The sequence below is a fragment of the Emys orbicularis genome, chromosome 24, assembly GCF_028017835.1.
Source record: "Emys orbicularis isolate rEmyOrb1 chromosome 24, rEmyOrb1.hap1, whole genome shotgun sequence".
Classification (NCBI taxonomy): domain Eukaryota; kingdom Metazoa; phylum Chordata; order Testudines; family Emydidae; genus Emys; species Emys orbicularis.
This window is the reverse complement of record NC_088706.1, coordinates 14,193,320-14,314,477: the sequence shown is the minus strand read 5'-3', so window position 1 is coordinate 14,314,477 and position 121,158 is coordinate 14,193,320. Positions and strand designations below refer to the sequence as shown.

General features: G+C 48.5%; 4 protein-coding genes across 5 annotated transcripts; 1 reads left to right on the top strand and 3 right to left on the bottom strand.

Moving 5' to 3' along the window:
• Nucleotides 1-8,040: 8,040 nt before the first annotated feature.
• Nucleotides 8,041-20,539, bottom strand: HAPLN4 (hyaluronan and proteoglycan link protein 4). Its single transcript, XM_065422358.1, has 5 exons — nt 20,444-20,539; nt 19,436-19,541; nt 16,017-16,379; nt 13,950-14,252; nt 8,041-8,435 (listed from the first exon to the last, which is right to left on the bottom strand). The coding sequence occupies exons 1-5, from the start codon at nt 20,537-20,539 to the stop codon at nt 8,041-8,043; spliced, it is 1,263 nt and encodes a 420-aa protein (XP_065278430.1).
• Nucleotides 20,540-26,875: 6,336 nt separating this feature from the next.
• Nucleotides 26,876-39,024, bottom strand: TM6SF2 (transmembrane 6 superfamily member 2). The gene is made up of 10 exons (XM_065421989.1): nt 38,933-39,024; nt 35,148-35,251; nt 34,362-34,459; nt 33,854-33,957; nt 32,988-33,070; nt 32,489-32,613; nt 30,989-31,090; nt 30,541-30,633; nt 29,973-30,092; nt 26,876-28,022 (listed from the first exon to the last, which is right to left on the bottom strand). Exons 1-10 carry the CDS (start codon nt 39,022-39,024, stop codon nt 27,816-27,818), a joined length of 1,128 nt encoding a protein of 375 aa, XP_065278061.1. The 3' UTR covers nt 26,876-27,815.
• Nucleotides 39,025-44,442: 5,418 nt separating this feature from the next.
• SUGP1 (SURP and G-patch domain containing 1) lies at nt 44,443-68,564 on the bottom strand. Of its 2 annotated transcripts, none has more exons than XM_065421956.1 (14): nt 68,509-68,564; nt 67,244-67,415; nt 66,328-66,431; nt 65,631-65,858; nt 63,098-63,221; nt 61,928-62,031; nt 59,934-60,057; nt 57,190-57,494; nt 50,932-51,038; nt 50,035-50,212; nt 49,591-49,697; nt 48,404-48,549; nt 46,734-46,863; nt 44,443-45,596 (listed from the first exon to the last, which is right to left on the bottom strand). In XM_065421956.1, exons 1-14 carry the CDS (start codon nt 68,531-68,533, stop codon nt 45,570-45,572), a joined length of 1,881 nt encoding a protein of 626 aa, XP_065278028.1. In that variant the 5' UTR covers nt 68,534-68,564; the 3' UTR covers nt 44,443-45,569. The 2 variants fall into 2 exon arrangements, with proteins under 2 accessions (XP_065278028.1, XP_065278029.1); XM_065421957.1 differs by having other exon boundaries at nt 65,631-65,855.
• Nucleotides 68,565-69,086: 522 nt separating this feature from the next.
• On the top strand, nt 69,087-91,211 carry MAU2 (MAU2 sister chromatid cohesion factor). The gene is made up of 19 exons (XM_065422005.1): nt 69,087-69,476; nt 69,919-69,936; nt 70,200-70,265; nt 70,983-71,078; nt 72,940-73,034; nt 74,352-74,379; nt 74,954-75,109; nt 75,340-75,486; nt 76,648-76,738; nt 77,431-77,534; nt 78,842-78,919; nt 79,570-79,635; nt 80,360-80,443; nt 81,563-81,612; nt 81,880-81,957; nt 82,453-82,564; nt 83,773-83,863; nt 89,009-89,136; nt 90,731-91,211. The coding sequence occupies exons 1-19, from the start codon at nt 69,087-69,089 to the stop codon at nt 90,803-90,805; spliced, it is 1,953 nt and encodes a 650-aa protein (XP_065278077.1). The 3' UTR covers nt 90,806-91,211.
• Nucleotides 91,212-121,158: the final 29,947 nt, after the last annotated feature.

Below are 121,158 nucleotides of genomic sequence, written 5' to 3'. Positions count from 1 at the left end.
GAGACACCAGCACAAAGCTCTCATTTGCCTAGACTCAGAGGCGGATGAGGAGTTTGTGGGGCCCTGGGCCAGAGCAAGTGGGGGCCCCTCCTCACCCCTTCCACCTGCAGTCTCCCCCCCCCCCCAGCACTCCTGCCAGGGAATGAGGAGCAGGTCGGGGCGCAGGGGCACCCCAATTGGCCAGGGCCCCTGGGCACAGGCCCTGTTGGCCCAATGGCTAATCTGCCACTGCCTAGACACTGCGGCGATGGTCGTTGTAGAAAAGCTCCAGGCAGACTCACCGACAAGTTCGCTCCTACAGCCCCATCTCCTGCGAGCGCAGGTCACAGACCCCATGGAGCGGACCCCAGCATGTTCACCTTGGGAAACATTTCTCCCAAAGGTCCTTCCACAGCTCGGTCCCTGGCCCTGCTCCGGTCCAGCACCTGAGCGCGGTTACTGTCTGACGGCTGCGACTGGCCCCGTGTTGGCAGGCTCAGCAGAGAGGCCAAGGGATGGATGGGCCCGGGGAACTGAGCACCCGTCTCAGCCTTGCACGGGCCCCGTAGCAGGCCTGGGGATGGTGGGGGAGCTCATCCTGCCTCCATTCTGAGCAATAAAAGCCTTTCATCTCCAGGGCTGTCAATCCGGCTCCTTTCACCGGCACTAAATTAATTTTAAGCAAACATAATACTTCTCGGAGGGCTCATTTCCCAGCCCGCCGCCTGCTCCTGTCTCATTGTAAAGCGAGCGCTAATGAATCACCCCAGCGTCTCGGCTGCGGCTGGGACGGCTTGCTGAGGTTTATGCAGACAGCTATCTAACAAACCCATGAATAATACAGCAGCGCCGGCCTTTCATACGCAACGGGCAACTTTATTTTGCCACTTCGGAGAAGACAAAGAGGCATTAATGAATTTGTCAGGGAGTCGTCTGCATAAAACATGAATCTCGGGTTCCTGCCTCACCTGAGCACGATGCCATCCGTCAGCTCAGCTTCATTCGTGGGCCAGTGGGAATCTGCTGCCCTCCTCCAGGCAGGGAGCCCAGCAGGCTTGACTGACAGCCCCCTGCACAGGACGCTCTGCCTACAACTGCTGCCACTCGGGCAGAGCCCTGGAGTGACGTGGCCCAGATCACACAGAGCCAGGAAAAAACCAGGAGTCCAGATGCCCTGCCCTATCTCTAACCACTAGACACCGCTCTCCTCCCACAGCTGGGAAAGGGAACCCAGGAGTCTGGACCTGCCCATTGCCTCATCTAACCAGCCGCCCCTAATTTTGTCCTACAGGCAGGAATAGAACCCAGGAGCCCAGACACCACCCCACACTCTGCTCTAACCACTAGGCCACACAACCTGCCTTGCTAGAGCATGTTCATTCCACCGAGCCTCCCTGGCGAGCGACAGGTCCTGCTTCCCAAAGCCAGAGGGACCCCGGCTTTGCTGCCTCAATGGCAGTGGATGGGACCTGGGGGGGCAGAGGAGGTTGGGGGGGCAGGTGGCACAGTGTACAAAGGAGGCAGCTTGGCTCCACTGAATCCATGCACACTTGTGAGATCTGCCTCTGGGATGGGCAGAGAGAAGGGGCTTCACATCTGCTTGGGGATGTAGAAGGGGGGAACCCAGGTGCACCCATCCCCACCACCCCTTGCCGGGCCAGGAGATGGGCCCCGTAGGCTCTGCCAGCTGGATCTGCATGCACAAGGCCAAGGCAAATGACCCATAAACCCCCTCTGCAAAGCCGCCATCCTCTGGCCTGGGACGGAACAGAAGTACTAGTCTGGCCTGGGGGAAACAGGGCCCAGTGCAATGCCGTTGGTGCGCCTGCCTCCGTGCAAACCCCTAGTGGCGACATGCTGCTGCATTCGTGCAAAGCAGAGTCTGTACCTGGCACCTCGCGGGCTCAGTCACGCTAGTGAGGCCCCCTCGTCCCATGATGCACGGGGCCGCTCCATCCATGCAACAAGCCCCGGCACAAACCCCCAGCATGGAGGCCCAACGTTGCTGAGCTGGGTTTTCCCCAGCGCCCGTCTCTGCTGACCTCCCCAGCGGAATAGCCCTCGCTCTGGCTCTTCCTGGCTCTGCTCCCTTCTCCGGCACCATCGCGGCCAGCGCCGGTCACCCAGGTCCTTTTCCCAACAGCTGTGATTACTAGCTAGATCTAACCGCACCGAGCAGCGCGGATCCGGGAGAGTGCCTGGCATGAGGCTGGGAGACTGGCCCGTGCTACCTCTCAAAACCACCCCCCTTCCTGGAGAGATGTTGCCTGTTCCTCCCCTCCACCCCCTGGACACTGCTCCAGAGGGGAGGGAGCTATGGGGGAGCAAGGGAGAGGGAGCCTCTCTCTTCCCTTTGCAAAATGAGTCTCCTTGTTTTAGCCCCCGCCGTGTCACAGGGCCCTGTCCGGGCCGTCGCCGTCCCCTCGCTCTCTTCGGTTCACATCCCTTTTCGAGCAGCGAAATCCAGCCCCAGCACAGCTGAGCTCCGCTCCCCCCGCCCCCTTCACCATGGCGAAGCTGCTGTGAGCGGGGCCAGGGCCAGCTTGACGGTGTTTCGAATTCCGGCAGCTATTTATTTTCATCAGCGTTTCGAGTCAATAAACATGATGAATGAAACGTGCTCGAGTCCCCCTGGCAGGAGATAAAACACCACCAGAATCCAGGCCTGCCTGCTTAGCCAGCCCCAACCAGAGCCGCCGGGCGCCACCCACTGCTGGCTCCGCATTCAGCACCTCTCCTGCACACAGCGGCAGAGAGCTGACGGGAAGATGAAAGGAAGAGCAGGGGGCACCTCGCTCCCAAACTCCAGAGAATTAGGGCCAGTGATTGAGCAACGTCACTAGGTGGAAAACAAGAGCTTTGGCCGGTCTCCATCCGAGTTAGCTCTCTGCAAAAGTGCCGCTCCGATTCCACCCGGAGGCTGGTTTCACCCCAAAAGACGTCGTCCCTGGTGGAGCGAGGGCTGGCTGGCCGGGATTTTGTGTTAGGGGGGCAGTGGTTAGGCCACTGGGCTGGGCCTCAGGAGAGCTGGACTCCCACTCTGTGTCTGTACAACGGGGCCCTGAATGCAGTTCAAGCGTCTCGGGGCAACTGCAATAACAGGGCAGAGGTGAAATCACGACGCAGGACCTGACCCAGAGATGGCGGAAAGGGCTGCGGAGCCTTTCGCCTCTCAGTGACTGGTTCCAACCCAGCCCGGGATGGTGACCCGCCGCTGCAGCTGTCTGGTCCCTTTCCCCATGACCAGGTGCCCCCACACTGAGACCCAGCCTGTCTGCAACTCACTGCCCCCTGCTGGCAGTGTGGGTGGAGCTGACAGTGCTGGGATGGGGCATGGGGAGTGGTTGGAATCTGCACTCTGGCTATCCCCATCCTGTGGCATCAGCCATCGCGTATCTTCCATCATCTGCAAGTCATCCTGGCAGAGCAATTCCTGCTGCAGCTCTGGGGCTCGCCTGACAGCAACTTCCCTGACTCCCCCCCATCCTCCAGCTGCCTCTGGGAGTGGGATTCCAACCTGCAGCCAGCTTGGGAAAGAGACACATTCCAGAGTCTTCAACGGTCTGGAGTGCGTCCCCCACCTCCGGAGGGTCTCCTCAGCAGGTCACACGTGCACACGCTCACAGACACTCACAATGGGAGGGAGACGAACCCTTTGCGATGCTGCTCGACTCCCCTTCGCAGCCCTGGGTGCCCGGTTCCAGCTCCCTGGGGGGTTAGCTCCCGGGGACTGCGGCCAGGAGCAGCATGTGAATTCCCTGCCCGGCCGGATTCTGACCCTGCTACTGACGGGATGTACCATATCTGCTGAGCCGCACTGCCCTTTGGCAAACCCCTGGGAATGTCAGATGGGCCGGGCCGCCAATCACCGGGAGCCGCGCTCGGCAGAGTCTGCATTTTCCAGTGGCCTCCTCGCAGCTGCGAACAGGACCTCAGAGGCCCAAGCATTGCTCGACATGCACAGCGAGTTCTGCAGCTGCCTGTTGCAGAGGGAGTGGGGAGAATCACCCCTGAGCCAGCCCTGTGTCCTCCAAAGCCCACCAGGGCCAACGCCTGCCACTCGGGGCTGCTAAGGGCCTGTGGTACCTGCTTAGGATCTGGCGCACCAGGATCAGCCCAGCGGAGGGGAGCGAATCCTGCCACACTTGCTGACCGCTGGGATCTTCTCGCTGGGGGCCTGAACTTCCCTCCTGGACTAGGTTGGGTCCAGATCAGAACTTGGGGTCAGACCCATATCTCTATAATGCAGCAAACCGGAAGCCCAATTCCCCATCCTGATTGAGGGGTCATGATTCGGCCACCATGGCGGGGGAGGGGAGGGCGCCTGGAGAGCCAAGGGGCGGGGATGCACTCACCCCTTCTCACCCCCTTGCTCTGTCTCGGCTCAGACCCCCACCCCCCTTTGATGAGCAGTGTAACCAGATCAGGCCATGTGAATTCACATCCCCATCCCCGAGAGGCACCCCCCACGCAGCCCGGCCCAGGCCATCCCTGCCTGTCAGCAATGGCACAGCTATAAGGCGATGCCCTGGAGCGTAAGTGATGCAAAGAAGCCACCGTGGGGGCATCACGCTCCTAGGGAGACCCCAGAATGCTGCACCGGCTTGTGGACTTCCCTGACACACCCTCTGCAGCGGGAGAAAACTCGCCACGCAATTCCCCCACCAGGGCAATTATGCAAATTAGCTGCAATCGTGCAAATTAGCTCCCCGCCTGGCTTGCATTTGGTGCTGCAGAGAACTCAGCAGCCATGTTCTCCAGGCTGCGCTGATCACACGCGGGTTCTGCGACAGAGGGCCTTCCCGACGCTGGCGGAGCGACCCAGAGAAGCGAGAGCAGAGGCCGGGCCACGGCCATGGAGAGGCGCTGGTTTGGCTGCGGGTTCCCCCAGCAGGGCTGGCCCCAGGAAATCCCTGGTTGCCCGAAGTTTGAACAAAGCTAGTTGCTCACATAATGGGCTAATGGGAGCCCCTGGGCGATGCTGGCTCCCTGCACAAAAAGCCAAGTGGGACGGCCACTGGCTTTGCAAGGCCCATGACACCGCTGACTAACAATAAGATTCCCCTGCAAATCTGAGGCTGCCTGACAGGCCCCCAGGCTGCAAACTCCCCGTCCTGCACTGAGCAGGCCCAGCTGGGACACACGCCCATCCTGCAAGCAGCCACCTCCGGCTGGGGCCGCTCTCAGCCAGGCTGGGCTAGGCTGGGCTGGGCAGGAGAGCTCCAAGGTGAGTGACTGATCTGGGCTGAGCTTGCCCCCCCGGCAAGTGGGAGCTGAGCAACGGGCTCTGGGGGGCACGGCGCTGCTGGAGCAGCCCCTATACCTTGTGTTCCTGAGCGATCCCAAAGGAGCAGGAGCGCGGGTCCCGCCTCCCTCCCTCATTCCCCCTGCAGCTGGAACTGGCTCTCGACCCCTCCCCCCTTCCTGCACCATTGCTGGGTGCCATTAACCAATGTCTGCGCTTCACCCCAGAGCCGCTGCATGTTTGGTTCTCCTGCGCATCGTGCAGCACCTTGCACATCAATGGGCCTTGTTCCGATTAGCCAGGAAGTTCGACTGGAGACAGGCCCAGGAGCTGGAGAGCCAGGTACAGAGACGTCAGTCCACAGTTCATTCTCAATCAGCAGCCAAGCCTTTATTTCACGAGCTCAGCGACCACAACCGACCCCCCACTGGCCAGAAGGGAGGCCCCAGCGGATCTGGGGAGCCCATCTGTGACCTCTGGCTCTGAGAGTCTCTTGCAGGTCTGTCCTCAGTTGCAGTCTGGCCCTAAGTCGGGGGAACTGAGACCTTGGTCAGCTCTGCTGCTAAACTCAGAGCAGAGGGACCAGGGCCTCCGTCCCCTGTCACTGGCGGTGTCCCTTGCCCGGCCATGCATGCAGCTCATGCAGCTGAAAACGAAGTCACGCACGGCGTCTCTGAGCGATGCAGCGTTGTAGCGAGAGCGGGAGACGGCACATGGACTGCATGCCTCGGGGGAGGGGAGATGGCCCCAGCCACCGGGACAGGCTCTGCGCCTCGAGCAGGGAAACACACTACGAGCCGCCAGGGTGACTGAGTCCAACCCCTGGCACTTGCCCTGTCCTGGGAGGCAGCGCCCATCTGCAGGGCAGGGGGAAGCCAAATCCCTGCCCCCTTTCCCTGTCCCCGCCCCTTTCTCTGGCTCCGCCCCCTCACTAGATTTCTCTCCCATTTCTGAGTCCATCCTGCATGGTGTTGATTTCAGTGGCGGCTGAGGGGACTCAGCCCCTGGCAGGATGGGGCCCTATATCGCGATGCTGTGTTAATCCCCATCGGTCGCCCCGACTCCACAGAGTAGCCCCCACTTTCACAGGAGGCCCCTGGCTGGGGATCTCTTAGAACAGCACTGCGGGGACGAAAAATCCAGTCACTTTTTTCTTTGCGCGGGAGGGGGAAAAACCCCCACCTGTGCTTTGATTGTTTAAGGGACAGCAGCAAGCATCAGCCCTGGGCGACCCATAAACACTGCCCCTCCCGGCGAAGCGCCCACAGCCCAATTTCATACTGCAGTAGTCAGTGCCTGTTTGAGCTTAACCATGCCCGATTTGCCAGATTCCTGCTCTCCCATAGTGCCTAGCTTCATGTGCTCAGTGGCGGGGAGAGGCAAGGCGATTCACCCTAACTATCGCAATGAGCAGGCTGGTGTGGGTGTGGCACCACTGCCACCCACTGGATGGAATCTGAGCTGTGCCACTGAGTACCATATACCCTGTACTGTATTGAGCTAACGGGGAATCTCCTTCACCCCAAAGTGTTTTAGAAGTGGGAGGGTCAGAGTTCTGTCCCCGCTGTCACTGAAAAGTTGGATCAGTTGGAGGAGCATGGCATAGTTCCTACACGGCTATGGACTTGTTACAATATTAAACTAACCTCCGCAGATGGGATTATTCAGCCAGATGTTTTATAGGGACCTCAGAGGGTTTTTGCAATACAAAAGCTTAAGTTAGAGAGACCCGCTCTCGGTGTGCCTGCTTTCCTGGCCTCTTACAGAGGGTAGATTCAGGGAGCATAGGCCTATCCCTGCTTACTTCAAGGGCTTTGCCTTGAATGTGGTGCTGGGTATGTGGCGTCTGGTCCCTTAGGGAGCTTTGTCAGCATGACCAGTGCTGAGCTGTGCAGATCCCAGGCAGCAAGGGGAGCAGGACGCCAACGCCGCCGCTGGTCTCTTGCTTCTCTTCACAGCGCTGCGGGCAAGGGGAAGCTGTTGATTTTGCTCCGATGCCGTTAGCTGAAGCACTGACAGGAATGGGCCGTAAACTCCACCGGGCGGTGCCATCCCCAGCAGACACTTTGCACTCGTCCACCCGCTCCCCATCCAGGGCTCTCAGCTGGACCCAGGCATTAATCTTCTGAGCCTCCGCCCCCTCTGAGTTTCCATCCTCCACAGTCATCAGAGAAGCAGGGCGCAAGGCCTGTCCAGTTCAGCAGGACCCACCCTAGCGCTGCTGGTGTGTAGCACATCTGAACAGCCCCCTGCCCCAGACAGGAGCGTGGCATTGGCATGGGGGATCCTGGGCCCAGCCCTGCCCCCTCGGCAAGCAGAGAAAGGCCTAAACACTCGATTCCAAGCACTAGCCGCAGCAGCGTGAAGCCAAGAAGGAATCCGGAGGTTGGGTTAGCGAGGGGGGCAGCGGCTGCATCACAGCCTGGCAGGAGCGGCCCCTAGGAGTGCAGAGGCTGGATGTCCGTTTGCAGGAGAAAGCAAGTGAATTGAAGCTGGCATGGTCCCCCTCCAGCCCCCTTCCCCTCTCTACTACAGCCCTAGCCTGCCACGCCGTGGGACCGGCCCCACCTGCTATGGAAAGGGATAAGGGTGGGGGGTTCCCTTCTATTTCCTGTGATGCTGTTACCAAGAAATGCCAGATCCCTGGGGCTCAGCGGCCAGTACCACGGTCCTGGCTCACAGCTGGCTCCAGGTGAGAAGGGATGGCTGGGGGAGGGGGGGGTAGTTACTATGGTAGCAGCTCTCCAGCTGCGGCGTTTGTCTGATGGTTGCACGTCTGATGGTTCTGTCCCCAGCAGAGCAACCGCGGCTGCCTCTTACACCTGGAGAGGCCTCCCCTTGCCCGGCTCCTCCCTGCCCTTCTTGGGGGACCCCTCACTGCCCTTCTTGGGGGACCCCTCACTGCCCTTCTTGGGGGACCCCTCGCTGGCCTTCTTGTAACAGTAGACCCCGAAGAGCTTGTATTTCTTGTCTGGGAAGCCCAAGTTGCGGACGCCGGGCTCCTGGCCCCCGCAGCGTGCCCGGGGGTTGACGATGGGATAGCGAATGCTGCCATCCTCCACCCAGCCCGCCTCACATTTGTCCAGCAGCTGGATCTTCCAGGCAGCGTAGAGCTGGCCCACCTTGGCCACCTTGGCACCGTTCTTCTTGCAGGCCTGGAGGGCCTCGGGGTAGCTCAGCTTGCGGTAGGTCTTCAGGAAGTAGACTTTGCCTGGAGGGGGAAGAGAAGGAGCCGGGTTAAAGGGATGGAGCTTCCCCCACCCCCACCAAGAGGTGCAGGGCACCAGGCCCAAGACTGGCCATGCTGGGCCCGGGGCATCAGCCACGCACAGTGGGCAGGTCCTAAGCCCATAAGGCCTGGCACCCACAGCTCCCATTGGCTTCTGGGGGAACCACAGGTGCTCGGCACCTCCGTAGATCATGCCTGTAACTGGTGGGAGGGGTCCCCGCCATGGGACCCTGCCGTTGCCACCATGGCATGAACCGTGAGCGCAGCCAGGAGGGACTGGTTACACGTCCAGTTCCAGGATCGGCCTCTCCATGCTGGGGGGGGGGGGGGGGTCTCAGACCTAGCAGGGGGACACGGCCGCCCAAGGGGCCCAGTCTAGTATTTGTTGGAAGAAAGCAAGGGAAGGTGCCGTGCTGGGCCATGTCAAGGGAGTGACTAGCCCCCGTTAGCCATGGGTCTCAGGGAGGGAGCTGAATTTCTGGCTTGGTTGCCAACATCCCCCGTGCTGGGGGCTGCGGCAGCTGATGCCAGGACAGAGCTCCCCTGGGCCCATGAGCTGTAGACACTGGGCAGCACAAGGGAGCCGCTGAGTCCGAGAGGACCCCAGGGTGGATCTGTGTCCAGCAGCCTTGAGAAAGAATCCCCTTTGCAGCCATGACGCCCGAGCCTGGTCCCCTCTCTGCCCCACAGGACACTGGTGCAGCTTTGGGATCCAGCTGTGCCACGCTACCTCCTCCCAGCCCTCCGCCCAAGGGCAAACCGGCCCTCCCAGTCCCAGCCGGATGGGAGGGGCACATAGGCAGGGCTAGGCCTTCATCAGCCAGAGGTGGGGAGCGGGAGCAGTTGAGCCAGACTGGCTGCAGAGGAATAAAGGCAGCTCCTGGAAATTAATTCCTAGACACATGGAGATTGATGGGGGCTGCAGCGCTGCGGCCGGTGATGAGTCCCCGTAGCTATTACAGCCGCTATTTATCCCGCCTGCCATGATTAAATAAACATCTGCAGAGCCCCCTCTCCCGCACTCTACCTCCCTCTCCCCCCCCCCCAGCCCTGCCAGCCAAAGAGTGCTGTAATTTACACTCAGGGACAGCCCCTCTAGCTCAGATTTGTCTTGTGTAGCCCTGGCTTCATCCATCATCCGTGCCTCTCTCTGGTGCAATTACCTGCTTCTCCTTCCCCTGTTTCTGCCCCGGGGAGGCAGGAATTACGGCACAAAGGACCTTGTCCATCGGGGAAACCTCACCTGGTTGCACTAAAGCCAGTGCCGCTGACAGCGGGAGCTAGTGTAAACGCACCCACATTTGTACCACCCCCGTCGCCCCGAGCCGCTCTGAAGAGTCAGACGACGGTGGAAATGCTGGTGCTGGTTACACCCACGTTTCTCGCACCATTGCCCTGGGGGAGAGGTTCCCCCCCTCCCCGAGGCGTGGGGGGCTCTGTCTGCATTGAGTCCTGCTGGGATTTGTGAGGGCTGGGGGTGGCTTTGCAAAAGGAGGGGGAGGGACTGCACCTCTTGTCTCTCAGTGCCTTGGAGGGGCAGGAGTCGGGGGTTCAAAGCCTGACGAAGGGGGATGGATACAGGAAGGGAACAGCATGGGCTCCAGCAGGGAGGCCCCACCCCGAGACCACTGGCTGTAGTGCTGTGGACTCCCCTGCATGAGGACCTTGGCTGAGGCTCATCAAACTCACTGCACACAGGCCAGCGAAACAGCCCCCTGGTCCCCGGCTCCGGCCCGTCACAAAGCCCCCGATGGAGGCCGGGCTTTTCAGAGCCCGAGCGAGCGACGAAGGCTGCTGACATACAGCCCACAGCACACACTTCCACCCCACCAGCGCTTCGCCGGCGGCCCCTGCCATCGCGCCCGGCAGCCAATAAACCAGCGCTAATGGGGCAGATTTATGTAGCAGCCAATGTTACGACGACAGCACGTCAAGCTGTCCCGGCAATAAAAGCCATCGTTAAAAGACAGCAAGAGACGCCTCCCTCTGAGTGGCATCAGAGCCGGTCGAAGGTGCCCTGCATCTGCATCCGACCGCTTAGAAAACCCGGTTGCCTTTACCAGAGAGAGAAGGGGAATGAAGGAGGAGGCCGGGGCTGGGGACAGCAGGCGGAGAACCGCCCAGCCAAAGCCATGCTCCAGCTGCAGCCCAGGCTGGGAGCGTCGGTGAGATGAGTTGAGAGGGTCTCAGCCACGTCCCGCTGAGGCTCCCCGGCACTTGGGCCCCCTCATTGGCAAGCCGAGCGGAGAGGCCGAGGGCTGAGCAGGCCACCGGGACTGAACGCCCAAAGGCGAGATGGGGGCGTGGGGAGGGGAGAGGCTTTTACTGCCCACTCCTGAGAGTAGAGAGAGGATTTTGGGCTCGGAGCACCTCCCACCAACACCGTGTTCACATCCCCTGGTCCCACCAGAAACCCCTGGTCTCTTTCTGTCATTGCTACCGAGAGCGGGCTGGGGGGGAGGAAGGGTCTCTCCTTTCCAAAGCGCCCTGCCCAGAGGCTGAGCACTGCCTAGCTCGTGTCAGCAGGGACCCCTTTGCCGTTCCCTCCTCCCTTAGGTGGCGGGTGGGGGGGGGTGGATACGAAGAATCCCCTCAGCAATAATCGCTGGTGCTTCCCGGGGCTGGGGGGGCTGAGACTCAGGCTGAGGGGCAGGGGGAGCCATGGGGCTGCGCTGACAGCACCCCCTGCCCTGCCCCGCCCCAGGGAGAGCTGAGGGATCTCACTGACTTCCACAGGACGCAGCACCAGGGGCAGGCAGGGCAAGACCCCAGCAGCTGAGGGGCCCAGATCAATGACTGCGGAGGGGAGCCCCGGGAAGCCTTTGGGTGCTTAAAAGCCATCGTGTGACACTGATCCGCAGCAGAGGAACGGGGGGAGGGTGCCGAGGGCTGCACCATTCAGGTGATGAGCTGCCTCAGGTCTGAGCCTATCCCCACCCCACTGCCCAGGGAGGCAGCGTAGTCCAATGGGTAGGTTCAATTCTGCTGACCTCAATTCTGCAAGTAACCTCCCCCCGCTCTGTGCCTCAGTTTCCCCATCTATACCTTGGGACTAATGAGCCTCCCCTTTGGCAAGTGCTCTGGGGTGTCCAGAAGCAGAGCACTAAGTAAGGGCTGTGCATGGGGGCGCCTCACTAGGGTATCATCCTGCCCATGCAAGCCCAGTGACGCCTCCCTCCAACGACACGGCCTGGCAGGGAGCGTTACCCAACGGTGCGAGCACTAGGCTAGGAACCAGGGCCAGGGTCCCCGAGCTAGAATCCTGGCTCTGCTCAAAGGGGAGCGCTTAAGCCAAAAGTGGCCCCTGATTTCAGCTGCCCCCATCTTTGCGGGCACAGCTCGAGAGGTAAGACAGAGAAGGGGCTCGGGTGCCAGCTGGCACTCAGGTCCAAGTCCCAGCTCTGCCACAGACTCCCCGTGTGATCTTGGCAAGTCACGTTAGCCCAGGTCCTCCATGGCTCCTAACTCCCATCGGAACTAATGGGAGTAGGAGCCTAAACACCTTTGAGGATCTGGGCCTCTTTCCCCAGCTGTTAAATGGGGGGAACAGCATCTCCCTGCCTCGCCGGGCTGCTGCGATGCCCCAGCGGCAGGGGGTGCAGAGAGGGCGATTTTGCCAGATGGCCATAACTCCAGCTGCCGTGGCTGGGTGCAGGGGCACTCCGCCCCCCAGGCACCCCCGACTGGAGAGCACTTAGGAAAACATGGCGCTTCCCCTCCCCAGCCAGACCCTCCGTGGTATTCAGACACCGAACTAACTTGGAGGATCTAGGCCTTGATCCCACAGTCTGTGCACCGGGGCAGCGTGGGCTGGGCCACGCTTGGGGGTGCTGGCGTTCCTGGCTCCTGACCCTCCCACCCCTTCTTTTAATCTGCGCCTCCCCCCAGCAGCGACTGTGACTGTTAAATCATAAAAGGCCCCGGAGAGCTGCAACCACCCAGTGTGCTGCTCACGCAAGTGCTTTAGCGCCTAATTAACTCCCAATAATCCCAAGGCAATGAACCAGGCCCGTCCAGCAGCCAATCACCACGGGCTAATAGCGAGGGAGGGACTCCACCAGCCGCACCTGAGCACAGGGCGGGCAGCCAGGTACAGGGTGTTTAAATTCCCTGGGGCCTCGGCCCTCGACCTCTTCCCTGGCATTTCAGGCTGTTGGGGCCTTTGGGCGACGGACTGGGGCAGTGGCTTTCAGCCTGTGGATCCGGGGGGGGGCTGCAGACTGTCTGAGATTTCCAAAGGGGTCCGCCCCAGCATTTGAAATGTTTTAGGGGTCTGCAAGTGAAACAAGGTTGAAACCTGCTGGATTGGGGTATGGAGGAGGAGATGATGCCAAGGCTAGGCTAGGAATAAATACAATGAAAGGGCCAAAACCCAGTGAGGCCAGGGCTACTGGCCAGGCTCCGGGATGGGCCGTTCGCTTCCCCACTCAGCGTCCCCTGATGGGGGAACGCAGCCTGCTCCTTCAGCGCCTGGAGTGGGACAGAGAACAGCCGCTGCTCTGGGGGGCTGGGATTTGGGGGGGCTGGTAGGGAGAGACGCGGGCTCTCTCCAGAGCGGGATCCGCATGCCCGTGCTGAGGGCCGACAGCGGCATGAAGGCGGGTTGAAATGAGAAACGCTTCTGGAAATTCCAATGACCCTTTCCCCCATTGATGAGCCCTCGCTGCCGCTCAACCAGCCCTGTGCCCCCGGGGGACCTGCCGTGCCACGCACCAGCAGGGGAGGGGGATCAGCTTAGGGGACAGTAGCCCACACAGGAGTCCAGTTCAAGGGCTCAGGCCTTCTCTGCAAGGGAAGAAAAGAGCCTCAAGTTCCAGGATGGGGAGGGTGGTTGACAACTCCGGTCGTCAGGCCCTGTGGAACTCCCTGCCACAAGGGTAACGCTCGTCTGGGCAGGGGCCAGAACTTCCTCGGGGGCCAGTCCCAAGCTGCAGGATGAACTCCCTCAGGAAGGAGGGGCCATCCCAAACCAGCCCTGCGCCCACCACTCCAGGTGGTGCTCTGCCCTGCCTTCTCCAACACAAACACAGCAGTGTAGACATCGAGAGATCCCAAAGCCCTCCGCGGCGCAGGCACAATTCCCCCCTTGGGGAGGGGAGAGAGAACAAAGCCCGGGTGACAGGTGTGAGTCACACAGCTTAGTGTGGGGGCGGCGCTGAGACCCTAGTAGAATGGGGCACCGGAGTCGAAGCTGTGGGGTGGGTAAGAAAACACTGAGCATCAAGGCAGCCTGGCTCGTTAGGCAAAGCACAAGGCCGGGGAGTTGGCTCTCCCACAGCTGCCTGTGTGACCTTGTGCAGGCCACTCCCTGCCCCCACACACACTATGTGCCTCAGTTTCCCCCCTGTAAAGCAAGGCTAATGAACCTGACCCGCCCTGCTAAACCCAGCATGCGCTAAGTATTCTGTTCTTGCTGAGCGTTCAGCGTGCTCCATGCCCTGCGGATCTCAGCGCTGCCCCCCTGGGCCCTGCCCCCCAGAGGGGAGGGGCTGTTACCGTTCAGGTTGGACGTGAAGCAGAAGGCGTCGTAGCGCTCGTCGTCCTTGTGCCGGTACCCGTAGGTCCTGACCCCGACTGGGGTGTCTTTGCGGCCGCACTCGTCTCGGGGCCTGGAGATGGGGTACTGCACGGAGCCGTCCTCCAGCCAGCCGGCGTTGCACCAGTCCATGCCCTCCAGCCAGGCCGTGTGCAGCTGGTCGTAGGAGGCCAGGATGCCGTCCTGGGCCAGACACGCCTCCTGGGCCTCATGGAAGTTGAGGGTGTAGCGGCCGAGGCGCGGGTGGTACGGGAAGATCACTCCTACAGGGACACGCAAGCAGAGCAAGGCGCTGGCTCGGGGGCCTTACAGCAATTGCCGAATGGGGAGCTGCGCAGGGCGGGGGAAGGGCCGTTGGCTCTCAGGCTTCAGGGCCCTAGCTGGGCATTGAAGGGGTCAGGAAGGTGTTTCTCCCCCCCACCTCCTCAAGCACATTACTTTACAATTGCTCAAGTGTATTACGGGTTCCCCCCCTCCACCTTCCTCTGAAGCATCAGTTATTGGCCGCTGCTGGAGGAGGGATACCGGGCTAGAGGGACCAGTAGTCTGCTCCGGGGGCCACAGGGGAAGCCTGGCCTCCTGCCTCCTGGTTCTGTGAGCCGACCTCCGGCCCACACTTCCTTGCAGGATCAGGAAGAGAACTTAAGACTCCTAACTCTCGTCACCCCTCCCATCTCCTCTCACCACTAGCCCCCACTCCCCTCCCAGAGCTGGATCTAGGGCCCAGGAGGCCTGGCTCCCTGCCCTCTGCTCTAGTCACTTGACCACATTCTCCCCCCGGTGCCCAGCTGTCCCCCGACCCTGCTCTAACCCCCGGGGAGACCTGCCCCCCTGTGTAAAATAGGAACCACCTGAACTTTCATCCAAACCTTGAGCCTAATACCAGCCGACACTAGCCATGGGGCTGCTGTCCAGGTGGCAGGCACAGCGCAGGCGATGGGACTTATCTGCCCTGGCAGCTGCTGGGTTTTTCTCTGGCCTGGGCACGTAACGCTTGCTTTTGAAAAGAAAGTAGGACAAGGTGAGCTGCGCGGCACTCAGCCCGACTGCCTCCCGGCAGCTTCCCGGCACCACAGCTGGGAGTGACGGCTGCATCTCTCAGCCCTGCCACCCCAGGCACCAGCTCCTCCGTCACCTTGCCCGGAGCCGGTGTCTGGGTTCTGCCAGGCCGCAGAGCGAGGTGATAGAGAGGTATGCTCCAAGGGCACCTCTCCAGCAGTCGCGTGCTGTCCTATTCAGATCGCCCTCCCGCCGATCCAGGATTAGCCCGCCTGAAACTACATGGATGCACTCTGAGGAAAGCAAACCAAGCGTGAGGCAGTGATTACAGCAGGGCAGAAGGGAGTCTGGCCGCCTGGGGGCAGTGAAATCTAGCGGTTAGAGCAAAGGACGGGGAAGTCAGGAGTCCTGGATTCTATTCCCGGCTGTGTCATTCTCTCTGACCTTGGCCAAGTCATGTATCTCTCCGGCTGGCTGGCTGCAAAGAGAGGGTGACTCCTCCCTCCCCGGGCTAAAGGATTGTTTGCAAAAATGCTTTGAGAACCTCAGACAAAAGGTGTATGCTAACGACCTGGCCTCCACTCAGGGCTCTGATTGCATGGACAGGACACTGGGACCTTGTCTCTGCTACAGGTTACTTCAGTATAATTTACCTCAGTCAGGAGGGTAAATAATCCACACCCCTGAGCGACAAAAGTTACACCCACCCGAGCGCCAGTGCAGACAGCACAAAACCAGACTCTAAGGCCATGCCTACGCTAGCCAGCCCACAGCGGCACTGCTGCACCAATACATTCGTTTTGCTGACATGAGTGGTAGTGTAGACATGGCCTAAGTGGGCGTGCACCGTCGTTTTGTCTCCGTACAGTCGCCGGGCATGGCAGTCCAGAGCTTTTGTGAACAGGATTTATGAGCACACGTTGGGTAGTCAGGCCACGTGTGCGTGCAAAACTGTGACATAAAACTGGGTGTGCAAGGCAGCCTGGGGCTTGCAGGCTGCCTGCTAGTGTCTCCAGGATTCCCTTTACCTTCCAGATCCAGCTTCACCATGCCCGTGTCGTCCTCCAGCTCATCGGTCACCTCGCACTCATACCGCCCGTAATCCTGCAGGGTGACGTTGCGGATGATGAGGGAGGCGTCCCCTGCCCCGTCCTCCTGCAGCGCCGTGCGCCGCCGGTAACTCCCAAAGGCCCTGCGCTCCTTCCCCATGGCCACGAAGACGTCCACGAAAGACATCGGGTCCATCACTTTGGTCCACTTGAGGCGGATCTCGGCAGGGTCGTGGGCTGACACGTCGTAGTGGTACCGGCAGGGGAGGATGATGGTCCCGCCCCGGTGGGTGACCACCTTCCCTGGCGCCGTCTGGACCACCACGGCCCCGCTCTCATCCTCTACACATAGACACAAAGGCTAGCGGTGGCTTTAGGGGGGACACACCCCTCCTCCAGCCAGCACACCACCCCCTGCCCTGCCCCGCCGCACCAAACCGCAAACCAACCAGGGAAACAAAAATACAAAACTCTCCTGCTAACATTCAGGAGCTGGGAGAAGGGCTGGATGGTCCGACTGTTTTTTTCCATCTCAACCTCTCAGGTTGCTTGGAAATGAGAAAGCCGCCGCTTCTCCATGTCACGTGACGACACTAAAACGCGTGTTGTGAGCTGTCTGCCCTAGGCTGGGCAGTGGCGCGGGGGGAACGTTATTATGTGACATCTAAACGTTCACGGAGGGTGCCCATCTGTCACATGGCCAGTCCTTAGAGAGGTGGCCGGAGACAAACGGACCCAACCTTAGGAAAAGCTTGTGTCCATTGTCAGCCATTCAGCTCCTTGCTGGATGCTGGGGGTGGTGGCGTTTGGAAGCAGGAATCCACCCCTGCGAATGAGCCTCAAATCTCCAGAGAGAGGACATAAACCTTCCTTTTTATTGGGGAAGAAAACAAGGTGATTCATGCTCCCTCGACTGCTTGTCTGGGTCTCTCTGACTCCACTTCTCTCTGCATCACGCTCCCTCGCTCTCCGGCTGGCCTTGGCTATACTAGGAAATTGCACCCGTTTAACTAAATCGATATTAAATGTCACTGAATGGAGCTAAAGAGATATAAACCAGATTGAAACTGATTGGAATGCATCTGCATTAGGGGCTTGACGAAGGCGGCTGGGCTTGTGATGGAGGCAGCAGGCTGCGATTCCATAAATCTGGGTCCATTTCCCAGCTATGCCATGTCCGTGTGTGACCTTGGCCAAGGCCCTTAATGTCCTTGTGCCTCAGAACACACACCCTTTTTCTGTTTAGACTGTCAGCAATTTGGGGCAGGGCCTGTCTCTCACTGTGTCTGTACAGCACACAGCACCAGGGCTGCCCAGTCTTGGTTGAGGCCTCTTGAGCTCATCCATTGTAGTATAACAGCCTACTAGTAGTAGCTGTTGATGGAGTTACTCTTTTAGCTCAGGAGACAGAGGCATGTGCTGAAGGCCTGGGTTCAAACCTTGCTGATGTCCTATGGTGGGGACCGGGAGTTTATTAACCCTTCTGGACCTAGTATGATCCTGGCAGCACAAAGGAGAAGGCCCAAAGGAGAAATCAGGGTGAGGGGGAGCGAGAGGGAACCCGTCTGACAGGCTGAACAAAGGCACTGCTTGCCGGAGGCCTCAATCCTATTGACAAAGCAGCATCCCCATAATAACGTGGAGGAAGGTGCTCACTCCCAGCGGTGGAGCCTGTCACTCAGCAGAGCCAGGGTGGCCGGGCGTGTTAACGCCACTTCCCTCCCAGGAGTCATTCGTGCAGGCAGGTCATTCCCAAGCAGGGTCCCACGGGCTGTGGGTTCAGACAGTGGACTTGTACTGCAGAGTCAGTGCCCAGCTAATGCAGTCCAAAGCTGGGCCCCTGCACTGCCAACAGAATGGGAGTGGGGCAAAAACCTGCCCATTATTACCGGGGTCACACTGTATCGGAAGGTTCCATTTATAAATAGTTTATCAAGGGTTAATAACTGAGCAGTAGATGCTTTAATATATGGTTAAGTGATTGTTCTTAGAGTCCAACAGATCAATAAGTTACTTGGGACCATAGTTTATAACCATCTATAACACTACGAAGGATGTGCTCACAACCAGAGATGGCTGGACAACGGGTTTCCATCTCATGAAAAGTTTTGAGATAAAAAAATAAAAAATTCAGCTCAAATTGGGACCAAAAGCCAAAATTTTGAATTTTTGCATTAAATGAAATTTTAAAAAAATTCATTTTTGGTCAGTTGAAACATTTCATTTTGATTTTGACCTTTTTAAAATGATTACTTTTAATTTGTGCTTGTTGTTTAACTTACATTTTTTATTATTGTCATTTTATTGCTGGATGTAGAAAATAAAGTAAATTTCTGCACAAAAAGTCACTTTGAAACGGCAAATCAAAACTTCCCCTTTTGAAAATATCGATAGTTTGAAAGCAGGTTTTTCAAAGAAAACATTCAAAAGGAAATATAGTCAGAACGATACAATTTCATGGGAAAATCTGGTTTCATCAAAATGACATTTTCCAAAGGAAAACTGGTTTGACAAAAAAAAAATTGACCAGTTCTAAGAACCACCTGTACTAGCCTACCACTGTCACACAAAGTACTCGCTGGGTCGCTGATATTCTTATAACATCTCATGTTCATGTATGAACCCTTTATAAACACAACCTTCCTATAAAGTGAGACCAGTACCTATAGCCAAGCAGTCCCTAGAGACCTCAGCTGGCCTGTTGTGTAGGAGACAAAGGCTGCACAGACACACAGTGAGAGACACTCCCTGCCCCCAAACATGGTACAGACTAAATACATAAAGGGTGGGAGGGGAAACTGAGGCACCAAGCAGGGAAGTGACTTGCCAAGGTCTCGCAGTAGGTCAGGAATAGAACGTGGGTCTCCCGCATCCCAGCCCAAGAGGCACTAGACAATCGCCCTGTCTGTTTACCAGGAAAGAGGGTCTTATACACTTTTGCAGGTGGAAATCAAATCTACCTACGGGGTGCTGGGTGCAGAGTCCCCCACTCCCCTCCCCGGCCTCCTGTCTCATCCTGAGGGGGAAGAGTGAGCAATGCCCTTAGAGTTAAAGGTGCATTTGTGAGAGACGGGCTGGAGCAGGGGGGTAGTGCTGGGCGTTGGCACTCCAGGGTTGTATTCCCAGCTCGGCCGCTGACTGGCCATGTGACTCTGCTCAGTGCCTCAGTTTCCCCATTTGGTGCCTCGGGGAAAAGGTTTGGGTGATATTTCCATGACAACAGTTCCCCATGTCTCTGGGCTGGAACCATCCCTTTCCAGCCCTGCGTGGGTCGTTTTTTGTTCCCCTTCCCCGGAGGTGACCATTCTCTTGGGGTGGGCGCGCTTGAGACCTCCTTAGTGAGCAAAGGGCGGGGGGACCCATCTGGTGGGAGCTGGGCGAGCCAGCCCCTCACTCACCTGACACGTGGACGACCTTCTTGCGCCCCCTCTCGCTGAGCGCCGGCGGGGAGGAGAGGACGGCGATGAGAAGTAGCAGGGTGGTGGCACGGCACATGGGCTGCATCTAGCAGAGAGAAGAGAAGCACCCATTCACTCCTGACTGCCAGGGAGCTCTCCTGCCCCTAGAGAGACCAGCGCCCCCTACAGGCCTGCCCCAGAGCCCCCGGTGCCTACGCAGGGTTGAAGAGCAAAGGGAGCGTGGAAGTTCCATTGGCTGACCCTCGTGCAAAGGGATGTTGGACAGTGACATCAAACTCCCCAGCTGCCCGCGGGGACTCGTTCGAGGTTAGGGCAGAACCAGCCCCAGGCCAAAGCACCCAGGACAGTGACTTTCCTGGCATGGAGTGTGAGTGACCCGGTACGCAGCGGGGACGGGGGCAGATACTGGGGGTGAGTGCAAGAGAGCGAGGGAGGGTGGAGATTACGAGAGTACGAGAGACAGACAGCAGAGAGGTACAGATGCCAAGGGATTGACAGACGCAGAAACAGAAGGATAGATAGATAGATAGATAGATAGATAGATAGATAGATAGATAGATAGATAGATAGATAGATAGATAGATAGATAGATAGAGGGGGTGCACGGGGATAGATAGATAGATGATATGGCCATGGATGGATGGAGAGAGAGAGATGGATGTTTGTAAAGTGCCTTAAGACCATGCAGGTGGGCACGGCTCTCCCTCTGACTCAGTTTAAGTATCACTAGAGGACAGCACAGACAGAGCCCCGTGGCATCCATGTGAGCTGAGCATACACAGCTGCTCCCATCAGCAGGTGGGTACCGCTATGGGGCGGGCTCCACCCAGCTGGACACGTGGCTCCCAGCCCCACCTGCAGGGGGTCCCAGCGTCCCAAGTTACTGTTTCGATTTCGGCTGGGCTCGCAGCGTGCTGGGCTGTCCCCAAGCGCACGGTATCACAGCTAGCTCCCAGTCAGTGCCCTACAGTGACGACTGAATCCCACTGCCGCACAAGCCCGTGCCAGCCCGGCTTCGCCGGGGATGCCCACACCAGGGAAAGGAGGTGCTGTCTCCTCGTTGCCTCCAGCTCGGAGCGCCATACACCATTACACTGGCTGATTAAAGCAAATTGAATCAAGAGCAGGTGATGAAATTGGCTCTAATGTGCTTATTACCTGCCCTGCTGAGCAGGGGGGGCTCAGCTTTTGTTCGAAAATATTATTTCTGAAGCCGGTTAATTGCATTGTGTGAGGGAAATGTGCCCAATTGGCGCCTCCACCGAACTGGGCTGCCTGCTCCACCCCGGGGAGGCTGCGCCACGGGGCTCCCTGAGCCCCCAACCGCCCCCTTTGCTCTGAGCATCTACACAGGCTTCTCCTTAGAATGAGGATGTGGTTGGCGGGATGGAAGCTGGAGTCTGTGTATGAGACGCGGCCAATCAGCTGCTTCCAAGCTCAGAGGTTCATGTTCCACCTCCCATCCAGCATGGGCCATGACCACACCCTGGCTACACAGAGATTCATCGGTTCCTAGATCCCAGGGCCAGAAGGGACCATTGTGATCATCTCATCTGATCCCTGTATAACAGGGCCAGAGCCTACCCCGAAGTAATTCCTAGAGCGGATCTGTTAGAAAAACATCCAGTCTTGACGTCAGAATTGTCAGTGATGGAGAATCCCCCACAGCCCTCGGTAAACTGTCCCGATTCCCGTATTCCTGCGTCCCGGTCGGATGGGAAATGTTTAAGTGAAGGTGATGATTAACCACTGGCTCCACCATGGGGTCCATCCAGGCCAGTGTCCTGTCACCAGCAGCTTCAGTAAAAGCCCGGCAGTGACGGGACAACCGGCTCCCAGGGCAAGTCCTCTCCTGACCCCCATGCTAGAGGGCAGCGCATGTCCTGAAACAGGAGGGGTTAGAGCCAACCCCAAACTCTTGTTATTTTGTAATCCTTGCTATTATAACTCAGCTGATGCCTTTCAGTCCTCACCCCCAGCCCCCTGCTATCCTAGCCCTGGGCTCCCCTCTCCCTCCTTCCCCCCAGCTCTCACAGTGCCCCTCAATCCTGACCTGCAGCCCCCTGCTCTGGGCTCCCCCACACACCCCGCTTTGCTGGTACCCCTCAGTCCTAACCCACAGCCCCCTGCTTTTCCAGCCCTGGCCATCGGAGTGCTGAGCGTTTAGAGTCTGGGCTAGAACCCAGCTGTCCTCTGACCACTAGGCCCTGCTGGGTACAGAAAGCGGCTGGCTAGTTGGCCAGCAGTTTCTGGGACCAGGACTCCTTGGGAATTGCTCTCACGTCCCTCCTCCCGAGAGGCTGGGCTACAGTGTCTGCTCCCTGAATGCCCCCCTTCTCCCCTCCCCCCCCACAAAAAAACCCCCAGTACAGCTCGAGAACATTGTTGGCCATTCCCAATTCCTTCCTCTGGGCCCCTATAATGTTGGGAGGCTGCTGCTGCCACCTATAGGGGATAAGGAGTGGTGCACTCACTGTCTCCTTCCTCTTGGGGGGGTTCAAAGGGAGCGGGAGGGGGGCAGGTGCCCAGGTCCCAGCCTGCCCCGTGGCTGCCAAGGCAGAACCCTGCCTCCCAGCACTGGACCTCCTGGGCACATGAGACGGGACAAGCCTTGGGGTGGGAGAGGAGGCCATGGTCCATCCCTAGGATGGCCACTGCCCCCGGGGGGCAGCCCTGGGTCCCTCCACCGGTGTGGGAAGAGGCCATGCCAAGGGACAGCGATTCCCAGTCACTTGCACCTGTGCGACGGGCGTGCCACGTGGGTGTGGAACGCTGGTGAGTCCTGCCCGCTTGGCCCGGGGTCAATGCCAGCCCCCGGGCAGCGGAGCAGAGCACTGGCCTTGGGGGCAGAGTGGGGCAACTTTGCTGACACACAAACATCCCCTCCAGGCTGGGACCTGCGGCTCAGCTACGTCTCTCTCCTTGGCAACAAGAGCCAGGGCGTCTGCGTGCCCCTCATAAAGAAGGTCCCCCACCCGGGTCTACAAAGCCTTGGGGGCTGGGGGATCCGGGCACAGTGAGAGGGCTTCATACATTTTCTTCCTCCTCTTTTTCTCTTTCCTTTCTAGGGAAACAGCTCCGCACCCTACACCATCCCCTCCCCCGCCCCCCTGGGACCAGGGTGTGGGCCAGCCTCCCACCAGGAGCTGTAGGTGTTTAGTTTGAAGTGAGAGCTGGACAAATGGCAGCGTGGGGCGGTGTGGTGGGGTTGCCAGGGATGGTGGGGGCAGGGCTCAGCAGCGCTGGGGGGCCCTTCCAGTTTATGGCTTATGTTCCCAAAGCTTCAGGGTTTCCACCCACCACTGGCAGGGGTCAGGAAGGGTCGTCTTTCCCCCCCCCCCATGTGTTCTGGGAGCGGTTTTTTTAAATCTCCTTCCTCTGAAGCCTCAGGGATGGGCCTGGCTGGAGGTGGGACGCTGGGTGGGGAAGACAAGGTGGCACTGAGTATTCTCTCTCTCAGGCCCATGTTTGCCCACTTGCTGAGGCAGGGTCTAACCGGTCGCCAGGTGTGGGGTCAGGCAGGAATTTTCCCCAGGTCAGAGGGACCTTGGGGGGGGGGGGAATTCACCTTCCTCTGCAGCGTGGGGTGCAGGTCACTTGCCTGGATTATCTGGGTGTATCTCACTTAACCATTTCCCTGCCATTGTGGGGGTGGGGGGCCACTGGCGCACCTGGGTCCCTCCTGTTCTCTGCCCCACAAAGGCCGAGTCCCCTGGAGGTCTAAGTCCAGGGCGTTGGGGGCGGCCTGTGGGGTACTGGGATGGGGGATCATGCGGGACCCTTCTGGCCTGGCTCTGGGGTGCTCGCAATGGGAAGAGCTGGGGGTCACGCTGCAGACACAGGGGGCTGGGGCAGGCTGTAAGGCCGCTTTGCCTTCGTTCCTGGCACAAACCCAGCTCTGGCCCCTGGGGCAGATCTGGCGGCTGGCGGCTGCTTTCTGCGGAATGAGTTGGATGGGTCTCAGCCGCCAGGACAGTCTCGGCAGAGCGGGCTAGGATGGCATGATGCCCCCGGGCCCCAGCTCCCCCGGCCGGCTGGGCATGCAGCGTGTCAGTGGGGTGCAGGCGCCGCTAACCTACACACACACACAACCTCCGCAGCGGCTGGCAGGGAGGTCCCGGCAGCCGGCCCCGCTGGGGACAGCCCGGCCCAAGGCGCTGCACTGCAGCGGATGGCGGAGCTGGGAGCTGCGCGCCCCGGGGTACCCGGCAGGCCCCGATCCGGGCCGCGGCGTGGGGGCCGATCCCCCGGGGGCCGGTGCGCCAGTGCACGAGCAGCTGAATCCAGGGGCAGCAGCCGGGCAGAGCAGCCCCGGTTCCGCCGGGCTCAGGGCCCCGCAGTGGGATCGGCTCCACCGGCAGCCCCCGGAGCTCCGGGGGGGGGGGGAGATCCTCTCTGGCTGCTCGGCTGCCCGGCTGCAGATCGGCCGGGGGGGGTGGGGGCGTTAGTCCTGCTCTCTGTCCCCCCCCGGGCCCCTGAGCCGGCTCCGCGGACCGCCCCCAGCCCAAGGTGACCCCGCGGGACGCACTCACCATTTTCCCGGGGCAGGGCGCGGGGTCCGGCCCAGGGCAGCCCCCGGCTGGCGGAGGTGGGCTGGGTGCGTCCGAGGGGCCCGCGGGCTTGGCTCCTTCCCCCTGGCTGGGCCGCCCCCAGCCCGGTCTGCGAAGGGGGCTCCGGGTCCCTGCTCAGAGAGAAAGTTCCGCAGGGAGGCGAGGAGCGGGACGGGGGGGGGAGGGGGGGAGGCTGGAGCCGCTGCAGTTACTGGCTGCGGATGGGCTGGGGGGGGGGGGGGGACGACTTGGGCAGGAGAAAGGAGCCGGGCTCGGTCACTGCCGCGAGCTGTGCCGCAGACAGCTGGATGCCCTGCCCGTGGGGGGAGACATGGGGTGGGTCTGCTACAGTGAGCAGGGGAGCGCTAGAGACCCCCACCCACCTCACAGCCCCTCGTGCCAGGCGCCTGGAGACCCCCACCCACCTCAGAGCCCCTCGTGCCGGGCGCCTAGAGACCCCCACCCACCTCAGAGCCCCTCGTGCCTGGAGACCAGGGCCCTTAACCTCAAGCCCCCTGGGCTCCTTCATCTTCTTTCCCCAGGTCCCCCCTCCCAGACTCACCCTGGGCAAACCCTGGGCATCTCTCTGCGGCATGGGCCTCCCTGCCCAGACCAGCAGGCCCAGCTTCCCCAGCCCACCTGCCAGGGGCGTGTGGGCACAAAGCCCTCGCCCCCCTGCGCTATAGGCAGAGCAGGTGAGTGCTGTTCTGGGCTGTGGCCGCTAGGGGGCAGCAGGCAGGCTGATGGGATACCTATAACCTGCAAGGGGTCCAGAGCCCTGCCCCCTCCGCCTCATGCTGAGCTTACCCCCGCTGCCCGGCCGGTGGGGCAAGGGGAGCTGGCTGAGGACACGACCCCCTCACTGATCGCGGCATCTCAGGAGACCCCCCCCTTCTGCCAAGGCTGCGGCACTGGTGGGGCAGGGGAAGGGTAGGGTGACCAGACAACCATGGTGAAAAATCGGGACGGGGGTGGGGGGTAATAGGAGCCTATATAAGAAAAAGACCCAAAAATCAGGACTGTCCCTATAAAATCGGGACATCTGGTCACCCTAGGGAAGGGCCATGCGGCACGGCCATCATTGCAGGGGCTGGAGCAGGGGGCTGGGAGTCAGGCCGCCGGGGCTCAATCCTCATCTCACAGGGAGACGGGACAGCCAGTGGTACGAGCAGCAGGCCAAGGCTGCATTTCGCCTTGCGCGTGGGCTGGGCTGTGTCCCTGCTGCCTGGCTGCCGAGTCCCTTTGGCGTTGCTCACTCGATGCCCCACTTCTCAGCCACTGCACCAGGGCCTTTCTGAGGGCAGACACCTGCTCGGGGTCACCGCCCGCTGGCCATGGCTAGTGCCCTGCTCCCTGGGTGTCACTGACGCAGGCCCCATGGGTGGGGATGGCTCCCACTGCTGGGAGCAGGCCCCTGGGAGTCAGGGCTCACGCTGCACAGACACATGCGGTGGCATGAGAGCCTGGATGGGGGGAGCCTCTGTCTGTTTTTTGGGCACGTGCCAATTAGGGCCCTGGGGCCATAGGGCACTGAGGGGGGGAAGCACCAGGCTCAGCAGAGGAAGCAAGTCCCGTGGGTCGCTGGGCTCACCTAAAAGCTCCCGGGCTTTCAAACCAACCCACCAAAGCACCAAGCTTCAGAAAACTCACTTGCGTTCCGCAAAACCGCCCCCAACCCTTGGTCTAAACAAGTGAGTGACACACAGCTGTGCACACGCCCCCCTATGGGGCACACACACCATACAGGAGCACGTGTGGCTGTGCACACGCACGCGGAGCTATAGGCACCCACTCTCTCCCAAAGCCAGTTCTGGCTCCCAGGGCAGCCCTCAGAACTTACATTGGGTGCATGGGTCGTGGTCTCTGGCCCACACACCAGGCTCCTGTGTTAGCCGGCATGTGTACAGGGAATGCACATTAATGGGAGAGGCCACGACTTTGGCCACGGGGGGGGGGGGGTGCTGGAGCTGGTCCCTGTCAGCCGCTCGCCCTGCCCTGCATCATCCTGTGCTCTAAGCATGGTGGGTCCTGAGCCCTCGCTGGGCTGGGCAGCTCGCCGTGTCATGGATCCAAGCCCTCAGTACTGCAGCACAAAAGCAGACCTGCCAAACCCGGGGGGGGGGGGGGGAAATGCAGAAATTGGGCTTGTTTCTGGCTTAATTGGCTTGTGAGCTGCTTGTTGGCTAGTTTTTGGCTTGTAGCTCCTTTGGCTCGTAGCTTGTTGCTTGTTTTTTTTTGATCGGCTCCCAGCAAGCAGGGGCAAGGTGGGGAGAGAGTCAGGGGTGCAGCAGGCCCACCCCAGTCCCAGACTGCAGGCCGGGGGGATCTAGTCACATAGAGTGTTGGGGTTCTTAGGGACTGGCTTGTTCTGAAATGGGATTCGCTTGATTTTTGGCTTATTGTGAAAGTCGGGGGGCTTATTTACCAGGTGAAAGCTGCCCGCTGTGCACCAAAGCCTGGCCCCAGCTCGAGGGGCGTTTCGCTCCCTGCGGTCTCCCAGGGGGCTGGGCTGCTCATCCCCATTTTTCTGGGAGGGAAGGCCCTGGTGTAGACCTGGAAGGGGGAGCGTTCGAGTCGGGCCTGAGCAGAGCCTCAGGGGCAGCGCGGGAGAAGGGGGAGCGCAGGGCTCAGGGAGGGGAGCAGCAGGCACGTGGGACATCATCCCCGATTCTGCATCCTGGGCTGGAACCCTCAGGTTTGGGTCAAGAATCTCTTTCCCATCCTGGGGGGGGGGGGAATAAACAGACCCAGCCCTGCCGCCCCCCCCCCCCCGAGCCCTCTCCCGTACACTGAACACAGTTCAGGAAATCGATCCACCTCCCGCAGCAGGGACTGTGAGCGCCTGAAAAAATATCCAGCCACAGCAGGGTTAAAAAGTCACAGCAGAAAATGATTTTATTCTGTAAACCATCTGTTATGGAGGGTCTCTGGCACCCCCTCCTTTAAGCATTGCAGCATGGCTAGGGAACAAAGCCTCCCTCCCCCACCCCCAACATGTCTCTGCAGAACAACAGGACACGGTGAGCAGAAAATCCTGAGGGAGACGCAGCCTGCAGGGTGCCCCATGGCACCGAGAGGGGCAGGGCAGTGGGAACTGGCTTTGGGACGGGAGACAGGTGCCCCCCAAGCCAGGACACAGCCAGCCACTCCAGAGCCAACCCTCTAAACACCACCAGGGTCACAGCAGCCGGCACAGCCTCAAGGCACCTCTGCCTCCATCACCTTCCCCCTGGTGCCGCAGCAGCCCGGACCCCAAGGGACGTCCCTGCCGAAGGGCCCATGGGTGCCAACACCACTAAGGGCCCCAAGGCAAAGGCCAACAGGGAGGCGGGGGGAAGAGGGCTCAGAGCAACCACTCCGCACCCCTGGGCCTGGTGGCTGGTGCTGGGGAGGGGAGGGAGACTCACGCCCTCACTCCATAGCGCTCCCCTCTGGCGGGGTGAGAAGTGCCACTGAGAGGCTGACGGGCCAATCAGGCCTTGAGAAGAGCCTCAGAGCTCCATGAAGGATGGGGGGGGGAGCCCAGAGCCAAAGAGGAGGAACAAGACCCTGCCATGCACAAAATCCCCGAACGCCTGCTGTGAAACTCCCCCCACCCCCAAAGCAGGGATCCTCCTTCCCCTCAGCGGCTTGTCCCCTGGAGCCGCATGGCCTGCCTGCTAACCCAGCAGGGACGGAGATTTCGGCATCCCGCTGCCCCCAGCCAGGCTCAGCGTATTGGGGCCCGTGGTGTGTGTGTGGTGGTGGTGGCAGGTAGCAGCTCCTCCTTGCAATGTCCAGGCACTGGAGGCAGAAGCCAAGCTCTCTCCTCACTGATGCTTCTTGATCCCGTCCTGGCCGGTGGGAGCAGCTGGCTGGAAGAAGCCGGGGCTGCGGAGGCAGCGGTAGGCGAGGAGGTGCGGGCCCAGCGCGTAGAGGACGTTGGTGAGGAGGAAGACCCACCAGACCTCCTCCGGGGTGCGGTAGGGATAGGGGGTGCGGTGGTGCAGGGAGGAGCCCACGTGGGAGAACTGGGCCTGAAATGCACAAGAGGAGCAGGGTGACGGGAGACGCTGCCCACGGCACCTGCCCCGTGAGCCCCCCGCCAGCCCCTCCCTCTGCAGTGAGTGGGAAGCCCTGGCTGGTGGGGCCCCAGCCCCACAGAGGGGAAGTGACTTGGCTACAGAGCAGTCAGCGGGCACCAGCGGACAGTGCTGGCTCCCACCCATGTGCAGGCCCCAGGTTCGAGAGGAGAGCTGACGGGAAAGCACCTTCGATTCTATTGCACCATGGAGAAATCGCCAGCAGAACTCACGTCCGCAAGACTGCAAGGGCCAGACGCTCCCACCTCAGCCCCAGCAACCCACCCAAACAACGGGGGCGGCTTCTCACACGGCTCGCACCCGGCAGCTCCACCGCGAACAACGGGGGCAGGGGCAGATTCTCCACTTAGAGCAACAGGGGTTGTGAGGGCTGATCTCCTTTCAAGGCCTGGCCCCAGTTCCCCACCCCCGCAGCTCTGTGAGACCCTGTTATGCATAAATCCAGCAGGGCCAAGAGCTAGGGATTAAAGAGGGTAAGCGCCATCCTCATGCTCCAGGGCGTATAAGTGCATCAGCAGCTGAGGTCAGGAAGGAATTGCCTTGGGAAGATAATGGTACACAGCCAGGCACACGACGGGGTTTGTCCCCTGACGAATCCAGCACTGGTCACTGTTGGGCCAAGGGGTTGGGGCTAGCCGGCCCCGGGGCTACGCTGGGGCAGCCTTGCCCATGCTGATAGCAGGGCTGCGTGTTCTCCCGTACCCTATTGATAGCTACACGGGGCGCTGGCTCAAGTCTATTTCTGTGAAACTAATCCACGTCCGCCATTAACATCCGTTGAGAGAGTAATTATCAGGCTCTGCTCGTTGCCATAGAAACTGCTCCACATGCAAACCCAGGGACGGGGGAATCGTGAGAGGTCAGAACACGCTTGTCCAGGAGCCTCGTGCAGGGGCACTGGCCTAGTGACACGCCGGCCCTTTGATGCGCTAGCTCTGCGATGCAATGGCCCTGCCCTGCCCGTGGCTCCCGCCTACAGAGACAGCTCGGTGCATTGCTCTCGCTGAACCACGGAGCGTGGCTAGCTAGTAGGTAGGTGGCTCGGTGCAGTGGCAGGCGCTGCCTGCAGTTCAGAGCCCTGTGCTAGCCTGGGGGAGGTGTGTAAAGGCTGCTGGGACCGTGGCCCGAAACCTAGGCCTCCCCCAAGACACTGGCTCGAGGAAAGATCTGGGAAGCTGGCACTGAGAGCTGGGTCTGCGACTCCATCTCAGTGGCTTCTCGCCACATCTCCGAAGAGGGGCTGAGTGGAACACCACGGGGAGGGGGAATGGTAAGTTTTCACAGCAAACTCCCGCTGTGCTTTGAGCAGAGAGCGATTTCCAGGTGTAAACAGGGGCCGGCTGTGGTTCCAGATCATTGCGTCCCCAGGTCTGTCCCCTCCCACACCCACAGAGATCAGCGCAGAACCCCAGGCAGGAGTCAAACATCCCTGCAACTACGGACAAAATAAGAGGGCTAAGCCTCATTTTAATCTCCTCCCCCGACTCCAGAGCTGGAGCCCTCGTGTGGCTCAGCAGTGAGGAGAGGCTGGGTTACCAGCCTCTGTGGGACCCCCGTGGTCAGGGGCTGAGCCCTCCCCTTGCCCTTCCCCTCGCTTTACATCAGACTGAGTTAAAGAAAAAAAAACCCTCAGGACACCTGGGTTCTATTCCTAGCTCTGCCGCAGACTGGCTGGGTGGCCTTGGCCCAGTCACCCGCCACCCCCCTCCCATCTCTCCCTAAACTGTGAGCACCTGGGGGCAGGGACTGTCTCTCATTCTCTGTCCATGAAGCGCCAGCAGAACGGGGCCCTGTTCTCATCCGCAGTCTCTACTGCAATACACCTAACAACAGGCCCAGGGTCTGCTGTGCCCCAGGGAAATCCCAGCCCCGGCCCCTCGTTACCTGCGCTACGGCTCCAGCAAACACCAGGGCCCAGTCGGGCAGCCACGCGCAGCCAGGCCGCAGGAGCCCGTAAATGCCCAGGCAGAAGAACGGGAGGACGTAGAACATGTAGACCAGCATCTGGGAGCAAAGGGAGAGAGGTCAGCACAGGCCTGAGCAGGGCGCTGCCGGGGCAAACTGTGAGCACAGGGCAGGGGCTGGGAGAAATAAGGAAGCGAGTCCAAGAACAGAGCGGGGGCTGGACCAGAACCCTGGATGCAAAACTGCCCTGCGCTTGCAGGAGTGCCCAGCGGGATGCTCCAGATCTCAGGCCCCCAGAATCCCCAATGTTCCCAGGCAGTTAAAATAAATGAATAAGCAGCACCCTCTCCTAAGGGATTTAGGTGCACAAGTCTATACACTCCAGCATCCCACGGCGCTTTATAGAGCCTCCCCCTGAATCTCTCTGGGCCTGAATTCCTGGCCTGGACGCTGGGGAGACCGATCCTGCCATTCTCCCACCCTTTGTCCGGCAGCCTGCAAGGACCTGCACCGAGAGCAGCTGGGCCCCAGCGGGCTCCGCACTCACCTGCACTTTGGGGTAGGCGACGGGGTCGCGCAGGTATGGCTCGTACTGGTAAATGTAGTCAAAGCAGGAATCGGACGGACAGTCCAGGACCACCTGGAGACACAAGCAGAGTGCCTGGGAAAGCCAGCTCTGATCCCCCGCCACCGACTCCTCACCCAGTTACCCCCAGGAGATACAGAGTGCACGGGACAGCCAGATCTGATAGCCCACGGCCATTCCCCACCCCCACATCAACCCCATGCCCAGCTGCCCCTGTGAGATAAGCAGAGTGCATGGGAGATCTGGCCCGTCCCTGTCCCTGCCCCTCCCACTCACAGACTTTAAGGCCAGAAGGGACCATGATGATCATCTAGTCTGACCTGCTGCACATCGCAGGCCCCAGACCCACCCCCCTTCCCTGTAATGGAGCCCGACCCTCTGGCGGAGTCACCGACTGGCCAGCCCTTACCAGCCCTCTGAAGAATGTGAACGTCGCAGCCACAAGCAGGAACAGGATCAAGCCCAAGTCCAGGGGCCGCTGATACAGACTCCTCTGCTGCTCCACCGCAACCTGAACACGAGCAGCCGCAGTGGGTGTCAGGGACTGGGACGCTGGCCCTTTAAGTGGGAAACTTGAACGGGCTACATTTAAAAAGCCAGTTCTCTTTGCCTCCCACTGGCTGGGCAGAAACCTCGATCCAGAGCCAGCAGCCCCAGGGGCGTCCGGCTCAGGGCAGGCAGCATCTCCTCCCTTTCAATGGTGGATCCATTCCCAGCCTCAGCACAGTCTGCTTTTAAACGGGCAGCGAGAACCTCCTGCCAGGTCTGCTCCGGTTACTGAGGTTTCCAGAGAGAGGCCCAGCTCCGCAGGAAGGGAGGGGGGATGAGGATGGATGGGGCTGCGTTCATCCCCCATTCAGATGCAAAAACCATTTTTAAATTAAAGTCCCTTAAAAGAATAAAAGGGGGGGGAGGTTCCCGCCCCAGCCCAGTGGGTTAAGGACAAAGAGATCTGCAGCCATCCCTAGACAGGGCAATCAGACGTGCCCAGGGCCCTGCTCCCGTCCATGGTGCAATGGACTCACACCTACAACTCAGTGTGGGTTCTAGAGGACAGGACGGGAATGGGAGGCAGGAGACCTGGGTTCTGTTCAGTGATCCTGGTCCCGTCTTGCCTACTCAGCTTGGAGCAGGGCCTGTCTCTCACCGTGTCTGTGCAGCACCCGGCACAATGGGCACCGGACGACGCCCCCAGGCCTAATGGTGCCAAAGCAGCACCTCTGCTCAGCTAGCAAAGGGAGCGGACAAGCCTGAGCGGGTGAGACACACACCAACCAGCAGGGGGCAGCAGCACACAGACACATTCACAAAAGCTTATGCCCAAATAAATTTGTTAGTCTCTAAGGTGCCACAAGGACTCCTGTTCGTTTTACTACAGGGACAGTCCCGATATTTGGGGCTTTTTCTTATATAGGCGCCTATTACCCCCCACCCTAGTTTGTACCCGGCACCAAAAGCAACTGCATTTTGCCATCCCGCCAGCCTGGCAAAAGGGTGCCGGCTGTGCATGTGATGAGGGATGGGTAAGGGATCAGGGGCAATTCCTGCCGGGTTTGCTCACCAACCCCCAGCCTCCAAAACGGGGTTTTTCCCAAACAACGGTGTAAAATACAGGGCTGGAATATGGGAAAAAACAATCAGCGGCTTGAACCCTAAGGATGGAGGCCAGTGGTGGAGAAGGGGTACCCGGCTCTGGGAACAGCACCCCAATGCTCTGTAATGATCCCAAGGGGCCAGCAGCTCTGTGTCCCGGCCCCAATGGAAGACGTCGCCTGCAGACTCCCTAGCCACAGGCAGGGTGTTGGCTCCGCACAGGCCCAGGGCACCCCCTGCCCAGTCACCAACACCTGCATGCCTCTCACAGGCCACCTGCCCCAGCTGGGGACCCCCAGCTCGCCGACCCACCTACCTTCTCAGCAGTGCAGCAGGGAAGGGGTTTTGGCTGGCTGAAGAGTCTCATCCCAGCCCAGATTGGGATCAGGATGTAGGGCACGTTGAGGAGGAAGGAGGGGCGAATCTCGGAGCTGTACTTCCCTAAGAGAGAAGAGTCCCCAGTTGTGCATGCAGCAAGACCAGCCCTAGAGACCGGTGCCTTTGGTTAACCCCATGGAGAGCGCGTAGCAACGCCCCACTCCTCCCACCTCCCCCCTGCATCATTCCACCCCGACGGGATGGGAGAAGGGGGTTCCTGCCCCACGCACACCCCAGCTTCTCTGCCACCAAGGGGGCCTGTCAGTGCCGGTTTTAGTGACGCACGCTGGACTTGAACCCGCGGCTCTGGGGTGTGTCCCTGCAGAGGCAGAGCGGAGCACGGGCAACGTGGGAAGGACACAGACCGACCCCCACCAGACCAGAGCTCACAGCAGAGGGTAGCTCCCCAGGGCTTGTCCCTGGCAGGCCCCCCTTACCTAACATGTTCCCAGGCAGGAAGACGACAATGCTCATCATCAGGGAACCCAGCCAGTAGAGACCCAGGGCCCTGTAGTTCTTCCTGGGGAGACAGTGGAAATTCAACACCCTCTTGGGGCTCAGATCAACCTTTCCCACCTCACCCCATCACTCAACCCCTGCTGCGTTCATAGGGTTCTTCCCCTCGCCTGCTCTCCCGGGTTAGTGGCAAGGTGGGGTCAGCCCTGCCACGTCACAGCGTGCGGGTTCAGATGGGCACTCCGCCACCCCAGAGCAGCCTCCCCTCCAACAGTCGCTCCTCCCTAGCAGCATACCAGCACCGGAAGGGGATTGCTACCCTGCCTGGCCTCCCACCACCCAGAGCGCCCTGGCTGCAGGCCCCCACCAGCCCGGGAATTCTTCCTCACATTGGCTCCAGGCACTGCCCATTGCTCACAGGGCTGCTACCAGCTGGGCAGGGCACATCCATGCCCGGAGACTCCCTCACTCCCCCTGGGAGGACCTGGGCTGCTGCCCTGTACTGACCGGAGCTCCCCACTGCTCCTGCACTAGCATCAGATGCCAAGAGGGCTGGAGTTCGGGTCAGTTACTCAGCCCGGCTCTCCGTGCCCATGGCCGGGAGGTCCCCCGAGAACAGGCCCATGCAGGAGATTCCTGCGGCTTCCAATCCTGGCTGGGACCTTGTGCAAAATACTACGGGACGGTTGACTATGGTTCCCCTAGTGCCCTCACTTGGCCCCCTCCCCAGACTGTTCCAGCAAAAAGCAACCCCCACTCTCCTCTGCCCACCGCTTGGAAGCAGCCATGCAATGCCCAGGGAATGAACAGGAGATCCAAATCGCCTGCAGTGCCAGTCCCCTCTTACCTTTGTGTGATGGCTACGATCATGGTGAGGTAGAGCAGGTAGTGCACGATGCCGTCCCAGTAACAGATCATGATACCGTAAGCCGTGCGTAGGTACGGCTCGCCCTGCCCACCAGAAAGGCATCAAGTCACTTCCCCAGCTGGGCATGACGACGCAGGCTCCAGAGCTGGACCCGCTCAGCCCAATGCCCACATGTGCCTGCCCCCATCTGGCTGCTCTACCCAGGGGCCAGTGCCGGGCATGGGGAGCTGCGGGGGGCTTAGGAGACGGAGCTGTGCCACAGCTCGTTTAAAGGAACAAGGGCTCAGATCTCCACCGCGGTTGCTTAGACCTGTGCCAATGAGTGCAGCGTGGCTTTAACCCCCCTTTGCACCGGGGGAAGGGCCTGCCCGCAGGGGAGCAGGCCCATGTTGTTTGTAAGGGAGCAGGGATGGGATGCCATGGGGTCTGGCCAGGGCAGCGTGATGTTCTGGGAATCCTGGGCGCGTGATGGCAGCCGGGGTGGTACCTCCTTCATGTAGAACTCCATGAAGCCGCTGATGTAGCCATCCTCCTCCAGTGAGATGATCAGGTCGATGACGGACGTGAAAGAGAACACCGTGAACACTGCAGGCGGGGAGAGAGGGAGGCAGGCTCACCTCCCTGCCAGGCTGCCCTGGGCCCCCCAAACACACAGGCCTCTCCCCAGCTCAGAGGGGACCTGCACTTGCAGTGACAGGTCCCAGCCTCGCTTGTCAGCTGGGGAATTCTCCGCTCCCCAGAGCATAAGGGGCACAAGCCAGGGGGAGCAGGCGTGGGGTCTCTGGCTGAGTCCATCCTGCTTGTGGGGTTCAGCCCTGGAACTGCCCTCGATGCCCTTCGGTGGTAGACTGGCAATGGAGACCCCGTCCAATCTCACCCCACTGCTCCCGGCCTCTCGCCGCTCCCTGCGCAGGCTGGGGCCAGTGTGTGCCAGCTGATGTGATGTTTTTGCCAGGCAGGCACCTTTCGCCTGGGGACTGAGCTGGGCCCTCCCCCCGCCCCACGGGCTGCCTGACGGCCGTCACATGGGAGCAGCCTCCAGTCACTGGCAGCCAGGGCTAGATCTGGGCCACCGCGCATCCCCTGCACCATCCAGACCCACCAGCACCTTCCCTGACGCGGCTTCAATCCCCCTGAACCTCGCCCACCCACCTGCCGCCTACAGAGATCCAGGGCTCCTCCAACCACATTGGCTTGCTGCCTCTCTTGCCCAGGTAGGTGAAACAGGAGACAGGAGGGGGTCACTAAGCAGGGCCCCCCCGCCGAGACTCACCGTAGAAGAGGGGATCCTGGGAATGGCTCCCTTCGCCCAGGAGATACACCATGCAGAACAGAACCAGCAACACCAGCGCCCCCGTCACCGCGATAGCCACTGGGCTGTAATACACGCCGGCAAGGGACAGGTCAGACTCTCACAGCGTGACGCAAGGGGCTGCTGAGGGCCGGGCAAACCCCCTGCCCAGCCTCTGGCCCGATTAACTGTCCCGTCCCCCCTTATCACCGCGCTCCGGGGCATGGAGCCCATCCGCAGAGGAGACTGAAGACCGTGGATGGAGTCAATGGGAGTTTGGCCATTGAGTTCAATGGGGCCAGGCTTCCCCCCCCCCGCTCCATGCCTCAGTTTCCACCAGTTCCCACGACCCTGTTGGCTGAGCGGGGAAGAGGCCACAGCCTGGGTTCTGATCTCACTCACCCCAGCTGAATTCCGAGGCGTTGCTCTAGATTTGTACCCGTGACAGTCAGCAGAATCTGAGCCCTGCACCCCCTCCTGTTCCGTGGCCCTGGTAACAAGCAGGGCCCTGTGGCTTAGCAGATGGCACTTTTGGGGGGCTCATACAGGCAAAGGCACAAGATCTGGTGAGCAATTTTGGGCACCCAACTTGAGACACCTTAAAGGGGCCTGCGTTTCAGAGGGTCGGTGCCCAGCACTGTCTGACCAGCTGGCCCCTTTAACATGCTGGGATCAGACTGATTTGACAATCTTAGCCCCAGTGCCCCTGTTCCCCCCATCACAGCCCTTTTACAGTCGGTCTGGCGGGTCAGCTGATGTAAGTCCGGGGAGCCCCATTGACTTCAGTGCAGCAATGCTGCCTTACACCAGCTAAGGATTTGATCCCAAACAGCTAGAACATCAGCAGGGATATTTTAACCTTAGCTGGATTTGAATCTTCAGTATTTTAAACCAGAGGCAGGACTTGTCAGCGCCAGGAACCAGCCACCCTCCCGGGTTTACACCCCCCTCCCCTTTCATCATACAGCACATTGCCAGGGAAAGAAACGCCAGCGCCTGGCAGACCTGGTTCAAACAGCAGACTGACTGCCCAGGCTCTCGATCTGCGTGCTGTTCCCTGCACGCTAGCAGGTTTCACACGCCTCGCCCAGGCAAGGGCACCTGGGGAGCTAATTAATGCCCTGGCACTTTGCTGTCTAGCAGCCCCCGGCTTGCCCGGCTGACGTTGGGGGCAAGAGGTCAAAGGCGAGGTATTGCCGCATTCGAAGGGTTTCAGTGAAGGGCTGGGGAAGTGTAGGAACGGCAGCACCAGCAGGGAGAGCTCAGCGGACGCATGCTCAGGCTGCTGTAAGGCCCCCTAAGGACACACACGTCCAGCAAAGCCCTGGGCTCCCCCAAATCAGCCCAGGCTGTAAGGGGGCCTCCCAGCTTTCCGGGAGCAGGAGGGAGGGGGACAGCAATCGGCCATCCCATGGCAACGCGTCTCAGACCCTAGTCCTAACCAAGCTGCCTCCTCCCCAGAGCTCTGCGCTGCATCATGAACCGGGCAGCATGGGCCCCCGCGGAGCAGAGAGGGGACGGCATCACCCGTATTGCACACAGGCACCGAAGCAGGGAAAAGGCTTTGCTGGATGAATGCGGCTATGAAGGCAAATGCAGGGCTCATTCCCTGGCTAGTGCCCTTGGCCCGGGGTCTAAGGGCACCTGGCAGAGAACCGCTCCCCCTAGGGAGATTTGCCCCTTCCCTGAGGCTGCTCTAACTCGCACCAGGGGCCAGGCAGAGACCCAGGAGGTGGGGACCCCAGGGGTGACTTAGAGCCCCCCTCCCCACCAACCCAGCCCCAAGTGCAGGAACCATGGACCCAAGGGTGAGGCCTCAGCTCTCGGGGCTCCAGTGGTGCCTGGACCCCCAATAAAGTACAACTGTCCAGCTGGGATCCCTTGGGCAAACCCACTGGGCGACAGCTCCCAGCTGGGACCCTGCGTAGCACTGCCACTTTGGGTGGAGGGTGGGGACTCTGTAGAAAGCAAAGGATCCTCCTGCTGCCTGGGGTTTTGCTTTTGGAAGGGTGGGGCAGGAGGGGTTTTGCCAACACCAGCCACTGGATGCAGCAGGGTTCAAAGTACAGCCAGCCTACGCGTCGGGGCAGGCCGAAGGCCGAGCCCTCAGGCTGAGCAGAGCACACGGCAGCATCCAGGCGGCAGGGCAGGTTCGACCAGACCAGAGCCAGGCACACTGAGTTCAAACGTTCTCAGCAAGGGCCTGATCCAACATCCCCTGCAGTCAGAGGGAGTCCTGCCTGTCTGCTGACTTTGTGGGGTTGGGCGGGACCCTGGGTGGGGAAATACCCCCAACATACAGGGTGCTAGGAACAAGCAGAGGTTTACAGTGATGTAACCCCCATCAACCCATCCAACTTTGCTCTTCTCGGAGCCAGGTGACCCCTTTGCTCCCGTGGGAACAGGACAGAGCTCTGCTCGGTGACAAAGGGCTTTGTGATTAATCTGAGGTGATTCCATCACTCGGGAGAGGAAAACAGGAGGAGAGAGAGAACCATAGGTCCATGTCGATTATTATTTATATTATGGTAGCACCTAGAAGCCCTAGCCAAGATCAGGGCACTGCAGAGACACATAAGGGATGGTTCCTGCCCCAAAGAGCCTACAGTCTAAGTAGACAGGGCAAAGGGTGGTAGGGGAAACTGAGGCACAAAGAAGGGAAATGACTTGCCCAAGGTCTGACATAACTGAGCATGGAGGGAAATGACAGGCACTGTCTCCTCCTGAAATTCAGACCCTGCATCACAGCAGGGGCTGCTTCGAGAAGTCTCCTGCACAAGTACAAAGATAGGGGCCCGTCTCCCAACCGTCCAGGCCATTGTTACAATGGGCAAAATGCCAAGGCAGGCACCACATGCTGGGTTTTATTCTGAAATGTCATTTTAGTTGAAATCATTAAGATTTCCATCTCCCTTCTCAGAGGCGGCGCTGCCATCACATCTGAATATGGATGGCCATTAGCTGCTGCGCTATTATCAGAGACCATGTCAACCGATTAGAAAGCGAATCTATAATGAGGGGAAAGATATTGCAAATTTGTGCTAGGACAGATGGTAAGTTCTAGGGAAATCCATCCTGAGCTCTCTTCTCTTCTTCCAAGAAGCAATTTCATTAGTTGTAAGAGCTACAGGACCAGCACAGCTACTACTTTTGCTTTGTGAGCTACAAAGCTGAAAATATTAAGGCATTTTCCACTAAAGCCTTTAACCCTGCTGCAAAAAAAGTGAAAGCCATTGCTAATTCTGGCATTCAACAGGCGCCCTTAACAGCTTACACTCCAAAAGTATCACCCCCTCAGCCAGGGAGCTCATTGCAGCGCACAGACTGCAAGACAGCAGAGGACAACCTGAGTTAAGCAAGGCTGAGGGTCCCCCCACCCCAGCGCATACAGAGGAGTGGAATTCAGCTAAACACCTGGGGTGTGAACTAGTCTCTGGGTATATTTAAAGCAGCCATGCTCCAGTATTGCAAAAGGCGGAGAACAGTCTGTGCCTGGCCTTAAAAGGTAACCCCCAAAATACCAGTGATGGGGGAGATGTGAGCAAGGGTTGTCTAAAGTGCCTCGCAGAGGCAACCCCGCCACTGTCGTTATTGGCAGTAATTACAATAACACCCACAGGGCCCCCAAGAGATCAGGGCCCCGTTGCGCCAGGCGCTGCACAGACAGACTAGGCCCTCGGCCAAAGAGCTCACAATCCCACTAGCTAGCCCGGGAGGCGCAGCCTGCGCACAGCGCGCAGGGAGCGCAGCGCAGGCCGGGTACTTACTGCGCCAAGGCAGCGATGCAGTTCAGCGCGTAGGACACAGGGAAGGCGGCGAGGGACAGGCCGACGGCCCCCGGGACCGCGGGCAGCTGCATCGCGAAGGGGCCCCGCTGCTATTCCGCTGCCAACGGCCTCCCACCCCTGCTCCCCGCTGGGGCCAGAGGGAAGCGGACAAACGTCCCCCGCAAGCGCCCGGGCCGGTCAGTTGCCCCGAATCCAGCCCAGCCCGCAGCGCACGATCCCCGGCCCCCATGCAAAGGTCGCAGACTTTCGTCTCCAGGGCCACTCTCTCGTGCCCAGCCTGAGTCAACACGACCCGCTCCCGGGTGGAGCTGCTCCCCCAGAGGCGGAGCCGGAGCCTTTGCCCCGCCTGCCGCTTTGCAGGCTCTGCCAAGGAAGTTTTCAGAAACAGATCAAGACTGAGAGGCTCCTTCCTCCCCCCGGTTAGAGCGAGGCGCTGGGACTCCTGGGCTCTACCCCCCCTCTGCACTGGCTCCTTAGACAAGCCAAGTTAGCCTGTGTCCCCCGCCCGGGGTCTGGCCTGCTAGAACATTCACACAGGGCTGCCTGGAGGTTCAGTCAAGTGCTTGAGCAGCATTGGGAAGACAAGGGCTATCAAGTCAGCGGGAAACCTGCCGGCCTCCTTAGCCAGCTCCTGCGACCACCACCCCGGAAGCAGACAAAACACAACCCCGGGCAGGCCCCTGCCACCGCCTGGCTCCAACTCACCAGATGCCCACCCACCCTCCGCTGCATTCAGAGCCAGCTGGGCTATGTCTCAGTTTCAGTTGCAGAGAAGTTTATATCTGGTTAGCAACAGCCCATAGCCCACCTCCACCCTGCCCTCGCATCCTGCTGGTTAGGGTGACCAGATGTCCCGATTTTATAGGGACAGTCCTGATATTTGGGGCTTTTTCTTATATAGGCTCCGATTACCCCCCACTCCGGTCCCAATTTTTCACATTTGCCATCTGGTCATCCTACTGCTGGTACTGGCACCTTCTCCAGGGGCAGTTAGAGAAGCTGAGAGCACAGAGCAGATGGAGGAAGCTGCAACACTCATGCCTTCAATAACACTCTTTCTCTTCCAAGATGGCAGCAGCATCGCTCCACACGGTCGGAACAATTGACAAGGAAAAAGGGCTTCCCAGCAAAGTGGCCCTAAGCACCATCATCCTCTCACCAAACAGAACCACTCCTACATCTTGGGAGGCGGTGTCTTTTCAGCTGAGCTCTTCACTTCCAAACTGATCAGCTACAGCTCGGAATGAGAGACTGGTTGCTGGGAACAGAACGCTGGGCGCCAGTATCTGTGCCCTGGAAACCCACATTTTCCTGTTAGTCCCAAGACATTCCAGCAGGGCTAAATTGCTCAGATACAATCGCACAAATGTGCCCGCTAGAGGCGCTTGCAATGTAGAAGGTTGAGCTTGTTTTGCTTACATACTATTGTCCTTAGCAAAAGAAATTTCCTTACTTAAGTCCGTGGAACTTATTGCAAAAGGATGGTTTTGAGAGAAAGAACTTAGCAAAATTCAAAGAGGGATTGGATATTTATCTGGTAACGAGAATAACCGGAGTTAATGGTAGTTAACGGTAATGGAAAGCATTTTGGAAGGGCAATGAAACCTCATTTATTAGGAGTTAAGCCAATTTCTATTAGGACTCAGGATGGGACCTTTATGGGAAGAAATTACCCCACCTCGGCCTACTGTGGGGCTTCCTGCACCATCCTCTGAAGAGAGTGGATACTGGACTAGATGGAGCATGAGTTTGATCCAGGCTGGCAGGTCTACTTCCTCCTTTCATAATCACAAGGATGAACATCTGACAGACCCTCTCTCTCTCGCCCCAATTTATTCCTACTCTGACTTCACTGGGTTTATGTCACAGATGGCTCTAGGTTCTTAAAAGGATGCATTTGGGTTCCTGTCTGCTCCCTAAATGCTCTCTCCCATGGACGTGACAGCCAAGAATATTGCATCTCTTCACCCTTGACATCTTACTGCGACCCCGATAGTCTGATTACATTCCATTACTCTGTAAGTACTTTACTGACAGCGTAAGCTGCAACCCAGGCTTTTGCTGACTGTGAATGAGATAATGCAGCTTTGGTTCAAGAACATAAACCCCTCCCACCCAAAATAAAAGTCAGAAAAAGCCCGAAGGTCAACGTCCTCCATCAGGGAGACAAAAAGACCTATTTCAGTAGCTAATCAAATCACTTTGCCATGGCAGTGTAGGATTGCTCCTTACTGCACATCGAGTATCCAGGGCTGGAATCTGTACTTCTGTCCCTGGGAAGCTCTTTCCACAGTCTAACCCGATCTAGAAAGTTTTTCCTCCAATATGCAGCTTTTCTTCATTTAATCTCATTAATCTTGGGGTTTATGTGTCTCACACCTTATCACTGCAGTATCTGAGCTCCTCACAAACATTAACGAATGCACCCTCATAGCAAGTAACAGCTCCATTGTACCGATGGGGAAATGAGGCATAGATTCTTGTTTAAGGTCACCCAGGGAGCCTGTGGGAAGTGCCGAACTGAACCCAGATGTCCTGAGTCCCAAGCCAATGACTGTAAGACCATCCTTCCTCCTTGTTTACTAGCCCCACTACATAGATTGTTTAAGTTTACAAACAAAGGGGTCACGCTGGTTTCCTTGAGATTCACATGTAAATACTGTTCAGGAAGACTAAGACGTACTCCACAAGGTGTTATGAAAAGCTTGGTGACTGAAGCATTTTCTTCTCATTCACCCTGGAAATCTGAAGCATTCCATAACATAAGAACATAAGAAAGGCTGTACCAGGTCAGACCAAAGGTCCATCTAGCCCAGTATCCTGTCTACCGACAGTGGCCAATGCCAGGTGCCCCAGAGGGAGTGAACCTAATAGGCAATGATCAAGTGATCTCTCTCCTGCCATCCATCTCCCCTCTGACAAACAGAGGCTAGGGACACCATTCCTCACCCGTCCTGGCTAATAGCCATTAATGGACTTAACCACCATGAATTTATCCAGTTCTCTTTTAAACTCTGTTATAGTCCTAGCCTTCACAACCTCCTCCGGTAAGGAGAAAAAACATCTTCAGATTTTGAGAGAGAGAGAATAAAAAGCTCATGAAAGCCACCACTTTTTACATGCCTTTGAGAGAATTTTAATCAGCAGAGAGAGAGCAGGTATTTCAAGGTCTCTGTTGAGGCAGGCTGTTTCCAGCATGATTGTGACCTCTCCATTTAACCTCTCTTTTCAGACATTGAGAGTCAATGCCAGGTGTTGGGGGAGGGACCTGGTTGAATGGTAGCACTTAGTGTGTGCCAGAAAAATTCCAAGAACCGAAGTGCTGTTTGTCAGACATTCACAAAAACAAAACTGCTGTCATCTGACCTTTCACCTTGCTTCCAAAAGCTTTCCACCTGAGCCGTTGTGTCATTCCTTCGCTCCATCACGATTCAGAGTCCACGGATGAATGAGTGGCGGTGCACTTTGCCCTGCGCTGTTTCATTGCTTCATTATGCAGCAGCAGAAGTGGAAGTTACTTTGCATATGCCCCGAGATGACAATTCATCTTATTAAGCAACAATTCAAAGTACAGGCAGTTGTACACGCACTGATTAATAGCAGTGGGCGTGACACGACCATCTCTGTGCACAGAGGGAATGCAGCTCTGCCCCACCTCACACATTTGTGGGGTTTTAGTGCTTGTGAAAGGTACTAGATTATCAGCCACAGAGGCCAAAGTCCCATTTGCTCCCACACAAGCACAGAAATGTAAGCATCCCCCCAGCACTGCACTACCAATGCACTCTGGGTTACGGCAGAGGAATCCCATCTGGGATTGAGAAGGGAGTTTGAGCTCCCTGGGCCATCCAGTGGTTAAAGTGTGTAACTTTACTATCTGACTGTAAACTCCTCAGGGAAGGGACTGTCACTGTCCAGCGCCCACTGGCACGGGGCATGCATCCTGCCTGTGACCGCTGGCTGCTCCCACAAGTACTGGACAATAAAGTAAAATAAAAAATGAGGACAGGCACATACCTTAGGTTCCAAATGTAAGCACATACCTTAGGTTCCAAATGTAAGCACACTTTAGAATTACTATTACAAGTAAGGAATCTTTCCTGTATTCTAATTATCCATTTGAACATCAAAGTACCAATACATCTACCCCTTGCTAAAAATGTGGTTTCACGTGTCTCTGTCCCCATGCCATTGGCCACAGCTATGGTCAGCAGGGAGATCCCCTCCTTATAAACTAGAAGGGGTGTATGGCAAGGCATTCTCTGTGGGGGTTCAAGACTCTGGAACATGCTCTCATTTGGTTAGAAATAGACCTGGGCACACTAAAAAGACAGTATGGTAGGATTTGGGAAGAAGGCTGAGGACATGCTTCCTAGATGATAAAGGGACAGAAAGGTGTTTGTGGAGGTGGCGGGCTGAGCTCCAGTTGAATTGATCATTTGATGCTGCTGAGATATAGATGTTGTGTTAATGGTGCATTTGGTGTTTTTAATTATTTAAATTGAAATAAATAAAAGTTGAGCCAGACGTGCCCACACAGAGGAACAAAGCTTGTGCCAATGTAGAGGGTACTTCTGAGAAACAAGGCCATTGCCATATTGGTGTGTGTTGAAAGAGGAATACAGAACATCTGCCAACAGAAGAGCGGGTAGGAAAAGCAGGGTATACTCACTTTTCAAGAGAGATTTGCAAACCATGGAAGAGTGAAAACACTTGGCAGTCTCTGCAGCATTTGATTAGCTGTAGATATTTCACCAGCTGTTTAAAACAAGAAACCTGCAGAAGCACCAGTCTGCACTGCCTTAAAAAACCATCCCTAATGGCTGGCTATGAGGGATTCTCAATATATTATTACACCTATACTTGAAGTGAACATTCTGAGAATGTGCCCGTGTCTCCAGCGGCCATCCCCACGGCTATGGGATTGGGCCTTCAGGCCACATAGGTAGTCACTGGAATTCAATGCTGTTAACTTTACGAAGCCCAGGTGACTTGAGCGGCAAGCTCTGTTCCCTGCGGTGCTTTTGGTCTTTCATAAATGTGGAAACGTTGTTAAGAAGTTCTGCTTTGTTTCATTCACGGCCAAAGACCCAGCATGTGGAGAGGAGAAGCAACAACAGATCAGCACACCCCAAAACTGTGAGGCTCATAAACTAAATGGATCAACTAAACTCCTCAGGAAAGCCTGAATGTCACAGCAGCCTTAATGGCTTTGGGAGAAGCTCAGCCACACCAGTGCCCTGCCAAAATTTCCTACCTTTATTACCTAATGTTTCATAGTTATTGCCCATGTGCTGATTAGCCCCATCAGCTGCAATACCCCATTGTGCAAGCTGTAATAAGCGCACCTGTTACACTGGCGTATATCACTGCCAGGAATGGATCACATATTTCTTAGTTGCAAGCCGGACTGCCTGTGCTTCCGAGGTGCCCATCCATTTTAATTTTCCCATGATGAACTCATATCAAATTGACCAGTCTGTTTTTATTTTTTATTGAAAGCCAAGCCATTAACTCTACATCATTGAGAAAGGTTAACAAAAAAGTGAATCACATACTAAATGGTAAGATTTTGGTATCAGGGGCAAACAACAAACATTGGGAGGGGGGGAAAAATCTTACAATTTGAGATGTTTTGAAAGAATACCACCATGGGGCTTTTTGTTCACCCACAAAAACCTGTGGCAAGGCCACTGTTTCTGATCAGTCTGTGATAAAAAGCTGGGGGAGCAGATGGGTGAGAGTTTGTTTACAGCCAGAGCAGAGGAGAGTTGCAATGCAGCGGTGTTTCACAGACCAATAAAAATCCACTGGCCTTTAATAACTGAGGTTTGAAGGCCTGGTTCTCTGCCACCCACATCCACAGAAAGGATCGGTGGGCCTCTTGTTTTGCTGAAAGTTGTGTGTGAATTTAGTGTTCAGGAAAGTGAGAGACTGATGGAACTGGCACTCAGCAAATTTCCCCAGCAGGTCTCAATCCCCCACAGTGCCGCTCTGTGCATTGCTCAAGACTGTGTCTTCTACCAAGCAGAGATAAAACAAATAGGCACTGGGATTGCAGTTTCAGCTGGAGGCCAGACTCTTTATATTTGTGACGTAATACAGGATTTGAACTCAGATCTTCAGGGGAAAAGGCTAGTCAACTAACTGATACTCACCTTTTGGGATAAAGGGGGCTGCCTCCTATATATTTTTAATAAAGCTACGGCCAAGGCAGCATAGGCTGCATATCTGAGCAATGAATGCAAAAAACACAAAAGATGTATTTCTTGGCAAGTAACATGGCACTGAGCAATAAACCAATGGAGTCCCTGAACTATTCCCATTAGTATCTTTGGCGCTACCCTTCTGTACAGGAGAGCACCGTGTAAAAACCCCCATTCTCACCTGCTCTCTTCTCCTTTGGGATACCATCCCAGGCCTTGTTATGATGCAGTTGTCATGGCACTCAAGTGTGCAGTGAGTGGGCTTCTAGGCCTTTGTTCTGGGTGAAAGAGGTCACTGTGACTTTAATAGATTTTACAATATTTGCAAAAAAAAGGATGATAATGCAGTTTTGTAACATTTCACAGTAAAATTACAACAGTATTGAAAATACTTTGTCCTGAAAACATTATCAGTAGTAAGGTCGCCTCGGATTGTTCTGTAGAAAAGGGAACAACAACAACAACAGAAGATTAATTAAAATTGCAACTTGAACAGAACAATGACCATGTGAGCTTAATTAATATTAATTGGAGGACTCCACTGAAATAGGAGGTTTCGAGGGGTGAAATCTTGAGGTTTCCTCTGGAAAATTACAAATGGAATGCAACACTAAGTGGATTGGCCTGTTGGATGTAATGCAGAGTCACATGCAAACTGATAAGCTTTTTGCCATGAGAAGAATGATTATTCAACATAAAACATGCTGGGATTCAAGGACAAACCATCAGCTTCTTTTGTGTGCAGTGTTTATACTTGCCACATAAAGCTTCCAGCTAAATGCAGGAACTTTTGTCTTAAAAATAATAGCAAGGAGAGCTGACTGTCAGGGGTGTTGTAGTATTCATGATTTGATTCAACACAAGAACAGAACCAAAAGGAAAATCTCCTAGTGTGAATTGTTACAGTCATTTCCCTGTGACTGTTACTTTATTTGTTCTATTAAAATGGAACTCTTGGGGATATTTAGGAATATCCTCTGATAAAAAGATACAATTCAAGTGCTTTACAAACATTGAGTCTCACATTCTACACACCCTTTCCTGAGGCGAAGGGGTAGGTTAGACTCAGCATCTCTATTTTACAGGTAGGAAAACCAATACAGGCAGGTGATTTGCCCCAGGTTGCCGAGTGAGCCAGCTGCAGAGCTGGGAATAAACTCTTGGGGTGTGGATCTCCATGGCTCTGCCCCTTGTGCAGTTATTTACATCCATATCAAGGGAGTGGAAACCCCGACACCCCATTTGGTACTATTTTACACCCACTTTATACTATGTAAATGGCTGCACAATGGGCAGGACAAAGGAGAACGAGGCCCCGGAGTCCCAACTCCTAGGTCCCTGTGCTAGCCGGAGCCTGCCTCAGAGGGGTGCTGTGGAGATTAGTTGGTATTTGGGAAGCACTTTGAAGATGAAGGGCCATACCGTGTCCTCTCTCTTTTTACACAAGGCAAAATTGGCCATAAAGGTAAAATACTGTTGAGCACTAATATGTTCCCCCCTGGCCCCTTATAGGATATGGGCAGAGACACTATTGAAGCTTCACTATGTCTGAAGTGTGTTAGGAGTCACCTCACCAAAGGGTTGGGTCGGAACCTGTAGGCCAACATCATTCTTTTACGGAATGCCTCATACTCATCATCTTCCTTCGATAGCTCGGCGGGACGATCAATGCCAAACCCAGCTCCATCCACAGCAGTGGTACCCCTGTTTAAAAAAAAAAACAACAACAACCCCTTTCCAGTTAAGTAGATGCTAACAGATCATCTTTCTGCGAATCAGAAGAACCCACCACCTCATACGATCTGCCCTCTCTAACCAGGGCACAGAGACCAAGACTAAGGGACTATGTTTGCATCCCACAGGCAAAGACAGACCTGCAGCAATCAGGGTAGCTAGTTTTGACCTCAGAACAGTGCAGTGCTGTTACAACATTACAATCTCATTCCTTCAAACAGCAAACCCCACTGCTGTAGTGAGAAGCTGCAACGTAAATACAGCTCTAGTTAAACAAAGGGTTAATTAAGCATGTAACAGGGATAATTCTCAATGCTTCGGGTGCCTCTCTAGTGAAGGATCCCCTGCCCTGCTTCTTAGCCTCTGGCAGACAAGGTGACCAAATGCAATGATCTGAACCTTGCTTATTTAAGGAATGAGCATTAAACAGAAGGTGGCTACCTCGCACCCCCAAAAGGGAGTCACTGGGAGATAAATCAGTATTCTTCCCTGTGCATCAGACAGCTCCCTTGCCTTTCCAAGTCATAGACCTCGGAGAGGACAGAGCCTAGTAAGTCACATTTTGCCCAACTCTGTGCAGTGCAGGATTGCTCCCTGCAGCATATTCAAGAAAGGGGCAGTGGAAGCCTCATTAATCTGTACACAATAATCTCTCCCCACAGCTCTTGATTTAAGTGGGACACCACTTTACCAGATAGATATTCCTGAGAGAAAGGAGCTGAAATGCTTTGTAGAGACACTTCATCTGTGTTTTCCACTAGATATGCACAACTGTAGTTTATAAAGGACCCACTGGATAGGAAACATTCTTAATTGCTTTCATCATCAATATTTAGTTTCCCTATAGTCCAGCATACATCACAAACAGCTGGTCATTCTGATCCACTTTGGATGCAATTACTCTTTATTATCCCAAAAACACTCGAGTAAGGAAACAGACTGATGTCCAGAGGGTTGGCATGCACACACAAGCTTTCTGCTTGGTACTGACGTGGCTTTTAAAAGCAGTTGGAACAGTACCATCTACTGGCAACTGCCTTCGACGAACAGCACACCAGAGAGCAGCAAGTCTGCATCAGAGTTCTCCAGCTGCATAAGGCATGCATTGGATATTTAATCACATACAGCACTTTACAAACATTGATCAATCCTCACATGGCCTGTGTGCGGCAAGAAAGCACTACTCCCATTTTAAAGATGGGGAAACTGAGGAACAGAATATATGTCTCAGAGGACGGCAGTGAGAGTCAAGGTTAGAATTCAGAAGCTCCTGGCCCATGCTCAGATCACAGATCATCTATCTTGTGCAAAGTAACAAATCTAATTCTGGAACCAAAAAAACCTCCATAGTTTTTTTTTTCTTTATTAAGAAGGTTCTATGCACCGTCCAAATGATGAACTACAGCCACATTTATTCCAGCTACTTCCAACAAGCTGGGATGGGAGCATCAACACCTACCTGACAGAAAAGGACTGAATCAACAGAAGGAAAATACAGCATTTTGCTTACTTGCTGACTGGATTTTTAATCCCCTGTCCATCGGAGCCAAGCCCATCACCCTCCTTCCAGCCCATCTTCATCAGCATTTGGTAACCTATATTCTCCACGGTCAGTTTGAATTCCTTGTACTCAGAATAATCTGGTTCGCGACCTTCCTGCAGGGCAACAAAAGGCAATACGAGTTACACTGCATTACTCCACTGGAGGAGGGGAGCAGGGAAAGCACCACGTAGGGGAGATTGGTGTAGGCCTGGCAAACCGGGACAATTAATAATTTTAACAAAACTTCTTGGGATTCCATTGCTAGTGCACCACAGGGGAGGAAACAGGTAAGCCATACAGCACAGCAGAGCCACCCAGAGTCCAAAATGTAATCTGCAAGGTGCAGGGAGTGCAGCTCTGGGATTCAATTGAGAAATAGTAGGGTTCTGAATTGGAAGCTGCTCACTGGACCGGCTCCAAAGATGGCTCTTATTTAAAAAGAGATCTTACCTCAGGCCCCAGCTCCAGTGCTGGCTACAAAGGAACACTATCAAGGATGCCAGTAGCAAGTTGTACAACTATGAGTTGGCAGGAACCAAGGGCTCTGCATAGGCTTTATATTTTTGCCTTATTACACTTGTCTGGCTAAAAATTCCAATTTTCCCTGCCTGGTATTAGTGATTGCTTATCCTGCTCTGACAGCGGAACTGCAGACTTGTCGGCAAGCAGTCTAAAAGCTCGGTCTGTTTCACTGTAATGTCACTAGTGCCCTGTCCCCCTTGCTGACGTGCTATTTTGTCACTCGGCTCAGCCACGCTTCCCCGTGAATCACAATAGATCAGTGACAAGACCCCTGGGGGATGGAGTTGTTTTTCCTTTAGTCGCCAGTGGTGGAAGAACACCAGCATCGCATAGCTGTGCTGAATCAGGACACCAGCTCTTTCCAAAGGCTGATGCCAAGAGGTTTAGCACCAAGTGCAGACATTTCTGCAAGTGGATGGGAAGCCTGTACAGGCTTAAAGTATTAAAAAAAAAACAACAACCAAAAACTCGCTTGCAAAGAAGCTATACTAGTAAGTGTCTCACAGAACTGCAGGCAGCCTACTCTGGTAAATGGTTGAAAATGCTTGAGTTGTTTCCCTCAGTGCTACCAGACAGGTCAGATTTCTGCTGGAGAGTTTCACTGTGGCCTAGGAGACTGTCGCTCATTTCACCTTTAATGCCTTGAACGTCTCCATGAATTTCTCCAGCTCATCAGGTGGCAGGAAGTCTCCGATGAAATGCTTCCCTCTGCCCATCTGAGTCAGTTGCTCGGCCCACTCTGCTCAAGACATGGAGGGGAGAAAAAAAAACACATAGTAATGATCAAGTGTCCTTTTATAGCACCTTTGACCTCAGGATCTCAAAGTGCTTTACAAAGCATTAAGCTTCACAACCCCATGTGAAGTGGGTGTTATCTCCATTCTATGGGTGGGGAAACCAAGGCATGGAGAGGTTAAATGACTTGCCCAAGGGCACTCAGTGAGTCAGTGGCAGAGCTGGGAATGTCCTGACTCTAATCCCCTGCTCTAGCCACAAGATCTCATACTCCATTCCATGGAAATCGCAGCACAGCAGCAGAACAAGAGAAAATCCAGTGCTGTGGCTTTTCCACCCACCTCGTGTCTTGTCCATTTCCATGCGTCGAAGCTGATGTTCCCATGTCCCCAGTTCATTGTCTACCTCCTCATCGCTGTCGTAATCATGCTGGTGCTGCTGAACCGCCTTTTCCCACATCACCTGCATATCCTGCATGGCTCGCTTGTGTTTCATGATCATGTCATACATCTGCTGCATCTAGGGAAGCAAAACAGCAGCCTGCTCAGTGAGGCAGCCAGTCTGTAGGCAGCAGAGTGGACACAGAGAGGTCTCTAAGTTCTGCAATGTAGCACATGGCTGCCTTATCTATGAGACAGAAATGCAGGCCACGAAGACTACAAATCCCAGCAGGCAATGCTGAATCAAACTGCCAGCAGCCTGCTGCTCAGGTCAAACAGGAGCATCACCTGCTGGCATGTTTGAGAGCTTCACCCATATATTAACAATGCAGGTAGCTGCCTTTTTGTGTAGGTTGTAGTTTAAATGCAGCCCTCATGATCCCAAAAGTGGCCAGTTATGATCCCCTGAACTACAGTAACACAAATCTCAGCAGGGAAGAGAAGTGACACAATAAGCCTTCCAGACATTGGGCTTTAGTTGGAAGGGGAATTAAGTCCCACATGGATAGCATATAAGAGGAAAGGTGAGCTCACAGGCAGAACACTCTTTTGTTTAGTGGGGAGATGGGTTGGCTGGATTTTGCTCATGTCCCCCTATGGTCTAATAAGGTATTTCTGCTGACCACAGCATCATCTGATACTTACGAATCCAATATGAATCCAAGAGGTTTTGTTTGTTCGGCCCCTGGGAAAATCTCCGTTGTCTATCTCCACCCCTGTTTCCTCCCCTAACCCAACCATGCTGCAATGCAATGTGCTGCTGCACAAATTAGCTTAGAAATCATTTCCTGGCATTACCTCCTGCTGCTCCTTCAGCTGTTTCTTCTGTGCATCAGAGAGCTCTGTCACACCCACCAGTCCAACCGGCTTCCCTTTTTCATAACCAAGACCCTTGAGGTCCTGAACTGAAATAAGCAAATGTTAAAGATTTTCAAAAAACTGAGCCAGCTGTTCAAGACAGAGGAACCATATCCCAACATCTTATCTGTTAAAATCTTACAGTCTGTTTCATAACTCCAGCATTAAGATGCTAAGCTGCACAACAACTCCCAGTAGAACTTTAAAGAGTCTCGGAAGAAAAAGACTCATTAGGTAACACTCCACCTCCTGGCCAACTCAGAACTGTTCCCTATATTTATATTCTCTAGGGCTTTGTTCTGTCTAGTTTCAGATATTCCCCAGCTTCCCTTGGGAAACTATTCCACAAACTTGGAGATCACACTATCAGGAAGTCTGTCCTCCCAAGCAGGCCAACATTACCCTCTCTTAATTTAAGTTTATTTCTTCTCATTAAGTTCCTTTATGAATCTCCCTACCACAAAGAAACTGGTATTTAATTATACAGCATTAAGTGCCCAGCAGATTTTGGCCTGTCAGTGTATTGCTCAGTACATCTATGCAGTAACTGTACTGCGTTTACTATGTGAATAGCTACCAGTCATTCAGAATGATAAATGATCACACCTTTTTTGGAAATTACCACTCCCTACTACGTGTTTAATTTCTCAGCTACAGATTTCAGAAGCATTGCCAAGGACATCAGACCTCCTGCCTTCAAAGAGGAGACATATTTTAAGTCTCAGCTTGATGTCTCCATTAGTGTATCTCTGTTCTGCTTCACCTGGGTCTCAAGCTCCTGTTTTGAAATTATTTTACCTGCTGTTGTATTGGAAAGGCCCTGCAATTAAGTTTTAAGATCAGTAGGGCAGGGCCCTGCTGATTTTGAATGGCCATTCAGTGCTGTGCATAGGGGCATTTTAAAATTGCAGAATGCTCTCTCTTTAAAAAATATTTCTGCAGCAATAAAAACAAACAATCAAAAACATTCCTGGGGCAGCGAAGCCAAGATTTACAATGAAGAGCAACTTTCAAGGCTTGTCTATTTCTAACTAACTGGGCTGACAGCTCCCGTTTTAAACATCCAAGAGTTGCAGTTAAATATTTAAAGGATTGCAAAAAACCCCACACGAACCCTGCACTTCAAAGTACATTATGTTTTTCAATACAAGGGGGAAGGATTTTTTTCTAGTGGCTACAAGAACCTCATATTTAATGAGAACCAAGGCTATGGCTAAATGATGCTTCATTAATTATTCACTATCAATTAATTATGAAGCCTGATAATAATAGGATCATTGTTCATGACACCAAATGTCTGTGCAGATGGTAATTAGGTCCCAGGGGTCATCTCTCCAGTTCTCTCACTCTCACTTAGGGCAATTGATCAAAGCGCTTTATCCCCTTCCCCACACGGTCATGTCATGATCTGGAAAGTGGCTTCCTTAGCACTGCCTCCAAACAAGAACATAAAGCAGTCCAGCAGTTCATGCTCGTATGGCCGAGAGCACTTGGATACTCATATAATCAGTCTCAAGAGCAAACTGTGTATATTGAGTTAGGCAGAAACATGGCAAGAGATTTTCTAAGAGAGAATTCGAAATAAACCGGCTCACTCCAGGCCCTGCGAAGTACACCTCTACCCCGCTATAACGCGACCTGATATAACATGAATTCGGATATAACGCGGTAAAGCAGCGCTCTGGGGGGGCGGGGCTGCGCGCTCCAGCGGATCAAAGCAAGTTCGATATAACGCGGTTTCACCTATAAAGCAGTAAGATTTTTTGGCTCCTGAGGATAGCGTTATATCGCGGTAGAGGTGTACTGAGTACGCCCTCAATTCCCAATGAAATAATAGCAAATAAAAAACCAAACCTATGCATAAAATTATTGGACAGAGGCCCTTTAAATAAAGCCCATGATTCTTCTCTCACAGACACCAGTGAGAATCAGAAGCAGCTCCACTGAAGTCACTGAGAGAAGACTGGTGAGAGGAGAATCAGGCTCAAAATGTCCTTGGTGAGACTGGGACACTTTAGTGGCAGCCTCAAACACAGGGTGAGCCCCGTTCTCAAGGAACAGAAAGCCTTTCTTTGGCTACATTGAAGAAATCCGTATGACCTTCACAGAGAAGGTCAGCAGCTGTTTGACTTAGCCTGAGAGTTTAAGCCATCTAGAACTAACAGCACAACACAGCTCAGGAGGCCAATGTGTCGGCAAGCCTCCAGGGAAAGCCTTAAAAGGAGAAAGGTGAGACAGAGTGTCTTCCTTTCCATCCCAGACATACAGTACACGTCTTTGCTCCTCTTTGTACTAAAACTGTACACCCGGTTTCATGGAACCAACATATTACCTTGCAGCTCCAGGCCAACATGACAATAACATGCTGAAAGACCTATTGTTCGTGTTTAGCTCTGTGCACCAAGGCTAATTAAAAAAATCCCTCAAAGTGACACATATTATATGCAGGCAAAGTTGACAGAAGGAAGAAAGTCTTTGGTGCAGGTGGGAAAACTACTGTAGAACAAAGCCAAGACAGTTGCCTGGGCAACTTGTATCAATCTGCACATAGTGCAAAAGTCAGCATACTTACCTAAACCTGGACCATGGGACTTAAAGAATTATCCTGGGCTCACTAGTGCCATGCAAACAGGCAGAAGATGAGGAATTGCTCCTCAGCCTGGGAAAAATTGCTGCTTTCATCATAGGAAAAGTGTGTCTTGCAAAACATTAGCTTTGGCCACAACAAGGTTAATGGTGCAATTTGTATTTGAAGCATCTAGCAGAAGACTGCCAGAAAGTTTACCCCTACCCACATGCCTGGAGAGGATGTCTCCTTCCTTTCACTACAAGTGCAATCACTCTACAGCCAAAGGGAGCTATTAGCTGCCTGACTTGACTCGATATTCTGAAGATCATATTAATTACAACTAGACAGATCCAAAACAGCGCTCCACCCCCAATCCAAAGTTAGCATCAGACATGCCCAGACAACACTCATGAGTTCTCCTGTATTTCCCTAGACTTTACTAATTAATAGCATCCCTGTTCTATTCAGCATTTTGAATACATCACTCACTGCAGTATACAAACTGCTAAGTGTCTAAACATCAATATATGTAAGAGGAGCATCATATCGGTCCAAAAGGGCCATACTACACTCTCCACTCTGCACGATACTGATTTAAGACTGAAACCTGACAGGGAACGAATGAGGGTATGTCTAAACTACCTGCAGGATCGGTGGGTAGTGATCGATCTATCGGGGATCGATTTATTGCATATAGTGTAGACACGATAAATCGATCCCCGATCACTCTGCCGTCGACTCCGGAACTCCACCACGGCGAGAGGCGGAAGCGGAGTCAATGGGGGAGCAGCAGCCGTCGATCCCACGCCGCAAGGACGCGAAGTAAGTGATTCTAAGTCGATCTAAGATACATTGACTGCTGCTACGCTATTCTCGTAGCTGAAGTTGCGTATCTTAGATCGATCCCCCTCCAGTGTAGACCAGGCCTGAGAAATAATAAACAGTCCTTGTCTAACTGTCCAAGGCTCCAAAGCAGCACCATTTACTCAGAAGATGGGGCTGGGGAGGCATGGACAAGAATCATCTTAAGCATGTTTTGTGGCTCTAACTCCAGCAGAGCCATGGCTATAATTTGGTATTCTAGTCATCTGTCAAGTTAAAGATGTTAATTCTAGAAGAGGATTATTCCATCTGAACCAATAAACACTTTCCCTGCAGAGCATTACCACAGTGTTAATGGTCAATTTCTTATAACTGGCAGATTGTTTGCCATCTTTTCTTTTACTTGACACAACGCCCTGTGGAAAGTGAGCATGCCACCTGTCTAATTAAGAGGAAGCGAACACGGAGGTTAAAGGAAAAAGCAAATGATTTTAGCAGGAAGATACAAAGGAATGTGCGGCTGTAAGATTCTATCAGAACCCAAGTGCAGCATGATGCGCAAGGCAGGAATTCACTTATTTTATTATGACAGCATCTGCCCAGCTTTGGCTTTTTAACTTTAAAAAAAAAATGTATTAAAATAGATAAACGAAGGTGTGACAACCCACGTAACCTGGCTTTTACACATGTTAGATTTCTGTCTCACTTGGAAAAGGAACATAAGATCAGACCAGTGGTCCATTTAGCCTGGTATCTCATCTCCCTCCAGACAGAGCTGGTTGAAACTCAAAATTTCCATTTTGCGGGAAGTTTTGACATTTCAAAATTTGTTTTAATTCCAAACTGTATCAGTGCTAAACTGTTTCATTATAACACAAACAGGAGATACTGATCTAGAAAAGATAAGATGTGTCAATGAGTGCTAAGTAGCAGCTGCCCTTCGTGATTTTAAAAATAAAATATCTCAACTATTACTGATGTCGTAAAATAATGTAAAAATAAAAACCCCCATAAAATAAAATTCTAAATGAAGTTTTCCAAAATGAAACATTTGTTGTTTCAAAATATCCCCCCTTCCAGGAATTTTTGTTGAAATCAACATTTTTTTCAAGATGTTTAGATTTCAATGGAAACAGCGTTTTTCATCAAAACATTTTGACGAAGGATGTCTGACCAGCTCTTTTCCTGATCCCTGTGGCCATCAGCTGACACTACACTACACTTACCCTTTATCTTGGCCATCCAATGTTATTAATGGCCATGCAATTATCCAGTCTCTCTTAAAACCCAGCCACAATACATGACCCAATGACTTGCTGTGGCAGTGAATTCCACAGGCAGAACATATGCACCTATGAACTCACTCTGCAGCTCAGAAAGACAGTAGAGCTTGTTTTCTATTATCCTCACCACTTCATCTGCCCTATTATTGCCTCCTGCAAAGAGTACAACACTTAGTCATACCAATACCCCTCCTGTAATTTGTTGGCTCGTCTCTTTCCATTGCCTCCCTCATCTCTGTTCTCTTCTTCCTCTTTTTTTCTGTCCTATCCACATCCTTTCCCCTCATCACACTAGATAGGCAAAGTATTCAAAGACAGGCTCTTAAGTTGCACCTGAAAAATGCCTGCATTCATCAGTTGCACTTGAAAGTCAGGCATTCATGTGCACATAGCCAGCTCACCATCTGACTCATTACCTATCGACACATGCATACATGGGACATAAGCGTTTACATTTTGCAGGCACAGGAAGAGCGCCCCTATTGGAAAAAGAGTCCTCTCATGTCTGATGTGAGTTGCACCCCTAAAGGGGTCTGCAGCATGCTGTCCTCAGAGAGAAATCACAACCCTGGATCAGCATGCAGTCCCATGACTTGAAATAGGCCCTGGAAACCAAACATTGGAAACTGGCAGCTTTGCTTGCATCCCTTAGCGCAGTGGTTCTCAACCAGGGGTACGTGTACCTCTGGGGGTATTCAGAGGACTTCCGGGGGTACATCAACTTATCTAGAGATTTGCCTAATTTTACAACAGGCTACATAAAAAGCACTAGCAAAGTCAGTACAAACTAAACTTTCATAGACAATGATTTGTTTATACTGTTCTGTATACTATACACTGAAATGTAAGTACAATATTTATATTCCAATTGATTTATTTTATAATTATATGGTAAAAATGAGAAAGTAAGCAATTTTTCAGTAATAGTGTGCTGTGACTTCTGTATTTTTGTGTCTGATTATGTAAGTTTTTAAGTGAGGTGTAACTTGGGGGTACACAACACAAATCAGACTCTTGAAGGGGTACAGTAGTCTGGAAAGGTTGAGAGCCACTGCCTTAGCGCCATGAGCAAAGCTGTTTATGTTTAGTTACTTTTCTGACCCGTCATCATCGAAGAGAGGATAGAAGAGCTGCCCAAGGATGTTAGCCTGCCATGGGGAATAAGCGGAGTTCATACTTCAACATTTGTTTTCTGACCGTCTCTATTCCTGAAGTGAAATAGCCCTAAATGGCATGGAGGCTGAGGCTACAATGAGCTACAGCTCAGCAGAGTTTTAAAGATAACTGGAAAGCGATAAGATTCCAATCCCCAGTGTCAATGAGATAAAGTGGTTTATCTGGATTTGCACACCCGGAGAGTTAGCTGCTAGACTTAGCTGAGAGATAGAAGGTTGCTGACTGGGGAGATTACAACAAGAGATAGACTCCCAGGGTATCCTGTTTACAGAGCCAACTGAGTTAGGACAGATCACAAGCGACCAGGAAAAAAAAAATCCAGTCATTCCCAAATACAGAACCACTAACCTGACAATGGGGAGGGAGAAGAGTTCAGCTCCTGCTGGGCAAGCTCTGGGGGGGGCAAGTCAACCTTTTCCTCCTCTGGCCCCCATCTGCTTTTCCTCCTCTTTTTAGAAGCGGCTGCAGCCGGCTGTTTAGAGGAAGCTGGAGAGGATGACGACGACGATGGTGTGGCCTCAGGAATGCTCTTGTGTTTCAGGTTGGGTTCTGGCACAAAAGGTGTCCCTATGGAGTTGTTCTTGGCCTTACGGAACTCCTCCAGCTTCTGCCGGTAATACTTGTAGCCTTTGCTGTTTGGTTCATATAAAAACCTAAGTTTAAAAAAGAAAATGTTTGGCGTGCAACAGTTCAATTTAGAGATAGGTCTAACAGTGATCTGGCCAGGAACTCTCCTCCCCACATGTGCTTCTTCAAACCCACTTCTTCCACTTCACCCCTGGATACTTCTCTCCTCTCTGGTACCTCATTTGCCTGTGGTGCAGAGGATAGGGACTTTATCTGCTGTTTGTAAATGCACCATGGCTAATGGTTATAATACCATAGAAATACAGAGAATAAGAAGGTGGTTGTTCTGGTTAGGTATCTGATGCCTTTACAAGATCACATTGTCAGTGGAAACACAAAATTCCCCCGCCCCCCATCCGCCCACTGTACTCCACACAGCCTGTTCCAGTTCACCACAGACGTGTCTTCACCTTACCAAAGAGACAAATGGACTAGTGGTTAGAGCACACTCCCACTCAAGTATTCAGATCACCAGACAACACCTTACTGACACTAAGAGTCATCTTATGTAAACCCCCCACACCCAGAGCTCACTGCCATAGGCTGTAACCTCATGCACAAATAATGTCTTTTCCCTTTTGGATGGAGGGAAAATCCTATTTCAATCTCTGTGGGAGGAATAGGAAGTGTCTGCAATCTAACAGCCACACAGATTAGACACACTCAGATTTGTTACAAATCTATCCACTGCTTCCCTCACTCCCTTTTCAATTTAAGCATTTTAACATAAAACCTTGACTCCCTTCAAACTTCCCCATCCCTCACTCTTCAGAGGATCAGTTTATTATTGGATACAGCCTCTCATCAGGAGACTGTTGTGTTCTTGCAGGAGAACATCCTCAGGTAGGTAATAGGTCCTTTCCGTCTATAACTGCATGATTCTACACAGGCATATGCACACATGTGTCTCTGCGGTATTCTAAAATTCACCGCGGTGTGACCTCGCATTCCCTAACTCAGACAAAGCTGCTGCACACTTCAATGGGCATCGGTTCAGGGTAGAGAGTGGAGTGCAGGATCGGACCCTCCATGAGCAATACATGAACTAACCCAAGCAGCAGGCCCAGATGGGATTCCCAGCAGGGCTTTAAGGGAGTTAAATGACAAAGTGGCTCAGACGCTGGCACGTCTGTCTGAAATGCCACTAGACACAAGGGAGCGGGGGGCTCCTGAGGGCAGGATGGCAGCCAATATAATGCCAAGATTTCAAGAAGGAACAGGCTAATTAAAAACGGGGGAGTCTAGCTTCACTCCCATGAAACCTATTGTAATCCCTTGTAATGGCAGAAACAATGAGCTGCTTGGGTGAGAAGAAAAACTAGGCAGTTCCAAGTGGGGGTTGTGAGGAATGGGGTCTGTCAGATAAACGGATGAGAAATTTTCCAAAGGGTGGAAGACGGGCTCTTCCTGGAATTCAATTAAGGCACCCTACAAAGCGGCAGTGAGTATCAGCACCAGGTAGAGGTCATGGGTGAAAGGGAGCTGCAGGGAAAGGTGTAAAAGATTAGAATCAATACTAGTGCATTGTCATGGAAGGGAGGAAGTGAATGCACAATTAGGGAAATCAGACAGCAACAAATGCCAGTCAGTTTGTTTAGACTATTTTCTGCTCAGAAATGGCAGTCTTGGGCTGGGATTTGGGCTCTAGGCTTGGTCAGCTACAGGAATGTCCTGTAGCAGGAAATAAGTAGAACGACAGCTGCGAGTGCTTGCACTGGAAAAGGGGTGACCTACCCGCCACAAAGCAGTGTCCATTATTTATAAAACGTTTTGGGTGCTACCGTAATACGTGCTGAACAAGACGTAGAGGGGAGACAGCGCCAGCACCCAAAATTTACAATCCTATGCCCTGATCCTCCAATGAGCTTTGTGCAGAGGGACCCCTGTACCCATGCAGAGCTCAGAGGAGAATCTGGGTCTAAGACAACAACGACAACAGACTAAAGGGAGTGAAAAGGGATACAACATACACATCAAGGGATCAGGTGATGGCAGCACATGACTCCAGTGCCATGATATCTAATACAAGAGAAGATGAAATAATAAATATTGACTCATTTCTAGCAGCCACTGAAGCAGCAGCGGGACTAAGGAGCAATATGAATGAGGAGAGGGTAACACATTCCGGAAGTGTGTTCCAGCCACAGGGAAACATGAAACAGAAGCGCAGAGACTGCTGCAGAAGTGAATGCACAGGGCATCGATGGGGTAAAGTGGAAATAGCAAAAAGTAAAGCTCAGACTTCAGGACAATTAAACCACATTAACATGCAGAAAGATGGTGTTAAGTGGTTGGAGCAGGGGACTGCGAAGTTGGACTCCTGGGCTCTATACCCAGCTTTGCAATATAATCATTCTGCAGCTTGTATCCTAAGTCTTATTCACCAGGGTTTGTCCCCTGTAAACCCTGCTAAAAACAAACAAACAAACAAACATGCATACTCAGCTGCAGGCTTCTTCCTTTACCTGAAAGCATGGTTCTCCCGGTTGTTCTGCAAGGCAATAGCTTCCACCTCTGGACCCCCGTCTGCTATGAACCTGGCCAGCTTCTCAGCAAAGTTCTTGGTCTCTTCCTCCTCTGGGGGTGAAACTTTAAGCAGGCTGTCAGTACTGGGCCCAACTCACACACCCAACAGTCAAAAGCCTATCTGTTCTATGGACCCCAAGAGTGGAATAAGGGCAAGAGGAGGGGTTTATTTTTAAGAATAACGTAAAGAAACACAGTCAAACGGTCAAGAGTTCATATCTCTGGGTAAGCGGTGAGGTATCAGCTAGCGCGATGGCTCTGTATCCAGGGGAATGGCCAGGACTTTCACTCTGATTTTCTGCATGCCAGGGGGCAGGTGAGAGTAGGTTAATACACAAGGTAGCTTTCCCCTTCCGAACACCCATATTTGTCTCTCGCACCTAGGAAGGCAGCTAGTTTTGTCCTCCTGTGCTGGATATTTGCCCAATGCAATCGCTCATCTCTAGAGAAGGCCCCCACTTCTGAAGTCAGTGGGAGCTTTGCCAGGATTGCAGCCCTCAGAAATGAGGGTGGCAGGGCAGATGGGAGAGAGAGTGGTTTGTGTTACTCTCATTGTTGTGCTTCTGCTAGCCAGTCTGGGGGAAAAGGGGAAAGCAGTGCTCCGCACACAGCCTTGGTCCCACTCTTACCTGGCGGAGCGAGCTACTGCAGCGCTAGTCCAACGGTACAGAGAAAGCTCCGACCGCGAATACTGTCAGAGCAATTCCCCCTTATGAACAATCAAAAAGTATTTTATTTACATACAACTGCCTTATACGGTACTTCCCATCTTCAGAGCACCATGGCAACAAGGCCTAATGGTTAGAGCACAGGAGTAGGTGTCCAGGCGACCTGACTCGCTGTATGGGCTTGGGCACGTCAGAACATTTCCTTGCCTCAATATCCCATCTGCAAAGGGTGGATAATACCACTTAACTATTAGGGTGCTGCCAGGATTAATTAATTGGGGTTTTCAAAGCACTGTGGACCTAAAAAGCTCTATAAAAATCATTGCTACTGTGTGTTAACTAATAAACCTTCAACACCCTGCACTGGTAAACAGCATTAATTCCTTTCCTTACAGATGAAGAAATGGAGAAGAGAGGTTAAGTGATTTGCCACGGCCACACAGGAATTCTGTGCCAGAGGCTGGATTAGAAGCGAGATGTTCTTGACCCAGAAATCATGCTTAGCTCACCAGGCCACTCCCTCCTTCCCAAAATATTTAATTTTTTGCATTTCACTGCCCAGGACATTAATTCACTGGCAGATCATCTGCTCCCGCTGCTTTTCCACCTAAAGCCACAATTCCCAATTTGCAAGAACTCATCTGTTGGCTATGGAATTATGATGCAAGCAGAATGTAATGGCTTTCAATGGGGAATAAGCAGCAGAAACAGAGGAGTGAATGTTGAAGAAACAAAGACCCTGTTTCCATCTTAACTCATGTAGAGTGAAGTTATAAAGCAAATGAGAGTAACCGAGCAGCAAGACAGATTCTAAATCTATTGTCTTTCAGAGTTGGATCATCATTTTCAGGACCAAACAATGCAGAATCTTCTTCCTTCTAGCTCATTTTCTTGAAAATGTTTGGGAAATACTAGGATACTCTTCCTCCACAGGAAGCAATCCTGCATGCGCTCCGTGTGTTGGACTCGCCCTGATTTCAATGGGACTTTCATAAGTGGAGAGCTCCCAGATCAGGCTCTCTTATGGACCCAGGAAATGAATATAGTGGCATCCGAGATCGATGCCAGGAAACATCATACAACTCCCTTTGTGACAGTGCTTTACTTACGGGCAGCAAGAGACCAACAGCAAGACTAAACTTGCTGCATATTCCACTTGGATTGGTTCTTAAAATGTCTAACGAGCAGTTATAGAGAGCACCGACAAAGACTTTATGATCTACACTTCATGATGGGCAGGTTGTGCTCCCGACCCCCTCATTTACCTTTCTGACAAGAGGACGTCTGCAAACTCTGATTCTCTTTTTTCATCTCTGCTACTTTCTTTCTGTAGTAGAGGAATTCCCTGCTGTTCTTATCATGTAAAAATCTGGAGTGGACGGGAGAAAAAAAGTCACTAAAGCATGTTTTGATCTGTTAATGTTTCTGCTCACTTGGCACAAAACAAAAAAAGACTAGACTAGACAAAATCAGAAGATAAACTACTCTGAAAACACCTTAAATGACTCCATTTATAAATTGTATAGCATAGAACAGTGGTTCTCAGCCAGGATCTGGCACCCCGGGGAGGCAGGGGGGAGGGGAGAACGACTGCGAGCAGGTTTCAGGGTGTCCGTCAAGCAGGACCAATGTTAGACTTGCTGGGGCCCAGGGGAGAAAGCCAAAGCCCCACAGCATGGGGCTGAAGCCCAGGACCCTGAGCTCTGCCACCCAGGGCTGAAGTCAAAGCCTGAGCAATGTAACTTTGAGGCGTCCCCAGGCAATTGCCCTGCTTACTCCCCAAACATCAGCCCTGCAGAAAACCAGTTATGGGGCACAGGGGGGCCGTGGAGCTTTTATAGCATGTTGGGGGAGGGGGTATTCAGAAAGAAAAGGTTGAGAACCCCTGGCATATAACACTTTATACCTGTAAACCTCACAGCACTTTAGGGAGTTAAGCAACATTAGCCCCATTTTACAGATGGGGAAATGATCACCCAGCAGGCAGAGAGGAGAGAACCTATGGTCTCCTGACTCCCAGCCCAGTACTCTTATCCGCTAGATCACAATAGCATAGAGTCAGGGCTCCTGGGTTCTCCTCCTAACTGCTACTGATTTGCTACGTGTCCTCAGCAACGTCGTCGCCTCTCTATACCTCAGTTTCCCCATCTATAAAACAAGGCCAACAACACTCAGCTACCTCAAAGGAGATAGTGAGACATAACTGACTGGTGTTTGTAAAGCGCTTTGAGATCCATGGCTAGAAGGCTCTCCAGATGCACAGAGTATTCTTATGGTACTTTGTGAAAACATATGAAGGAAATGACACCATAAAGATCCAACCCCACTCCTTCCAGAAGATCACAAAGCCCCCGCTCTATGCATGCAGGGCCTAGGTTCTTCACCTAGAGATATAATATGCTGCTTTAGCAAATTAAGGTTGCCCCCAAACTTACGAAAATGCTGGATTATCCTTGTAGTCTTCCATAGCGACCTTTTCTAATTCTGGTCCCCCTTCGGCCACGAACCTAGCCAGCTTTTCCACCACTTTCCGGGTCTCTGCAGCCTCTGGGGGTAAAACTTTAAGCAGGCTGTCAGTACTGGGGTTCAACTCACACACCCAACAGGCACATTACTTCTAAGAACCACAGCGGTAAGACAAGAGTGGGATGGGGATGAGGAGAAAAATGATGAAATGGGGAGCCAGTCTTACACAGCTGCACAAGTTACAAAGCTGAGTTACTCTCAGGCCTTACCCTCCCAGTGGGAAAGGAATGATCTGACTAGAACCTTTTATGAGAGAAAATATAAGATTTGGATTCCTTCCAATTTAGGGTTCAATTGCAATTTGCTATGTAATTAGCTACTAACAATTCTAACACACACATGAAGGGGTGGGGACAACGTGGCTGTTTTTAAAAAGAATGTATTGTTCACGAAGGGGCGCGGATTTCAGCTCCTGAGAAGTCACTCTTTATCCACATATCAGGCACAGTCTGGGCAGTGGGAGCATGCGCTTTCTCACACTGCACCTGCCAGTGTGCCTTAAGGACCATTACCAGAGGGGAGAGAGCGGACTCTCTGAGAAGTTACCCTTTGGCCTCTCTGCTGAGTCTGCCAACAAGGGGCCAATTAATCTTAAGTGTCACAGGAAGTCCAATAAAGGACACATGTTCACTGGGAACTAGATAGAGACCAAACAAATTTCACATAGGCCACTGAACAGCTATCAGATTTGTCAGCACTGACCTAGACTAGATTTTACCCAATGACCAAAAAGCTCCACTATCCTAGCACCAATCCCATTAGCCAATTGGTCTCCCACACTTGTTTTCCAGTTGTTGTAGGGATGTTTAATTCCTGCCTTGGTTTCTACGCTGTTATGTGCAGATCTGCCTGAGCTTTTTGCTTAAGTTTCTGCTGGAAATAGCAATAAGGCTGATCCCATAGAGCAAAAAGTAGTCTTTCTAATGCATCACTACGACCATTTCACAGTTTGTTTAATCACAACACGAAGAAGGTCTGTAAATATGCCCAGACTGACTCTGCTTCTAAACCATTAGTGCACATCATGAATGGAAATTCAATTTACTAGCTGGGAAGCAGGGCTCAATAAGTTTCTCTAAGATCATCTTGGTTCCAAATTTAAATGAGACTTTCTGTTATTTGATATGCTGCAGCATTCTTTATTCTCTTTGATATTCCAACCTAATCAAGGAGTCATAGACCTGGTCTACGGGGTGTGTGTGTGTGTGGTTTGGGGGAAGGGATCGATCTAAGTTACGCAACTATGTTATTCACATAGCTGAAGTTGACATACTTAGATCTATTTACCGCGGTATCTTCACTGCGGTAAGTCGACGGCTGACACTCTCCTGTCAATTCTGCCTGCGCCTCTTACCCTGGTGGAGTACCGGAGTCGACGGGAGAGCGCTCAGTGGTTGATTTATCGCGTCTAGACGCGATAAATCAACCTCCGCTGGATTGATCAATGTCCGTTGATCCAGCGGGTAATGTAGACAAGCCCATAGATCCCAAGGCCAGAAGGGGACATTTGATCATCTAGTCTGACACCCTGTATAACACAGGCCATAAACTTTCCCAAAATAATTCCTAGAGCTTCTCTTTTAGAAAAAAGGATCCAATCTTGATTTAAAGGGTAAAGAAAGAAGCTCACAGTCAAGATGTCCGAAATGGTGATTTCCTAATGAAACTCTGGAAAGATGGGAGGGCTTCACTTCTGTCTGATCTCCATAACATGCTTAGTGTTCAGACAGCCACTCCTGAAGAGGGAGCCTTTCATTTTAAACAATTAAAACAAACCAGATGTGTCTCAAGACCACATTTTTAAAAAAGAATTGTGCACCATCCAGCCTGCTTTCCAGCTGCAGAAAGGCAGACACCCTCCTACCACCACCATCTAACCAAGCTCAACTAAGTAGAGGAAAGATTAGAACACATCCTTCCCCTCCCTACTCCTTAGAGAGTGTGAATTTTGTAATGGTGAAAGGTGCTGGTTTGACAGCCCTGGAGAAGAGAGTCCTCTATTCACAGCATAGGCAATGATAGCGGGAGCTTCCCCCACTCTGGCTAACAAATGTGTATCAGCCCCAAACTGGAGGAACAGTGTCTAAGGGTGTGGCGGGAGTTCACTCTCCATGGTCCAGTAATTCAATCCTCAGCCCCAGTCATGAAGGTGGCAACAAGGGGGCCAATCAGTGTCAATTATAGTGTTTCTATTTTGTGATGCAGACACCTGCCAATTGGGATCTGGGCTGAGAACTACCAAATCACAGCACACGAGAAAGTAAGATCTTTCCAGTGAGAAAGCATCAAGCAATAACTTTTCCCATAAGAAAGACTGTAAACTGAAGTCTGAAGAAGCATTAAACCAAGCTGTTTCCCATTTGAACCCTTACTAATAGGCTAACCGAACCTGCATGCAAAATAAATAAGAGGTGAATTTCAGTTTAATAAGATGTAACTTACTTTTAATTTCCAACCATTGCTCATAATCCTCTTCTTCATCGTCATCTGGTGACTGAAACACACTGAGGCGGTTAGCAACTGGCATCTGTTTGGAATGGGAGTAATTCTTCACTTGGTTCACCATGCTGCTCGTGCCCAAGCTGGAACGTTTCCCGATCAGAATGGGTTTCTTTCCGGTGCTTGAAGCAGAGGTGTTTGCAGAAACGTTGCCAGAACTTGGGGAAGCTTCTTAGAAAAGAAGGTTGGGGGGGGGGAAATAATCAGTGTATCCTTTCTGATTTAACTGAGTAGTTTGCATAGGGCACCAATATGGTTACCACAGTGGATTGTGTTTAATTTTAAGTTTACAGATATTTGTTGGTATACACCAAACTCAGCCAGGCAGCTGAGTTTAAGGAAGACTAGGATCTCCCGGAAATGTTAAGAAAATGCATTTCAAGCTGGAGAACACATCTTGTTAAATACAAATGGTAGCAATGCAAGCTTCTGTACAACATACTGCCTCACCAAGTCAACTTCAACTCAATTTAGAGGGACTACTTCTATTTCAGTATTTAAAGTAACCAATGTTAGCAAACAGTTTGCACTCTCTAACATTGGGCTCTTTAGCGTAAATACACCTTTAGAGCAGCTCTCATGCTGCTGGTGTCACAAAGGAGAAGAGGGAGGACTTCCTGTTGCTCAAGAGTCAACTTACCAGTACTTGATTTTTCCTTCTGCAGCTTAAGAAACTGCTGGAGAAAGCTGCCGTCGTTGGCAAATTTGTTGGAAACAGAGGCTTCGCTTTCACCACTTTCATCTCTAAATAGAAAAAAAGAAGAGAATGAGGTTAGATGCTTCATGTCCTTCCTTGTAGCTCAGAGAGCGAAATAAAATGCCAATAACTGCTAATCTCTCAAGGTGGAAAGGGACCACCTGTCTTAGTACTTCCCAATCATATAGCATTTTCAAAACATTAGATACTAATTAATCTACACAACATCCCCGTTAGGTATTAGTAATCCTACTTAATGGATTGGAAAGTGAAACAGGAAGTTGAGTAAGTCACTTAAACCTGCAATGAGTCATGGTCAGAGCTGGAGTTAGAATTCAGGTGTTTCTGACTCCCAGTCGAGTGCTTGGACTATGTCTCTCTCACTGTACAAAATGCCCCTAAGTTTTCTAAAGCTCCACAGCCACCGAATTTGCTTATTATGGAATTATCTGTGCATCCCATGTATTTCACTCCCCACCCTACTAAAACAGGGCTGCTGCTAGCGAAGTTTCTGTATCATTTCCCTGAGCAGCATTTGTTCAGAGAACTACACTAACCAAACCATGCTAGAGACTAACCCCACAGTAGTTTCCAAAACAAGGTTTACATAATACAAGTATCAGGCAGAAAGCCCCAGGGAAAACATGCTAGAACTCTGCTAGCAACAATCATGTTTATTGTTGTTGCTAGCTGCTCAACCATGGACAATATTTTAGAAAGGAGAGAAGACACTGAAAACTGCCTAGCATAAAAAGATGTTTAATTGTACTAAAGTGGGTTTTTTTTTTAAATCACAGTCATGTATGTAAATGGTTTCTGAAACAAAATTTAGTGACAAAACCCCATGATTCTTACGCACTCATTGAGCCGAGGGGGTTGTTGGGTGGCCAAGTGATTCCGTTTTGCTTGTTGCTCCATTTTGGCCTCTATTTCTTTCTTCTTTTGTGCTATCAATTCCTCTTGATGAAGGATATTCATATTCATCTTCACAGATTTAGATGGCGTAACGCCAAACCATCTGCTAGCTTTTCCTGGAGAAACAAAGTGGGATCAAAATTAAAACCCTTTTCTTCCCTTTATGAGATCATCTAGAGAATTATTAGAGTGCTTATAAATAACTGGAGGGGCATGAGAGAAAAAGCAAACAAGCCACGTTCCCACTTCTACTATTCCTGACTTTTACATCATCTGATTAGGGGACATTTGTTAAGTCCTTTAATCTCTACCTCAGACTTGGTCTACATCTAAAACTTAATTTGACCTAGCTACGCTGCTCAGGACTGTGAACAATTTCACATCCTGTACGACATGGTTAGGTCAACCCAAACCCCACTGTAGATGCAACTAGGTCAACAGAAGAATTCTTCCATCAATCTAGCTACTGCCTTTTGAGGGGGTGGATTTACTACAGCAATGGAGAAACCCCTTCCATCACTGGAGTAGCTGCACTACAGCAGCCTTGCTGCAGGGCTTGTAGTGTAGACAAATCCTTAGATTTGCTCCCTCTAACAGGACCCAACCGTGAGACTTGACCTACATTTTGTGAGTGCTTTAGAAATCCTCAAACAAAAGGTGTTCCAGAAAGACAGAGCATTATTCTATTCGGCTAGAGACTCTCACATACGAGATGACAGTGCTGTCTCCCAAGCTGAAGGGCTTTGCTGTGCATGTATCAATCAGACATTTAAAATAATCACTTTTTAAAAGTCACCCTCATTTGTACAATTACAGCTTTGCAGCCAGAGTGCCGAGGGCGGGAAGGTGGCTGCTGATCGGCTTAGCGGGGAGTTGGGAGAAAGGCTTTTCGCTTCCAGGGCTGGGCTGTGACAGATGGCAGACCCACCGCAGGCGCCCCGCCAGCCCTGCTGCTGAGAGGCCGGGTCTGCAGGGGCGGCCCCTTTAGACGTGCTGCCGGGCTCCAGCCTGGGGAGAGAACGAATGGGGCTGAAACCCCTGAGCTAGACGAGGAGTTAAGCCCCCTGCGACGGGCCGGGCCCTGCTTGGGAGACGGGGCCGTTCCCCCTCCTGGGGATCGGGGCAGGATCTGGGCCTGGCTGGAGGAGGGCCTCTCTCTCAGACAGGCGGGGAGGGAGGGGGCCTAGACTGCGGAGACAACATTGGTACCTGGAGCATCCCGGGAGTTGTCCATTTTGATGTCGTTATCCCACAATGCAACGCGGTTACCTGGGCTTATGGGATGGAAATAGGGGGGAGGGCTAATGCGCCGCAAAGGCGCCTGGGAGTTGTAGTCCTAATTCTAGCAAGCGGGAGGCGGATGGGGTGGGGAATCTGGAAGGCTTAAAGGCCATCTCGCTTCCGTATGTGGCCCAATATCCCACCCTCGCCCCAACAGCCGGATTTGGCCACCCGGGCAGGGCTAAAGACAGGGACTACGACTCCCATGAGACTGCGCGCGGGAAGTCCCGTTGAGAGCGCGCAGTTCTCGCGCGATTTGGCGAGGCCTCCAAGGAGGCGGGGGAGAAGGGGAGTGAAGAACAACATTTCCCATGAGTCTGTTCGCGGAGAATAGGCCCTCCTCGGAAGTGAGTGCAGCTCCCCTGCGCGGGATTTGCTCCGAGATCTCGCGTGACCTATGCGCGCCGGGGCCGCCCTGGCCTGTGAGGCAGGCTAGCGACTCCATCTCCCATGCGCCCTTGCGCGGGCAGCCGCTCCCGCCCCCGCGTTGTGGCGGCGGCCCTGAGATGGCGGCGGTAGCTGCGGGTGGTTCGGGCTCGGCGGCCGGGGCGGCCCCTCAGCAGCAGCAGCCGCCGCCGCAGCAGGCGGCGGGGGGCGCGGCGGGCTCGGGCTCCGGGGAGGCCGGCGGGGGCGGCGCTGGGGCCGGGGCGGGCTCGGGCGGCGGGGCCGGGCCCGGAGGCGGGGGCGAGTCGTGGTACCTGGCGCTGCTGGGCCTGGCCGAGCACTTCCGCACGTCGAGCCCGCCCAAGGTGCGGCTGTGCGTGCACTGCCTGCAGGCCGTGCTGCCCCGCAAGCCGCCGGCCCGCATGGAGGCCCGCACCCACCTGCAGCTGGGCTCCGTGCTCTACCACCACACGCGCAACGGGGACCAGGCCCGCGGGCACCTCGAGAAGGCGGTGAGCGGCGGCGCAGGCCGGGGGATAGCGGGCACCAGAGGAGGCAGGGAGCGAGTGGGGGGCTGGGGGAGGACACTTGGGGCAGGAGAGCGGGGTCCTGCAGGGTGCTCACGGGTGGAGGCTGACCGCCACTGACCACAGCTCCCCCTGCACTGGTGACCAGCTGCTCTTCCCCTCTTTGCCCCAGCCAGCTCGTGACTTGGTGCCCTACTGAGCAGGGGGGCAGGCTGGTGTGGAGATTTTTTGAGTGGGGAGAGTGAAAGGTTTTATGCCATGGCGGGAGACCGTGCTGACTCCTTGACTGAGGCCCATAAGCTATGTTCTGTTTACCACAGAAATTGTAGAGTGAGAGAATGGGTGGCCATGGGACAGTTTCTTAAATTAACCCCTTAGTATTGTTGACTCTGCACTAACTACTGTAATCTGTTGTCTTCTCTTACAGTGGTTGATATCACAACAAGTATCCTTTCCTGACCATCTGACAGTAGAACTTTAACAGCTGAAAACTCACTTTGATAGTCTGGATTTAATGTGAAATATTTCGGCAAACATAACTGGCCAGAGTGAATCTGTTTTAGTATTTTGTAGGTAGTTCTCGCCAATTTCCAGACATGGGCTTCTTGCTTAAAATTTTAAGCTTTGACTTGGCATATTGAGCATTGATTGGTGGATTAATACTTATTGCTACAAAGTTTAATATTTACTTAACTCTGATGCTGCTAGATTCCACAGTTTGAAGATGTTAAATTCGAAGCAGCCAGCCTTCTGTCTGAACTGTACTGTCAAGAGGTAAGTGTATTGAGGCTGCTCCTAAAAAATATGGTACTTTGCTGATCATAAATGCCCTATCGAGGGGATGGAGGGTTTTTGACAATTTACATATATATATTTTTTTTATTAGAACCACATATGCACACATCATTACAACATACTCCTGATTATGGGTGATCTCTGGTGCAGGGAAGCTTAATTTATGGTGAAGTAATATGGAAGTTCCAAGGTGTTTCAATATATCATGTTATGCTGGTTGCAATTACTGTTAAACTTATTTTATCACAGAATTTCTTAATTGTACTATCCTTACTTATTCCTTTAGTCATGGAGGAAAAGACAGGCTAACTTTTTTGGAGTTGCCTGAGATACTTTTGTTATGTGCCTTGACTATTTTGGATTAGATTTACTAAAAGGTTTTTAAAAGGGGTCTTCAGTTTTTGCAAGCAAGCCCATTTGTGTTCTCTAGTATGCATTTTTGTGCATGTATGAAGGGTTATATGAGTGTACAGATGGATTTATTTACTAATATTGTTCAGCACATCTTTAGAGGACTGCAAGTTTGATTAGTCATGTCAATGTTTGTTTTCAGTTTTGTTTGTTTTCTTGCCTTAAGACTTTTAAATTGGGACTAAACCAGAATATCTTTCATTAAATCTCACTGCTTTTAGTGCTGAAGATTCCTTATATAGGTTGGTTTTACTGTTGAATTTAAGGTACATATTTTTATTTCAGAATTCAGTTGATGCAGCAAAGCCTTTGTTGCGTAAAGCCATCCAGATTTCACAGCAGACTCCGTACTGGCACTGTAGACTACTTTTTCAGCTTGCCGTAAGTATTATTCAGGTGCCTTATAAAGCTGCATAAAAGGACTGTGAAAATGGCAGGAAGAAAGTATAATGCACTTGTAAATTTCTAGATTTTTGCAAAGAGGAGAGAATACTTCTGTATTACTGCAGATACAGCAAGGCTTAGGTGTCTGTCTCTTCATCCAGTGGCTGGGACTAGTGGATAGACTGAATTGTCGAGAGTGCTTCATGTTGTACTATTGTGCTAGACTTCAAATGGAGTCTAGTACAGGCCTCCTTGCCTGCATGGGTGATGATGTGGCTAGCAGGAGAAGGGAGGGCGGGATCCTCAGGATTCTTGCAGGGACACAGAATCCTGAGAAAAGGTGGAAGAATCCCCTTCAAAATGTACATAAAACAAAAACCTCCCCATAAAGCCTGACTGGATAGAATAGCGAGTTTCCTACCTGAGGATAGTGTGATAGAAGTGTGGGTTCCACTGTTTTCCACTTGCCCTAACATCCACAGCAGAACTGGGTTAGAAAGTGGAATTACTACAAAGGCTTCAGGTCAACATCAGAAATGTTAATGTCCCTGTTTCGTAAATGTTCTTAGGCATGGCTTCAGTTGAACGTTTAACACAGTACTGGTTTTTAGGCATCATCTGAGAACAATCTTGGAATTAGGAGGTGCGCTTGACATCTTGTCCTTACTTTTGTTGTCCATGTGTTCAGAGGATACTTCTTAACCTATCTATAGGGTATCCCAGCCTGTTAAGATTAGAAGCACATCATATCATCCAAAGAGTTTACAGGCTAACCACGCAGTGAGAGAGGCAGGTCATGCTCTCTGCTGGACCTGCACAGTCAAGAGAGCACTGTTCAGCCATATCTCTTCCAAGATATGCCTTTTCTCAGCAGCCCTGTTAGATATGCAGAATACAATGAAGGCTGTTTGATAAGAATTGAGGGAATTGATCTTTAGAGGCACTTTCTTTCAAAGGAAGCTTGCCAAACTATTCTCTTGAAGGATGTGTTAACATTCACCTTTACTCCTCTTCTTCCCCTGTTCTGTATAGGCTCAAGCAAATAGCAACAACTTATTTCCTTGAAAATGACTTGTTTGTGTAATTTTAGTTGAGATTTTGAGAGCCTTGCACTTCTGTTAATTAAGGGACAAATGTTTACCTATCAGTGAGTTGTATGTGTACTTATAGGAAGCTTAACCTCCAGTTATATTCTGTGCATCTGTGAAGGATTCTTCTTACAACCCCCAAATATGTTGCTGGTATTGTGGCATGTTTCTTTCTAGCTTCTTTCTGATCAAAAGGCCTGAATTCTTTATTCTGTTACACATTTCACTGAGATGAATTGGCTTTTTGGCTGGAGATTGGGAAAATTCCAATTTCAAAAACTAAGGCTGCATCACAAAAAACAAACAAACAAAACCCTACTTCACTCTTCTTCCCTGGCCTGGAGCATTGAATATCAGGTGGTGCTCACTGACTTTGTGATAGTGCCTTCCCTGCCAAAGGAACCACTGCTATTGATTGTACGTTAGGTTTAGATTAGGCTGTATGTAGAATAGACCACCTCTAATTTATGATAACTTGGTTAAGTGTAAAAAAATGTTTTGAAGGGGATTTTCTTTGAAATGTTGAAGACTTTTTCCAGAAGGGAAATAGGAAAGGTTTCCTGAAAAGGCCTTCTGTTATGTTTAGGTGACATGTAAAGAACTCCTATTAAGCAGTTGTATCAAACTTTAATTTCATAACAAAATATCCAATTATTGTAACAGGAGTATGTACCTAGAGCAAAAAAGGAAAAAAAAAACAAAACCCATAACTGGAAGTTTGTCATTAAAAACACTAGCTTGAAAACTAACCATTTTTTTATTCTCTTCAGCAACTTCACACACTTGAAAAAGATTTGGTATCTGCATGTGACCTTCTAGGAGTTGGAGCAGAATATGCCCGGGTAGTAGGATCAGAATATACCAGGTATGTTTCCTTCACCTACCTCTCCTAATTTATTCTAATTTACATAGAGACACTGGTTGCAAATGAGCTTCTGTAAATCCATCATAATCAAACCAGTACTTCTCATGTATTCTCTCTCTCAAATCTGAGTCTCTTGCTCTCGCCTATCCAAGGCTGCTTTTAGCAGAAAACAAACACCAGCACTCTGCACCAAAGCTCTGGAGAGCCTTATTCTTAAACAGAATTTTGTTTGCCTTCCTCATCTACTCAAATCTTCCCAACATGTAGGCTTTAGCCTTTGTTTCCCTGCAAACAGGGACCTTCCAAGGCCTAGATACAGACCTAAAGCCTCATGTTTAATTCCCTGGCACTGTGATTTGGACTCCTTTTTCCAACTTTAAACTTGCCTTCCTCTTCTAGCTCTGGCAGGACCCTTATTGCTGCTTTGAGTGGAGCCCCGGAGATGGAGGACAATGGGTGTTTTCTGTGGTTTGGTTCATAAACAGCAAAAGTTTGATTAAACCCCTCTTTTCCCACCCCACATATTGTCTTATAATTTACCTTATGTTGTCTCTTTTATGTCAGAGGTACTCTAAAGTCTGTGCTGCCACCACTGGGGTGTCCACACCCAGCCAGTTCACACAGCATGCTGCACAGTAATGGGGGAGGGCAAAATTTGACCAAGGACACCTGTGCTGTGATAAATAGGACCATGGGATGATGGCCTTGCAGAGCAGGCAGGACCTCTTTTAGGAAGATCTCATTTCAAAGGCCCTCAGATGATAGATTGCATGGACTTCATTTACCATGAAAGGGTGAAGGGCTGAGTTGGTTCTATTAGACCAGGGGTAGGCAACCTTTGGCACGCGAGCTGATTTTCAGTGGCACTCACACGGCCCAGGTCCTGGCCACCGGTCCGGAGGGCTCTGCATTTTAATTTAATTTTAAATGAAGCTTCTTAAACATTTTAAAAACCTTATTTACTTTACATACAACAATAGTTTAGTTATATATTATAGACTTATAGAAAGAGACCTTCTAAAAACGTTAAAATGTATTACTGACACGTGAAACCTTAAATTAGAGTGAATAAATGAAGACTTGGCACACCACTTCTGAAAGGTTGCCGACCCCTGTACTAGACTTTTGACCCAGCGTCCCAGGCAGTCTAAGCATTATAAGTGTGATGCCTATACCAATAGCTTGTTTCCTCCGGCCTCGTATAGTCCGTGCTGAAAAGATCTGCAGCAGTCTCTTACCCTGAGTTTTCTCTCATGAGTATATCTTGTCCAGTGTTGTACCATCTTAGAGCTGTGACACGGTTTTGTTTTATTTCAGGGCACTGTTTCTGCTAAGTAAAGGGATGGTAAGTTGGATATATTTAAGTGTAACAAAAGTTAATACTATTACTTCAGTTCATACACTTTATAGGGACAAAATAAAGCTATTGGTCTTGAAATTATGTCTGGTTTGAATGTGTGTTGTGTGCCTTCCTTGTGCCAAACATATTCTGCTTCATTTCCGTAAGCAAGCATGATGTTTGAAATGCACCTGAAATCTGCTCTTTGGCATGCAGGATTCTTATGTAGTTCAATGTCTTGCCTGCTCATAATACAAGTATAATACACATAACACACAAGTAATTTCATGAAGAAATCAAGCACCGTTAGTTAGGCATATCTCAGATTAACGAAGTTGATTATAATCTGCAAAGAAGCCCTTTTGTGATGCAAGATAAAAGGTCCAGTAACATATAATGACCAATTCTTTTTTTAAAAAGGGTGCCTTTAAAGTTAACATCTTAAGTCTACATTTAGGGACTTGAATAAATGAGGCTCGACATTCAAAAGGGAAGAGCACTCAACAGCTTCGACTCAGCTTCACTGAGCATTTAAGCTGTTTGCTCTGCACTGTTTATACATGGAATGCTTTTCTTATAGCTTCTTCTAATGGAACGGAAACTGCAGGAAGTGCACCCACTCCTTACTTTGTGCGGACAGATAGTTGAAAACTGGCAAGGAAATCCCATCCAGAAAGAATCATTGCGTGTATTCTTCTTGGTGCTGCAGGTGACTCATTACCTGGATGCTGGGCAGGTATGTGAATGATAATTCTGCAAAGTTGCATGTTTGTGAATCAGGGAAAGATTCCTGTCCAAAAGGCTGTGGTGTGGTGTGAAATTACTGCATCAGCTTTTGCCTTAAAGTAGACTAAACTCCGTAAGGCAAGGACTGTTAACTGGTTGGCATGTTTACTGAACTATATACATATTCAGGTGTTGTCCCAGATGGCATGACCTGTGTCTGTTATGAATCAACTTTCACAGGTGAAAAGTGTGAAACCATGTCTGAAGCAGCTGCAGCAGTGCATTCAGACCATATCGACTCTTCATGATGATGAAATTCTACCCAGCAACCCAGCAGATCTCTTTCACTGGCTGCCGAAGGAACACATGTGTGTGCTGGTCTACCTGGTGAGAAGCTTTGTTTTACTTAAGCGGCCATTGTTAACTGATGAGGTGTGGGATAAATGTGCTCATTTCATGTCAGGATGAACCTTGTATCCAGAGTATGATCCAGTGTACAAGCACTTTAATTCTTTAAATGGGTGTGGAATTTGCCGTTATGTATGGACTAAATGCACAGCACAGAGCAAAGAGTTTTTACTTCTGCCCTCCCACATGTACATAGTTCTTCTCATCTAATGCTTGACCCTTGCTCTCCACAGGGATCAAAAAGATGCAGTTCATCCTGTAAGTTCAAACTTACTGAGGTCAGAGTATGGTGACTTATGTGGCTTAAAACAACCAACAGATGGCAAACATGGTCTGAAAGAATTGGCTAGGAGAGCTTGCCATTCTGCACCCTGTTGTAGTGTATTTTAAATAGTGTTTTTTAATGCAATAGCCTTTTGCTTCTAGAGACCAGATTGGTCACAAGTAAGCATGAATCTGGTACTCTCAAATTTAGTTCCTAGTGGTCCAAGTGACCACGTGGTAAGCTGCAGTTGGCAATCAAGGTCTTTTAAATAGCAGTGGATGCCCTAAATTGTGGTAGACTCAGCTTGGAAGAGCAGTTAATTTACATGGAAGTTTAATAATCTATGGAGTTTTGCTCTAGAAAGTGACTTTGTAAAGATGGCATCATGATCATTGTGTTAATTTCCAGATTGACCATCCCTGCCAACTAAACCTGGGATCTGAAAGTCGCGCTGTTTTTTCTAGCTTGTCCATAATCACTGGTAATAAAGGTTTTTCAGGCTGCATGTTGCTTTGTTGTACTTCTACCATTCGCTTCAAATTCTGGTCTGTGACACCTATGCAACTTTTTATTCCCTTCAGTAACGGCAGCATTTAAAGGAGTTGTACAAGAAGCCCTGAAAATGAAACTTAGTTAACAATGACATCGTTACATGAGCCAAGTAGAATCCAGTTCATTCTCCTAGAGCTATGTTGGTTCTTCATGACTGACAGTGGCAGAAGCGTATGTTTTTAACAAAGCAAGGAGATATGACTCCATGTGCATGAAAATACTTAACTAGACTAGATTTCAGTTTGATGATTTAAATTGTTTTGACTTTGGTTCTGGAGTGTGGCTCTAGACTTTCAGACCCTCTTTCTTATGTTCTGTGGCAGGTGACAGTGATGCATTCCATGCAAGCAGGATACCTGGAGAAGGCACAAAAGTACACCGACAAAGCACTCATGCAGCTAGAAAAGCTAAAAAGTAAGTATGGGGGTTAAAACTTTTGATAAGCTGCAAGGCACCTTTATCTGGTGCTAACATAAAAATACCAAAAAATGCAATCTACTTGCAAGAATAGGCACCTCTAATGCTATTGATCTGTTCAGGGTTACTTCCATAAGCCTATGTATGAGGATTTACTGCTCAGCTGTAAGAATTTTGCTCTGGTCTGAAAGTTGGTTCATTAAGATCTGAGTCGAGAACAGGAATTCTTTCCCGTACATATTTACTGGTTAGCCTGTTGAGTTATGGGAGTACAAAAAGATTAATTTATCAGTTCGAGCAGTTTTTAAACTGATGTGTGGAATCTTGGCTATCCAAATCACTGGACTATTCAAGATCTCACTTATTGGAAGCAAAGTCATGATCCCCAGGGGTTCCGCTAAGTGAAGCTTGGATTGCCATTCTTCCCTGATCAAGAGACAATTCTCGTTTTAAAAATAGGCTCACTTCCCCAGTGGCAACTGAAACAGTAGGTGGGAGCAAGCTGGCTTCTCCAATGCCGCATAGTTCATATAGACTTCTGCTCAGAAGTCTTTGTGCTGAAGTTACGTTGAACCGTTGGCATGAGGGAAGCTAGCTTTGTAGTAGTTATCTGGGGTCTAGGCTGTGGGGTTAGGATGTTATAGTGCTATATAACTTTATTTCCTGAACTACCCTTGCTTCCCTCTTAGTGTTGGACTGCAGTCCTATTTTGTCATCTTTCCAAGTTATTTTGTTGGAACATATTATCATGTGTCGGCTTGTCACGGGGCACAAAGCTACAGCACTGCAGGAGGTAAAACTGTCTTTCCATGCTTGTTTAATCTTTTGAATATTTATGAATCTTTGCAATAAATGTTAGTTTAAAAATATGGAAATTTAATTTCCAAATAACATGTTCAGACTCTCGCTGGAATCCCAGTAGTCTTAGTGTAAATACTAACATGCATAGCAGTGTCTGGGAATCCTTAAGACACTGACAAGGTTCTTAAGCCTTGAAATTAAACTTCCATCCATACCTCATTTGAGAGCACTTCAGAGATTTTACTCACAGGGTTTTAAAATAGTATAGCTTGCTAATGGCCAGAGCTGAGTTCCAGATACTTTTCCCCTCATCCTCTTTTCTGTCACTCTTAACTCAAACCCATAACTAGAGTTGTCTTCAACTCTTCTTTCCCTTACTTCCACATAGTGTCCACCACGAGGCACTTCAAACTGTGCATATATAAAATCCAACTGTTTCTTTCTATCCAGACAGCTAAAACTGTCATCCAGGCTCTCCTCTCCATCCTGATAGTTCATAAAAAATGCAGTTGAAGATTCATTTTCCTTGTTTGTTCCTCTGATCATGTCATCCCCCTTCTGAATTCTTCCACTGGTTCCCCATTCTCTATTTGACTCAAGCTCAGGCATATTGCACTGGCTTTCCCAGCCCTTCACAACTCTGCCCTTCCCTACTTATCTTTGTCTTGTTAAGTCACGACCTCCTTCTCCCCTCTGATAATACTGGTCTCAGCTTCCCTTTTGTCCAGTCCTCCCCCAAACGTCTGCATTGTCTTCCATTCCATCCCTTATTTATGAAATATGCTTTCTGAATTGGTCCACTGACCTTTCAAATTGTTTAACACTGCCTACCACAGCGCTTAGAAGAAATTAGCCAAGTAATAGTGCCTAAATAAAGGAGCAGTTGGTGATAGGTCATGGGTTGTTTTTGTTTTGTTTTTTAAACCCTTTGAATGTTTTGTCCCTCTCTTCCATCTTTTGTCTGTTGTATGTTGTCTTGGGTTGTGAGCTCTTGTTGGTGGATAGTGCCCAGCACATGACAGAATCTACCATAAAGCAAATAATTCTGAAAACGAACTGTTGCGCGCATCCCAGTATGGGGACGAGCGTATACACACCGATCTATGTAAGGCTTAGCTTGCAGCGTGTCTGGGCTCTGCTTTAAAGGGGCAAGGCATAGCTTAACTTAATTTTGAGCCAAGCACAGCAATAAGCTGAATGGCTCTTACGGTTCAGGCAGTTGGGAAGTGGGGGCAGGCTCAGCCTAGCTGTAATAAAGAAATAATTGGTTTAACCCTTTACAATATTTTTTTCTAACAGATCTCGCAAGTCTGTCAACTCTGCCAGCAATCTCCCAGACTGTTTTCTAATCATGCTGCGCAGCTACATACTCTCCTAGTGAGTACACACTATTACTGTTGAATTTTGGCCTATACATGGCACCATACCTAGAGTTCCACCTTAATTATTACAGATAACTGTTATAGTGATGCAAACCTCAGCCAGTTTTTTAGACTTGCACCAAGCAAGATCATTTAATCATTTTCTAGAAATCTTGTGAATTGCCTCAGTCTGTCTTTTAAGCAAACACCAAGCATTTTGTAATAGCCGTAGAACTGTTAACTATTTAAACGCTTCTCCTTTAAAAATACAGCACATTTAAGTATGGGAGCTTTGCAAGTGAACATCCACAAGGTATATTGTATGCTTTAGGGAATGCATTTTGGTAACAGAATAAGCATCAGATGATTCACTGTATGTAGAATTTGTATTTTTAATGTTATATGAAACAGATTCTAAGAAGAAATGAAATTTACAATAATGTGATGAGAAGTTGGCAATACAGGAATTACTAGATCTTCTCAAGTGAACCGAACAAAACTGAGGCTTGGTGGTGTCTGGCATAACACATTAAATTGTTTTCCTGTTAATGCCTCATAACTTCAGGATTTAGTGGATCAGACTTGCGATCATCTCCTTTACTTGCAGAATTGCAATTTTGTTACAATTACTAGAATGCTTAGTCTAAAACGCACTTTCTTTTACAGGGGCTTTACTGCATTTCTGTTAATTGCATGGACAATGCAGAAGCACAGTTTACTACAGCATTGCGGGTAAGATTTAATGCTAAAACTACTTGCTATAGCTCTATTAAATGTAGAAGTGGGCACAGAATAGACTTACCTTCAATTTCTCTAGGGTCTATCCTCTAGGAACCTTTTATGAAGCAGCCATGGGTATTGCTTTACATCTCCTTGGGTAAGGCAAAGCTATCTTACCCAGTGAAACATCTGAATGGATCGTTCCACTATTCCTGTTGAGAGGGGGAGGATTAAGTTTGGGGGGGGAGGGGGTGGTGCAGAGCCTGAGTGCTTTAATATTCTCATTTGTGCTCGCAACAATCTCTCTTTACTAGAATGTGGCAATATCAGAGCGCACTGTGCTCAAAGGGCTGGCTTAGCAGTTCCGTCTCATCCAAACTGAGAGCACTTTAATATGAAGAGACAGAAGAGAAACGAAGACGAAGCAGCAAATTCTTAAGCAGCTTGGAATAATGAAACCAAACAAAAAAGCCTCACCACAGGAATGTGGTGTTTAAATGCTGCCTGTCATGTATTTTGCTTTAGAGACTTTTACAGACTGCTGTTGGGTTTAACATTTATTAGCTTCTCAGAAATGAGTTCTGTGTATGAATGCACTTTTGAGTGTCTAGATGGCTTGGACTTCTGGGCTGGGCTATTTCTTTGTCTTGTGAGGGCTGTAAACAGGCTGCTTAGTAACGAATACCACTCCAGCTATTTCTGGTTTTAGTCTGTGTTTTATATTCTTCTATTTTAGCTCACCACACATCAGGAATTGTGGGCATTTATTGTGACAAACCTGGCCAGTGTGTACATCAGGGAAGGCAACAGACATCAAGAGGTATGTATCTGGCTGCTTCTGATCTGTGGCTTTACAAGGTGCATATTTGCAAGAGGAACAAATTTTAGGACAGCACTTTGATTATTCATTCTTGGTGTGCTTTGCCACAAGTGCTTTGTTGGGCAACCACCCATCTGATCAAAGTAGTGTCATTTATTAATAATAATACTTACAGGGGCTTGAGGGTATGAGTTGGCCCAGTGCAGACCATTAAAGGAAACGAGCATTTTGGATCCTGCAGAGGGGTGTGATTTAGATGTCTGAGCACAGCAGTGGGAGTCAGGAACTTGAGTCCTAATCTCAGGCCTGTCACTGACTCCCTCTGTGATCTTGAGCCAGTCACTTAAGTTGTCCATTTCAGTTTCCCTCTGTATCTAAGGGCAATATCTACATTACATGGAGTTTAATGAGAATTAATTAAATGATGGCGAACTGTTTGGAAATGGACATTTGCAGGTGTTAATTGTTACCCACAGAGGACTGATCAACCAACCCTCTTCCCAAAGAAGTTTACATCAACTGTCAAGTATTTATCATTTTGTACAGCAGCATTTGTGTATTCTCTCTAGCACTTACGATTGGATTCTTTAGCTACTTTTCAGAAACAGTACTGTACTTTCAAATGTTATGCTAAGTCTTTTGTGGACAAATGGTACATTGTCAATTTGAACAAGCAAAAGCACGAAGCACGTTAAAAAGGGAAGCTTGGAGAATGAAAATTAGTCAACTTAATTTTTGGCTAGTGTCAGGTTCTGGTTCTTGTTAGTTAGCAAGATGATTCAGCTTTTGGATTTCAAGCACTCCAGTCATATGTTTCCATTAAAAGTCTTTCCAGTTAAATTTGAAGTTTCATGCTAACACTTACAAAGTCTAAAAAAAATAGAAAATTGTTCTTTATAAACCTGATTTTTAGGGCCAATATTGAGCTGATGGTACCCTTCCAATGTTGGAATGTTCCATCCTGTGTTCTGGCCAGTAACAGCAAATGTTTGCTTTGTTTTTTATATAACTTGCAGCATTCTGCTTTATGTACTGCTCCCATGAAAACATTTGTATCCCATACTGTAAGCTAATACTTGTTAGAAACAATTTTTTTCCATTTCTGTTTCTTCACTACAGCTTTACAGTTTATTGGAAAGGATAAATCCAGACCACAACTTCCCTGTAAGGTAAGGATTCTGGATATTTTCTAAATGCTATTTTTGCAAGGGTGTTTTTGCCTTGTAAAATTCTTAAAATAAAAAAAAGCATAGCATGAAAAGCAAATGATCAGCTTTGATGTCAAGGAAGGGGTGCTTACAGTTTTTTCAATCATTGGCGCAAAGAATTATGCTTTGATTATGAAATGTTGGAAAATAAATTCCTAGAATGTATCCTGTATCACTCATCTAATGATTGTAAAACTCCTGGATTTAAGTTTATCGCTTTGTCCCCAGCTCTCACTGTCTCCGAGCAGCTGCTTTCTACATCCGAGGTCTGTTCTCCTTCTTCCAAGGAAGATACAATGAAGCAAAGTGAGTGCAAAGTCAGTGCCGTTTGGAAGGGGTGAGCGAAAGGGACCTCTTCCAGGCCTACCAGAATCCATCTCCCCTTGAATTTGTCCAGGCTGATTTTAATACTTGCTGTTTGTCTAAATAGGATTGACAAACAGTTTAGGGAAATTCCCCTTTAGATTGTCTTCTCTACAGCTTTGAATTTCTACTAATGACAATATCTAGCACTCTTCATTGGTAGATCTCAAAAGTGCTTTACAAATGTCTGTATTGTAATCCCCATTTTACAGATAGGGAAACTGAGGCACACAGAGGGGAAGTGACATGCCCCAGGTGTTGCAACCAGCCAGTGTCAGAGCTGGGAGTAGATCTTAGGTCTCCCGAGTCCCAGTATTTGCCTCTTGACTTCCACAGTTAGTCTTTCTGTTCTGGATTATGGTTATGACACGTTTGTTACATATTAGAAGGAAAAGAGAATGTTTTATAGAATGTTTTATTTTTGTTCTGTTTTGGTAGACGGTTTTTGCGAGAGACACTGAAAATGTCAAATGCAGAAGACTTGAACCGATTAACAGCATGTTCTCTTGTACTCCTGGGTCATATATTCTATGTGTTAGGGAATCACAGGGTAAGCCTTTACAGTCTTCAGTATTACTACTGAGACCCTTGTTTTACTTGCTATTTGCCAAAAAAAATCAGTGGGTTTTGTAAAACTAATCTGTTTTAAGAGTTCCATACATAGCAGTATCCTACCTAAAGTGGGCAGCGTATTGACTTTTCAATTTGTGATTTGCATGTTTAATGGTACATTGACAAAGCAGTGACATTTGCAATCTATTTCAGAAGATTGTATTTTTGTAATGTTTAAAATCACTTGAAAAGAGGATTGAAGTAGAGGAGAAATGGTTTAAACTGGATTATTTTGGAAAGGATTCTGAATTCAGATCCTCATTTTTTTTTATTTTTTTTTAATCCTCATGCTGTGGCAAGCTGATGCATGCCATGGCATGTTTTCCCTGATGTGCCCAGTAGATGTACTCCAATTCCTATTGGGTTGAAAGATCCTAGACCACTTTAGACTGTATTTTAGGGGTTACCGTCCTACCTCAGAAACACAGCCACCTCCTGGGTTGGAACATGGCAGCCATTCTGTGGTTATCAAAGTTGTTTCAATTTCAGCAATAACTTAATATTTGTAATTATTGGTGATTCATATATTGAAACAAAATCCTTAATAGGTCACTTGCTTTAAAGTTACTAGTCTTAATTGGCCCCTTGTATAGTGTAGCCCTTCTCTACATCTGCCATCTCTCAGTCCTCCTTTGCTTTTCTTATGCATTAGGGAGCAGTAAACTTTAATTCTTAACTTCCTATATGTACTCTGTCAATCTGTCATACACATAATGTATAGACTGTGTGTTCAGGTGTTTGTACTCTCTTCTAAATAAATCCTGATATCTGGTGCTTGGATTTAGTTTGCTGCAGCAGATCCAGTAACTGATGAAATAACAAAACTGGAGTTATATTGAAGAATTATAATCTCACATGAGATTGGTTCTAATAGCCCAGGATTGACGCTGTCTGTCATGTTACTGCATAGGTGAAAATTGCCCTTAGTAGATCTTAACTAATCCACAAGAACAGAGTTGGGTTAAGAGTTAGCTAGATATTCTATCTGGTGGTGGATATCTTTGGGTGTGGGGGGGGGGAGCTGGGGGACTGTGAGCATTCCATTGTGACACTTATTATATAAATTTTACGGGACATTTTTATACCTTAAAGAAAAATATCTGTGGCTACAATGAGTGTTTGACCTTAATATGCATTCTTGACTAGGAAAGTAATAACATGGTGGTACCAGCCATGCAACTTGCTAGCAAGATCCCAGACATGTCTGTGCAACTATGGTCTTCAGCTCTGCTGCGAGGTAAGTTAGTCAAAGTGTTGCTCCTATATGTCTGTATACAAGACAAGTAGCAAGTTGAGTTCTCAGGATTGGGGAGAGGGAAAAGACAATGCTTTTCGGTTCTAATGCTTACCAAGAAGCTAGTGGCATAAACATCTTATGTACTCAGTTTTTTTAGGAGTGTGTGTGTCTCGAAGACAAGAAATGTTAATTTTATGACCAGATATGCTCTTATTTAAAGTGCCTGGAAATCACGTGCTTCTTCCAGTCACTTGAGTGTCAGAAATCCTGAGGATCAGTCTTGCTGTGCAGCAACTCGCATATGCTAATGTCGCCTCTCATTTGCAGCTGTGCACACTTGATGCCCTGATTTTGGGCAGAATGATCTTGGCCAAGATTTTCAAAAGGGACAGATTGATTTTGAATGTCCAACTTGCCACCTTAAAGGGGCTTGACTTTCAGAAAGTTCTGAGAACCATCCTCTGAATATCAGCCCCACATAGTGTCTTCAGGTGGGCACCCAAAATCACTAGTCACTTTTTAAATCTTGGCCTTTGGTGTATCATTGGAAGCCTGTAATTTTTAAGAAATTTTTCTCCCACTTTTTCAGACTAATGCACTAGCTCCTAACTGTTCTCACTATCAGCCAACTTGTATGCTGATCTTGTTTGCCTAGTAATAACACACCACCTGTTAGTCACTAAAGAGGTGCGATTCCCAGAGGAGAAAAAGATCAGGAGACATTGGCTGACAGTGGGGACAGTTATGAGCCGGTGCAGCACAGTCTGAAAAAGAGGGGGGAAATGGTTGAGTGGCTTTTCAGTGCCTGATAGCAGAAGTGGTAGTCTCAAATCTTAATGTCACCTTTTCTAGTTCAGCATTAGGGTTCAAGGTGAAAGAAAGGAAAGGAAATTAAACCTGGAGGGAGAGATGGTGGTCAAGTGGGAAAACAAAAAAAGTAAACCCCAAGAAAATACCAGGTGGTTGCTACTGGCTGTTCTGGGAGCCTATTGAATCTAACCTTGACACCAGCCCCAGATTTTTTGGATGCCGAGGTCATCCCTGCATGTTTTGCTACAGCAGTAGAATCACTAATGCCTGCAGTTCATAGTGTCTCTTCATGAGCATCTTGCAAAAGGGGTGGGAGAGAATCTTGTATTGCTCTCTAGCAATCCCATGTGGCTAGCACAAGAGCAGCGTTAAATTAATCCACAGAGAGGTTGATCTAGTTCTTGACTAGAAAGGCAGGTTAGCCTGCTGCGAGGGTGAATGAATAGGCAGGATTCTAGAGGATGTTTTCTCCTTGTATGTAGTTGATTCTCTCACAAAGTATCCCTTTTTCAACATTATTCTCTGTGCTTCACCCTGTCCTGTGTCCTGGATACTGCAAGCATTGATTGTTTCACTTCATAGTTTCTGCTGCTGTCAGAGCGTTCATAAATAGGGCGGCGGAGACTGTTATACCACATCATACATAAATATCATTTAATTTGACTCCCACAAGACCCAGGATGCTTTGTACAAATGTTGACTAGTTTCTTGGCAGACAGTTTTAATGCTACAGTTGACTTACCCTGCAGCTTCAATTTAATATAAATAGTCATGTTACTACGAAAACTGTGCTGCACATTAAGCGCCGCAGGCAAGAAAGGCCAGACTTACATTCTCCTGTTTTCCTGCTGCTTTGGTTAAAAATGTCTTCTGGGCAATTGAAATACTTTTCTAATTTGTAGGTGAGTGTCGCTCTTGTGTGAGGTGCATTGATAGCCCTGGAGACCGACACCCTCGATTTATCCACAGTCCGGGTGCAATATAAGCTTCCCCCACACTGTCCCATCAATGTGCCTTATCCAGGCCTTGGAGAGACCTCGAGTGGAGAGGGGAACTCTGTCTCAATGGCTGTTACCTGTTGGGACTGCCTACAAGAGGTCCACTTGTTTCTTGATGTGGTTACTTGTCCACTAGTAACTAGCCTGTGACCCACTAATTTACTGCAAATAGATTGCTGAACAGTCAGCCATCTGATAGTACCATTTTTCAGTCACTAGTCACCTGGATTAAGATTTTCCTCTTGTCTGCAGTTCTTGTATGTGATTACAGGTCTTTCATAAAGTTTCTTTCAAGGAAATGGCAGTCACCTTGAAATAGATTAAAGCTCTTCAGTAATGGGGGATGAGAGAGCCATACACATGGACAGTTTGTGGAATTGCTCATACTAAAAAAACAGCCCTGCGTTAGTACACTAGAATGTGACAAAATATTTAGGAGTCAAATCAGTATGATGGCAAAATACACCACACCAGAGGCTCTTTATCTTGGCACTGTCATCCTGGTAATATTTTTTTTTTTTTTTTTTTTAAACAAGATGCTTAAGGGAGAGTTTGATTTCTAATAAGTATCGTATTCACTGCAGGATAGCACTGCTTCAGGTTTCTGATAATAGAAGATATAAGAATTCTTCTTTTTGCTTAACTGAAGATTATTTGTGCATAATGATAGCTACCTATTTAGCCCTGGTTTCCCTTTTGGACCACAAAAAAATGCAACTTTACTTCATAAATTCCTCCTATGTTCGCATCATAGAATTGCTGATGAAAAAGCACTTGGCTACTAGTCACTGAGAGTACCCTGGCAAAATGGAAGTATTATGGGCAGATTGGCACCCTTAAGACCTGTCCCTTCCACTTTGCTCTGCATGGCATTTTGAAATTTCACACAACTATTAACACTGCAGTGCTCCTGCCTACCTTTGACCTTTTTCTACACCTCTTCCTACTTCCTCAGCTTGTCTAGCATGGGCCTCCTCTTCATCACTTTTCACAACGTTACCTCTGTTTGGGGTGAGAGCCTTCTTCACTGCAGTTCCTCACATTGGGAACAGCCGTTCTGTATTTCTGGGCCTCGCTGATTCTCCATCTGTCTTCAGATTGCATTTGAAAACTTATATTTTTCTCTTGTGAACACAGATTCAGTTAACTTCAGATGTATTTTAACTTTGGAAGTGGAATATGGTTTAGCTGAAACTACCTGTTGAAACACTACACTGAGAACCTATTCTGTGTGTGCACCAACTTCCATCCTGCTTAAGAGTGTCATAGTGATAAGAATTTTCTGTATAAACGGAGATATTTAGTGCTGAAACTAAGTTCTTCAGTCACCTAATATTAGAGCAGCATGCAAAATCAAATGGATTGTGTATGCTGTTTGGGGTTGAGGGGAAGACTGGCAAGCATCTTTGGCAGAATCCAAAGTGGGTAATGCCTGGGATGTGAAGTGAAGGCAGCTATGACTGCTTTCCCCAAGCAATGCCAAAAAGATGCTAATGACAAATGTGGAGAGAGACAAAGCTACTAGAAGGGGCACTAGGCACCGTGACTCCTGTATGCAAAGTGCTACTGCCCTCCATCAGACAGCGCTTCATAATGTGAGAGCAAGAATTGTGTTGTGAGGCTCTTTTGGCGCAAGTCTGAGCTTAAAAGGGATGAACTAGTTTAAATGAGCAAACATTACATACGGTAAGACTGTGATGCCAAGTTTCAGCCTGTAGTGAATTAAAACAGTGCAGTTTTAAAGCTCCACAAAATTTGAGTTTTGTAATAGAAAATTATAACTCAACTTCTATTAAAATCAGCACTACTGTCAGGTTAATATAATTCCTTGTAATTACCAAGACATACAGTCGCATGCTTTTTTCCCAATAGATGGCACTGTAACCTAGACACACTGTCAAAGGTTGACAACAAGCAGATATTTTCTGTTCAAGTAAAAATTACTGGTCCTTGTGGAGCTACTGGCGTATTGTCCATAGAGGTTGAAAATAAAAAGAGAATAAATGTTGAGATGAGCACAAATAAAAGTTTTGAAACAGGGAAAGATAACAGACCATTCAGCAAAAGTGAAACTTTCTCCTGCCCTCTCATTGTGCAGAATAGAACGGTGCAATAGTGGGGAATGTGAGATGTGGCTGGTGTAATAGCATCAAGTATTTTAGGCATATTTTGTTAAATATTTTTTATTTTATACAATATCTAAGATTAATTTGCCCTCAGATGCAAGTGTGCAGTTCATACTGAAGACACTGGGCGGGAGCGCCTATGAGGGTAGAAGTTAGCACCAAATGTAACTTTTGGCCGTTTTGGTCCAGTTCTGTCTGATCTTGCCTTTCCATTAAGTAGCTGAGGTAAAAGCACTTGGAGTACATCTTGTCATGGTAGTTATCACAGAGTGCTTTAGAATGAGTTGTAGACTAATAAGAAAAGTAAATTTTTGTTATAAAGGGCCATCAGTTTCAAACTCACCTTTCCATCTGAATGATCTAACTGCTCTAGCTACAGGTATCACCCAGCGTTACCAGGATTGAAAGAGGGAGTGTTTTCTATCTTTTCAGTTTGTTTACTTTGTGCAGTAGACAGTACTTAAGCTGGAAGCCTTAGGAGTTAAGTGTCTCACTCCCACTGAATGGTAGTAGAATTTAAGAGCCTAATTCCTCTGGGTCCCTTTGAAAATTCCAGCCTTTGGCCTGGTCTACACTAAAAGTTAGGTCCACCCAGCTACATCACTCAGGGGTATGAAAAATCCATACCCCTGAGTGACATAGTTAAGCCGATCTAATCTCCAGTGTAGGCAGTGCTAGGTAAATGGAAGAATTATTTTTTCAACCTAGCTACTGCCTCTCGGGGAGGTGTTTACCTATGCTGACAGGAGAACCTTTCCCGTTGGCGTAGGTAGTGTGAATACTGAAGCGCTAAGGCAGTGCTGCCATAGTGGTGCCACTGCAGTATTTCTAGTGTAGACTAACCCTGTGTCATTATTTTCATTGTTCTCCCTTGCTGAAAATAACTTTATAAACATCCCTAGTGTAGCAGAAACACCATTAAACTTCTCTGAGGAGTTGCTATAAAAGTATCAGAGCATACTATTTAAAGGGCAGACTTTTTTCGGGGGGGATGATCAATTTAAAAAACTTTGGATTCAGTGTCCCTTGAAAATGACCTTTTTTTTTTTTTTATAAAGTAGGGGACAGGAAGGAAGTTCCACATCTCTTCCTCCAGCCAATACAAAGGGGCATTCTTAAGCAATTAAAAAATGCCATCTGCCCGAACTGTCAGCCATTTAATCTTTCTCTCAGTACAAAAATGTGACACACTCAACTTTTTTCTCTTTCAGATCTGAACAAAGCCTGTGGAAACGCAATGGATGCTCATGAGGCTGCACAGATGCATCAGAACTTTTCACAGCAGCTTCTTCAGGACCATATTGAAGCTTGTAGTCTTCCAGAACACAACCTAATTACGGTAGGTAGTCTTCCTCTTTCACCGTGCGGTGTGTGTAAAGCAACATACTGATCTCTTCTCTTGTCTGCCACCCCTTTCCCTGACACACAAGCATCTCAGTAAGTCGCCAAACTTCAGGCTGCTTCCTAATATTTATAATGGACTGATAACAGGAAAGAGAAATGGAGATCAAATTAATGAGTTAACTTTGGGACAGGCTGTTAGGTTGGTGATATCTTTATTTCTCAAGTGTGCTTTTCCCTGAGTGTCACATGATTATTGCATGAGGAAAGTGGTTTTTGTAACCCATCATCTGGTTCATTTTACTTACAGTTCTTGCTTTCAAAAGCAAGAAACCACTTATGTTCTGGATATATTATTAGGTTATGGTAATGCACCCAGATCTTCAATCTGAGAGTGATATTGTCTTGTACATTGCAAGAAATATCCACTACTGTTGACATTTTCTGTGCCTAAATAGAAATGTCTTTGGTTTAATTTCACATTTTGTATCTATACAGACATTGCCATAAACTGATTTTTTTTTTCACCCCTTTGAATGTGCTAATCTTCTGAAGCCACTTAGATTCACTTCTAACAGAACTAAATACAGTGTCTTAATTTGGAATCCAGAGAATTACCTTAACCTCTGACTCCCTAACTTTGACTGTATCAGTGTCAAAATGTTTTGACACTCAAATTGTTTTGAAGAGGTAAAGAAGTCAATCCAATTTGTTTTTTAATTATTAATAATTTAAATGTCTTAACTTTCTGGGGACCAAATGAGAGGGAGAATGGAAAGAAATCATTTAATTGCTTTGTCTGCAGTAGGTCCCTTTAGAGATTTCCCAGGGGTGGGAATGCTTGAGATATAACCTCTTGTTTACAAAGATGCCCACAGCAATTGTGTGATTTCCAGGAGCATGTGTACAAAACCTGCAATCCCAGAGGACACAGATTTCAGTGATAGTGCTGTGCTAATGACTTCAGTTTGATGTCGACCTGCATTGCTGAGCTTTTCATAATCCATGTTCTGATTGCATAGGCTAGATAGTGTGGATTGGAAAAAATGTATATTACAAAAATTAATTTTCTGTCTCAGCAGACTTTGTAAAATGTAAAACACCCAAATGTATTAAGATGGGTGAGGAACAGGCCTTTATTGAATTTAATTTTGGTTGTAGCTTGAACATTTTAATGGACTTGTACAGACAAACTCAACTTGGGGCCCTATCCATCAAATCTGTACTTGTGTGAGTGGTTTCAGGATTGGACCTTCACATTCTTATGGGAAGGAACAGGAAATACATTCACACAGTAGCCTGTCAATCCTAGGTCAAATGAAATAAGAGACCAATGTCTGAAATTAAATTGGACCCAGGAATGACTGGCAGTTTGAATAGCAGCATTTTGTTTCTGTGGTGTTGCCTAGTAATGGACTCCTGGCTGATAAAAATCAAACATTCTGGTTCTCAACTACTTTTGATGCCCTGATTTTTATTATCTCAATGTGGTAAATATTATGTGGCCAACTCTTCATTTCTGACCTTGCTGTGATTTTTCCCCCCTCCCATGTAGTGAATATAGGTTTTTCATATTGTATGTTATCTTTCAGTGGACAGATGGACCGCCTCCTGTACAGTTCCAGGCTCAGAATGGACCCACCACCAGCCTGGCCAGTCTCCTGTGAAAGAGAAACTACCAGGACAATGCTTAAAAAATGTAGCCAAAATGGGGGGGGAACAGAACATTTTCCCAAAAACTTTTCTGCAAAGAAGAAAAAGCAAATTCCTCTTCTAGCAAGGGCCTCGTAGGAAATGGATTGATAATCACATAATGTATATTTCATAGACTTACAAAGCGAGAAGGGCATTTTAAGCTGCTTTTATGTAGCCTGTTTGAACATACAGCTAGTTTGTGTGTATACTCACAATCTGGTTTTAACTTGTTTTCCTCTTGTCCAGAATTAAGGTTTAGACAAAGAGGAACACTTGTTCCTTAAATTGGCTAGATGTTTGTTTTTAAAAAAGACAATACCAGAAAATGAAGAATGTATTCAGATTGGAGCAGTGATCATAATCTAAATATTTAAACCCTACCTGAAATGATGCATGTCTGCTTTTATTGTTTTCTGTGCTCTCCACTCCCTGGGAATACTTAGATAGAATCATGACTAGCCATAGGTTACAACAGGCTTCGGCAGTTGGTTCATGAAGTGGCATCCTTTCTTCTTCTTCTGTATCAAGGCTTTGAGAGTGCCAAAAGTATTGGAATCCCATCATGAAGGTAAAAATTAGCTCATTTACTAGGTAGACTGTTGAAGAGAGAAGCAAAACAAAGTGTGTGGTTTAGGGTAAACAGTTCCCAAATCTGACAAGAATATCTGTATAGAAGAGGCTTACAACAGAATAACACATGCACCTGGGAAATCTTGCGTTTCCAAATGATTTTCCATCTGCTGGGCAACTTTTCTGTTTTGTACCTCAAATTTTGGAACCCTGCTGCTGTGAAGTTACTGTGTTTCTCTGTGTGCTGTCCAGCTGCCTACCAAAATAGGAAAGATGTCACAACTCAGTCATTTCCATTTTGCGGAGTAGAGTTTGGCAGTTGTTAATTCTGTGGAGCAGTGTCAACAGCTCAGAGCGGGGATTCCAGCATGTTGAGTGCAGAATGGTGTAAAGGTCATCAGACAGGGTTAAATGTGTTTCCTCTTTTTGAAACATATTTAATTCTGCATATTTCATGAGAAAAATACTTATTGTTAAGATTTCTAATCAAATGAGTACTGCTGGTATTCCAGTAATACCGGTAGGTTTTTTAAAGAAATGCTAATCTTATGTTTGGGGCAACTTTCTGACCTTAAAATTGTTGAGTCTAGCAGGAGTATATTTGAAACTTGTCTCTTGGGGTGGTTCTTCTCCTATTTAGCAATCTGGCATCTGCCTGATTGCATATTACTTGCCTTCTAGAAATCAAAGTCTACTACTTGACCATTGAGCGATATATGTATTTTTTTTTAAATGGGACAAAAATCTGTTTTGTCCATGTAACGATGGGGTTATGTGATCCTTCTGCTTGCTGTACTGCAGCTGTTTAACCTCTGTTCTCAGAGCTGTGCTGATGCACAAGCCATGGTAATTTTAGGCTTTGTTAGATGCACAGCAGGGGGAAGATGGTTGTCTCCAAAACTGATAGGGGGAGATGCTTCAATTTCAGGCCTGCAGAGCAGTAATTGATGCAGCATAAACTTAGTTTTTTTCCAGAACTCGGAAGATAACAGCATCTTTGTGAGCTGACAGGACTTTATGCGTACTTTTATGCAAACAAGCATCCCTTGTTTCTCATAGTTATACAACTAGAAACAACATTTGTGATAGTGTCTCTTCTTTTAAATCAACACAATCTCCAGTGTATGTTGTCTGGTTTTTTTTTGGCCCAGACTGGAATGCCGTTCTTGTACCCAAGAAGGGTTGTGCCAGTTGATCATGAGGAACGCTACCTAGAGTATACTTTGCTGAGTTCCTTTGAATTATATCACTGACACTTAGCACAGTGCAGCATTCCCATGAAGGGTCCCAGATTGAGAGCTCTGGGGACAGAAATCCTCTCTCCTCATAAGACAGTTTTGGCAGCAGCACTGCAGGCTTGCACCACAGTACCATTGTGGCCTCAGTTCTCAACAGGTGGATTCTGTCGCTGGCCTCTGATGGGACTGCCAGTAAAGGTGCCAGATTGTGGTATGGATATCTGCCACTAGGAAGGGTACTGGCGCAATAGACTTTTCACACTGGCAATCAAGCAGCTGTCACTGCAGTCACTTTGTCTGGATTTCAGCCAATGGTGTTCAGGTGAATGGTGCCATATTCCATGTGCCATCCAGACCCCTGTCTTCTTTACTCTGGGGCATGAAGCAATTAGTCTTTCTCATACATCTATGGCCGGATTTCCAAAAGTGCTGAACAGACACCACCTCCCATTGAAAAACTTATGGAAAGTGGCCATATTGTCAGTGGTGGTCAGCACCCCACCCCACCCTCATGGTTCTCAACTTCTGGTTGCTGACTTGTCTTAAAAATATGCCTCCAGTTCTGGGTGCTGGTCAGTTGAAAATCCTATGAAAGAATCATGGTTTAGAAGTGTTTATACTTTGCATTTGGATGTGTGTTAAAGAATGGAGCCTTTACAAAATGGGGTGGGAGTGTGTCTCTCTCTGTCTTGGTTTCTCACTGATAGGGAACATTCTTGTTCTGTAATGTAATTCAAATTAATACAAATATTTTTAAATAATTCCCTTCAAAGATCGGCCTATTCACAAGCACTGTTCCTTTGCCTGCCTTCTTGTCATCCACCCTAAGCTCTTTATTCACCTATCATGTTCCCATTCGACTGAAAGAAATCCATTATAAATGTTAGTCAAATGCCTCTTCTGTGAAGCAGTGTGGAGGGGAGGAAACAAAACCATTAGGGATGGTTCACACGAAGGTCTCCAGACAAGCCAGGCATGTTTACTTGAGTCTACACAGGTACGTTGCCTCCTGTGGCATTACTGCCTTCAAGCTTTCAGGGGAAGCTATTGTGCCCCGAAGTCTTGAAAGTGGTTTTAAAGGCTATGGGTGATGAAGAGGCCGTGTATTATCCTCTGTGCAGCTCTTCAGTTTGCAGAGGTGATTTTCTAGCTTCTTGTTGGCAATACCATGGCACATATGGATTGCTTTGTTCTATCGGTAGAAATTATAGAAAGCTTGTTGTAAAGTGATAGAAAATAACAATGGGAAGTCCACCTGTTACCTGACTAGCCAACACTTGCGTCTACATAGGAGGGTGGTGCTGCATTTCCAATCTTCTCTGGACAGAATGGCATGCTTGTTCATATCTTTTGACAACTGATGTATCACCCACCATAGGTCCCTCTATTTGAATTCAAACTCCCTTCCCTTTCTCCTGCCTTCTTCCCGTGCGCAGAATTTCACAAACTGTGTAAATTTGAATTAACCTGGTAATTTTGTATCTCTGAAACTCAGTGTACATTTGCTACAATGTACAATGCTTTTTGACTACACTTGTGTATTAAATTATTTAATAGTTATATTTGCTTTTCAATACATTTTGTATGTAGCGCAGATTAAAATAAGGGTCTCATAACTTAAATTCTTCCTAATTTTAAAATGCATAGTATCTTTGGTCATCTGTATGTCAAGATGAACAGAAAACTAGAAATTTACATTTTAGAAATATTTTTTGGTTAAATGCTTGATCTGACTTTAAATTGATTTGATCAACACTGCATAGTTCTATTCTTCAGACTCCTGTCCCTTAATTCCCTTTATATGAAACATACACAAAGTCGTTTTTATGAACTTCTTAAAAAAAACTGTACAGTTTCTTTAGCATTTTTAAATGAGTAGTAAAACTTATACAGAAACATTTAATCATTGTCATGTAGATAGTGTAAAAACTTCAATATGTATAGACAACGCAATCTGAAACAGTGTTTGCCTATTATATTTTCATTTCCTGCAGTACAGACTTCAGAGAGGTTTCAGCTAATAAATTTCATACTTGGGAAAGACCATTTAAATTAGCTCACGGTTTCTTGAAAAAGTAGATAGGAACTTTATTCCCCCGGGGTGCGCACGCACGCAAGCAGAAATGTATGATGGTACAACAGTGTTAGAGCCTTGAGTTGTTATGCTACCTATAGACATATGCAGTTCAGCACTCTGTTGTTTTACCTCTTTGATTTCAGTTTTTCAATTTACCCAGAGAATGGATAGTTAGTTTTCTTTTATGACAAATTCTAATTCGTATACCATCTTGCTTTAATGTACAGGGGTGCTGAGAAAACTACATATCACACTAAATTAACCTGATTAGCATTTATAATATATGGCATTCATGCCACAATTATGGAAGCTCTTTTGTGTCAGAGGGGTGGAGCAGGGAGCCGATCAGTATTTCAGTCTGTACAGAAAAACCTTTGGTGAAAACAACAAAGTGAAGTATTATTTGTCTGCTGTTCTGCTGTCTGAGCAAGTGATTCGAATTATTTGCTGCAGTGAAATGTTAATGATAGATTGGGTTTGTACAATGTATTGTTTGTGTTTGTAGTTCTCCCTAAATACCAGGACTACTACTTCCATCTAACACTGTAAGTACAATAACTGATGTAAGGAGACGTAACTTTAGGCATTAGTTTGTTGCATTTGGTTCCTCTCGTTTTCTATATTAGAAGAATTTTTAATAAAGTTTAATCTGACCTCTAATTAATTTTAGTATCTTGTAAAATACTAATTCCATTAGTTGTAGGTAACTATGACTACTAAGGCCTCTTATATGGAGGTGGTGACTCAACCCATCCTCAGGATCTGCTGTTGAAAGTTGTTTAAGGTGCTGCTGCTTTGGGACAAAACACTGTTCAGAGAGCCGTGCCCCAGCAGGACCCCAGCCCAGTACATGCAAAGAGGTGATGTGGCAGCATGCAGGGAGCAGGACCAGAACAGCACTCTGCATGGAGGTGGAGTGCTGCTCAATGTGATGCTGCCCCTCATTTTGCTGCTGTTGAGGGTTCCTGTCTCAGGGTGTGAACCTGGGGTTTCATGACAGGATGCTAAAAATGCCTGAGCCTGGTCTAGGCTGGCATTTACACTGGTGCAGCTGCTCAAAATTGGGTACAAAACTTTATTATGAATGCAACTCTAGGGCCTGTTAACCTGGGTGATGCCTAAGCTAACAAGGTTCTCCTAACATGGCTATGCTTTCCTTGCTTGTATAATATAAGCTTTCAGTGTGTGTTGTAGTCGAGGTGGACTGCCCAATGTGTTTTTGGGCTGTCCCCTTTCACTCTCTCCATTCATCTGAAGCAACGAGACTAAAAAGGAATCCAGGGAGGATGGATGAGAACACAATCTGTGTCCCTGAGTCCTTCACAATCACTCCCAGATCCCTGTTATCACTACAGATCTGCTCAGGATCATACCTGGCAGTATCATTAGTGTCCACGTGGATGAGCTGCAAGGGGTAGTTATCAGTAGTTAGATACTTGCCTAACAAACATCCCAGTTTACATGCAGGCAAATTCTATTTGTGTTACTGCAGCCTGTTCACCAGGAGCTGCACAGAGGCGTGTCATGTGCTGATATAACTTCATTAATAGGGCAGCCAGGCACTCTTTTCAATTGCTGTGGGTCATTTCTTTTGTTAGGAGTAGGCAGCTTACCTTCCCCTATTAGCTTTTTACACTTAACCTTTGACATGCAGAATGTCTAGTTATTAAAGTAAAATGGACCAAACAGTCTTAAACAGAGCTGAATGAGAGCTCTATTAGAGCACATGCCTTCATCTAGGCTCCAGAGGTCACAGCCTATTACAGTGTTAGACTGAGCAAAGGTCTGATAAAGCAGGGTAGCAAAAGACTCTTTACACCTTTCTTTAAATAAACTGCACTAGGTGGTGTAACACTTCTTGTGCTAAAGACTACTTTAAACTCGGATGTCAATACAAATGAAATAGCACAAGTTGGAGAACCCAAATAAATGTGTGTTAAAGTATAACTTTAGAAGGATCTGTCATCCTCAGTAGTTAACTACGAGGTTCTGAATAGCTTGAGGTGATGCCAGAGGCTCTTAAGTCTGTAAGAAAACAGTCATTAACTAGAGTAACAACTAGTTGTAAGTGAATTACTGCTATTAAACTGTTAATCATTTGAGAACTATAGTTGAGCTCCTGAAAGTGAAAAACCGGCTGTAAAGCTATATTAGGAAAAATTGCCCATTTTCAAGATATCTTTAGAAAAAGACTGTGTTGTAGAGAGGTCAGTGTCGGTTATTAAACGTCATATAGAATGGGGTACAGGTAAAGGAAGATGAGTAAATAGTTTTCCTGATCACAGGTAGAATCTGTTCAAAGACACTGGACTAGAAACCCTGGGGTCTATTACTAGCTCTTCTGACTTCTTTTGTGACCTTGGGTAAGTCACTTCACCTTCCTGCCTCAGTAAAATGGGGAAAATACTTATGTCTCTGTTAAACATTGAGATCTATGGATGAAAAGCACTAGATAAGAGCTTAGTATTAATTGTTCCTCTTTCTTTGAAACAAGCACCTGAATTATCTGACCTGAAGATGCATCTACTCCCAGAAAGAACCTTGTTAGTGTGTGCAAATTAGCTGGTGAAAGACTAGTTTCAATGTGTAAAAATAAAAACCTCTTTTAAAACAAAACCCAGTTCCTATCATTTCCCTTGTAACTGAAGAAAATAAAATAGTGATTATAAACTTGCCCTACACCATGCTGCATTAACAAGCTCATAAGCAGGATGTCTGAAGATAGGAGCTCCTGAAATTTGTCTGTGGGCCATTCGGGGGCACGTTGAAACGCTTTCTAAATGCTCTTCCCTGTAAATAATTGTTACAGTTGCCACAGGGTCCTTACCCTTAGGGTCACAGAATGGAAGGATAGTCCATGAAAATATGGGAATAGAGGACTTGACAGATAGCATAGTCCTCCTTGTCCTGTATCTGCTGGGGGCCATGCCAGATGCTTGAGAAGGTGGAAGAAACCCTACAGAAGGCAGTGATGCGATAACACCTCTTCTCCCTTTGTCCCCCACCCCAAGAAAGTTTCCTTTTAACCTCCCTTAATTACAGGCTGGCTCATGGCCTGGAGTGCCAAGGGTTAATATCCCTTTCAAAGCTCTTGGAGAGAAGATTGTCTCATGGCCCATCTGGTAAGAGGTGTGGTCCATGGTATGAAAATGTTTGAAAACCCCTGACCTAGATACAAGGAGGAAGTGTGTGTGTGTGGGGGGGGGGGGGGGGGGGTGAGTCACTGTGTAATACTGACAGTTGCAGTCTGATCTATCACAAATAATCTTGCCTCATCTTGCAGTCCACCCACAGCCAGCAGGTGTTGCTGTGGGCCTTAGATTCAGAAGAATGAATACATCTTTCAGGTTTACAACAGTGCCAGCCTTGCCAGTGTATGATTACCAGCTTTAATTGCTTCCTGAGCACCAAAGTAACTAAAGAGTATGCATCAGCACTTATAAACAGACCCTTGAATGCTATGGAGCTCTATCAAGCTATTAGTAGAGGCCTATGATGTATCCGTGGTAATGCCAGGAGGAACCAGAGCACTGAAGGGTGGTATGTACCACTCAGCATAAACCTTGAGCGCACATACAATGGGGATGCACAGAAGGAATAATGATGTCCCAGTACACTAAAGTCACTTGCATTTTAAAACTTTAATTTTATTTTTCTTCTATTGCCACCCAAGGAAAGTTTGCAAGTGACATTTTCTATACATACAAGACTGATCATGGATAATTTCTAAGCACTGTTATGGAAGGTGCTAAATAAATTTACAAGGGAAAAGAGTACAGTTGTCCTCCAGGTGTAGGACTGCAATGTATACTTCTAAGTGGATGTATTTTGCTCTTGGCAAATAAGGCCATTTCTAAATGAGGTGTTATCTCTCATCTGCAAATTATATAAGCTATAACTTACGGTTGGTTTGGTGCCTTTTTGCCTTGGATATTTACTGCTGAAGGTTAGTAATAATACCTTGCTCTTATTGCTTTTCATCAATAGATCTCAAAGCACTTTACAGAGGAGGCAAGTCATTTTCTCCATTTTACAGAGGAAGAAACTGAGGCACAGAGAGGTGAAGTGACTTGCATAAGATTACCAAGCAGGAGAGCTGGGAATAGAACACAGGTATCCTGACTCCCAGTCCAGTGCTCTAGCCGCTTGGCCCCACTTCCTCTATAGCAATGGCTCTCAACCTTTCTAAACTACTTCATCCATTTCAGGAGTCTGATTTGTCTTGCATACCCCCAACTTTCACCTCACTTACAAACTACTTGCTTACAAAGTCAGACATAGAAATACAAAAGTGTCACTGCACACTATTAGTGAAAAATTGCTTACTTTCTCATTTTTACCATATAATTATAAAATAAATCTGAATAAAAATATTGTACTTGCATTTCATGTATAGTATAGATAGCAGTATAAATAAATCATTGTATAAAATTTTAGTTTGTACCGACTTCTCTAGAGCTTTTTATGTAGCCTATTGCAAAACTAGGCAAATATTTAGATGAGTTGATTTACCCACTGGAAGACCTCTGTGTACCCCCAGGGAGTACATGTACCCTTAGTTGAGAACTACGGCTCTATAGAACCTTTTTGTCAGGGTGGAGATTACTCTGTACTTTAAGGATCACAAAGAGCAGCTGTTTCTGAAGGAGATAATGTACTATATCATTTTCCAGATGTGTAAACTGAGTCACATTCAGAGAGAGGTTGAGATTTGCCCTAAGTCACAATGAAAATCAATAGTAGAGGTGGAAAATGAACTCAGGAATCCAGATATCCTCCCCCATTTTCACCACTAGACACTCTTTCTGGGAGGCTCTGCTCTCTGTAGCATGTTTAGATGCTTGCTCAAGTGCGCATTTCCCTAAGTGAAAAGGATTGTTCAGGCAGTTTACCAGAATCATAGAAATACAGAATGCTTCCCCATCGTTGTTAAGGGGCACACTTTAATGTGAAGAGTTGTAGCCTCTACCCATGTGGCCAAGAAAGGAAATTCCCTGAAGAAGTTTGCTCATTTTCCCTGTTCTTTCCCTTTTGTGTGATGGGGACTGCATTCACTTTGTCATGATGTTTTTTTGATCAGAGTACATTTATCAAATAGGGCCCTTTTGAAGTGGAGGAGGCTGCTTCTGCCCATTCTCATTTTTGGGGTAATGATGAAGAGTCTGGATCCTTCCAGAGACCATTAGCACTAGGCAGATGTCTGTCACTCATAACAGGTTCCCCATTTCTACAGAGGCCATTGCTTGTCCTAACAACTGGATGTGGATCTGCCCTTTCACCCTCACGTCCACCTGTCTGCTTCACTTTTTTATTTTTGTTTTGTCCCAGGGCTATTAGTTCCAGTTGCTTCTGGTGGAACAAAAGATCTCCAAAGTGATGGACAGAAAATCAAAGAAATGATGCCTGAGCCTTAGGAAAGGAACATGTCGGTTATAAATAAGTCTAGATCTCTGTGTCCTAAAGCAATGTGGAAATTCCAGGGAAATGCTGATAAGATGGCAGTATTTTTGGTTATCCTCTTCTGGGAGGTAGATTCTGCTTGTGTGCACCCCATGGTGCAAGGTGAAAGATACTCTCACTCCTTTTGACCCAAACGGTTAGCCAAAAAATCAGGGTCTTGCAGGTGGTTCCACTCATGAGGGGCAATCGGTTATGGAGTCAGGTATTTGATGTAATCCTGTTTATTTACAAAGACCTGTTTCCCTGAACACAGCAGGAAGCAAACAAGAGGCAGAGTCTTTGCTCGCAACTCCAAGCCTCTTTTCCAGTGGACACTTAGGCCCAGATCCACAAATGTATTAAGGCTCCTAACTTTCACAGTGGAAGTTAGGAGCCTAAGTAAATACACAAACCCGCTCCCTCATTTAGCCTGTCTGGAAAGGGAAAAAAAAAACTGTCAGGAACAGTACTTGGTCCTGCTAGTGAAGGCAGGGGACTGGACTCAATGACCTTTCAAGGTCCCTTCCAGTTCTGTGAGATAGGTTATCTCCATATATATATGAGAGAGAGAGAGATTGATGTTCAGAAAAGCTGCAAGTAGAATGTCCTTTCTTTGAGTTTTTCACTCTAGAGAATAAGAGCACTAGACATCTTTGCAATGCTTCTCTCTTCCTTAGATAGGTATAACATGGAGGCCTTTTTGAGTACAATGCTATGACCGTTAGGATCTTGATCCCCTAGAACCAAGAACAAACCGAATGCGATTTCCATTGCTGGGGCACAACTGGCCCAATACGAACTCAGCAACTCGAGTGCTTCCTAACTGCTGTCAAGTTTTTTTTGTAGGCATCATCGCAAAGGAGTTGTATGAAGGGATCTGAAGGATAATGACAGTTTTGCAGATATTTGCAGGGAGCTTCTCCTAAGAGTGAGGGACAGCATGAGAGAAAATACAAAGGTGCTTGTTTGAAAATACAACAAATGGGCAATGGAGGCTGGGATCATGGGCTGATTGGAGGTGTCAACCTCTCAGTAGTGAATGAGACATGATAGGTTGGGTAGGGATAGGGCATGAAGAGCCTTGAGAGTGAATACAAGCAGCTTACATCTGATATGATAGAGAAGGGAGAAGCCAGTGGAGAGATGTAAAAAGAGGGGTGACATGGTCAAAGTGACAGACTATGAAAATGATCTTTGCAGCAACATTCTGAATGGATTTGAGCAAGCCAACATTTCTCTAGCCTTGACAAATGCAAAGGATCTCCTTTACCCAGCCCATCAGAACTCATTTTTCAGCTTAACAGTGCTGTCTGTTCTACTACATAGGTTCTTCTACTGCTCTCAACTCTGTAGTATCTGAGTGCCTTCCAGTAACACATCAAGCAACATGACTAATATCTGTCACATGTGGTTTGTTCTCTCATCCTCTCTCCATGGGGAACAATTGTGTTCAGTAAAGTGTTTTGTTTTGGGAAGGTTTGTGTTTTTTTCCATGTATGTGCTGCTCTTTGTTTATGTTGGGGAAGACAGAAGAAACATGCCTTGCAGTTGGAGCAGAAGCTGGTGAGTTTTATGATGGTCTTTAGACCAAGCCTCTGTGTAAATGGTTGGATAGCATGATTGATGTGTGGTATTGACACCAAAGGAATGCCCAACTACACTTACTGACACGCAGCAGTGTGGCTAAGGAAGGCATGCTAGCAGTCACTGGGGACTTGAAGAAATGGTAACTTAAATAAGATGGAGTCTTTATATAAAATAATTGCTAGAAACCCTGCATCGTGGTGGCCAAGAGTCCAAATTCTGATCCAGTTCTATTTGCACATAATCTCATCCTATAGGAAACTGAGGCCCAGCGAGAGAAAGTGATTTGACTCAGGTCACAGAGCCAGACCACAGCAGAGTATGGACCAGAATCCAAATCTCCTGACTCCCAGCCCCATGTCCCTTGCACTAGAGTACAGTGCTTCCTCTTGAAATGTGTTTTAGGTGCACCCATTCAATCACTGGAAATGTGACAAACCAGACTGCAGGGACCAGCCGGCTCAATGTGTGCCTCCACACTGTCCCCCCTGCTATGCAATCACTGCCCACCTGCCCCACCCCCTGCCCAGCCACCCCACCCAATACCTTCACCTCCACACCCTGTTCCCCATCGCCACCCAACACCCTCATGTGCCCCATCCTCCTTGCCTTGCCCCTCACACTGGCCAGCCACCCCTCCCTCATACCTCATCCTCCCTGCCCCTTACATGGGCCAGCCACCCCACCCCCATATGCCTCATCCTCCTGCCCCCTCTACTGGCCTGCTGCCCCACCCCCCTATGCCTCATCCAGCCCAGCCCCCACACACCTCGTCCTCCACACCGGCCCCCACCCCACCCAATACCCCCACTTCCACACCCTGTTCCCCATCGCCACCCAACACCCCCAGGTGTCCCATCCTCCCTGCCGCCCACCTTTGCTCCCCATTCCCCCGCATGCAACCCCTCCTCTTCCCCCCACTGCCCCAACACACCCCCATCCTCCATCACAGCCAGCTATCCTCCACTGCCCAACCCCCCCATCACCGCCCACCTACCCTGCCCCCCAACTTCCCTAGTGCCCTGTCCTCCCTACCGGCCCCCACCCCTACCCCGCCACCCCTCACCCTCCCTGCCCCCCGTCACTGTCCCGCCGCCGCTAACTCCTGGCATCGAGCGCCACACGCCATGGGGACGCAGCCTACGGCGATTAAACAGCGCCAATCCCTCCCCTTTTAAAACGAAGCCCCCTTCTTTTGAGCCGCTCTCCGCTTCCGGGTTTGTTCATTGGCTGATTTGGCTGTCGATCACCGCCTACCGAGAGGCCGGCCTTTTTCCTCCCGCTTTACACGCCCCCCATCCCTAGTTGGTTGGTTGGCGGAGTTATAATCCTGCTTCCTTATTGGCTGTCGTAGCTGTCAAATTTCTCCAGAGAGAGGCGGAGGGGCAGTCTGTAAAATCTGCCTAGCAACTGGTGTGGGCGGGAAAAGCGTCCTGAGGAGGTGACGGTTGGTGGCGCGCGCGCCACCCTGGGAGTCCCGCGCCGCCGGTGGCGCGCGGCGCGGGGGGGAGGGAACCCGGCGCGAGGCGGGTCTCCCTGCGCGCGCAGCTCCCTCCTCCTCCTCCCTCCTCCTGTCAGTGGCCACCTGAGGGAGCCGCCTCCCCTCCCCCCACGGCCCCAGTCCGGCCCGGGCCCCGCTGAGGAGGAGGAGGCGGCTCTGAGGGGGCTGAGGAGAGTGAGTGACATCCCCCACCCCCAGCAACCTGTGGGGCCCGGGGCGAGGGCGCGACAGGGACGGGGGGGCCGGGCTGAGGAAAAGGGGGGCACCAGGGCTGAGGAAAGGGGAGCGTTGGAACGGAGGGAGGAAGGGAGGGGCGGGGGGGGGGGGGCGGTCTGGGGAAAGCGGATACCGGGGGGGCAGCGATGAGGGAGGGGAGCACCAGGATGTGGGGACAGGCCTGAGGAAGGGGGGGCAAAGGAAAAGGGGGACACCGAGGCTGAGGAGAGCGGTGGGTTAAAGCCAAGAGAGGGGGGCCGGCAAGGCCTGAGGAGAGGAAAGGGACGGGGGCGGGGGGCAGGCCTGAGGAAGTGCTGTGCTAAGGGAACCAGGAAGAGCTGAGGGTAGGGAGGGGGAGGGGGAGGTAAGGGCACCAAGGAGGCCGAGTGCTGGGGGTGGGTCGGTTCTGAGGGAGCCAGGGCTCCAGGAGTGGGGGCTGGGAGAAGGGTGGAGGGAATTCTGGGAAGATTGGCCTAAGGAAGCACTAGAACTGGGCAGAGAGGCATTTAAAGGGAGAACAGAGCTCAGGAAGTACCAGGGACGTGGGCAATAGCTGGGGTGGTGGTGGCAGGGAGGAGGTAAGGGTGCGTCCTGGGAGTTGCCCACAGGACACAGCCAGCAGAGGCAAAGACGGATCATTGGTGCCAGAGACCTGGTCGGGGGCATTATATGTGCCAAAGATGGGCATCGTGCGAAGAACTTTGGGGAGAAGGCTGTGGTTTGGGAGAGGGTTGCAGTCAACAGCAAAGTGAGAGATTGGGTAGGAGGATATGCCAGAGGGAAGATTTATGATATGGGGAGAGAAGGGTGGATGCTGAAAATGGAGGGCACTTTCAGGGTAATGAACACACAAGAGACTGGCACAGGCTTCTGTGTTATGTTCTTTGGCGTGTGCCATAAGGGGAAGTGAGGTTTGGGGAAAGTGGCATGGTATGGACAGACAAGCTTTTGCATGGGTCATGCTAAAGAAGGGTGAATGCAGGCAATATGAGGCCACTTGAAGAAAGTACTTGCAAAATACTGGTTGCGTGTTGAGGAGTGCCAGATGGGATGAGTTCATGATGGGGTTTAAGATGGATGTGTTTTTGTGGGGCTGTTGCCAAAGATGGGTAACTGCACTTAAGTATCCATCTAGTGAAAAACGGGTTAATTTCCCCCCTCTAATCTGACAGCATCTCTCTTATTCCTTTGCCACTATCAGTCTTAATTTTTCTACTTTCTGTTGTGTGTATCTCTGTAATACCTTTGGGGCGATACAGTATGTATACAAGACAAATTCTATACAAAATAAAGTTATATGGTGTCTGTGGTCTACCACCTTCTCACCCCTCAGCCATGGTTAGGAGAATGTTTATAGGTTGCTTTAAAAAAAAATTCTTTATTAATTTTCTGTCTTGGATTTCCCCCCTCTATTCCCTGTTCTTGTAGCAGAACAACATTTCTCCCCAGAATAGTGTAGGGTAAAGCTAGTGAGGACAAAATGGAGCTTATTTGGGTGCCAACTCAGAAAGGGGTGGAAAGGTTGTGCTCAGGTGATAGTTTTCAGTTTAACCCTAGCACTGCTGTCGACTCAGTGTTTTGTTTGTCACTTTATAACAAATGACTTTTGGTCTGTATATGCAGTCTATATACTTACATACATGTACATCTTTTTGTATGATGCATATTATAGCAGGTGCCATAGTTAAAAGAACATTCAGCTTGAATATTTGAAAATGACTAGTCCTGTTTTCCGAGTGAGCATTGTTTAAACTGCATATCCTGAATTTAAAAAAAAAAAATCCTTTTAGAAGAAAAAAGTATAACTGTTTTTCTACTCCAGTGATATTTATTGAAGTTTCTTCAGCTTATATAGTTAGAAAAGGAGAAATTGATTATACAAAGGATTAATCACATGTATTGTATACAAGGTGCTTTCAAAGGCACAAAATAATGAAAATATTTAATTCCCTCCCCCCCTTCCCCCCCCCCCCCCCCAAAAAAAAAAACTTTAGTAATTTTAGTGTCATTTGCAACAGTAGGGGCAACAGTTTCCTAAAAATGTCACTTTTTCCAATTGGACAGTGTCCCTTTTTAAGGTTTAGGTTCAATTTTCATTCTAACCTCTCTTCTCATACCCATGGTGAATTTTTGGAGAGGTTTGAGACAATCTCATGGCATGCAGGTGTGAAAAATAACACACACGTTCCAAATAGTAATCGCTTAATCTACCTTATACTGTAGTAGATTTATTTAACTTCTGCCACTTTCAGATGGCAAAACATTTCGTTCTGCTTCTGAAACCGAAACTTGTTTTAAACCAACCAAGTAATCCATATATATTTGTATATACGTATTTCCCCTATTTCTGAAAAGCCACTTGAAAGATGTGAATTAGCTTTTATCTAGTAGTGTCCAATTCCTGACACTACAAAGCCTAAACCTCTTAAGCTACATGTACAGTATGTAAAAAACCATTTTAGCCTCTTTATTGCAGCAAAAATAAAAGGCCAGTGCTAGATTTGGGAATAACCTGGAATCTTTTGCTCCTCTTTCAGTAGAGCTCAAGTGCATTGGACTGAAGCTGTTTTTCTCCTATATGGGTGGCTTTCCACTCTAGTGCCTTCTTGTGCTTGAATTTAGAGAGTCAGTTAAGTCTTCTTTCCCAAGGCAGGTAGGAAATTTAAAAAAAGTAAGAGTGGGGGCATGTAAAATGGACCTTGGGTCTAATTTTGATCAATCTTAAAGTTGCAATGGGATTTTGACAATACTAAAAATGTTGTTTAGTAGCAGCACCATGCAGTGGAATCAGAATTCTAGTTTCTTGCTCACTAGACCAACATGGACTAGCATTGCTAATCCTACCTAAAGAGGAGTAACTTGCAGCTCTTGATTGATTCATCTTTGCCTCAAACTTTGAGAAGTATTGATGGACTTCACAACCAACACTGCTTAGTAGTAAGAAGTGTCTCCACAGGGCATTGTGGGGAAGAAAGAAAAAGAGAAAATGAAGGAAGGAATCCCTCAGGAAAAAGCTCGAAAACGGAGGTGCTCTCAATTGCCTTATAGGATACCAGAATCCAATCTTTTTTTCTCCTAAATAAGAGTGAAATGGAGGGTAGTCTTTTTTTTTTTACTGTTGACCTCTCTCTCTCACATTTTTGACCTGATCAAGAGTATCTCATCTCAGTCTTGGTACACTAAAAAGCTAAATGGATGTGGCATCCATGGTGCAGTGGTGAGGGTGACGCTTTCTAAGAATAATATCCCTTTACAGGCCCACTTTGCACTCCTTCTCTCTTCCACTGAGGAAGGCTGGATGTACTTTTCTGCAAAGCCCACCAACACTGTTCCAAGCCAATGCAAGAGGGATGAGGGCAGTAGAGAATCGTAGCTGCAGGTATCTGCTACTGCAAATGGGGGCTAATTGTACAAGAGTAGCTGGAGGTGTCCTTCCTCAAAGGCTCCTTGAACCCACAGAAGTCCCAGTGTTGGGACCAAAGCTTACCTGTTTGCATCGTTGTGCATTGTGTTGCCATTAGCTTACCCTCAGAATAAGAAAATTAATGTTTTGCGTTGGCCCCCGCTAAGTGCCAGAGCCACATCAACACAAATGGATGACCCAACTTGATTAAAAGGATGGTTAGCGTGACTTGGGGTTGAGTTGGAGGAGCACTTCCCCCATATCCACTGTTACATTTACTTTAACTGAAGACTTCATGATTTTCACTTCTTGAATTGTAGTTTTTAGTAAGACAGGTTTCTAGATTAGGGAAAGTAAGCAAATTAAGATCAGTTGTGAAACATGCTAATAGTGAACACTCCCCAGAAATAGAACAAAGCACATATAGAATCATAGAATATCAGGGTTGGAAGGGACCTCAGGAAGTCATCTAGTCCAACCCCCTGCTCAAAGCAGGACCAATCCCCAGAACCAGAACTTCAATTTGTCTGCCTTTATTACAGTTTCATTTTAAAACATTAGCTACATAAGTCAGCCATGGCATCAATTCATCCTGTAGAATTCTGTTGTTTAAGGCTGATACAGACAATTGCTGCCAAAGCTGCAACAGCAGGGGGCACATGGGTAATTGGGGTGGAGGAGTGCCCTGCTAGTGACAGGTTGAAATGCTAGTATGGGGTCTACTGCATTTGCTTCTTTGCAGTGGCTTTGTGCTAACAGCTGTTTGATAGCAACTTGAACCTACTAGATCATCAGGATGTCTCCACCTTTATTACCATTCTTGCTGGGGCATGTCGCAGGATTTTCTTTAGTTAACAGTAACCTCTATCTTTTATTCCACTAGTTCTTGATACATTTCCTATTTTCCCCATTTTTCATGAAACTGAACCTCGCACTCCTAGATGACAAAGCATAAAAGTTTGAAGTAGGTGGTGGGGTAGTCACACAATCTTGGGCCTTGTGTCTTTCCCCCCTTCTCCCAACACATAACTTCAAAAGGCCCAAATTTCTTGAACCTGTCATGCTGCTGGCACTTATCAGTTATGATGCCAATACAAAGTTGAGTGAGTCTTTAACAAGAAGTGTCAATTTTTAAAAGAATTCTTGGATAGATAAAAGGGCTATGGAGACCTAGCAATAATTTACATGTGTATATTTACTGATAAGTTATTGCTCATGTATATAAATAAGCAACTCTAATGACCATCTAAGTCCAAGTGTAATCACTTCAATTCATATTCATGGACCAGTTAGCTATCCAACAATTGATTTTATATAACCGAAATAACTGGGGAAGTGAGAAATTTCCTTCCTTCTGGATACAATGCCAAGGATGTTAAATCTCTAGAGACCCAGATAAGAGCTCTGCTGTCCTTTTTTGGAATTATTAAACAAGTATAGAATTTATCCATTCAGGAGAACACTGGAACCATAGAATTTGATTGTCTTGTAATGTCTTCCTCTTGCACGATTTATGCCCTTTACAGATTCAGGATAAGGCCTGTCTGGTAAGAGCTTCGCTCCTATCCAAGAAAAAAACAAGGGTACTGGAGGATTTGATGATGCAGTACATGGCACTCTTCTCTCACAGCCAACACCTCACTGTCCTATTAGGGATAGTTTATTATTGGAGGTATCATCTTTGGGCTGTGATGTAAATTAGAGATTCTGATCACATATGTGCAAATTCTCTGACACTTTTTATTGCAGCAGTAGGGGTGTTTGGCTTTGGTGTCCTGGCCAAGTTTCAACTTGGGTAATTACAATCTGTTTACCAAAGTCCACCTGTAGTTTCAACTGGGTACAGTATTCTTCCTCCAAAACTTAATATAATATATGGAGATACCTATCTCATAGAGCTGGAAGGGACCCCGAAAGGTCATTGAGTCCAGCCCCCTGCCTTCACTAGCAGGACCAATTTTGCCCCAGATGCCTAATTGGCTCCCTCAAGGATTGAACTCACAACCCTAGGTTTTGAGCAGGCCAATGCTCAAACCACTGAGCTATCCCTCCCCTCTCCCACTTGTATAGAATTGCTGTGCTCTATTCCACCATAAAGCTTTCAGGGGAAATTCTTATGTATATGTTGTTTGTGAAGTGCTTATATAAATGTTGGGAGATAAAAGAACAGTCTGACTCTTCACAGAAGTTAACATTTGACTCTTCTCAGAGTTGCAACTAGTTTTAGTTTGTGCATGTTGATAGCATGAGATACAGACTGTATTTCTAGTTCAGGGGTGCTGTAGCCTCTCTAAGTACTGTAACACCTTTCCTTTGAAATTTACCTCTTCCCGTCTCTTCCTCTCTCTTATCCCCCCCAAAAAGCATGAATGATCGTAACTGGCAATCCTCATATTAAAAATGAATTCAATTTGTGATTCTTGTCCTGCAAAAGAAAAGCAGGTTATGGAACTGACCTGCTCTAGTCTTGTTGGGGACAGAGATGACACTTTACCATTGAAGGTAGTGACTTGCACTTTGGTTATGGAAAAAGCTGTCATGTTCCACAAAGCAATAACTTCAAGTCTGTCTTTTGCTCAAGAGGAATGATGTTGGTAAATCCTATAATAAACTGGAGTATGAGACTCTGATAGCTATCCTAGAAGTACAGCGCTCTTCAATGGACAACTTTTTATTGAAATTTGCTCTATGTCTAGCCACAGTCTGGCTTAGATCAATATCATCTACTTATGTTTTCTTGAACCTCAACTTGGGTAGAGACAACTGTCCTTGAGAATATGCAATGTCAATTTTATTATGATACACTTTGGACCTTACATATTTATAGAAAGTATTCACTGTGCATTCACAGTAACTTTTCCACATGAAAGGAAGAGTTCACTGGGAAAAGTCAAAGGAGGCAGTGTCTTCATCTTTAAAAAATATTAGTTTGTTTTAAACATGTTCTAACTAAACAGCTTATCAGAAGCTTTTAGTCACCTTTCCCATCTAAGAAAGGAGCGCATGGCTCGAGAGACACTGACATGAATGTTTGATTTTGACCAAACAAGTTTTTTAAAAAGTAATTACAAAGGGAGGATTTTTATAATGAAAAGTCCAAACATATCTGTAGTGCACCCTCTTACAATGTGGACATGACCCTCTTTAGTTAGATCATAGTTCCTAATCTAATGCCTTGTTTTCAGTCACAACTTTTTGAAGCTTTCACTTTTGGTCTTGAAAGTGCTTTGTGCTTGGTCTCTAGCTGAAGATGGTGTTAGGGAAATGAGAGTAAAAAAGGTCCAGACAGAGAGGAGAGCAGAAGGATATTTTTCTTCTCCCACTACTTATTTTTTTAGAGAGTCCTATATCCAAAATAGTTTGGGGGTTAAAGTCAGACAAGGAAATAGTAGTCCCTAAGGAGCAGTGCACAGCTTTATCCTGGAAGAAATTGGTTTTGATTTGACATGTCCATTTTTTTGCTAAGCTCTGTGTATTTTAAAGGAGGTTTGATTCTAGATGCATAGAAAAGGTAATTGCATCCAACTCAGTCTCCCAGGTACTCCAAACTGATTAAGAACCTTTTCCTAATGTCCCTAGGAAACAAAGGTTCTAGTAGAAGTAGCTGCAGCAAGTTGACACTGCCAGCTTCTCAACCAAGATGCCCCTTTTAGCCTAGGGGGATGTGCAGATGGCTGAGGGAGCTAGGAGTTTGAGTTGTGTACACTCTCTAACTCTCTGCTCTTTACAATTTGTTATTGAAGCCTGCCCCAATGGAAAAATATACTCCCATTTTACAAGTGGGGAAACTGGTACAGACAGGTTATGTGAATGACCCAAAACAATATAGGAAGTGAGAGACAGAACCCAGATCTCGTGTCAACAGAACTACACACACTCATTGCTATGACTTTAAATCGCGGTTAAGTGATGCTATCTGTGAGAAGAGATTCTCCCTTAGGAGTATTTTCAGACCCTTATTCTTGGGATGTGTTTGCAATGTTGATATCTAGTTTAAACCTTCTAAAAAGCAGAGATAGTTGAGGCCTTGCACATGCCCCTTCACAACTTTGAATATTCAAGGATAGAAAAGGAACATCATCATAACCCTTCCTCAATTCCCTGTCATTGTCAGAAAGTCCCTCCCTCTTTAGTTGTGCCTTAAAAGGCACTGACAAATGTAGAGTTGTATTAATTAGTTTCTGCATTGTTGCAAGACTTCCACACTTGACTTTAGTTCTGAGTCTAACTTACTGTAAGATTATCCTTGTATTTTCCATCCTGCTACTTTTATCTGTGTAGTGTGACAAGAATGATCCCAGTAGGAAGTCTGGGTGCAGATTGTCCCCATCTTGCTTGACACTTATGCCTGTCACTAACCAATAATTCCACTGCTTACATTAATGTCCTGTTTTATGGTGTATGGTTTTTAATCCATACATCAGAAAAAGACTTTACATGTGCAGTCTGAGGAGCCTAGCTACCTGTAGCCAGCAATGTCTTCAGCAACAGCTTGATGCCTAGTTCAAAGTCCTTGTATTCAAAGAACTCCAGAAGAAAGAAGAAAATTGAGTTACACCTAACTGCATTTCTTGGGATTTCTACAGATAGGATACCCATTTTAATCAGATCTAATGTTCTGTATGGCCAGAACTCTTGACAAGTACAGAGTGCTTTCTTTGGACTCTCTATGGCCAAACATGGCTAGCTGCTGCCACAGGATCCAAGCTGCCCTTGGATTGAACATAAACCCCTAGAACCACATCAACTCAGTTTGTGGAGTTTAGGAGCAGTTCTTCATTCCATATATACAAGTCCATTTACCTTCCAAACCCCCAAAAGAAATATATCCTGCCCCTCATGCCCCAAACACAGATTCCAAGATATTCAGAAATCAATAGCTTGTGAGATACCAGTCACAAAACAGCAAAGTCCTTCAGGAGATATGCCTTCCTGCATCCTATATGACAGACTGCTAGACTTTAACAGAGGCTTTTGCAGGTCTGGTTAAGGATCATGTACTGGCAACAATGCCAGTATGGAATCAATAGCAACTATGTCCTAAAGATTCAGGACACTCACTGGTGACATACTCAGAGCCTGTAAGGGATCACATCTGAACAATTTCAATTCAAAGTGAGATCCTGAGTCAAAATTTCACAAGTGTATTGAAACAGTACCATCTGATTGACTGACTTTCAAAGCCTCTTTCAAGTCAGGAGCAGATCAGTCCAGTATCACAGTCATTTGCTACATCAGTCATATGTGGGGGAGCACATTAGTCTTGTCAGGAGATGGTCAAGGTTTTAGGCATGGTGTCTACAGTGCATGGCCAACATTGCCTCTGCTTCTTCATGTTGCTGAAAAAGAAGAGACATTCCAGCAAGGAAATACACCAACCAGCCCACTCAGTCCCTCAAGGACACTATGGTTATGTCTTACTTCTAGGGATGGAGTAACCCACAAATTGAGCTTCTTCCTCATGAAAGAGGATGCAAAGTAGAGTCACTTTTGCTCCAGACCTGCCAAGAACTATGGATTCCTGACAGTATTGTGTGTATCTTTTCTCCATTACTTCATATTCAAAGGATCACAAAGAGCAAAAAAGGATAAGGCCCAAAGGATGATTGCAGCTCCAGTTTGGACATATTCATTTGGTTCTCAGAGCACTTGCCTGTAACAGTGGGAGCTCCAATTGCCAGCTCTCCCAGATTTCCTATTGCAGGATCAGGTTTTCTATTTACATCCCAAATCTCTGAACACAGGTGCATAAATGCTGGATTGTTACTGGATTATGAATTGACAGTTCCCTGAAAAATTAAAAAAATCTTTGAGTACAAAGTGTTCAACAAAGAACAATGCATTCAGGTGGAAATGTTTTATTGGCCTCAAAAGCAGCAGCCTTTGATTATTTGTATTACAGTAGCAATGAGAAGCTCCGTAAAGGATCTGGTCCCTGTTGTATACAAACAGTGCCAGTCTCTGCCCTGGAGAGCTTACAGTCTAGTTGAGACAAGATGCAACAAGTGAGCAAGACTGGAGAAAGGGGACTGACAAGGATAACAAAAATAAGATCATTGGCTGTTACACAACTTGAAGGTTCAAAGATTAAAAAAAAAACCAAAATCTTAAATGATCAGCTATCCAACTGATGTATAGCTAAACTGGTTGGCAGATTTCTCATAAGCAATATTAGAGATGGGCCTTTATTCCTTTAAGTGTGGAGTATCCTAGACTGTTCAAATAAAGGTTTTCATTCCAGAGAAGAGACTAATAGGCCTCAGGGCTTCCTCTACGTACATAACGACAGACTACAGATGAGTTACAGTAATAGGTTGGCAGGTGTACATGACAAGGGCACTTCTGGATATTTAAAGTTTGAGTCTCTTAATTGGTAGGAAATGAAAGATAGATCTCCTTCAACCCTCAATTGCTAGTAATCATTAGAGGCATCCAATCAGTGATTGCGGGTCTTGTTTCTCATGACAGTTCATGGTAGATGGAATATGTGGAAAGCCAAACTCCATGTGAACACTGTATAAGGCCTTTTTGCTTTTAATCAGGGTCAAGAGGTAAAAATGCTAACAGACAATGTAACAGTGATTGATAAAAAGCAAGGGGGTGCTCCCTCACAGCCATTCTGTCAAAGTGATGGCCCTGTGGGACTGACTCATTGGATATATATCTTGCCACCAAACAAGTTGCAGAGCACAAAATTAACACACAGGGAGTGAAGCAGACTGTGATAGGCCTATTTTCAGGAGGTGGAGCCGTCTGTTCACAGATTTTTGCAACAAATGTCCTTGATTTTGCTTCGAAGTGGGTGGGGATAGAAAGTCCATTAAAGACTTGATGAACTAGAGCAGTGGTTTTCAACCTTTTTTTCCATTTGTAGACCCCTAAAAATTTTCAGATGGAGGTGTTGGACCCCTTGGCATATCTTAAGCATAGTCTGCAGACCCCAGGTTGAAAACCACTGAACTAGAGCAAGGAACCTATTATTTCTTTTTCAGCTGATAACATTGCTGGTTAAGAGAAGAGACAGGACTGGGCCCAGTTCACTCTGATTGCTCCTTCTTGGGCAATGAAATATTCATTTGTCTCCTAGTTTTTTCACAGGAGCCTCCACTTACTAGTATTAACAGATCTTCTGTCCTTGAAAGATGAGGCTGTTTTCCTTTCCAATTTAGACTCATTTCACCTCACTGCTTGGATCATGGAAAGTCCACTGTTTCTGATCTAATACATTCTCAGGTCTATAAAGTATCTTGCTGCAGTCCAGAATACATTTCACATTGAAATGTTATTCCCAGAAGTGAAGGTTTTCCATTTGGGCAACAGATAACCTCCATGCTCTGTGACTTGCAACTACATTTACAGCAAGAATGCTAATTCTCCATGAATAAATAATAGAAGTTCTCTTAGTCTTAAGTCTGTGGAATTCCTTTCATTCTTAGCACAAGCCATCTTAAAACTATTGTTATGATTCCTCATGCTCCTTCACTAGTTGCATCATGCTTAAAAGTTTTAGGCTTTTTTCCTTTATAGAAACGTATCAAGATGTATCTTGGTAAAAAAAAAAAAAAAAAAAAAAAATCAAACTTTTCGCCAATGACCTAACAATATTTTTAAATCCCTCCCCAGTTTTTTTTTTTAAGTTACATGGTTGCCCATTTTATTCCAAAGAAGGCTTTTGGACCACAAGTGCAAGGAATACATCACCAATTTGTCATAGGTAGGTAGATAGATAGTGGAAATGAGGGGAACAGAACAGATTTAGGAGGCAAAATTCAAAGTAGTTGCATTCCTGTTTTCTTGAGCATCTGGCCCATTGCACAACTCTGCAATTCAATCCCCCATTAACAGAAGAATGTTTTTGCTTTTAAGCTTAGACAATTTATTTTCTTCATATTTAAACTGTTTTTGTATATTGATATTAGGAAAAATGTTAAGTTCTAATATAGGTTGTTAGTTGTACTAAGAGCACAACTACCAAGAAAAGTGTATGTCTGGATTTTTTATTTTTTAGTAGTACTTAAGTAAACAGGACTCAAGTACCAATTTTCTGAGACCAAATTTGATCTAAATGTAGGTAGGTGGTTTTACCACAGACACACAAGATATTTCTTGCCAAATAATGATGCATGCAGATAAAAATCAAGTGGGAGATTTATTTACTGGTCAGTATAGTATTACTTATGTCCATTTAACCCCTCCTATACAACTGTGATGACAGTATCGTTTCTTAAAGGTCATAAATCAAGACACTCTGGCCTACACTCATTCTAGATTAGTATAAGTCGTCTTAGAGAATTTTTGCCAATATACTACATGTATGGAAGACCAGCACCATCAGTGGTGCATATTAAGCATTTCAGCATGAATGTTCTGGAGCAAAGTTTAAAGCAATCCACTTATTGTAGTCTGGGTTTCACCTCATAATTCTTAGCTCCTATTTAAAACTATCCCTTTTGATGTGGAATCTTAAGAAAACCCACTTTTATATGTGATTAAACCTCATTAAGTCACTAAATATAAAATAGACCCGCCAAACCTAGCAATATGAAGAGATTTTCATAGTGTTATTATTAATGTGTGTATGTGAACCTCATTAGTGCTTTGGATGCCTTATAACTATTCAACCTTCTGAATGTTCATATGGTGTTTTGCTGCTGGAGCTGGCCATGCTGCTGAAAAGATACATTTGGCTCTGGCTTGCCGGAGCCAAATGTGAGGGCTATATCCCGCCATCCTTGTTCTGCTTGTGGTGGCAGACCACACCTCCACACTTTAGGCTGCAGGCTAATGGAATGTAAAGGTGCACAGGGCAGCCGGTACCCAGCCTCACTCCTTCCCGTGGAGGTAGATTGTTACTCCACTTTCTCCACAGCCATACAACAATAGACTATCCCCAGAAAGTAATGGGAAAGACTGGCTTCCCTATGTTTCTTCTCAATAGGGAGAGAGTAATCTCATCTCCTCTGTATCCTCTCAGAATTGTAGCTGGCAAGTTCCCCTCACTCCACACTGGTGACTCAGTGGAGGTTACTGCTGCAGCCTCCTGCAGAAGGTAGAGGTGGTAGGCAGGTTAGAATTGTGGAACAGCTGAGCAGGTACTCCCTGCCCTCCCCACCAGACTCCTCAGGATTGATCTGGACCATGTGCAATTTCTCAGGAGTTAGGTGGTCTGAATAATATTTAGCCATTAGAATTGTTGACCACTTAACACTGCTGCATTGGGATGGATGCAGACTAAAAGCAATAGTAAGCTGCCACAGTATAATCATATAATTGTAGGACTGGAAAGGACCTTGAGAGTCCCCTGCACTCAAGGCAGGACAAAGTATTATCTAGACCATCCCTGACAGGTGTTTGCCTAACTTGCTCTTAAAAATCTCAGATGATGAAGATTCCACAACCTCCCAAGGCAATTTATTCCAGTATTTAACCACGCTGACAGTTAAGAAGTTTTTCCTAATGTCCAACCTAAACCACGCTTGGTGCAATTTAAGCCCATTGCTTCTTGTCCTATCCTGAGAAGTTAGAACAGTTTTTCTCCCCCTGCCTTGTAACAACCTTTTTATGTACTTGAAAACTGTTAGCACGTGTCCCCTCAGTCTTCTCTTCTCCAGACTAAAACCCAAATTTTTTCAGTCTTCCCTCATAGGTCATGTTTTCTAGACCTTCACTCCTTTTTGTTGCTCTTCTCTGGACTTTTACCAGTTTGTCCACATCTTTCCTGAAATGTGGCACCCAGAACTGGACAGTACTCCAGTTGAGGCCTAATCAGCACGGAGTAGAGTGGAAGAATTACTTCTCCTGTCTTGCTTACAACACTCTTGCTGATACAGCCCAGAATAATGTTTGCTTTTTTGCAACAGTGTTACAATGTTGACTCATATTTAGCTTGTGAGCCACTATGACCCTCACATCCCTTTCTCCAGTTTTCCTTCCTAGGCAGTCATTTCCCATTTTGTATGTGTGTAACTGATTATTTCTTCCTAAGTGGAGTACTTTGCATTTGTCCTTATTCAATTTCATCCTATTTACTTTAGACCTTTTCTCCAGGTCCTTTTGAGTTTTAATCCTATTCTCCAAAGCACTTGCAATCCCTCCCAGCTTAGTATCATCCACAAACTTTGTAAGTGTACTCTCTCTGCCATTATCTAAATCATTTATGAAGATATTGAACAGAACCCAGAACTGATCCTCGTGGGACCCCACTTGATAAGTACTCTCTGGGAACAGTTTTCCAACCAGTCATGCACCCACCTTATAGTAGCTCCATCTAGGTTGTTTTTCCCTAGTGCATTTGTGAGAAGGTCATGCGAGACAGTATCAAAAGCCTTACTAAAGTCAAGATCAAAGCTACTGCTCCCCTCCCATCTACAAGGCTTGAATGGTGAAAGCTATAATGACTTTCACCATTCCTTTAAGCCATCCTGTCCCTCTGTACCTTTCCTTATTGAAGGGCTTGTGAAAGCGTAAGCTCTGATGTGCAAGAGTGTCTCGGATTTAATAAGAGAATTAGCATTGCTTGTCAGTAGCATTCATAGCATCTGCTTTTCAATGTATTAGGATTTACCCTAAACCATACACCCTTTTTTCAGGTTCCGCCAACTATTTAATTCTGCTCTATTACTACAGCAAGAAGTTCCAGGTACAGTTTGGTGAAGGGTGTACAAAATGGTTGAGTTATTGGTGTGAGAAGGAGGAAGTATTGGAGCATTCTCAACCAGGGATACCACATAGCCCTAGGGGTACACAGAGGTCTTCTAGGGTGGGGGTTCTCAACCTTTTTCTTTCTGAACCCCCCCCCCCCTCCTGCCCCACTGCTATAAAAACTCCATGGCCCACCTGTGCCACAACTACTTTTCTGCATATAAAAGCCCAGGGCTGACATTAGGGGGTAGCAGGCAGGGCAATTGCCCAGGCCCCCCCCCCCCCCCCCACAAAGCTAAGTTGCTCAGGCTTCACTGTCAAGCCCTGGTGGTGGGGCTTTAGCTTTTTGTCCTGAGCCCCCGTGAGTCTAAAGCTGGCCCTGTTTGGCAGCCCCCCCCCCCCCCAAAACCTGCTCACGGCCCCCGACCCCTGCTTGAGAACTCTGTTTTAGGGAGTACATCACCTCATCTAGATACTTCCTAATTTTAGAATAGGCTACCCAAAAAAAAAAGCACTTGCAAAGTCAGTACAAACTAAAATTTCGTACAATTATTTCTTTATACTGTACACTGAAATGTAAGTACAATATTTCTATTCAAATTGATATATGGTAAAAAGAAAGTAAGCAATTTTTCAGTAGTAGTGTACTGTGATACTTTTATCTTTTTAGCTCTGATTTTGTAAGCAAGTAGTTTAAGTGAAGTGAAAGTTGGGGTATGCAAGACAAATCAGACTCCTGAAAGGGGTACAGTAGTCTGGGAAAGGTTAAGAGCTACTGTTCAAGTTGACAAGAGCCATGTTAGTATCCACAGAGTTGGAACTAGGGAAAGACCTTGGGGAGAATGCTCTTTAATAGCAGGACTTTATGGCTCCAGCTGCAATCATGTTGCTTTCCTAATTAGATGCTCAGCTTTAGCATGAATCAGGATCATATTGCATCAGCTCTGATTATTGGAACAGAATATGTATGCCACTTTTATCCTGTGCATCTGTGCCCCATTCATAAGTGAAACTGTTCTACCTCATCTTAGAATAAACGTATACTTGAGCTTACTGCTGCTAAGACATGCTAATTCTAGTTCTTCCTAACCCCCTCTCCCCCACCCCCCCAAAAAAAATTTAAAAACAAACCTCACAACTGCTTCTGTCCCATTAGCTTAACTGGCAACACTGAAAGGGCCACCCACCTATTACCAGCCCATGCACCAGTCCACATAGGAGTCTCATTAATGAAGTGGAGCTGGTGCCCTCCTCTGCAGAACACTGTCACCTAGTGACAGCCAGAACCTGCCAATCTCAACTCTGGAATTCTGATGGCTGTCTCGCTTCATTCTCCCATTTGTCCACACCTTACTCTGTACTCAGTTAGGAACAAACACAGCAATCAAGGCCCAGATGAGGAGTGGGAAGAGAATACTTTACTGTGCATCAGATGATTTATCTTTGTTTGCTAGCATTGCTTTAACATACACCTGTGTATTTTCCCCAGTATGCTTACTAATAGAGCTTCTGTATAGTTTTGCCCTATCAGATTATAGGCCAGATTTAGGAACTGTATCTATATTTATAAAATTTGTTCCTCAATCATCCTTGCAGAATAGTAACTGGCAAAGGTGTATGGAAGAAGTTGTAAGCAGTCTGAGATTTTGTTCATTCTGAAAGTTCAGATAATGGAAGTATTTTCATTTAATGTCAAGAGTGATTTTTAAAAACGATTGTAAATAAATATTTTAGGCTCTGGCTTTTGCTGAAAAATTGACATTTGTTGAATGTGATAAGAGTTTAGTATCACACCTCAAACCAGTGTAAGCCCAACTTTAATACTTGTTTACACACTATTTTGCAGGATTCAAGCCTATTTACAGCCAGACATTGAACTCTTCAAACTGCTGGTGTTATAAAATGCTCATTTTATTTGAAGGCTTATAGTAAGTAAGATCATGTGGTCAGGTGATACATCACAGTAACTTAAAATTCTTTGACAAAAAATGGGATCAAAGTTATTTCTGTAGCTCCTTCTTTTACAATTCTCCTCCGAAGGCACCACGTCACACGAGTCATGAAGGGAATTGTTAGAGTGACAAAGTCCTTGTGCCCTCCCCCATCAGGTTAAGCAGAAGCTCTCTTTTCACATTACATTCCTATCATTTTTTACTCTGAAAGATCCCAAGTCATTTTACTTTTTAAAAACAAGCTGTATTATACAAGATCACTTCCATCACCACTGAAATGCAAACACCTGTTATGAAACTTTAATACCACAATATTTTAGGACCGTGAATAGTTTCTCAAACTGAAGCTACAGAGGGAATTCAGGCAGGTAGAGAGCGTAGTTACGCAAATTGATGTTTGACTAGGACACTGGAGCAACAGGTCCTTACTCTTCTGAGAAGTACCATGATTGTGGAAAAGGGCAAGTGGTCAACACCTTAGCTTTAAGCCTCATATGAAAGAAGGCACTTCCAGCACCATGCTCAGTTTCTGTTGGCTACTGACACAGGGAAAAGCATCACTTACTGAAATATTTTCTGCACCACTCTAGGTCTTTACACGTACTGATCTTGCTCACTACTTAGTGTTCATAAAGGCAAGGCAGTATGGCTCCAGGCATGAAGAATCTTTTCATGTATTTTTAAATGTCCATATAAACAGCTTTGTTTAAAGCTATAAACCTTTATGTGGGCATAATTGAAAAGAAAAGAACTCTTGTAGTTATTTTAGAAGTTCCATGTCTGTCAGCATACTAGATGATAAACACAAATGAAGGCCCAGGAGTAGATACAAGTGCAGATACAACACTGTTTACTTGCTTGCATGATAGTGAAGCCATTTCAAACGGATCATGCAGGTGCCCAAATAGTCAATTGGTGTGACCAAAGATTTAGCATAGTAGTGCCAAGAGGAAATTTTTTAGAATCAGCTTTGATATTTAGGACACCTAATGTGTGTTCCTGAATAACACTTCTTTAATGCAGGAGAGTGACTCTCTCCTCCATCCCCACCTGAACAGTTATTTACATGATAGACTTAGAGAGAAGCTGGGGTAATTTATTCCCTCTGTGACTACCCTTGTTTCAAGTGTCAGATTATTGTGCTGTTTGCAACTAAGTAGTTCTGGCTTTAAAATAAATAAAAATAAAAAGGGGGGGGGAGGAGATGAGAAACAATGTGGACCAGCAGAATTCTTAAAGTTATAAGAAATTTTGCATCACTAGCCATCTGTTAAGTCTTGCCAATTTTTTTCTTCCTAATAAGATACTTTCTAAAAAATATTAGAACAGGTTATATTTAACTAAGTTTGTGTACCAAAAATATATCTGTGGTAGTTAAAGCTCTAGCATTTCTCTGCTTATCTAGTAGTAGTTTCATAGAACTTTACTCAGTGTTGGGAGGTATATCATTTTAGCATCCTGCACAGATCTGTTGTGAGTGAGTTACTGCACCTTGTCTACATATTCCCAGGCACACACTGTGGCATTGGTATTTTGCTTTTGCTCAGGGTACAACAAAAGTTACAAACAAACATGATTTGTTGTTTAAATGGCAGCAGGCTGAAACTTGATTGGTTAAATATTTGTAATACCAGCACAACTTTCAAGTAATCCCCACAGCTGACAAACTTTAGTACTGGATTTATTTTTTTAGTTTGCTTCCCC

Excerpts from the sequence above, each read along its gene's own strand:
- HAPLN4 (XM_065422358.1), bottom strand. The coding sequence starts at position 20,539 with ATGGCGCTCCGAGCTGGAGGCAACGAGGAGACAGCACCTCCTTTCCCT. Across the intron at positions 19,542-20,443 it reads TGGCACGGGCTTGTGCGGCA|ATGCAGCCCATGTGCCGTGC; the intron begins GTGGGATTCAGT and ends TCTCTCTGCTAG. Across the intron at positions 14,253-16,016 it reads GGTGAAGCTGGATCTGGAAG|GAGTGATCTTCCCGTACCAC; the intron begins GTAAAGGGAATC and ends GTGTCCCTGTAG.
- TM6SF2 (XM_065421989.1), bottom strand. The coding sequence starts at position 39,024 with ATGCAGCTGCCCGCGGTCCCGGGGGCCGTCGGCCTGTCCCTCGCCGCC. Across the intron at positions 34,460-35,147 it reads CCAGGATCCCCTCTTCTACG|TGTTCACGGTGTTCTCTTTC; the intron begins GTGAGTCTCGGC and ends CCCCGCCTGCAG. Across the intron at positions 30,634-30,988 it reads TCACATTCTTCAGAGGGCTG|GTGGTCCTGGACTGTCCGTC; the intron begins GTAAGGGCTGGC and ends TTGTGTCTCCAG.
- SUGP1 (XM_065421956.1), bottom strand. The coding sequence starts at position 68,533 with ATGGACAACTCCCGGGATGCTCCAG. Across the intron at positions 66,432-67,243 it reads CAACCCCCTCGGCTCAATGA|AGATGAAAGTGGTGAAAGCG; the intron begins GTGCGTAAGAAT and ends TTTTCTATTTAG. Across the intron at positions 57,495-59,933 it reads CGGGAGAACCATGCTTTCAG|GTTTTTATATGAACCAAACA; the intron begins GTAAAGGAAGAA and ends TTTTAAACTTAG.
- MAU2 (XM_065422005.1), top strand. The coding sequence starts at position 69,087 with ATGGCGGCGGTAGCTGCGGGTGGTTCGGGCTCGGCGGCCGGGGCGGCC. Across the intron at positions 78,920-79,569 it reads CGCAGCTACATACTCTCCTA|GGGCTTTACTGCATTTCTGT; the intron begins GTGAGTACACAC and ends TTTCTTTTACAG. Across the intron at positions 81,613-81,879 it reads GACCACAACTTCCCTGTAAG|CTCTCACTGTCTCCGAGCAG; the intron begins GTAAGGATTCTG and ends CTTTGTCCCCAG.